We start from the raw sequence: 134,505 nt of genomic DNA, 5'->3' as shown, positions 1-134,505 counted from the left end.
TAATAGATATCTTATAGACATCTTCATCTAGATATCTTGGAAATATCTAGATGAAGATGTTTATTACATCCTGTTTTTCGAAACGTTTATCAACTTCGAAAGCGATTGCGAAATATGCTGGCCTTAAATATGTAAATTATCGACCAATCGCTATTCAAGATTTTCGCTTTGCAGTCATTTTTTTAATGACTGGCTACTGTTTAGGATTTATTCGTTTTCTATTTGAAATCACTTTTAAAAGTCAGTGCAATAAGTTGAAACTCAAAACCATAAAGAAATCCAATATTGTACGTATTCAGGTGCAACCTAGTCAATAATAATGATTATTATTGAGTGTAGAGTTTTTATTTAAGTCCTGAAATAGACTTTCTATCCGTTTTAATGAGAAATAGTATATTACACATCAAGGGACGAAACTAAGCCACACGAGCCGAAGGCAAGGGTAGCAAACACAGTTTATAATATAGTGTTATTCCTGAGTTGAGTATACTCTTCGTTATTTGTAATTTCAGAGAAATTTTATAACTTGGAAACTTTCAATGCTAATGTCAGCCAAGAATTTCAGCGTCACTGTTTACTTTTTATTCTTGATGTTCGATATTGCATAAGTCGAAGTTGTATTTGGATTTTTTCACCTTATGTAGTTTAAGATATACCCTTTTTTTTGTATCAGTCACTGAAATAAATTTATTTACATAATTAAATAAAGAGTATTTAATGATTATTCTTATAGAATGAGCAACAAAAAATTGTAAAGTAGAAATAAAAATAACGAAGAAAAATTGGCTCATAAAAATAATTAATAGAAAGTAAACAGAAATAAAAACAAACAACTTATAATGACGTAATTATAAGGTTATCCTGACGACGACAAAATAACGACGAAATGTTAACTGGCAATTTCGAATCCTTAATAACATAACTAATCCCATTAAAAGCAGCAAGCACCCCAAGCACGTCGATCAACCCTCGTCCGCATTAAAAATCATGGTAATGTTATCTTGTCGGTCATAGAATAATGCATGCAGGTCCGAAGCTACAGCATATGCCCATCGGCACATAATATAATATAATGCTTTTTTGCGAGGGTCGCTTGTTTCCCCTCTATCTTAAGCTAAGGGGTTGAAATAAGGCATGAAGAGGGGGCACATAAACGAAGTGATAGTTCATTCTCTTACAAAAACAGTACATCCTGCACTATCTTGTTACATTGCTCTAAAATTTCACATCATTGCTCAGGAAGGATATTTTAATTTCAGAACAACCCTCCATCACCCTTTGTATATGTTTCATTGGTCTTATTCCCCTCTTGGGCGGATCCAAAAGTCTTTTGGGGTAGCATCAATATGCCATGAATGTGTAGATGAAATAAAAAAATGAATGCAGTTCAATTTGAGTGGGGATAAGAAACAAATAGACCTTGCAAATCATAAATCAACAGTTCAATGACATCTAAATATATATTTAGTGTTATCTTTCTTTACAATTTAAAAATAATCTGTTTCTTATTATTTTTCGTGAAGAAAAACATTAAGTATTCAGAATAGTATTTATAATATTTAACTCGCAATATCAAAGAAAATGTTTCTTGAAATTTGATTTCAGATAAGTTTGCTTTATTAAATTTTATCAGTGAAATTTCAGTGATTATTAATCAATTTTCAGTGCTAATTACATCACTGATTTTTTTAGTAAACTAATTGATCTTCAAGAATTAGTTAATAATTAACTTATTTTTCACTCAATTAAAGTATCACCAATCATCATTTCTCGAATTTCCTGCTTGTTCTACCTTCTCCTTCACTGAAGTTTCTTGATAGAATTTAAAAGACTAATTAATAATGTGAATCCAATATTAAATATAATGAAACCAAAGCAGTTTAAAGATTGAATATGTTTTTGATAATAGACAATATTCGGAGTACAAATGAATCAAACAATAAGTTGTATTTATGCATACTGCTTTACTGAGTTGATCAACTCTTTTCAAAAAAGTTCTTATCTCTGGTTGAATAGTTATTTCCTCACAGTTAAAACATCTTTAATTTACTAATGACATTATCATAATCTTAACTCTAAAATTTCATATTAATATTTGTTCGCGATATGAAACTTAATTTTTACTGTCCAACTTCAGCATCATACTGCAACTACAGCATCATTACCACATAATTATTACTTTCTCTAGTGAAGTAAATTTTGCTTAACTACAGTTGAACATACTCAAATCATTATTTTGTATTAATTAAGTAAAAAATGTATTTAATTAAAGTTAAAATACAGTAATCAAAATTCGATTCTATCTGTAACGCAATGTAATGAGTGTCAGGAATATTTCAATACCTTTTGTGATATCAAACATCCTCTCGATGAACTGACAAGGTATTATGAAGTCAATTTTAACGTTAGACGACTTACTTTTGCTTCACTGAGTTTGTAAAGTACTTCAGAGAAGTAAAAAGTACTTTGAAGAAGTATTGAAATTGACAGCAAATAATAACAAGCTCAAGAATGGCATAACTTCAATAACTGAATAAATAGGTCCATGAATGGAGCTGAGTACACCAAGTAGAATCCTTGACGTAATATTTTTGAGTAAAAGCAGAATTTTTCTCATTTAATGAATCTGTGATGAATTACATTTTATTAAATTTCTTTTCAATAATCCAATCATTGTCATAAAGATAATTTGTTCGAATAATATCAAAGAAAATTGAATATTTCAAAAGCTGAATTAATTTCAGTTGAATATATTCCATAAATATTTCAAGATTTTCATCATAAAAATAACATTGAAAAAACAATTGAACTCATTTTTATAGATTTCGTGGTAATTATGCAGTTTAACCCCCTCACCTCCGATTTTCTTGAAATTTTAGTATGTTATAGAGAAAATTATGCTGATTAATTTTATATATTAATGTTGGGCGCGAAAATGTCATCTTCACATAGTTTTTCAATTTGAAATTCTGTAAATATATGTGTATTAAGCTAATCCTTATTATTAGTTTTTCTCATAAAAATGATATCACTGTGGAAAGAATTTGCGAGTAGAGGCATGAGGGGGAAGGGGGGTTGAAAAGCTGGTCGAATAATCTTTTTTCAAACAACTTTTAAACGCCCAACCCCCTACTGGCAACTTCCTTTTGCGTCAGTCATTCGTAAGTATACAATTTTTTCTTGTAAAAATTTTATTACACATTAAAATGGTAATATTTTATATTTATTTTTTTATAATTTAAAATTTTGATTCATAATAAAATTTTTAAAGAAAAACTTGTAATGTATACTAATTAAACAATTGCTGATTACCACTGGTACTCCCCATTTATTGGAGTAAAATTTACAATTCCTTTTTAAAAACAATTCTTTTTACTAAAACTTTCAAGAAAATCGGAGGTGTGGAGGTTGGACTGCATAATTACCGATTTTGTTTAAATTTTAAAGCTTTTCTGACAAACAAGATCCATATTTTCATTTTAAAATTTAAAAGAGTGTTAAATTGGAATAACTTCCAAGGAATTATTGTCACTATGAGCAGGTGAATGCTAAACCGTGATAATCCTGGTGACTTTTTGTTTTCTCAGAGCATAATAGAAATACTCAGATGTAAATGCTGATACAAGAAACAAAACCTTAATCGTATTAATTAGTATTACTTCTCACTTATCGGCTTATAACTATAACAATAATAGATTTCATTAAACAAAAAAATTTAAAATATTTGTTAAATCAATAAATTGATTAATATCACAACTTAATCAGTAAAATATGAAATAAGCCATCATTATTTTCCAATGTTAGCAAATAAAGGATTTTAAAAAATCTCTGTGCAAAGAACTTTGAATTCCAATGATTCAATAAAAGATGAAAATATCGACTATACCATCCACTTTTATTCCAATATCCTTCAAATATGTGGAAAATTTAGAATTGAATAAATTTTTTTAATTTTTATTCAGTTCAGTTCAAAATACTTCAGAAAATTTCAAATCTTTTCAACATTTTTTTTTACAAAGTGTACTCACCCTGATCATATTTACTGAAAAGAATGTTTTTTCGACCTCAAATAACTGAATTTCATACTGAAATTGATGATGGTTAATAACAGATTTTTTGCTCCTTACATTCATTTTAATATAATTAAAAATCAAATATTATTAAATGAAGAGATAATTTCATCACAAATATTGAATTTTTTAATACATTTCTAATTCGAATTAAAACTTCATCACTGACATAGCTTATCTTCCATTTAAATAACTCCTACTTCTTCATTCTCTTTGTCTTCCATTCCAACTATGTTTGTTTTTTACTGTAAATTTAAAAAAAATCTTCAAATGATTAATCCTTCATTCATAACTAACATCCTAAATGTACAGAAACTGCAACTACACGTGAAAAGTTTCGTGCAATATTTTCTTCACAAAGTACCATAAATATTTGTAATGCAAGATATATAATGACAAGATAATAACAAAACAGAAGAACTTAATGGGAATATCAATTCTACGTGTATGTTGAGAGAAATAAATGTAGAATATACATCTCATTTATTTTATTTTTTAAAAAATAATTCACCTTTCAATAAGATATTCAAGATAGTTCCATTCTCGTTATTATTCTCCAACATATTGTGGTATCTACATAATCATTATAGGATCAGTTGTATACATAAGATAAACTTACAACGTTACCCATAAGAGGATCAAGCTGAGGATGAAACACGTCAAGAGAGGTAAGGTGTTCGAAACGTGACAAAGTATTACATCGTGATTAGAAAAGTTATTACATTGCATCTAACCATGAAACTGAGATGTTTACTGAGGGTCATGCATGTTATTGGATGTAATATATGTTGTTAAACCAACGTCATGTTATCACGTAGATATGAAATTGGAATTACAATGATGATTTCTTGGTTGAAATTTAGATTATATTATTATTCGAATATAAATCATGGAATAGACACTTGAGTTTTCTGTTTCATTATTTTCATCTCAGTTCATCATCAATGTTCAGTTAACAACTTAATCAAACAGAAGGTGATAGCATGACAATTAAAAAAAACCCGATAAAAAATTAGTATTTTAGAAATGTATATAATTGTTGCATTAATAAATAATGAATTGGATTGAAATTGAATCTAAATGATAATATCATTGTAGGCTAACATGTCATTGATTCTAAAATGTTAACACATGCAATTTATACCTAAGTAGAAATAATAAGAATCATATAATTATATTGATAAAAATCTTGATGTGAAGAAGATCCCAACTAAAAATGAACGATGGAAATAAATAACATCCAATAATATTACTTACGAAGATTGTTTATGTATTTAGGACTCAGCTGTATCATAGTTCTGCAGTACCTGAATCCAAAAATGAATTAGTTTATTTGCTGATGTTATTTAAGAAAAGTTAGACATCATTGAAAACAGAATTATTTACTTCATCAATGGACTATTAGTATTATTATCAGCATCTCAAGTTAGCTTTCTCATAAATGTTGTTAAAAATTAATAACTTATGAAAGAAATCTTTAAAAAGAGCTCAAATTTTTACAGGTGATGTAGAATCATTCGATTTATAAATCATTATTTCATTCATTGTCCCTTCTAAAGTAAGAGGCTTATACTTTTTGACCTAACACTAGGGTTGATAACTTGGAAAGAGTTTACAGTCAGTCCTAAGTCTACCAACGAAACACATCTGACATATTGAGCCCCTGATTTACTTGAATGATAACTTTACATTTCATTTGATTCTGAATTAATTTCGAATAATATTTTAATAAAACTGTTTCCATATATCAGCTTTCCAATTACTGCAGTATGTAAATACAACAAAGTTAAAGATGGCATCAAACATATCCTTTCATGATGCAACATGTTCATCTTTCAATATTCTAAACTGATAAGAGATCTCCAAAAGTTCAATCGTCCAAGATCAATATGATTATTCGTTCTCAATGAACTTCATTTCTAAAATCAAACATATCTTTATATTTTTCACAATTATAAAATTATGTAATGAATAAAAAATATATATGTTAAGACCAATTTCAACTATTTTATCAAGAAAAGATGGATTATTGAACAAGAATAAAAAAAATTAATGACTATTGAACCATTAATCTTATTACCACTGAGCCTTGAAATTTTGATTGCTAAATCTGACGTCGGAGCCTGCCTCTATATATTAACTTTCCGCAAAGAATGTAAACTATCGATTTAAGTGTCTTTTTCTAATAGTTATTATTCTCCAATGTCTTTATACTTGTTATCCAAAGATCTTATTTTTATTGTAAACAAACTTTGAATCAATCCTCATAACATTTAATTTCTATGAATTTTATTTAAAAAATTTCAGTTTCAATAAAAATGAATAATAATACTAATTATCTTGATCAAATGTTCCAATATTTTTAGTAAATTGTTTTCTAGTTATCATGTAAGTAAAAAAGTTTAATAGTATTCAAGAAGTTTTTTTATTTTAAGTAATAAAATAATAAAAATAAAGTAGTTGATGTAAATAATGAATGAGTCTATTAATCAACAAACGAAAACTTTCTCATGCTAAAAAAGTACGAATCATTATAACATAATTATGTTAATAAAAAATATTAAAAAAACTTAAATAAGTACTTTTTTAAAGTAAGCTACTATTATTTAAAGATAAAAGGCTTTTGAACCCATTTTTCTAAAGTATATCGTAAAAATAAATAAATAAAACAGCAAGTCATGAACTGCATTTATAGATTTACTCCTTTAATCCTTACCTGAAAATCCCCTAGGCAAGAAAAGACCCTTGGATTGAGTAAAAATTAGCTCAACTCATTTCACTAAGAAATTTGTACTTTTCCGTATACAAGAGAACAAAAAATTGGCCGTCTTGCTTTATTCCTTGGTTTTTCGACTCCTCTTATTTGTGGAGACTTGAAAATAATGAATGATCCATTGAACAAATGTGAAGCTTACACTGATGGTCAGCTACAAAAACTGAAAAAAAGAATGAACGATGAAAAACGATAAATAAGCAAGAAAGAATGATGATGGGAATAGTAAATATATTGGGATTCTTTAAAACTGCTACCGGTGATCTTCTTTATATTATTTATCTATAGTATTTCAACTCACATAGCATACAGTTTGTACTCAAAGTTGTACAAGATATATTCAGAAAAAGGTAAAGGAAATAAAATAGTCGCAAAAATCCTTTCATTCGTCACCGAAGCGTGAAGCGCCTTTATTGTTGGTATACAAAGAATGTCTGTCGATCGGTGTACTAACAATCGACATTGACAGCTACGTACACTTTCAAGAGTGGTATCTATAACCCCTTCGTATCAACTCAAGAAAGAAATCCAGAAGACTCTATATAAACTCGAGTTGTCGAATTTTTATTGTCATGCTATAAGATTTTTTTTTTTGTCTTTCTTTGTCAGTGATATAAATCTTATTGATAATAAGATATAAACATACATCTGATAGGAATAAATGTGAAGTAGGTATTCTATTTTTTTCTTCAATTAATTCAAGCATGCATTTGATTATAGATAAAATACTTGGTGAATTTTTATATAGAAAAACAGTAAAAATATTATAAATAAGAAAAAATGTTTTAATATAAAAGCAAAGATGTAAAAGAGATTAATGTTTATCATAAAATGCATACAACTACAAATAAAATATGAATAATGATTTGTACTGAGGAAAATATCCTTTAAAGTTTAAAACAACGGTATAAAAAGAAATGTAAAGCAAAAATTATTGCTCTACTATGATAAATGTAAAGTAAATATGTTTTTGTATGAATGTAAAAATTTTATAAAAAAGTTAATGCAACGATTAAATTTTTTAATGAGAGAATTGTGATACTGGGAGCACAGTCTGCGTCGGATTGCAGTGTTCTGTTTAAATCTAATTTCTACATAGAGAAAAAAATAAGGTGACAACTTTTCGGTCCAAAATAAGGTAAATGTTCAAAAAAAAAACTGATTCTTTAAATAATGCAATTATTTGTTGAAAATTATGTTATTGGTTTAAGGTGTATAAGAAATGGTAGAAGTGAAGAGGAAGGTCAGTTATGATAACTACTAAAAAAAGTAGGAAGTATGGTTGGTGGAAGTATTGTGGATAGGATAGCTTCAACACTGCAAATTCCAGGATTTCACAAACGTGTTGAAATAACACGCGTAAAGTGTATTCAATGTAAAATGCCTATTAACAAACTATGCATGATTTGTATACACTTTTTACACGTTTCGTAGTGTGTAAAAAATCTATAGTTTGTTTATGACATTTAACATTGAAGTGGCTTAGTGTTTTGAAAGTGTCTACAACTTGGATTTGCAGTGAATGGTTGAGCAATTTAAATCATAATAGAGTGCCAAGCAATCATAAGTCCAGTATGAAAAACAAATATATACTGAAAACACATTTTTAATGGAAGATATGGTAATTATTTAGAATCGGGACTCTAGGCAAAAATCGCGATAATATATTTTCTATTTAAAAATATATACAGTCGACTCTTGTTAATTTAAAACTCGAGGGACTCTTCAAATATTACGAATTATCGAGTGTTTGAAGTATCAAATGATTTGTAATATAAAAAAATTTTGTAGGGAACTGGTGATAACTTTAAATTAGAGAGACGTTTTAATTATTGCAGGTTTGAATTAACGAGAGTTGATTGTATATCTGTAAAATATTTTTAATTCATAATTATTTTTTTTTCAGATAAGTTCATCTTCAAAATTTCCACATCGCAATTTTTACCCTGTACAATAAAGGTAATTTTCACTCAACTCTGATCTCTATACTTTGGAGAGATTAGAAATTTTTATTGATCGATAAAAGACTAGAATTCTATAGTATAATATAATAACGGTTAATGAATAAAGGCAAAGCTCAATGATTAGAAAATAGTGGAATTATTGATGAATTTCAATATTTGTGATAGGGATGGTGAAAAATTCAATATTACATTGAATGAGCCGTCGTTTGTCATACTCGGTTCATTGATTCTTGACTAATGATGGGGTTCCAGTTGGGAGATAATTTTTAAAAGGCTGTAAAATTGATAATTTGCATATTACACTATTTTATTCAGACATAAACTTTATAAGTTTCATTTATAATTATTTTTTTTGTCAATTGGGAAACAATTTTCGCCTTTTTAGAAATATGATTTTAGTTTGTTGAAAAAAGTTTTTAAATTAAAGAAGAATATAATCCTTGATTTTTATGACAATTCAGTTTTGGAATAAAAAAAAATTTTTTAACAAGTAAGAGATATTATAATTAACTATATAAATAATATGGAAGTGATCCCAATGAATAAATAGCTAAATAAGGTGAAATCTTTAAATCCCCAAAAAAATTTATGGTGCATTTGCATTTGCACCCTTGGAGAAAATTCATCACTAATTGAGGTAAACTCGTTAAAAAATTTTGGCCCGAATTGAAACTTTATCCAATAATATAACTTCATTATTCAAATATTAATTATTTCGTGAGATGAGAATATGCGAAGAGTAATATGTGTCGTCATCTTTAGGTAAAATTCTTAACTTCATATAATGCTCCTTTCTTTGCCTTTATATTTAAAATGAGCTCTTCTAGAATAACTTTTACCTACATTCTATCATCCAAAGAATAACATAACAAACGGTGATAAAAATAAACACATTAACAAGTAAATTATTCATTAACAACCATTAACCCATAATTATGAGAAAATGAGCTGAAATATGTTGTGGATGAATGTGTAAGATAGAGTAAAATAAATGCAAGAATGGACTTTATAATTACTCCGTTTTCAAGTTATTTTAGTTTGTTCTCTTTCAGAGTAAGTCTTACAATTTTTTCTCTCATAATTTCCTATTCATTAAATTTTAAATGTCATAGTGAACAAATATCTTGTGATATGACCAAGCCAAATAAGGACTTTATATTACTTTATTTCTTAATTGATGCATCTAAAAATTGATTCAAGGATAACTCCCGGAGTAGAATCTTCTAAATTGGTGTTATCATCCAGTCATTTTCTATCACTGAGGTCAATGCTAGTTATGGTAGCCAATGATGAACCGTTTATCCAACCTTGTTCAGGTTGTTTGAATTGTTTCGTACTAAACACTCTTTAATAAATTATATTTCAATACACTTAGATTTACGGTGTATCATTCAAATACTTGTAATCCATATAAAATTCGTATATATTATTTTTCAAACATGGTACATGTATATAAAAAAGAGTCAAAATATTAAGAGCCAGCCTCAATCAAATTTTCAGACATGTAAAATTCATGAATGAACTCAAAACTCATAATTCGAGATGCGGCATCGGCCATTGATGAACAGACACTTGAGTCAGTCTATGGAGTGTATTGTTCATAACAATACCTGCAACTGAAGAGTAACGAGGATCATCCTAGCGTGGATCATTCGGTAATTTCCCAGTTATATCCTATAACTACCCCTCCTGTTCAATAGGTCCATGTTTTGACACGCGCGAAAGAGGCCCTGCAACACGATGTCAGATATATGGATACCCTACGGCTTGTTAACCACGATGAATCAGTTGGTCCTTACTTCAATATAATATACTTCAACCGCTACTGTAGCCGTGAGAATATCATGGGACGTAATGACTCGTCCGTGAAACGCTAAGTGACGCTCGTTTTATTTATTATCTTTCTTTTTCTTTTTTCTTCTTCTTTCTATTTTATTCCATTCATTCTTTCTACTACTACCCGGCTTTTCTCAGTCACTTGCAAGTGAGCCTAAACCCATTTTCTTCATTCTCTTCTTCTGCTGAACTTGAAGAATACGCTCTATGGAGCAAGAGAAAGGTATCCGCATTTTAGTTACATTCTCTTTAGTCTTTCCAAGTTTTCATTGGTACTCCTCTTGTTCTTATTATATTCATTGATCGATTTTTGCTTTTTTATTTTATTTTTATGCCAACTACGCAAAGAGGATTTGCTGCCGCATACTTCAACAAACTTTCAGCGGATTAAAGTACTTTTCTTTTTTGAAAAAGTTTCTTTTTTTCTTTTTATCTGTTAGCATCCGGAAATGATAAAAGAATAGAAAACTATATTAAAATAAATATTCTAATGATTGAATTGATATTGATATTTTTTACCATTTCTTCAAATCGTTTACATTAAAAAAAAATGAATTGTGAAGGTAGTATTTTTGAGGATGCTTTTTTACTCTCATAAAAGAAAGAAAGATATTCTAAACTATATAGTTATGTATTTTATGTTTTCATCGACAGTCAATGAATTTGTTGATAGGAAGACACAACTGATTTGTTCATCTTCACTTTCTGACAGAAACTTGAGCTGGCCGGAAATTTTTTCCCTGCCATAAAGATTTTCTTTTCTATTTAATAAACGTTTTAATTGCTTTATAGTTAATTTCGGAGTCTTTTTCGTTTTACAGTATTTACACACTTTATAAAATTGAGAGAAAACAGCGTGATAAAAATTAATCATGTATTGTTTCCGGCATTTGATATTAAAGAGGCTTAGCGTGTTAAAAGTGTCTACTAGAATACACCACACCTGGATTTACAGTGATGAACTTCACAAATATTGTCAAATCTTTAAACTCATTTTTTTCTTTCTTCGAGGTGAGTTATAAAATTTAGTTAATCATAAACGAATACTGTCCATGGAAATCCTCTAACGTAAATCAGCGTTTTTCTCACTCCATGATCATCTGACCGATTGTCCGTCCTTACTCCGACGGCTGACGTAAGACTAATTCATATTAAACTGAACGCACTAAAAATTTATTGCAAAACAATAAATGGAAAAACAAATGAACTTAATAAAAATCAATTAATCCTAATGATTTAATCCTTAAATTATAATGTTATGATTAAAGTTTTTTGTATTAATTAATATAAAAAAAATATAAAAGAAAAAGAAAAAAAAATAAATCAGCATGAAAGGTCACCCGAGTCATAAGAATACTTTGGAATCAGAAAGATCCTTTTGATGAGTAGGGTGACATGTTTTTAATAAGACTAATTACATTAATAAAAAAAATAGAGTTATTCTAAAAATCTTCAAGCAAGCAAAGCTCAGAATAATAGAGACAAATCAAATAAGAATAGAAGAAAATGTAATAATTGTATATATTCAGAGGGAAAAATAGGCAAGATCGAAGATCTAAAGATAAGAAATTAGCTGACTAGAGATAGAATTTAATCACGAAGCCCATCAAAACCTTAATATAAAAGGCCCTGCGAAAATTGCACAGAGCAGTAGTCTGTATTTAACCACAGACCGTTGCTGGTCAGTCGAAAATTTGTATCCTTCCTGCTTGAGAATACTATTCTTCAGTGCTATGTGAAACTGAAGAATTTTGTAATCAGTATATCCAAAAGAACCTTACAATTCAAGAAAAACCTTGTACTCAAATAAATAAACAAGATATTTACTCACTTAACAAACGTCATTTGGTGTCAGCAATTTGAAATTTAACGTGAGTAAGTTTATTTATTTATCTACATATTTGCTTGTTAATTAGTCCTTCCCTTTATCAAATAACGTTGATAGAGAGTTCAGGTTTTTCGAGACCAAAAGAATTATCCTACCCTAGCTTCTCTACCTCACTCTAAAAAATAATAGTTGAGTCCCATAGTTGGATTTACAATCCTGTGTCAATTTCTCATTTGACAGAAAATAGTTGAGTCCTTTTCAAACTATTAATAGTAAATCCAACTGTATATTTCTCTCAGTGCTGACAAGAAAAGTCACGGCAGATTTCAAGCTATCTTTGATATCATTTATCAAAGAACAGAAAACTCTGCCTGAGTTGAATCGGTTGCCTCGAGACAGCTTTTAAAAGAGAATAAAAGTAATGCAGTTAGTTATCATGGAACCTTACGCACTACCGAAAAAAAGAAGACTTTAGAAAAATAATTAAATATCATTATGAATTCATACAACATTGCCTCTTATCTAGAAATTAAAGTTTATGAATAGTAATGAAACGTATTCAAAACATAAATAATATTAATAAGGTGCAGAAAAAAACCGTCATAACATGTATTTTCATGGTCATAAAAATATTCATCTTAAAATAAATTGTAACGAATGATTTTACTTGAGATTAAATAATAAAATGAAATAATAAAAAGAAAAAATGGAGTTTAATAAATTATTTCAATATTTCACTGTAAATTCAAAAAATTTCCTAAAAACGTGACGTTCTCTTTTTCCATCTGTCTTCAGTCTTTGTATTATATTATTCTCCTCTCTCGTCTTTTTCTCTCTCAAGATTGCTGATATTTACAAAGGCATATGTACAACGAAAAATGGAACAAGGATGACGACGCAATCGGACCCATAACTAAACTACCCTTTTTTATATACATATAATATTAGCCTACTCAAACTAATATAATTTTCTTGCATGTATCTGGATGCTGAATCTTTTATTATATAATGTACAGATCCTTGACACTCTCGTGAAATCTCTCTACTTCCGCTTGAAACATTTTATAAATTCATCCATAGCACCAGTGCTTCTGCAGAAGGCTCATGGGAAATCCTACCAAAAGTCATTAATGAATGTCTAACTCCTTACTTATTATTATAACCAGTATTTTATTTTCTCTGTCGCAAGATGACATTACATAATAATAGAATAATGATTATTATACACTTATCCTAAACTGATACAATAAAATGTGTTTTTAAATTATTCCAATTGAAAATATCTTTTTCTTAAAATTGTGATAGAAAAAAATTATCTTGATGAATTTATTGGAAATTTTTATACCAGGAATTAGTTTTAATAATTAATTAAAAAGAAAAAACAAACTAATAATGTATAAAAATTTACGTAAATTGTGCTTGTGATTACTAAACACTAACACTAACTACACGCAGAGAAATGCATAGTAAAAATTACCCCGAATTTTATGGTAATTTGATGACATTGCAAAGTTAGGGTAAAAATTATTGTACACATTGTAAAAATTACTATGCAGTTTAGTAATTTTTACCCTCACTCTGCAATATCACCAAATTACCATAAAATTCAGGGTAATTTTTACTATACATTTCTCTGCGTGTATAGTAAACACTAGTTGATGTTTATTACTAGTTCTTATTTATTATCCTAAAATATTATTACACAATAACAATAGTATCACAGGATTCGCACAAGTAGTATGCACTTTTCCACACTCCGCCGTTCCTCTTACGGCCTAAAATTAATAATAATGTATAAAACTCCACACAAACTGTGCTTGTAATTACTAAATTATTTAATTAAATAATTTAAATGTGATATCGTAAATTATCAAAAAGACATCGAAATAATCACTCCTTTTTCAAAGTGCATTAAAAATAAATATTTAAAATTTACTTTCGATATTTTAATCTAAATAATAATTTTAATTCCAAATAATTCTTTTACCTAAAAGAAGAAATAATTTAATAAATATGTAGAAAATTAGTGTGTATACTTAATAAAAAATACTTATTTTGTTTCGAAAGACCAAAGGTCTTTTTTAATATGGCCCGGAGCAGTCAAAATATTTAAATCCATTTAATTTCTTCAAATATTAACAATACTCTAATTATCTAATCTACAACAACGAATTAAGTTATCATTAACATCCAAGCCCGTCAATTAAGATATCACACTTATGATCATTAAATTCCCATAAAAATAGTTTAAGGACGATATAAAAAAATTCGAATTAATTTAACAGTATTTGATAAGAAATCATAAGAGTTAATTAAACTGTATATTGAATTATTTTATTTTCAACATACCTGTTCATTATCATATACAACATTTTTATTAACTTCACAATTTATTTTTCCATTTAAATCCTTCAATTAATCGATAAAAATGATTTAATTGAACAAAAAAAAGATCCGGATTCCACGACAATATAAGAGATATCCCTATTCTCCCTTCTCTGCCTGAAGAAAGAAGAATTTTGTGAGTGTCAGTTGGTTGGAGATAGCTGTACTATACACTAATCATCTAGAAGCAACTTTAAACCGTTATCTACGCACCGCCCAGAGTAGATTTGAAGTAACGGTGTTGGTTATCATTGATATGACCCTAGACCGTTTATAGAAGAATTGTCGAGTGCAGCATATACCATTAATTAATACCTCCTCTGTCGAGTTCATTCTCTCCTGATCATAAGGGCCTTATTGACATTTAATAAACAACAATAAAAACAGCTTAATAATGATTAATCTTTACGAAAATTTCAATTAAATTTAAATAATTAATCAGTTTGAATGCAGCACGCTTAAAATTTTCATTTCATAAATCACTGATATATTTATCAATATTTTCCTTTGGAGTAAATTTATTACTTGTTACTACATGCATTGAATAAAATAAAATGAATATAAAATTGGATTGAAATATAATTTATTCAATTATATCAAATTATAATATCATAGCATGTGAGTAACATTACATACATACTTAAACAGTATATAAAAAATCAATAAGAGGCTGAATCATGAAAGTCGTTAAAGAGAAATCTGTAACGTTGTAACAAAAATTATTAATTGATCGAACAATATTGGTTAATTTATAATACCTTAACAAGAGTCACACAGAGAGAAGGTTAAAGTCAATTTTATTATGAAATTCAAATAATTTTCACTATGGTCTGTGGCAATTCTGGAATAGACGGAAATTTAAGTGAAATTCACTATGCACTATGAATCATAGTAAATTTTACTATGGTTGGTAAAGTAGAAATCATATAATAATGGATTGTAAAATTCCAACATTAGTTCGTAAAAATTATAATTTTAAGTTGTTTGTCAAAGTTTAAATCAAATATACCTTCATTACTGAATACTTTTTTACATGTTTATTAATTTTTAATAGAAAGGAACAGTCTGATCGATCTACACTTTTCGTAAAGATGGAAAATATTGCTCAATCTATTTTATCAGCCCTTCGTTCTAGATCGTTTATGTCATGCCTTCAATTATCCTTTGGAATATGTATTTATCAAAAGACTAAATCACAGATAGTTATTAATTTATTAAACAAGTTAGGTGTGTGTTCCTCGTATCATAACATTCGGCTGCATCTACAATTAGAAATCCACAAATAACTATGATCGATGATGCTTAAGTCCAATACATATTTCGAAATACACGGAGAGAAGGATCGAGTAAAATTCGAGTAAATTTTGGGTAAAAAAAGGAAAAACTGACCAGTTCCAATGTATTATTTATACAGCTTGTGGAATGGTCCGAGAGCAGAATAAAATTTACTTTGCATCAGGCGAATTTTTAAGGAATGGAGGGATAAAAAAAAAGTTAATAGGATTTTTACTACTTCCATGCAGCGTACCACGATTACCCTGCATTAGAGTGTACTTTTTACTCGATCATTCTCTTAGTGTACAGATCATAATGCTCACGATAATTGATGTATATAAGAAAACATAAAATTATTATCAAGTCGATTATGTAACAGTTTATTAATCAATAATAAAAAAAAATTATAACAAGAGAGAGAGAGAGAAAAGGAATAAATTAGCATGAAGAATCATCCGAGCAAACAAAAATTCTTTGAAATTAAAAAGATCTCTTTGATGAGCAGGGTGACATACTGGCAGTCAGCCAGTTACGAGATGTAACATTAAATAATAAATATTTTTAATAATGACCATCAAAAAAATGCTTTGATTTTTTACATAGTTTTCCTCATTTATTTCAATTTCATTCTATTATTTTTTAACATATAAATATATCTAGTGCGATAAAAAAAATAAAACAAAAAGTAATCAAAAATCATAAACTAAAATATTTTTTTTTTATTTTATTAAATAAAAATACAAACGGTGCTAAAAAAATTTCTAAATGGTCATTGTAGAATAAAATTTCACTGATATTACAATTAACTTTAGTGGATGAAATTTAATTACTGAACTTTTCCGATTTTCATTTATGATCAATACTCTAGCTGCAGGACCAATTTTTTCCCACAAAAAGTTTTATTTTTGTTGAATGCAATGAACAACTAACGAGAGAACCACATAACTTTTTTTCCACCAAAGTCACACAGTTAAATCGAAAATTCTCGAATAGGACCTCAATAAAATTACACGGTGACAACACATACTGTTATAGGTGAAAATTTATCACAAACTAATTTATGGTATTTACATGGACATTCAGCTTAGTCATATTGACAACTTTAATATCATGTATTTAACAGTTTCATTAACTCTATAAATTTTCATTAAGTAAAAGCTTGAATAAGTATGACTGCGTATACAGCAAAATACTAAAGCTCCCATCGGCATGTATACTGTTGAGGTAAAGGTTGGTTGTATATTAGTTCAACACAAGTGAATCAGAACCATGGTCCACATAAAAATGATTTATTTCAGTGAAATATAATTTAAAGCGGATCTAGTATTTAACAAAAGTCTGCAAATACATGATTTTTTAAGTATAATGTTCTTGGGATTTTTGTGAATAATTGAAAAAAAAATTAAGTCATCTATCATTTAAGGGAAGAAATCAGATTCAAAACTGCTGTTTGTTTAAAATAATGATGTTATATTGTTACATTAAAACCATTCTTTTATTTTTAATAATGCACTGTGTCGTTGTAATTAAACAAATTTGTGGTGTGGTAAATCCAAGTTCTAATTAAGCCGCTGATTTTCTTTTTCATTGTTATTTGGTTAGTTGCAATAAATCTTATTGCTGGATTCAATCTTCAACTAAGTCGTGAGTTACTTTCTTTATTATTTGAATCAAGCCTAGCCTTGATTCTTCTTATGTTACTAGATCAAATGCGTATAAGTCACATTCTTGAGGAAGTTAAGATGGTCTTCCACGAAATTATACACAATTTCTGCTGACTTATACCTTGATCTACGTCCACAATTGATTAAAAGATGAGACATATCAACCACGTAAACGGCCACGTTCTCAAGTGATGAGATTTTCTCAAAACTCAATGATTTCCAGATAGGAACATCTGCTGGCTAAACTGGTTGATATGAAACATTCTAGACGATCAAGTTTTGCTGTTGATTTTCAATTGGCAATCAGGTGAGTTTCTGATCACATGTTTTATACATTAGTTAAATAAAAGATACGCTTTTTTTTACTTTTACTGTTGAATTTCAAAGGTTTATATATTTTAAATGATTTTATAAAACCAAATAATTATTTTTTAAGCAATCTTGAATATAAATTGCATCGAAAAAATAGTAATTATCGATATTTTTATAAAGAAAAGCCGTAAAATGGAACATTGTATATCAAAATATCGATTAGATTTAAAAATTCATTCAAAAGTTAATCATTAATTTTAAAAAATCAATAGAAAAACGATTTTTTATGTTAACCAGTAATTAATTTTTAAAGAAGCGTTGATAAAATCTGGTTCCTATACAAAAGAACACTAATAAGGGAAAGGTGGGTAAAGTAGAACGCAAGGGGAAAATAAAAGGCTCAGGAAAATGTACTAATTTATTAAAATAAGTTTAAAAACACTTATTGTACTTTTCATACATTAATTTTTCAATTTATTTATGCATTACAAATTATCAACATTTGTTAATATAATGCTTAATTTGTTAATTATAATTTTTTTGTGGTATTCCACTTTACCCCCTCTTCCCTTATATCTATATACAGTGTATTAACACCAAAATCGAATCAAAAAATAACCAAATTTTTATTGTGAAATATTAAATAAGATTTGTATAAAATAAAAATTTTCCTAAAATATTTTGGAATTTTTTTTTTTAGTATTTAAAAAAAAAAAAAAATTAACTGAAAATGTACTCATCTTCCAAAAGATGATAGAGATGGAGTCCAAGAATAGAAATTGAAAGGGAAAAATACGTTAGAAGTAAAACTTTGGTTTTCAGGTATGAGGAGAGTAGGATGTATAAAAGAATATACTGAGATAAAAACATTGTAAATTTACCATTAACATATCAAAAGAAAATCTTTGTAAAGTCTCTCAATGATGTTTGTATTTATAATTAAAGAAAAATAAATATTTAATTTATCTAAGAACAATTAGTGCAATGATCTTATCCTCACATTGTCTTAAAGAATAAATAATTAGTTTTAAAAATTAATTAACGAAAAGAAGCAAATAGTAAGAAGTAAGTATCAGGAGAATAGAAAAATAGAAGAAGTGAGAGAGTAAGCAGGTAGAAATGGAAAAAGGAAAAACTCCGAACGACCTGGAGGGCTAGGAAATAGAAGAGTAGGAGAAATTGTGAGTACTACAAAATAACTGGTAGAAAAATAGTAGGTGTATGTAACTTCAAAGCTCCTAATTGGAAGGAGGTGACTTTCGATAAGCTTGCAAACCAAAGCTCTTGATTCGAGGAGAATAACGACATGAGAATGACTTTGCAAGCTTGAATAATGTATGAGAAGATTTCGAGCTTTTTATTGAACGAAAATGAAGTCATGAGTTTCTATACTAATTGCATAAAAGCACTATATGAATGCTAGCTTCTACGGGGTATCATCAATCTTTACCGATTCTGACAGGGCACAGTGCAAATACCTAGGTAAGTAGTTAATCTGTACTTGTTTTTAAACTTAGCATATACTTTTTCATCAAATAAAAAAATTTTTAATTACTTCTGACAACCAATCAACAGCTTTTTGTCATCCAGTCTGAGAGCCTTGCAAAAAATTTTCTTTCTCAAATCAAGTGAGTAAAAAATATGAGAGAGTTGTTTATCAAAAAAAATATCTCTCTTCATAAATAAAATGCACTGTTATGGTTTGTACATACCCAATAACTTTTCTATTTTTTTAACATCCTTTCTAATATACATATATTTAACGAGGTTTTCACATCTGTGAAAAGTGGCAAACGATTAGATCTTGACTTAACATAGAGACTATTTAGTTATAGAGACTATTGAGTCTCCAGAATTAATAGTCTCGAATAAATGATTTTTATATTATTTTATAAATTATAATATAAAATATACATTATAATATAAATAATAATATATAAATTATCGTAAATTATATACTATTATTTTATATTATTTTATTTTTATTTCTATCAGGGAACAACTTTTTTCAAAGTCAAAGATAAATTGTTAAACTACAGATTTAAGCGAATTCTTACAAATTAGAAGAATATACAATCGAATAATTAATATTGAATTAATTTGAAATGACAATATAAATTCATAAATGTTTATTTATAAAGAATAGCAATTTAAAAATACACATGTTCTTTTGAATTCGTACACGGAGAGAAAAATCATATAATTTTTGTAGAGAAAATTTCAGAAAAATTACCATGCTCTCTTATAATGCGTGCGCGATCGACGACCAAAGTAAAAAGTATTTTACGATCATGTAAATATTATTAAATTGAAACGTAAATATTATCAAATTGAAACATAAAGAGTATTAGTCATGGCTTCATAAAAATTGTTGTGCTGGCATGGTAAAATTTAATGTGCTGTATTAGAAAACTTCCTTATCGATTTAGTAAAATTTCTAAGTATGCTTAACAATATTTATATATCAATGTATTAATTTCTCTACAGCTTATTATTTATTTTTGATTCAAAAAAAGGCTGTAACGTAAAAAATTAATAATGTTTTTTTGATTTAGGGAAATTAAGGAATCGCGGTTGAATTTGATAATGATAAAACACTTTTATGAATTATTAAATATATCTTTATTTAAATTAAAACCAATTTTTGAGAATAAATTTCGCATCATTAGATGCTCTTACAAGATTCGTAATCTTAAAGCTAAATAGGTAATCCAAATTTAGTACATCCCACGTATACTGATCGTTGTACAATCGATAACATTCAGTTTTTCATAAGTTAATGACACTCACGTTGTTGATAATTTCTGGACGTTCAAAATGCCCTTGTAAATCCTGTAAGATAAAACTATCTAAAAATTGAGAAAGAACACAATTGACTAGTAATTGAAAAAAATGACAACGGTTAAAAACACTGGAAAATGACTACTTTACTACAAAAACCATCATCTTTTGATCACTTATAATTAACGAAAGAAAAATTTTTCAATTTTAATAAATAAATCCACTATTTCACTAACACTGTTAACACTTTTGCACTTTACAAAAGTTGAGTTTGAACAAAAACTGATTCGATATTTTTAATTGTTGTCATTTTTTCGACAAGAAAAGGCTTAGAAGTTGTGTTATGGGAGTTAGACTATTTAGTATGAACTACTTACCATTTTACTGTAAATAAAAAATAATACCAAAATCAGTTAATTATTTAAGAAATGAATAATAGATATTATGAATGTTAAATATTAGTTGCTATTAAAGTTTGTGAAAGATTACTTACGTCGTTACAAAATGACGCACTTTTATGTGTCACTGTATAATGTATCACTCTCTATTGATAACACAGTCAATTACGCACTGAGGAACAATAAACGTATTCAAACCTGCTTCGAAAAACTTCGAAGATGCCCGATCTTTTCCGACCTTCGATTCTTTCTTATGTTAATAGCAGAATGCACGTTGTTTTAACTTAATAGTAGAATATCTCGAAAACTATGAATCCGAGATCTAGACATAATGCGTACAATTTTTAGAAAATCGCTTTACGAACAAAATGACCCCTTATAGGCTTCTCTACGATTAATAGTTAATGAGATATCATTTTTTTTGTTTAAAATAATTCTCATGCTCAACAGCGTTGATACCTTCTTTCTCTTTCTTTCTTTCTACTATTAGCAGATAGCATTTGAAAAATTATAAGACAGCATGGTAAAATATATTAGTTCGTCTAGGACTCTATGGCAGCTTAAATAGTAATTTTTGTAAGAAAAACAATTAAAAAATATTTTTCTGTCGGGAATGGAACTTTTTACTGTGCTGTTTTACAAATTTTACAAAGCTGAATTTTAAGAAAGAATATTTTATCCTTTAAATTTTCTATGATTAATTATAATTTTTATATTTTTGCCGTACAAAATTGACTATGTTCGGCTTTCACACGTCGATTGTAGTGCTGAGCACAGTAATTTTTCTATGAATTTTCTCTCCGTGTAGTTTAAAAATTCATCTTTAATCTTAAAAAAAAGCTGTACTTAAACAGTTAATTATTTATTGTTAAATTCATCCTAGTATTTATAAAATAAATTAGAAATATCTTATTTTGTATTAAACTCTTAAGCACCATTCAGAAAAATTCAAAGAGCTCTACTAGTCACAAGGATTGAGTAGAAAATGCATTATTTGAATTTATTGTACACAATTAGCTGTATTTTACTTGCAGTTCTGACATAATTATTTATTTACATCTCAACTGTGCTTACTCTATAACCAGAAGTAAATAAAGCTGAAATAATTACAAGCTCAAACACTGAAAAACTAAAGATCGGAATAACAATTAATATTTTCAGTTGAAAAAAGTTTTTGTTTAAAAAACAATTTTTTTTTAATCTTTCTTAATACTTGTTTTGTGATTTCATACTGTTGTTGTAAATAATGTTGTTATATAATTACAGATTTAACTTCTTTTCAGAGCTAATTAGATTCTATTTTTTTCAATATTGAAATAAAAATTGATGAAATAATATTTAAAAAAAAACTCAACAGACGAAAAGACACGTGGTTAAAACAAAAATTATAGAATAGGGTGAGAGGAATAAATAATGCTACTTGCGTGAAAAATAAAAATTAAGTCGTGAAAAAATAGTAAGGTAATGACAAGAAAAGAGGAAATAGATAAGATTAGAGACATTAGTTAACAGATAGTGCATCATAAACATGTCAAATTGTGAGCACCTAGGGTGTAGAGCTTCAGAGAAAAGAAAGCTTTTACGTAAGTGAATTCGAACATTTAAAAAAAAAAAAACTCATCCGAATGAACAAAAAATAGGGGTTCGGAAATGTTCGTCTTATCACGAATTAATATACACGCTAATATACACCGTGGACAATGGAAAGAAAGCTTCAGTCTTAGTCAGAGAAGTTCACCGAGCGCGGTAGACCTTATTATACAGTCCAAGTCTTTTTGGTTATAAAATGTTTGTGTCTTAACAATTCAATTATTTTTTAATGGGCTTCTGACTCAATTGTCAAATTCTTTTACTTGGAATACTAAACTCAGAATTAATTTAAATTTTATAAAAAAATTATTTATCTAAAATCCTCTATTAAATTTAATAAAAAATATCTGAATACTTGTGCCATTAAGAACTTGCTTGTCTTGTGGATTTTAATACTTAATTTTCAACCAAAATTATTTAAATAAAGATTTAATGATTTTTCGATGAAATAGTTTTAAAAAAGTGATGATTTCAATCAATTAAAAAAAAAAATTGTTTACAATATTTAACAGCCGTACAAAGTAAAGATCAGTGCAGTAAGTGAAAAACAGGGATCGTCAACAATCTAGTGTCAATCTTCAGCCAGCTACCTGCGACAATCTAACAAGGACCAGGTTGGGGTACAGCCAAGTAGTTAGGTAGAGGATCTGTACATTAGCTACGCTCGTCAATACCAGCTCTCACCAATCTCCACTAAATAGTTATAAACAGGTGTATTCTCAATAACAAGTGAGTACAACAAAGGAAGAATTACTTTCTTCAAGATAAGAAACAATACCATCCTCTTTAAACTTTTAGATGCACCAGTGTGGTTCTCTAACAACATCCAAAGATTCTATTATTTCCTCAATACTCTATTTATTATCTGCCAGGTCGTTGCACTCGAGAAAAAGTACAATTGTGCTATGATTCAATTATCTCTATTTTCTTAAAATGAAGATTATTATACTAGAATTTTCGTGGAATTAAACATGATAATTTGACTCATGAAAGACCATAAAAGTTGATTGAGTTGCATAGTTTTCCAACTTGATTCGAGAATGATAATGTCTAAAATTTAATCAATTATTTATGATAAGTCGAAAAGAATAATAATTTGTCAAAAAATTTTCCTCACTTTTTTTGTACATTTATATTGATGATTTTTATCCAATTATTTTTAGAAGCATTTCTTTTTTTAATAAGAATTTTAATTTATCTTTATTCTATGCTTAATAAATTGTTACAATTTCCTTGTGAACACAAAGACTACTTTATTCATCAACAAATTAAAAACAAAAGAAACAAACAACACAATATTCATCTTAATTCTTTACTCTTATACATTTCATTCAGTATTGTCTTACTTTTTATACATCTTTAATGTTGTTATATACTTAGCAATCGAAATTTTCTTATTGAAATTTTGAAAGAAATTGAATAATTGAAATTATTATTACTTATAAAAAGATCATTTCATTATTAAAATACTTTTTAAAAATCGTCAAACTTCAACTCCGAAGGAGATTTTTCAAAGAATTTCATGTTAAATTATGTAACTAAAACAATCTAGCTATTTATAAATAAAGGTCCTTATCAAGAATAGAAATGATTAATACATTACACCCACACTTTGATGTCTAAAATATATTGTAAAGAAGATAGAGGATGAAAGAATTTAATTTTTGATGATTCGTGTCGTTTTGGAAGTAAATCTGTTTTACTTTTTTACTTCGTTTCTTTTAATTCATAATTATTATAAATTAATAAAAATCATTAATTATAATTAGTAATTTATTGACAAACGAATGAATATTTGTACTTTAGAAATTTTCACTGATTTTTAAAGAGTCTACCATGGACCCGAGTTTTATTCTATCCTGCACTGCAAATTAAATTAAAACACCACGATTTGCAGTATGGCTCTCCCTATAAAACATTTACTTTATATTACTTAATTCAGTGTAAATGTTATAAATTTCATGATATGTATGCAATATTAAGTGAGACATAAATCAATTACATTATAAATTAATTTTTGAAAATTCAGATTGAATTAATTTTAGATTTATTTATTTAAAATTATTTAATATCTTGGATAGACTTACTACGGTTCTCAGAATTTTGATAATAAAGTACTGACACTCACAAGACATGACATTCACAACAGAAAATAACGTAGAGTCTTTTTTAAAGTAGAATCAAGTGTCTTATTCTTATGAGAAAACTACAATAATAAAAAATTTAGTTTTACATTAATAATTCTTAATTTATTTTACATTAATAAAAATAAGAAAATAGTTAATTAAAGTTATATCATGTAGGAGTGTATTTTCTACCCAATCATCCCGTTTGTCATTTTGCTCAGGATAATAAATTTAAGAAAGATGTAAACAGGAAACTGAGTCTTTGATTTCATATAATAACACGTGGACCGATAATCTATATTTGTTCATAGTAATGACTTAACGCCCATGATGGCTAACAGGGTCAGAGGAGTATAAAGAAATGGGACTAAGGCTCAGTCTCCTGCAAGCTAGTGAAGCTATCACATATTTCTTGTTACATATTATTAATAAGTTTTGGCTAGTACAGATGTACTATTAACTTTTGAATAAGTCTTATTGAATAGCTGTGTTCATGCTGAGCATTGTTATTAGATAAATTCTATGTGTAAAATTTAATAAGTTTATATATCCAATAAAATATTATATATTCTAAAATATCTTCGATAATCAGAATATATAAATACATATGTGTATTATAAATCTAAATGAATATTAAAAAACTGAAGTTTAGTTTTAATTAAAACTAAAATTATTTAACTTAGTTAAGTTTAGTTTATAACACAACTAAATAAATATTTATTTAGTGGACGTTAGTAAACACTCGAAATACTGCTAAAGTTATTAGCATGCATCACTCGTAATCATAGTTAATTTTAGGACTAAGTACCTACCCTTTGAAACCACGTACTCCAACGATACTTTAGCCTATCCTTTCACAAAAATAAAAATGACCATTTTTAGATATTAGAGAAGGGAAAGTAATTCTATTAAATTTTTTCTTTAAGATAAAGAGAATTCTTTTTAAATATTTAGAAAATATTTTTCTTATCAAATTATTAAGTAGACTAATTGATTATATTTATTTGCAAAAAAAAATTGAATTTAGACTTAAACTTTAACATAAAGAGTTTATCTGCTATCTACGTGTACACTTACCTTCTAAGTAGTAAAGCAACCTGACACTTGTACACTTCACATGTAAGTAACCGACTTAATGAGAATAATATCCCAGATAGGTTGACTCTCTTAAAAAAATTACTTCATTGCAAAAATCTCCTGTGCAAGTCTAAAGATGAGCATGGGAAATAAACTGGAGAAGAGGGAGAAGATAAGTAGTTAACTTTAGAAACATCAATTTGAAATGAAATCAGTATAATGAAAGCCACTGATCTGCTTAATTAACTTTAAATCTCCAACACTCGATCAATCATTAATCATTAAAATCATCAGATTCTGTAAGTAATAATTATTAAAAAATATAAGTAATAACGAAGCCTATTACGAAGACATCGTTAATAATAAATTTATATACTTTTTTATTCATTAATAAAATTTTGATAACGTTAATTAATAATTGTTAAGTATTGATTGTAAACAATTGCATTTTATTATATATTAATTCTTTTAAATTATAAAGTTCGTAAGTTATTTTTATTAGTATTCATTGCGAAATGCAATTAGAAGAATAATCTTTAAAATTATGGCAACCTTGTCAAGAAAAAATTTAACTAAACTATTTATTCATTATATTAAAATCATTCTTGTTTCCTAATTTTCGATATTATATTTAATGAGTAATTAAAAGCATAAAATGATGACATAAGCATACAAAAATCTAATCTTGAAAAGAAATAAGAAACTCAATGATGAGTACTGACTATCGAAGGATTTCGTTTCATACAAGCAAATTAAAATTAAAATATTGATTATTTAGTAATCAGTAAAAATTAATTATTGAATTATTATTTGAAAAGTAGGGATGTTCCTACTTGGTGGTAACGGTTAAATAAATACTTTGAAAATTTTTTTTGTCTTGTTTTCCAATTAATAGGCTACAGTCTTTACTTCAATTTTATTAATTAAAAACAATAATTTATAATAAAATTTTATAACAATTTTTTAAAACAATTAAAAAGATTTTCAACAATTTAATTATTTAAATTATTCAAAGTAAGTTTGAATCGTGTTTTAATATTTTATTTCAACTTCCATAAATTAATTAGTTATTTTTTATCAAAAGTTACGTGTTTTTTTTGTTGCTTTAATTTGTCCCCAGTTTACACGAATTTTTGTACAGCTCGCAATTTTGATTTACAATAAAAATAAATCAATTCCAAATTGTAAATTAATTTTTATAAGAATAACTGTAACGTATCCTAATTAAAAAATTGCTTATTTTTGTACTCAAAGCGATTGGCTATCATGTACTAAAGTTAAATTTACAATTTCTTTTTCTCCTTGTCTGCTCATTAGCACAAAAGACAAATGTTAAATTTATGATAATTCACGTCACTTCTTCAAAACAAAAATTTCCACTTGAATTTGTTGAGCATAAAATTGTTACTAAGTAATCATTTCCTTGTCCACTATTAACAAAACTATTTTTCTTTTGTGAAAAAAAAAATCATTCTGTAAATATTATTGACACATCGTTCATAAAATCAATCACATTTATTTTTCAAAAATATCCAACTCTGAGTAAATATAAAATGAATAAAATGGAGTGAGTAATAAATTAATGACAAACATTTATGGAATTTCAATCAAATGTAGTAGCTATTATAATAAATGACATTATATGTTGCTTATTTAATAGCATGTTCAGGATGAAACCTCAAATGTAACCACAAAAAAGCCATAAAGAATAGCATCGTCGCACGTGATGAATAATAAGATTACAGTCCATTGACCAATGACACTGTAGCTTCTGCTCATTGGTGTTTTTCGTCACAAATCCAAAAGAAAATTTGTGTCTCTCATCAACTATGAATTCCATTTAGTGGAGTGCGTGTCATTGTTAGATGCTGTGCATCAGAATAAAAGAAGTGAGGGAGGTTACAGAACCGATAGAGTTTTATATACATAAAGAAAGAAAGGAGGAAAAAATATGGAAAACCTTAAATGAACAACTCTGATGCACCACCTGGATCATCATTTCTCGTGTTTATTCACACGGAAAATTACCGTAAAATTACAGAGAGAGAGCAATATTTTATTCTTTTCAGATATTCTTTAAGTATGCTTTACCAGGGTGTTTATAGGATTTTATGGACTTATGTTAGATACAGACATGGGGTTGGATATCATGAACACGAGTACACTTCAGAATGACACCTGGACGAATAGAAGAACACCAACTTTATTTTGTGGTTTTTCGTCATTTTTTCCCTCTTTTTAACGTTTTTATATTCATTTATCCGATATTTACGACCTCTTTTTATAGCTGATATTTTTTTTATTCTCTTCTGAACATCAGTTTCTGCACGACCTTTTAGATTTAAAGCTAAATAAAAGCTTCTGTTCAACTTGACATGTATTAGAATGATTATTATGGAAATGGCTATTAGCTACTGACTTGGAAAATTAAAAGATCTTGAATGAATTTCAACTTTTAATTTTATTTTAAGAACTGCAAAGATTCTTTTAGTCTTTGAATGATATAATAAGAGTAGAGAGGTTAGAGCGACACTACAAATCCAAGTGCATTACACATTTAAAAACGCATTAAAAATAACTACAATGTTATCAAATGGGTGACGTCATATTCAACACGTTTAAATGTGTAACAAGAATGCACTTGGATTTACAATAAATATGAGGTACTTGGGATAAAATAGGAAACTCCAGAAAGTAAAAAAAGTTTACTCATAAAAAATTTTTTTTATTTACTGTCAATTACAAATTTATAAGTATTTCATTTCAATGCACTTGAAGTGTTCTAAAATAATGTCATCTACTTAATAAGTATTTTCGTCACTTTTTAAACACTTCTAAATGTATTCAAAATCACCACAATGTTAATCAAATGAATAAGGTCGTATTAAAACGCTCCTAATGCATTGAAATAAGACACTTCCGAAGTTGAAATTTGCAGTGATTGTTGTGAATTGTGACATAAAAAATCTTTGGAAAAAATTTTCCGAAAAATAGTTGGACCGTCAAAAACTATTGAATATTATATTGTTATATTATTAGAGGAGGAGATAGGATTATGGTCCAGTATTTAATATGGTCCATTCGTTTCATATACAAGCACTATGCGTCCTTCATCAACTAACCCACGAATATATTGAAAATAACTTCTTGGGAATAAACAAAAACTTCGAAAGGTTAAAATTGATAATAATTTACCAGAGTAAAAAATAATTGAAGAAAAACTTAAAGTGACTCATAATCCTACTTTCCCCTTTATGTTATTATATAATTGAATATTATTATGAAACAGATTGTAAACATAGTTTCTTAGTGTCCCCATATTGCCCCCAATCTCCCTTCAATAATTTAAATTTAATATTTATAAAATAAGTAATTTATTTGATTTCTTAAACTCACTTATACCATTCACATAATCTTTTTTTTTATTTTTCGTTTTTTTCATATCAGAATATCATAAAAACTTGCAAAATATTTATTTAGCTACCACCACTATCAAAAAATTTTAAAAACACTAGAAGATTAGATTAATTGCATTGTTATGAGACTTACGCAACTGTTTAGCTACTGACCATAAACTTCAAATTTTTTGGTAGTTCCAAATAAATTATATTGTTGAAGCATATTTATTAAATTCGTTGGAAAACTAATGAAGCAATCTAAGTACTGTTATGTCCAAAACTGGATTTTTTTCCCATAGTTCATGTTTTTTTTCAAACAATCTAAAAATTCCAAACTTTATGACTTTTCGTAGGAAAATAATAAAATTGAGTTAACCAGCCCTATAGATCTTCCCAATTTCCACCGTTAGAATCTTTTCAGCTATAATCCCGTTAGTGTAAATTGTCCCGAGTCAGAATTTTTCTCTAATTTTGCTACTGAACCCCCTGAAAAATTTTTTTTAGCTGCTGAACCTCCTGAATAAATTTATTTTTGCCACTGAAACTGCTTGCAATATTTTTTTTTTTTTTAAATTTCGTCTGTTTTCAGTAGAACTCTAATATGAAGTTTCGTAGGCCAAACAGCTATCCTTGTTTTCGTGAATGGTGTATAAACCTGTAATTAATGTAGGAAGAATGTCACAAAGTTACCAACTTAAAATGTTAAGTTAAAGAGTCAAATTTTTCTGAGAGAAACAAAAGTAGAATTATAAATGCCTATAGGCCTGAGTCACACAGTTTGTTTAATTTGTGATGTAGGATATGCTATGGTTTATATAAACTAAAGTATCGTGATTGATGAAGTTAATATTGTAATTTTATTATTTAATATTTTATCCGGTCTGCATCCAAAGTATCTAAGCTTTTTCCATAATTATTAAAAACTTTTTAGTAAAATATATCTTATTAAATAAAATCAAATTTATCGTTGAATTTGTTTTAAGTGAAAATTATTTAGTAAAAATAAATAAAATTCAGTATTATTAATTATAAATTTGAATTAATTCTGAAGATTATTATTACAAAAAAAATTATTTTTTTCAGGACAAATCCAAAATAACACAGACTACACTCCCTGTGTAAATTTCATCTCAGTTGGTAAGTGGTTTGTAATATTTTATTTCGCTAATTTCTGAATATAATTATTATCCTGAGACAGAAAAATAAGATTTATCAAAGCAAAAGTGACTTGAGTCAAATAATTATCATATTAGTTTTCGATTAAGGGAATAATTATTGAAATTCAATGAATAATTATTTAGTTGTACAATTTTAAATGAAAATAAAATATCAATGTATTCATCTTGTAGAATTACATAATTGATTTGGACAATTATCGATCCATCAATAGATTAATAATAATAATAATGGTGATAATAATATCAGGTAGAGTGAGATTATTTGGTGAATCAGGCAATTTGGTGATAGACTCTTGAAGGTATTCTAAAACGTTACCTATGCACGCAACAACGCAGAATGATGCAACCAGACCACAAAGGTGGATAAGTACTTAGTGACACATCATTATGAGACATTGCATGCATAGGTAATGTTTTAGAAGACTTTTAAAACTCTATCACCGAATTGCCTGTCTCACCAAATAACCTTACTCCACCCTATATGAGTAATTATTTTTTAAAATTAAATTCAGATTTAAGGATGAGCTATTCTTCTTTAAATGTTATTGTCCTCGAATTCCTAAGCTGTATTTTTGATATTAAAGTTATTAAAACCTTAATCATCCTTACCTTGAATTTATTTTCATTTATTTTATTGACATTTTATTATTTTTATGGAATAAATAATGTACTCGTTTCATACTAATTTTTTTTTCTCAGTGTAATAAATTACTTATATGGTAAATCCTGTGAAATGTTGCAATGGGCTGCTGGATTTTTATTTTAATCGTTCCTTTCCTAAGGCGATACTCTAAATTGCTATTAAAGAATAATTTTATTTAATAAAATTGCTCTAAAGCCTCAGTAGAATTATCTAAACAAATAAAATATAAATAAAATTTTCTTTTAATAAAGTTATATTTTGTACTCACGAAAATTTTTTGGTGTTAGAACGTGATACTTTTCTTCAAGATTGGAGGTTGCTTGGTACAATTTTATGACAGGAAATAAAAGAAAAGGTTTATATTAAGGATTTTAAAAATTTAATTTTAATAACTAATTAGGCTTTAAATTTTGTACACTTTTTTTGAATTTCTCTTTCATTAAAAACACGTATACACAAAATCGAAGTTTTGTAATTCTCATAAATAACAAATCGAAATTATTAAAAAATCATAAATCAGAATATTTCATAGTTTTAGTTTTAATCACTTATTGCATGAATTAGTAATAGTAGTTGCATTTATTTAGCTTTGGCTATTTCATAAAAAATGATTTGCAATGTATTCAAAAATTTATATACAAATATATAAAAATTAAGGCTTTGCAACATTAATTTACTCATATTTTACGATTCATCAACATTTTGTTTTACATATTTTTTTAACAGTGTTTTGATGATTTAAAGTTTATCTCCATAATTGCCTTAGTTTTCGTGTTAATAATTGTAATGTTTAATTTATTCATTCACCGCATGAATCATTTCTACAATATTATCTTTAAATTTAGCTATGAAAGCCTTCAATAAATTAATATTAATTCAGAAAATAATTGTTAATTAAGTGGAGTCATATTAATTAATTAAAATGACTCCACTGTATCTCCCTTTGGGACTTTTGCAGTCTTTTTTCTATATTCACAAATAAATTAAATCAATAAATATCCAATAAAATAAATTTTTAGTTTAATCCAAATCAGTTTACTAATGTTTTATTTTAATAAATTTTAAAAATAATCAACAAACCTTTAGTAATTATAGATGACTTTGTGTGCAATCGAGAGTTGAAATTACAACTAGAGTTCGTTTTTAAATGAATCAAAGTTATAGAATTTATTTTAAAAAACTTCAGAATAATTTTTTAAAATGAAATTCAAGTTCAACAGTAATAATAAAAGTATCACTAAACTCAAGTACAAATTAATCAAGTGAATTGTGTGACAAGTGGCATTGAACTGTATCAACATACATATGTTAAAGCACAAAATTTCTTCCGGCAATTTACTCTAAAACTTTACCCTCTCTTTTTTCATCCCCCTTGCTTTCGTCTTGATGAGCTTCAAGTAAAGTATCAGAACGAACCGAAATTCCTTGGAGAATTTATTATTGCACAAGCTCACAAATTTTCGAAGGTAGATGGCTTGTCGTGAAAAGAAAAAGTAGATGAAGACAAAGGTGCAGAGAACTAGAAGAGAATTATCTTTGTGTGTCATACTTTCCATGGCAAATTTCTCAACAAAAACCTTGATCAATATTTTTTATCACCATTACCACCAGTCAAACCCTTGAAAACAAGATTAATTATATCTGGAAAAAAAAAATTGCGGAAAAATATTATAAAAGTTTACCAACTTTGTCAATTTCAGTCATTCATAGCAAATTCTTGAAAATGTTTTGTCAAAGAACGTCTGAAAATATGAATGAATTAATGATGTAGATCACAAAGGAAAAATATGTGTAAAGTTAAGCTATGCATTTTAAATGGCACAAAAAAAAATCAAATCATCTTCATGACTACGTTCGAGAGGCTAGTTTTGTGTATTACGACGAATAAAACACATCAAAAAAGGGAGTTAACGCGGATCGAATTGTCGGAAGAGCTCTAACAATATTATGGGCCCACCAGCCCCTTTTACACACCGAAATGTAAACTCGAATGACACACAGCAGAGTGCTAAGCATTTTCTCTCCCTTTATCTATCTTTCAAATGTCTCTTTGCCTTCGAGTACCTTTCTCTGATATTATACTCAACAGTATCGGGGGACTTTACATTTCGACATGGTAATTTAGTCACGGAGAAGCTTCAGCTTTAACTCCTCTTTTTGCTTCCTACGATAAATTATATTTTATTCGGATTTGCAACACCAAGAACATATCCCTATCTTCCGAGTGTAACACACGTGTCTTTCAAACATAAAATGTATTCTAAACTATTAAACCATTGGAAGAAGAATTCAATTCGACATTTTCGTTATTTTTTTCCTTTTACAGTGAAGAATGTATAGTATGTGAAACGTTTTTTTGATAATGTTGTTGGAGAAAAACAATTAATTTGAAACCTGATTGTCTGTTAGAACCATGATAGATACTTTGGAAGTGTTTTTAATAGTTTTATCGATAAATATACATTAAAAAAGTACATTTTTTACACTTCCACCTTTTATTTAGCCTCCGCTTAATTCAAAAGCTGGGATGAAGTCTAAAGTTATGGGTAATGTAAATATTATTGAAATTATCAATTTTGAATAAAAAATAAGATACGGTTAAATAAATACCAGTTATGTGCAATAACAAATAATAATTTAAATACCAACTAAAAATTTTACTGAATAAATTAAAGAATCAAGTGATTATTTAATTCAATGAAAACTTCATTTAAGATTTTAAATAAAGATCTTATTTTCATTTTTAATTAAAATTCTAAATAAAGATTTTAATCAAACTTTTTGTGACGAATATCAAAAGCAGATAATATTATTTTTTTCTATTTAATTTATTATTACAATTTTACGTTATGCTTTTCATTTACTCTGTTGCATCATGAAACCATAATTTAGTGTAATTATGTCCGTAGATGGTCTTAAATATAACCAAGGACAGTTATAATAAAGATAACAAAAAAATGATATAGACTTCATTTAAAATAAACATTGTAAAATATCATGCTTAATTCAAAATCTACTTTCTACAACGAGAAACAGTGACTAATATAATATAATTTTATCGAACATCATCTTTTCTTTCATGTTTTAAACAAAAATTATCATTAATTGGTGATAAATCAATTTTTATTTACTTTACATTTGAACTAAGATGTCTTCTGATACAAATAAAACTGATAAAATGAACACTATTGTAGTCTAAACAAAAAAAAAAAAAAAATTGGGAAAATAGTGCAATAACAGTATTTTTTGTGACATAAAATCAAATCAGCATTGAAAAAAATAAATATTCGTTCAAGATATACAAAAAATTAATAAAAATTAAGGTAAAAATACAATTAAAAATAAGTAGAAATCTTATAACATCATTAAAATATTATTGAACACGTCTTATTACAAATATTCGTTATATAAATAATTTTGAAGGCAGACGAACGTTGAATAGACCAGCTGCAAATATTCGAGCACCTTATGAGTGTATCAAGCAGAAATAATCAAATTTATCATCTTTTTCAAGTTCAGTAATTTCCTTTGAAGTCATTTTTTCCAAGAAATAATTAGACTACGTATCTTTAACAACGTCGTTACTATTTACCATTAAATAAAATCATTAAAATTAGAACAGGAGATAAGGATTTTTAGATAGTAAATATTTAAGTTAACTTCTTTTTTTATAAATTTACTTCATAAACTTCATGTCTGAGTCCTGATACTTCTATCACATTTTTTAGACTTGAATTTCTCAACTTCTATTAAGTTAAATCAATCCAATTATCTTCTTTGATTTTATTCTGTATCAAATAATTTTCAGAATAAAGTCCCAGTTTTAATCTTTGATTGCAGTGATTTTGCACTCTTATCATTTAGGTATACAGTGGTAAAAAATGATTGATAAATGCAATTCAATCATGGATGTGGACTAATGTTAGTTTATATTGAAACTGTCACGAACGAAATTTTGAAAGACAACGAATATTAGTCATTAGCCCAAGAAAAGTATCATGTCAAGGTAACTTGCTCGCAAGCAGCATCAACGCACCTCACGCATGTCAATGTCAATTAAACGACTTGATTCATCACGACCATCTCTTCAAACCTGAGAATCTCCACCTGTCAAAAATGTGATCAAATACTCATTAACATTAAATCATATCACCTCCCAATGGTCATCAAGTTGACCCTTTATAACCTGGACTTTGGACCCAAAACAGTCGGTTTTTTCAATCAAGGAAACTGCTGACACTAGGGTTGCTGCTGCTCTTGTTTTGATAATTAAGAGTAGTTTTTTATTCAAGTTTATTAAATAGTGACCATCAAGATTGTTCGTTACATTTTCTCTAACAAATACTGGTTAGCAGAAATTGTACTTATTTATTAATTATACTTTAATGATCAATTTATACTTTATTCAATCAATGTAATAATCATACAAATGACTTACAAAACTGAATAATCAATCTTTTTCAAATTAAATCATTTCCTTAACTAATAATCCAGAATCAACGCTAACCCAGGTCTCACGAGATCATAAGAGTAAATCCTAACACGTCCCCTCACCACCTGACAGGTGAGGAACTCAGTAGGCTCGTGTCAATTGCTACTAATGTTTAATTACCTATCAGCCATGTACTCTTCATGATCCACCACAACGACAATTAGTTATCTTTTCTCACATTTAGAGTAGAGAAACGTTCTGAAGACAGTATATCATTCATACTTAGTCAATCAGATAGTTATCAATGATCAAGTGATAAAAATTGTTGTTGGACAATGTTATGATTATTGTAAAACCCTCCACCTCAAAATAAAATTCAATCTATTTTATAACAAACTATCACTGCCTAAGTGCACATATTATATTACTATAATTTTCTCATAGACATAGGATATTTTACTTTAAGGATTGTGTTATAATTCGTCAGCAAAACGTTGAGAGCTACAGGCTAATTCAACGAGCAATTTAGTGTTAAGCGGTAGATTAAATCTAGACTTAAAAGAAGCAACATCACTGTATTTTTACTTCTACAAATATTCAATAAATCACTCAAATAAACCCAACTTCACAGTGTCGAAAATTGATTAATTACAACAAATAAAAATAAATTAAACTATTACGCTGAAGGTAATTACTAAATTTACCATCAGGCGTATCAAAACCATCCATATGAGTGTTTAATATTTAGAAAAGAGAAAGATTACCAGACTTGATGGGATCCAGCAAAACTCTGTCCAGAAAGTGTTGATGGGTGATGTCACAGAGTTTGCAGATCTTTTTCAGAGTTATATATCAAAAAGACAAATAGTGAACCCAAAGATATCTAAAATAAAAATCTATTACATTTATGTATCTCGTATATTCAATGTGCTGCAGAATTCATGTAAATAAAGCTATTCAGACTAGACGCATGTAGTTATAAATATTATACAATAACACCATTTCGTATCCACAATATGAATCGTAACTAACTCAACAGCCAATTGATGATTCTTAACATGTGCGTATTCAGAAAAAGAGAATAAAAATAAATTGACACGAGTCACAAGCGTAACCGAATTTTCTATTCTGACATCAGCAATAAAGCATGGTAACCATTGTCATTTGTTGTTGATTGTCAGTTGTTTTGAATCACAAATAAAATTTAATTTTGATCTCCAACTCTATTATCAAATCACTTCAAATTTTATGAGTAAAATCATCGAATAAATTGAAACAAAGTAGGCATTATTTTGTAATTGTTAAGTCTCAATAACATCAGATTGTATGATTCTATCATTGTTGTCCAATCAACTCTTATCTGTAACAAGTTAACTAGAATAAAATAAAATATTTTGACTCATGATTATTAACAAAGATTGATTTATTCTGTCAACTGAATCATCACAAAGATGGTACAAATTCGTCAAATTATATAGGATCCAGTTTTTCTTCCAAGTTTTCGTTGCTTTATATTAATTAATTAATTTATTTAAACATTTACATAGGCCCAACAGCAAAGCCAGACTAGGACCAAAGATAGGTAACAATAATATAGGCAGGAGAAGAAATAATACAGCAATAGTTTAAACAAAAGCACGTTGTGATCAGTCATCCATGTAGAAAAGTGCACTTATAGCACTTATTACCAAAGACTTTATCGATGTTGTATTTCATTAGCAAGCAGTCGAGAAAGACATATAGATTATATGACAATTGCTCCCAAATTACGTGGTGTAGTTAGGGTTGCCATCTGTCTGGGTTTTCCAGGACATGGCCTCTTTTTGAAATGGGAGAGCTGTCTGAGGTACTTTTTTCGAAATGTCCGGGTTTTTTATTTTAATTTTTTTTTATAAAAAAGTTTAAAAATTATGTCAAAAACGGTTCTATATATATATTTCTATTGTTTTACACGTATCTGAATGGAATCAATGTTTAATTTTAATAATTGCGATTTGTTCTAAAAAAAGCTTGTTACGTTTCAATACAATAGATATTTATATAAATTTTAAAACGTTTAATAAAAAATTTTAAGTTTAATCTGTCCTGGTTTTTGATGAGATGAGTCCTTGTTTTGTTCGGGTTTTTTACCGCTTCAGTCCAGGGTTTCAAAAATTTGAGATGGTAACCCTAGGTGTAGTTCAATCTACTCTGATAGACAAGAGTTGAATTTTGAGATCAATTTAAGCTCAATATGCATAATATGGAACATAATTAACTCATATCTATTAGGATACTAGCAAAAGTTCATTAAATATTATTAAAGAAATTAAACGCAAAGTGTTTTGAACAAATTATATAATATCATTCAATTTATACATTTGTTGTACAGACATACGATGAACACTTAAAATGGTGGACAAATTTTTTTTAGAAATAATTAAATTATCATTACTGGAATATACAGAAGGAACATGATGTCTATAAATTTTAAATTGCTCAGCACAAATACCAGTAAAAAAAACATCTTCCAATTTAAAGAAATATAAGTTATTACATTTTATAAGTAGCTTACGCATCACTTTAGGACTCAAAACATAGAATGACCCACTGATGAAATTAGGATATTTCCTATATGGATACTCTTCTATAGAGACGTAATATTTCGAGTCAGCTGTTCTTTTAGGCTCTTTGTCAACAAACACGTGACCATAAATATGCTCATTATTGATGTTGAAATAAGATTTAGCTTTTTCAAATGTATTTACATTAACAAATACATCATCATCTCCTTTTACCAACAAAAAATTTCTATCTATTTCCAAGCAAATTTGGTTAACCCATTCGAATACTGTACGTACTTTTAAAGTCAAATTGTAATAAGTGTCTACAAAATTCAAAGGAATCATGTCTTGATATTTTGCAGATTCATTATTCAGTTGATCACGAATTGTTTCATTTTCCATCAAGTAAGAATAAAAAAATAATACATTCTGATTAACTCCCCACGTATCACGAATACTTTGACGACGTAAAAAGTTTGTAGATTTTGAAAGAATTGCAAACAGTACATTATCAATAGCTTCTTTGGAAATATTTTTCTTTTCACAGCCAGTAGTAACAATGTTATATGAAGAATACTCCTCTTCAGAATATAACATCGATGGATAAGTTTTTAAATGTCTAGCTGACTTTAAAATGAGTCCGTCATAATATTTATCCATGATTAAATAATTACGATCAGTATTATTATTATAACTCGATGACTTCAACATTGCAATCTCAGAAATAATAGTTGATTTAATAAAGCTATACTGAAGTGAGGAATATATAGTATGCCCAACTAATAATACAATAAATAGTAAATAAATAAACATCACAAAATATTTCCAATTCTTTTTCGATTTAAAAGTTCGTCTTGAAGATGGTGAAAATGTGTTTGTTTTCTCCAAATCAAAATCAATTGATTCTGTATGTCGTATCGTTTGATTCCGTGTCATTTTATTGCTGGTTCACTACGAAATTATTTGTATGAATTAAATGATTCATTTTTATTGTATTTGTGAACCCTATTAAGAATTTGTGTATCAAAAAAACAAAAACAGATAATTAATTAATTTTCAATCACACTGATTTTAATAATATTTCTCATAATTGATTCTTTGATGCAGTAAAATAAACGATTGAATTTTATTAATTATCATTTTTGGCAGTTGACACAGAAATGCTTGACAGAATTCATGGCAGGTCAATGCTTTAATTCTCTCTTAATAAATCTTACAATAATTTTTTGTTTTTTGCATAATTGAAATTTTTCATTGATAAGATAATTAAAAAATTAAAGAAATTTGGTGATAAAAATTTTCTTGAAAATTTTTTTCTTTTTCTTTTTTTATATTAAATGAAGTTTAGTGAGTTAGAATTAGAACATAAATCTTATACAAATCAAAAACAACTTTGATTTTTAAGACTCACTACTTCAGTTTTCACTTGAAATTATTCCAACATATAATATAAACTTTCTGTACAAAAATAAGCTGGCACTTCACTACACAGGATGTAGAAGTATACTGGTGGCTACGAATCATAGTTTGCCTTGCCAATAATTTTTTTGTATTCTTACGTCTGAACACGAGACGAATGACGTAAGTTTCCATTCATGCATCATATAACGGTGATTCTTCAAAATAAAGTAACTATTTGAATGCAGAAGTATAAAATGAAGGAATTTATTTATTAATTTTATATAACAATGAAGAGAAATATTAGTTATTTAAAAAGAATCATGAATAAAAGTAAATTCGATTGTGAATCGATGTTGTAAGCTAATCCTTATTCTTTTGATAACTTTAATTAATTAAAACTATTGTTTTACTTTTTCATTCACTGTGGATATTCTATGAACATGATTAATTCAAGTTTCAAATGATTTACGAATAATCTACTAATCATTATTAAATATGTACTCCATTTTCAAAGTGATTACTCATTTTCATTTCGATAATTGGAAGCTGCATATGTAGAGGATTTTCGTTTTTATAATCTGAATGGAAAAACTCTCATCATATTATTTAATTAACTTTTTATGGTTTGATCAAAAAAAACACTTCATATTGCATAATACTTGTTTTTTTATTGTAAAGCAAGGAATAATAAACTATTCATAAAAAATTTAATATATCTTGAATTTTTTTATTAAAATATTCCATTTAACTTCATTAAAGTTATTAATATTTTTTTTTAATTTTAGTCATCAATATTTTTTAATTAAAATACTTAAAATTTTAAATATACACCCAGATATTCTTATTACATTCTTAGTACATGAATCTATTTTTTGAATTAATAAAAAATTAAAAAATCTGAAAATAATAAGTCATAAAAAATACCTAACTAGATCATTAAGTGATTCACTTATTAACAAGATCATAAGAGATAGATGTTATTGATAAATAATTGAACATTTATTAATTGTTATTAATTGGCCTTCTCTTTGAGTCAGGACACAATCACTTTCTCCTCTTCTCGAGAGCAAAGACCTCGTAGAGAATAAGATGGAATATTGAGCAAATATAGATAGAGATTTTGGATGCAAGATAAACCATTCAGGTGCTTCCCAATACTGAGCAGATGGTCGAGAATGAGACAAGAAGGTTCTTTTAAAGAATTACTTCTTGCAGTAAACTTTCCTTACCTTTTATTTGAAACAAAGATAGGCTAGGCAATAGAAGATTGCAGTTTACTGTCTTCTGACAGGTGAAAATTTTATAGTCACTATGTTGCAGACAAATGGGGTCTTCAGGTCCTTTGTAGAAATGACTCTTTTTATAGTCAGTAGTATGTCAGAAAGTATTACTTGTTTTTCGGTCTTGTCAGTAGCTTAATGTTCATTAAATTTTGTTTTACATAAATATTCAAATTTTAACAATCTTAAGATCAGAACTGTTCTTGCTATTCATTCACTGTAAATCACAATGTTTTATTTATATATACTTAAAAGTGTTTTAAAATGACGTCACCCATTTAATTAATACAGCAGTCACTTTTTAATTATTTTCAAGTGCTTCTAAAGTTCCTGTAATGTTAATCAAATAGGTGATGTCATATTGAAATGAAACTTTCTCAAACTTATCAATTAAATAAATAACATTTTAGTGTATTTTATAATTATACTAAATATATTTGAAAATCATTCTCAATTGTCACTGACTTTCACTGCAAATCGTAGTGTTTTATTTTAATGCACTTGGAAGTGTCTAAAAAGTTACTACAATGTTAATCAAATGGGTGTCGTCATTTTAAAACACTTTAAGTGCATTAAAATAAAACACTACAATTTGCAGCGTGTATTATACAATAAAACTACACTGGAAAAAAAATGCATACAAGAAATGATTCATTTGAACATTAACATTGAAATTTTAAATAACTACAATTAAATTTCTTTTTTTAATTATAATTATATATAATATTCATATATAAATATTTTAATAAAATCATTTTATATAATCCAACACTGCAAATCTCAAATTTTGAAAGTGTTTTAATTTAAAATACTTCCAAAATTTGAGATTTGCAGTGAATAAATAAAATGTCATTTGTTTTCAAACTTATCATCAAATTTAATGAAATTTTTTTCTCGGTGTAGTACGTACATGTAACAATTATTCTGACTTTAATTGAATCATCCACTGAAATTATAAAAATCAAACTTAAATATAAAATCATCACACTCGATATCTACAGAAGTATTTTCTCTCTCCTATATTTTTGATCAATGAATTATATAATTTTTTTTCATAACAAAGTGTCTAAAATATCCTGTTGTAGTAAGAAGACTACAATAATTCAAATTAAGTATTGATTTAATGAAGGCAAAAATGTATGGGGTCTAAAAATTTTTGTAAGCTGTGGACAGTGATCCTGAGAGCAAACGAATCGACTGATGTTCGCAGATGTAGTTCGACATTGGTTCATGTCATGTTTGTACAAGCACGATAATTTTCTTTCACCCTCTTACTCAGTTATTTTTGTCAACCGCCTCTCCTTCCTGAATCCTATAAATGACCTATCATATTCTATCTAATCCGTCAATATATGAGTCTAATTTGTAACTTGTAATCTCTTCGCAAATGCTCCCAATGTATCTCTGAATAATGTCACCAGCATAAGGCGATCATATTTCTTTCAACTGTTATAGAATTTGATGTACAAAATATCGTTACATATATCATCTAAGAAGGGTAAATTCAATAAAATATATAACAGATAGCATTGTATTATAGTTGATATTGTTCTAAACTTTACAATCTTCACTTCCCCTGAGAAGTCACCTCGTTTAAATTACATTTCTCTTCATGGTAAATGTAGAACCATTTGTTATCTAACCACTTCCGGACTGTCCGTAACACGTTATAATTCAGAGAATTAAATTTATTCAATTTATCACCTGGGTCGTATTTGATGCCTGACCTACTTGAAATCGAGCCAACTTCAACCAACGCATTAAATAATAATAAACTTAATATTAATTCATCTTGTTAATATAATTACATTAATAGACTGTCGATTTTGTTGAATTAAAATATCATATCTAATTATTTTTTTAATATCTTATAACTTTCATAATGTTAATAAATAACTATCATATTGAACATGGAGAAGAACAGCTCTTAAATTAAAATAAATTTCCGAATTATTTCGAAATTTAAGAAAATAGGAAATAGAATCAAGAAATTGTTAATAAATATCAAAAAATATTATGTATTTTAATTTTCAACTGTATTTAAGGAGTAGTCTGAAGGTAGTCTTTACCTTAGAAAATATGTCAGGAAATTGACTAAGAGTTGTATTGTAGGTAATTTTATACTATCGCGGTCCCCTCGTTTTTTGGCTCTAGAAAATCGAAAAATCAACATTTTGGAGTGATTTTTTTTCTAAAATCTTCGTTCTTACGGCGGATTTACGAAAAAAATTATGGAAATGGGAAAAAATGAAAATTTATATTGGTTTCAGGGCTTCAAATGTTCATGTAAATACACTCATTTACGTATAATTGTTGATAACTTTTTTACAAGTTACCGTATGAAGTTGTTATATTTTTTTCATAATCTACACAAAAAAACAAATTAAAAATAATTTATACAAAAATGTTGATTTTTCATATTTTTACAATTTAAAATAATAACAACTTAAAATTGACCTTTTCTTACATATCATCGTTTGTGCATTTTTTATTAAGTAATCATCGAAATAATGTGAACAAAAACATTCTTAAAATTACTTATCAAGTATACAATATTGAAAGTAAACTTAAAAAAGTTAAAAATTATCACTATCAGAAAAAATGGTATCCTACTGACGTTTACTGTTAAAGAGAATTGAAACAGGGGGGGGAGGTGTTTAAAAAGCAGATCAAATGTGAAAATTTGTTATGAATTTTTAACAGCCCCCCCTCCTCATCACAATTCTCTCTAATTTCATGTGAACAATTAAAAATAAATAAAAATACTGAAATGTGTAGTTTTATTTGTTTTAAAAATTGCAATAATAAAAAATCTTCAAGTGATATATTTCCTATATTTTTTTTTATAAATCCGCCGTAAAAACAAAGATTTTAAAAAAAAAATCATTGAAATCGGATGATTTTTCGATTTTGTAGAGCCAAAAAACGAGGGGACCGCGAAAGTGTAATATTACCAAAAATTAATCTCAGTCGAAATACCTTAAGAGGAAGTTGAACCTTTCCTTGATTACCGACAACTAGAAAAAACCTATATATCGACTCTGATCCCACCACGCGGAAAAAATTGATAGGGAAAGGGCAATCACAATTACAAGCCGCAAAGAAGAAATAATTAAGACGAATTCCTTGGTAGAACGCCTAGCAATTAGGATCAAAAACTTCTATCTGGACAGTCCAGTTTAGAGTCATTAGAAAAGTTAGTGTTAATCAGAATCAAACATACATACAGGTAAGCAGCAAGAAAAGACCACATAAGCCAAAAGCTGAAAGTAACGAGTCATGTAAGTTTTATTTAATTATTGTAATGTAGTAATGGGTGGTAAGATCCATTTAGTTTGGTTGAAATATGAAACTATAATTGTAACAGCATATGAGAGAGAAAAAAAAATTGTAGTAGAAAGAAATATTAAAAATTGATTTAATATATTCCTAATTGACACCTGAACAGGGACCTTTTTAAGGTTCCTTGGTGCTTTTTGGCATTGATCTTTTGTGCTCACATCAGACCACGAAAAATTTATTTTTCTAAGTAAAAATTTATCCGAGTCATCTCGTAGAACTAAATATCAAGTCTCTTTTCTCTTTAGCTCTTATAAAATTCTCGAAAGTTCGTTATAATTTGAACTTATAAATTTATTTTCGAGAATTAACAAAATATTTACTCGACTTTGTTATTCAAAATCACGTTTGAATAAAAATCATAAATACTTGCGATAAAATCGTGATGAATACCCTATTTTTTTGTATTTGTTTATATTTCTTATGACTTATCTGTATGAATTATGTAGATGACGATTGTGATACGGTTAACTCAGACTACTTTTCTCCATTGTCAGTGACTTCCAATAATAACATTTCTTAATGTTCAGGTTCTTCAATGTTCTCTTCTTGCAAGAAACCAATAAGTAAAATAACGCAAATATTTCTTTTATGGATTCTAATAAGAAACCAAATTAATCTAACACAAATCACTTTATGAACTCAATTCTTATTCTATTCCTTCTTTTCTCTCATAGTACTCTTCTCAAATCTCCTTAACTGATTCATACCTAGTTATTATTTCTTTCTATCATTATGAATTTCTGTTAGATTTAAGAATAGATTTAAACATTCTAATTAACAAAATTTTATGCTAAAGTTAGCATAATTTTTTGTTTGGCAGATTAAACAATTCGAGTACACCTTATAAATTCAAACAATCATCATGTCTTGGTTCCACACTAGAGAAGTTCACTTTCCGCAAGATTATAATGGCTTCATTCATATCTATACTGATGGTGCTTGCCGTGATAACGGAAGGGACAACGCTACAGCGGGTATTGGAGTCTTCATTGATGATGATCATCCTGAAAATGTCTCCAAAGCTATACCGACAAGTCGTCAAACAAACATCGCTGCAGAGATGCTAGCTGTTCTAGAAGCTGTGTCGATTGTTCGTAAATACAATTTATGTAATGTCATAATTTACACGGACTCTGAATTTATCGTAAAAGGAGTGACTGAATGGATGCCTGACTGGATCAGGCGAGGCTGGCGCACATCATCTGGTCATCGTCCTCAGTACGTAAATGAATTCAAAACTTTGGACGCTGCAATGAAAAAATGGTACATAAGACTTGAATATGTACAAGGGCATTCTGGAATCTATGGAAATGAAATGGCAGATCGATTAGCCAGAAAAGCAGTGCAGTAATTCATCTGGTGACAAATACACCTAACTTTACTACAGAACATATAATCATTGAATATTTTTTTTGACATTTATAATATTTCTTTTAAAAATTTTCTATCAAGCAACAAAATTTTGTTAATTATAATGAATTATATTCATTATTTTTTTTTTTTTAAAGAACTTGATAATCGCATATCTTAACAAATATATAAATCAATTACATGTTTTTGTAATGAACATTTATCGGTGCTGGAATAAAAATCAGTAAAAAAGATTCAATAGTGACAATCATTGTAAAAATATTCGCTTCTCTTTTTGCAGGGTAAGTGTTCCTTCCGTAGTGTACAATTGGTGATGCATACCTGGGTCATTTCTCTCTTCCATGATTCATTTTCTCTATTTTGTTATCATCTTTATGTCAAGGAAGCTTCCTGATAAAGAGTTATCTTGGTAAAATCTTGATCTTGGAGAAGATTTATTCATCAATCTGATGATTTGACTTCAATAAATTCCTATCTTTATTATGATTATGACTTGACCGAAAATATATTATTACATTAAACTATCTATATTCAGTTTGACTTAAAGAAAGTTGATCAACATTCAATGTGCAGTGAGTAAAATGTTCTGTTAGTCATAAAGGTATAATGAAAAAATTTTAGAAAATATTTATCTTCGAAAAGGCTTTGATGAGTAAAATTATTGTTGTTGTACAATTTATTTATTTACTTAAATATAAAAATCTAGGTGGTACCATTCGCAACACTATCAGTATTTTTTGTAAATAAAAAAGTATGAAGAGTAAAAAGTAAAAATGAGTAAAAAATAAAAAAAATTTGTTATTTCAATACTAAATTTCTTTGAAAGGTTATTCTGGCTTTTAAGAAATTTTTATATTGCATACAACTACAATCAAATCTTTAATGCCCACAATTAAGACCATCAGAACTCCTATTTAGCACACTCTCTATCCCCACTTTTATATACTACACCTTACCCTTTTTGCCCGTAATCTCACAGGAGTGCGTAATAATAAAATTTTATACATCAGAAAATCGTATGATAATGAAGACTCAACTATAGTTACATTATAACCAATTAGTGTTGATACTTACTGATATTTCATAACTCAGCTGAGATTTTTACTTTGAATAATTTTTAATTTGAAGTAAGTTCAGATTCTATGATAATTTAATTTTCAATTAAAAAGGAATGACAATCAGTGTTGATTCAAAATCAGAATTTAGACGAATCAATTGTAAATACCTTACTGATCTTGAGAAATTCAATCTTCTTTTTTTAAGATTGTAAAACAAAATATGATACACTGATACAAGAGTTTTGTAATAAATAAAAAATATATGAGTTATTAAAAAATGTAGTACAAGAAATCAGCGTAAGATAAAAGTTTTGATTGATTTGATAGGTTAAGTGACGCTGTGAAACTATTGGAAAAATTAGGTTACCTGAGAGAAACATCTCTTTTCTGAGACAAATACTTTTTTTATTGTTATATAATAATTCTTTTAGTCTATTACACTATTATTTTATTGTAATACAACATCTCTAATAGAGTAGAAAAAAAATTTTGGATTTAAATCCAAAGTTTAAAGTAAAGTTTTCTTTTATGAATTTGAAATGATTCAAACACTTGGTTTATTAAAACCTACAAAATTAATGATACATTTGGAAGATTACATATATAATTTAAGGAATGTTGATTTATCTAGTGATCAAAAATCAACAAAAGGTCTTTTCTGATTGGAGTAATAATTTATGCTTCAGTATAAATATGATAAATAATTTCCAAAAAGATGAATAGCATCTTTTAAATGATAGAATGAATTTCGCAAAATGATGAGAAAGATAAAAAATTCATTTTCAACAACTTTCTGTATCTGTTTTATAGTTCATGACCAACATTTGTATATCTTTAATATTGGAGTAACTTGAAAATGTATCGATACAATGAGACAATCAATAGTAAATGGCTAAACTCAAATATTTTATGGTCAAATTTGTGAATCTATATTGTAACTTTGAAACCAACCAGTAATTAATTATGTGAAGATCAGTATTCTATTGATCTGGTCACTAATTACACTAATAGAAGTATTTATCAATTATGAAGAAACACATTTGTTTACAATGATATTCTTAATTTGATGAATATCAATAAACATGTCTCAATAATTACTAAATCAGTATGATAATACACTGCTAAATTCAGTAAATAACATCAACTTCTTTGGATGTATGTCATTAATTAATACACTAGAGGTTATACACTTGAGTTTGGGAGTAAATTTTGAATTTCAAGAATATGAAAACATAAAAAGGATTAGAATTATTCTTCGTAGAGTCTTGATAATCTTTCATCTTATCTTATTTCTTCTTGATAAAAAAATTCATTTGCCTAGTTATAATTTTCTTTACTATCATCCATTGCTCATAGATTAAGAATAAATTTAAGCTTTTACAGTTACAAAACTTTGTACTAAGGTGATTGTTTCTTTGGCAGATCGTGGATTAAACTATTTGATCGCGAATTTTACGACTGAACACAGAAGTAATATGCCTTATTACGCAGTAGCTAGAGGATGGAATGTCGGTATATATACCTCTTGGGACCAATGTCAACCGATGGTGAATCACTATTCAGGAGCATTGTATAAACGATTTAGCAGCAGGTCTAGCGCCTGGAACTTCTTGGAGAGTCATCTGCCACAACGTGAGCTTTATATGATAACAGAAAGGGAAAGGCTCTTCTCTCGAGGTACTGATGACTGCGTCAGTATCTACACTGATGGTGCATGTCGCAGAAATGGACGACAAGGAGCACAAGCAGGCATTGGAGTTTTCTTTGCTGACAATCATCCTAACAACGTCTCTCGAGTTGCTGAAAATCGGCGAACTAATATCGGTGCTGAGATGGAAGCTGTTCTAGAAGCCGTGTCGATTATTGGTTCCTATCAGTTGGATCATGTTGTTATCTACACGGACTGTCAGTTCATCGTAAAAGGAATGAATAATTGGATATGGGGATGGATGAAACGTGGATGGCAAAATATAAATAACCAGCCCGTTGCCTATAAACAAGAATTTCAATTTCTCAACGCCAAAAGACGTCGTTGGCGTATACAATTTGAACATGTACGAGGACATTCTGGTATCTATGGTAATGAACAGGCTGATAAATTAGCCAGAAGAGCGTTGCCTTAATTCATCAGTTAAAAATACTCATGACTTTTTTTTTACTTGAAGAACTTGACACTTAAAAACCAAATATTCTAAAGAATATTTAAAAAATTTTATAAATATTTTTGTTAAACAAATAAAGCAATACTTATTATAAGTATTTAAATAAAAGTTTATCTATTAAAAATTTTTATCGTAGTGGCTATTATTAAAAATACCTATTCTATTATTCAAAGTAAGTTAATTTTGCAGGAATTTAATTCTAGTAACTTTTGGTTAATTTATATTTAAAATAATATTGACATTTCATTTATTAAAATTGAATTAAAATACTCTCATCTGATATTATTTAAATTGAATATAAAATAAAACACTATGAATTTTCACAGCAAATTGGAGTAAATTTTACAATCAAACATAACAAATGTCATTGTTTACTTCCTATGTAAACAAATTTTGTTTTCAATTAATTTAAAAAGACTACTATTATCATAATCTTAAATATTTATTAACAATTTAGGTGTAGAATTTAAACAAAAAAATGTTGATCACGTTTTTCTGTAAGATAAGAGCAAATTATAGAATTTATCCCTATTTTACGTCAGATTATATCGTCGTTTCCAAAAAAGCGCAAAAATCGTGCATTAACATAAGCGGATTAGTTGAGAAGGGAGTTACTGTATCGCTCTGTCATTTAGACCGAAACCAACAGAGACTCGTGGCGAAATTCGCAGCTGGTTACCTATTCCATCGAATGCTTATTTCTTGTTCACTTCGTAACAACAGGATAAATCCCGTAAATACCTAAATTATCGAGGGTAAACAGTATATTTTTCAAAGACAGGGAAAAGATGAACGTGAGATTTCAGGGGGAAACGTGATAACGGACAAGTTTAATAAGCTCTAAGGGCTTCTACAATCTGCACATGACGTAAATTCGATTGATATTTCATTTGCGAATTTGATCCCTTACAGCTGTAATTGGCTCTATAAGAGTATGAATCATCAATTTTACTCAATAAGTAATAATAATCAATGAGTTAAAATCGTTTTTTTTTTTTAATTCGTTAGTTTGAAAAATTTTATTAAAAATTTTTATATTTTAAAAATTATTCAGTAACTAACTATGTTCATTTATTCATAAATTTGATTTCATAAAATGTCCAATAGCATAAAAGTAAATAACGAGACTACTTGAGTGTGAAAAATATAACAGAAAAATAATACAGCAAAAAATGTTACAAATTTATAAAACAATAATTACAATTAAACGTAAAAAGTATCATAAACTCATAGATATCCCTCAAAAAAAATTTATAATTAAACACTGAATACTTTTTCACTATTATTATTACATTTGTACCTAAATATGTTGAAAAGTTTCTTATTTACGAATTTAATTACAGTAATTATCAGTAACTTAACAATTATAAAAACCATTTTTACAAATTTCTTAATTAACGAAATTCTACAATTTAATGTTACAAAAAGGAATGCTCATTTTTAACCTTTACCAGTGTTATAGTCTTTTAATTAATAGAGACGATTTCAGATTATCATTTAATTGTTTTAATTTCAGTTTGTTTTATTTAGAAGTTTAAATAAAAATATAACTTTAAAGTATTAAAATATAATAAAATAATCCTTAAATAATCCAGTTGCGAATTATTTATTGGTTTTCATTTTTAACTATTTAATTACAATAACATAATCAAACTGAACGGAGTGACCTTTTTCATGTTCTGGTGTCAATTGATAGCATTAAATTTATCCGTTTGTTGCTATAACTATCAACAAAGCATTTTTTAATTGATTGGTTAACTGTTTAACAGGATAAAATAATTAAATTCATTCGTCTTTCATACATCTTAGTACTCTAACAGAAATATTCTCTTGCAAAAATCTATTAAACTGACTTAAAATAATAAGATACATAAGTAAACAATTTTTTATTTCAAGATGAGTTTCAAGCTACTATGAAGCGATATTAATACACTTATTAAATCCGATTGCAAATGTAACTTTGCATTATCAGTGTTCAATCAATAGTTTTCATCGTTATGTTAATTTTATTGTTAATTAATTTTTGTCTTATTATTTTCTAATTGTTGATATTTATTTTGCTCAGTTTTTATCAAATCCTTTGTTAATCATTTTGGTACTTATTTTTACAACAATGAAATTTTTTTCGTAACTTGGAACAACAAAACTGTTTATCATTTCTAAATCTAAACAATATTATGTTTGAACTTATATTTCTAACAGCATTTCCAATAGCAACATTAGAAAATTAATTTCAAACTTAATGTAAATTGAGTTATATTAATCAACTATTATTCTGCTGAATATCTAGTCAATCGATAAAAATCTCTTTATCGGTTAGTAAGTTTAAAACTTATCATAGAATCCAGTAAAGATTGTATTAATTGAATTTAGAGAAGAATAAAGTCTCAAGTAATCACAACTGATACTTAGACTTTAATCAAATGACTATGTAAATTATTGATATTTCCAGGTAAACTATTATTCGATTATTATTAACACAGTTGAATTCGAATAAACACTTTAGTGTAAGATAAATCAACTTAAATCACAAAAGACTATTACATAATCCAATTAGTCTCATCATTAAAATAAATAAAAAAAGGCTTAAAGTTGTTATAGAAATTTATAGTAGAAATTCAAATTTTGACATGATACTGGTCGTAAATAAAAATAATTTAAAAATAAACGAGTGAGTTTTAAATAGTACAATTAAATATTATACATATCCTGAATGATAGGTATCAACCTACATATAAACCCACGAAATGGTACTAACAATGTATACACGTGTGTATCTTTCTGAATATTTTTAGTAAAAATATTTATTTTGTTTTCCTTATATAAACAAGTTATATCCTGTTTTGGATATATAAACCAAAAAAATGTTCAAAAAATATTCAATTAATATCCTTTTTAATTACAAAAGCTTCTTATTAATGAACACAGATAAATCATAGTCCACTCAACAGACAATTAGATATTTTCTCATTTTCACCCATATTCTTCATACTTGTTAAGAATTTACGTTTTTTAATTATTAATTTTATTATTTATACATAAATATAACTGTCACTTTTAATTAGTAAAGAAAAATAACAAGACTATGATGATTATTTGTGGCATTAGAGTGGTTACTCCAATTAAAAAGAATAAATACGCTTGAAATCTATAGTGTGGTTATCATTCGAGAATATTTGAATCGAAATTTACTACTTTATCTAATCAGTCGGTATAATAGTATTAGAGTTGATTAGAAATTTTTTAACTACAGTAGATAATATAGATTACTATACAACCAATGGCTAAAAAAATAATTTATTTGCATTGCACATACATACCATAGGAGTCCGTGGTGGCGCTGCAGTTGTACACGACAATCGATTCTCGAATTATCGATAGATAAAATTTTGCCAACTTCAAGTAATTGAAACAATCAGATGCACGTCAAGTGACGATTTATCCGCCATTAAAGAGAACGTTTTACTAAAGTGGTACAGACGTTTAAGGAAGTGTGCTTTTTAATAATAAAGTTAATGTTAAATAATAAAATATTCATAATCTCACATCACAAATACTATCTACTGGATTTCCGTATTAAGGATTACGTGTAGCTTCGTTGTGGAAAATTACTAATGTAAAGTTTGGTGAACTACCATATAGCCTTCACGAATCATAAAAGGCTTTCATTGAAAAACCAGTTTTAGTTTTTTTATTTTATTGTTTAGACCTGCAAAATGCCGAGAAAATCTGAAAAATTATTAAAACTGAAAATAGGAAAACCCGGTCGGAGTCATTTTTACAGTAAGTTTTCAAACTCTAAATTCATTTTTGGTACTTTCTATTATCTACGCGTAAATTTACGCAATTCGAGAGATTGTAAGAGTTTCTACTATTACAAATTACGTTGTATTTTATGATAAGTTTCTCTTTAGTAAAGTAATTTACTATTGTTTATAAAAATATTCACAATAAACTTAACAATGATATTAATCAATAATGAATACATATCTAATACTACAACATTACATATTGCATGATCATAAAAATTAAACGTATATAAATTACATGTTAAAAAATTTTATTATAACTATTTTTGAGTAAAAAAAATCAATATATTTTCATTGTATAAAAGTTGAGATTCTTATATCCATGTTAATTTTGATTTTTTAGATCATGATGATCGTGTACCATCAGCAGAAGATGCGAAATTTCCTTCAAGGTCACGAGGATTCAGTAAATCCCATGAATTTAAGCCTGCATATAATCGAATAAAAAAACTCACAATGGCCATTGAAGAACATTTGGATGGTGACGTTGTAATGGGCTCGCATAAAAGCAGTAATGGAAGACGAGTAGCTTTTCGAAATAGACAAGGTATTATAAAATCTGGGTCCAGTAGTGATCGTCAGTCTACATCATCAGGAAGTAGACCTAGACCATTGATGACTGGAGATACTAGTTGGTATAAAATAACCGTAAGTATAAAGTAAAATATAACTTCAAATTTTTTATCAAATTCTAACCATGCAGATTTATATTTTATTCAAACTTAAAAATTTTCAACTATTATTACTTTTTTATCAATTGTTTACAGATACCTTTTGGTAGCAAGTACGATAAGGATTACATAATCAATAACCTTTTGAGTAGTATAGCTCCCAACACATTTATACCTATCATGGTAAGTAAATAATAATAATCTATTAATAAATACTGAATATAGATAATACATTTGCTGAACAAAAAAAATTTAACTTAATGTATTTCTTTTAGTATCGAGTGATAGGACAAGAAGCAGTTTTTTACGTAGACGAGCAAAAAACAGCAAACCAATTGCTTAGCTGTGATCGGAAAATAACAACCCCAGATAACTTTAAAATATCAGTCAGAGTACGACCTGGTTATCCAAATTGCCAAATAGATGAATCTTTAAAAGAAAAATTAAAACTAGCTATGGCTAAAAGATATGTTGAGGCTAATAATGCCCTAGATTTATCATGTTTTCACCATGACCCAGACCTTGTTGGAGAATATTTTTGCGCCTTATTCAAGCCAGCTATGTTGGGAGTAGTTTTAGACATTGTTGCCCAAGCCATTCCGAATTTAGAGGCTTTGAATCTTGACAACAACAAACTGTCTGCATTAAATAAATTAACTGTCTTGAAAGAGAAGTTCGCCAGTTTGAAAATTCTATATATTGGTGATAATAAGGTAAGCTACTTATAATGATTTTATTTATATTAATCTTAGACGTATCTTAAGTTTTATCTAGTAATACATCTTTTGTGTTTTTAGATTAAAGACATGCATCAAATAGACATCATCAAAGACTTGAAATTAAATGAACTTCGACTGGAAGGAAATCCAATATGCAACAGATACCGAAATCGTCGTGATGAATATGTCAGGTATTGTAATTTATCTTTTTCTAACCATACTAATTATTACAAACGCATTAGTGGAACCAAAGGTATAGGGTAGTGGTATTTCTGGAAAAAGTATCCAACAGTATTGAGTGTACTTCATGAAGTAGTACAAAATTTTTAATTAACATTCTTGTTTGTCTCTAATCAGATGTTTCATTAATAAATAGACAAGTGAAAATGAACGAAATATTCTAACCATCAAGAAATATTTAACAAAATAAAGTACAAATGATTACTTGTAAATAATGAGGTGATTTTTCAACATCAAAACACTTCACTGGCTTCATTGAATATTAATTGTTAAATTACGAATGCATTAATCATTCATAAACTATTCTTTCTGAAAATATTCATCGATATTAATTGAAATGCTTCAATAAAATTTATAAAATTATCTGAATTTACCATCACATGTATTTTCTGTAACTTGATGTGTTATTTATTTCGTTTCAATGGTTTATTTGTGCAACTTAAGTTATGATATGAAAATGAAATCTATCTACCTGATGAGTTGAAAATGACAACCAACATAAGTTAGCTCTATGTTCCATGATCCAGAAGCTAAGAGAGACTAAATTAAATATTTGAATTAAAGAGTTTCAATTAGAAGATAAGCTCTAGTATTAATAAGACATTGTTTTTGTTTTAATACAATTAACTCGGAGCTTCCGTACTTTTGGGTTTTGTTTCTTCACGACAGTGACATCCGGAAGAGGTTTCCAAAGCTTCTTCGATTGGTAAGTAATCATTTTTACATCAATTATATATTCAAATAATGAAAATATAAGTATGAAATATCAAAAATTTAATAAAAATAATATTTAATTTTTGAAGGATGGAAACGAGCTTCCAAAACCCATTTTATTTGACGTCGCAGATGAAGGAGCAAAACTTCCTCCTAGCCAAAGGATATTCTCAGCAAACGCTAAAGCCCAAGAAATTGCCAATCAATTCATGCAACAATATTTCACTATTTTTGATAGTGATTCTCGACAACCTCTTTTGGTCGCATATCATACAGAAGCTACTTTCAGTTTAGTTGTAAATGCCTCTCCTCAAATCCAGAAGTAAGTTTTTTTTCATTAATACAAAAAATTTCGTAGATTCCATTTGAAAGATAAATTTATAAATTCTTCCATTTTTTGTTACAGATTCAATGTTTATCTATCAAACAATAGGAATCTATTCAGAACTAATGATACATCTAGAAGAAAAAAGTTGTTGAAGCAAGGAAGGTTGCCTGTTGTTACCTGTCTAACAGAAATGCCTAAAACGCAACATTATCCAAACACATTCACCATGGATATTGCACTTGTAACAGTAAGTAAAATTGTACTTTTTGTGTATTTACTTTTATTGAGTTTTTGAATACATCAGCTTACTTCATTGAACGAAAAATTCTTCAAGCGATTAATTTCCAAGAGAATTTGCTTATCAAACTGAGAAAAATTGAAACAATTATGTTACTGAATAAATGAAATCCATTTTTACTTGAAGAAAGTAAGGATGTCACGAAAATTGTGTTCGACTAAAAGAACTTGATATTAATAAATTTTGTTATTTATTTTCAAGGATACCATGATGGTCATCACAGTGACTGGAATCTTCAAAGAGATAGGAACGAAAGATGAACCATTACGCTACTTTGACCGTACTTTTATCATTGTTCCTGAAGGAACTGGATATTGTATAAAAAATGAACAACTCCAATTGGGTGCACCAACAACATCTCAAGAAAGACAAGTGGCAGAAGGACCAACAGTAACATTTACTTCAGAACAAGCTGCTCAACCTGTAGCTGCACCAGCACCAGTTGCAAGTAGTGAACCTACAGATGAAGTCAAGAAAAATATGACGATGGAATTAAGTCGTGTAACAAATATGAACCTCGACTGGAGTCTCAAATGCTTACAAGAGGTGCAATGGAATTTTGATACAGCTTTAGCAGCATTCAACGAATTTTTCCAACGTGGACAAATCCCTCAAGAAGCATTTAACAAGTAAAGTTATTACCATTATTACATTAAATTATCAATTATTTTCTTTTGTTTTCCTTATGATGAAGGAATTACTTAGATAAAATGATTAAAGTCTTTTTTTGTCTCATTGTTTAAGAATGAAATAATTAGAGTATATAATGTTAATAACTTACATTTAGATAATAAATTTATTTTGAATAATCAATTGCACAACCCATTTTCAATTTAATATTATCTTGTTATGGTCAAATTGAAAAAGGGTATGTTCAAATAGTCTCGATCTAAAAATCGTTTCCAATTCGAATAATTGATAATGAGAAATTCACAGTATATAAAATGAAATATAAATATTCTATAAATTTTAGAACTGCCAAATATAATTACTAAAAAAAAAAAAATCTATAAATATAAATTGTAACTAAAGTAAAACATCAAAATATTTTTTCATAAAATCGTTTAAAAGTTGTTCTTGAACTAGTATGTCTTCGTATAAAAATTAACTTTATCATTATTACTGAGTGCTAGCAAAATGAAAGTATTTTTTTTATTAAATAAGTTCTGAATTTAAATATTAAAATTATCTTTTTGTTTCTTTTGTTTCTTTTTCATGTTTCTAGAACTCAGTTATTCTGCATTGTACTCAAAATCATTCAATATCATCTTTATGTTCATTTTTGCTCAAAAATAAGAAAAAAGAGTTGAAAATAAAAGAAATTTATCAAATAGAAATATTTATCGTGCCGATTTTTATTGATGATTTACATTTATAGTTAAATTTGCAAGATTAAAAAATTATTAAATAACAAATAAAATTTTCAACTCTTATTTCTTTTAAAATAATAAAAAAACAAAAAAATTAACACCAATTGGTTAATTTTTGTAATTATGTGATTCAACTTCAAACATTGTTCATTACATTGAGAAAATAAGTATTTTCTTTGATAGCAAAAAAAAAAAAAATGGACTTCATCACCAAAAGATATTATTTTAACATAAATTTAGTTATTTTAATTTATTCATTTATCGTCAAATGGATTATTATTATTATCTAATTGTGTTAAATCAAAAGAATATTTTCAATTAATTTTATGATATTTTCATATATTTTAAACTAAAAATGAAAAAGTATACAAATTTTATTTTAAATAAAAGTGTTAACAATAAGTCGAAAAAAAACACAGTGGGAGTGAAGACCTGGAGCTTGCAAGATTACTTCGAGAAATCATTCTTTTCATCGAAACAAAAAATAACAATTCACTTGGAATTCAACGAATTTGCTCATAAACAAATTGTGTATGAGCGTAAACACTATACACCTAGTGCAAGTACCATACTTGAGCTTTAAATCAAATGGTTCAGAACAATTTTTGGCATCTTGTTCAAACCTTGAAGCAAAGCTCTATGGATTGAACTACCATCAATACTCTTTTCTTCTTCTAATCTATCTTCTATCAACAAATTAAACTCTACGTAAACGCATCAGTTAACTGACTGAGTATGGAGTTATGGAAATAATACAATGGATTTAACTCCAAAATGGTAGTCAAATTTACACAAATTGACGCCAACTACTAATCATCAAATGGATAATCAACCATCAACGTTCTACAATGAAAACTCATCGTTAAAAAAATCTCCCACTGAAGTGAAAAATTTTCTGTATAAAAAATACTTGACAAAAATGAAAAATAAAAATGGAAATAATTTAGTTAAGTTTTGATTAGTTTAAAATATTTTTAGTAAATTATGAATTTATGTTTCAATGATATCTTATGGTGATAAAGGAATTACTTTATTTTTAACAAAAAAAAAAGCAGTAAATATTATAAAAACATAAAAAATAAATAAGAAATGAATTTCTTAATTTTATCAATGACTTACTTCTCAGACAAACGGGAATTCTTGATAAAAATTCTATCTTAAGATTATTTTAATTTTTGTAAATGTCTTACAAAAAGTATAAATTGATATCTATATTTAGATACTGTATGTTTGTAAAATCTTCTTTATTTTTTTGTAAATGATTCGCAAATGTTACATTAAATGGTAATCTAGTTTAAAAAAAATCATAAATATATATAAAAGAAAAGAAAAATTATACACTTATCAAATAGTATGTAAGAAAAAAAAATTCGTCATAATATCAACTATCAAAATAATTCAATAAGGTGTCGATGGCTTAATTCTAATTTATTAGTTTTGTATGTTTTTTGCTATATTGTAATCAACTAATATTGTAAATAAAGTATCGAAAACTAGAGAAAGCAAATGTGATTATGGATGATTATATTTACTTGAAACACTGCAATAAAATAATTTTTTATCACAAAATTTCTCGTTCATTGATTCTTTGATTCAAATAAAAATTATTAAATGAAAAATTCTGATAGACAAAATTTGGAATATGAAATTATAATATCTCTAATGAATTTTGTATTAAAATAAATAATCATTCGAAATTTTCTACCAGAAATAATAGTGGGATAATGGAAAAAACTAAAAACTTGACTAATTCTATATTTTTATGGTATTTTTAAAATGTATACTTTCAAAATTTTACATTGGTTTATTTTTTTCTTGAAAGATATTTTATGTGATGAATGTAAATAGACAAAAAGGTTTTAACATTTTCTAAATAATATTATGTAAATATAAATTGATAAAATTGAATATTTTAAATTTATCAAGTTTTTTTGATATTGCTTAAGTTATTAAAAAAACAACAAGCAATTTCCTACCACTTTCATATACTGCCCAACAGAAGACCCACAATCTTTCAAATGTATCATCCTTTCCATCAATTAACAAACATCGCGCATGTGTATTAATACCCTCTCTCTCTCTCTCTCAAACCCACAAAAAAACACGTGATTCACGCATAGAGTCACATCTCGTATACACAAAGCTGATCCTGATTTTTGCGTCTCATTAAATTTTATAATGTAATTCATTCATTTCAATTGTTTTCTGAAGAAACATGATTACAAGCCAAGAATATTTTAATCATTAGAGACTTACGTTGACGGTAATTTTTCTTAGAAGCGTTATCTGGTAAATATCGAATGGAATAACATCCTCACTTATCTTTAAATCTTCTTGAATACCGAACACACTAAGCCAAATAAGTTTACGTTTGTGTTTTAGTATTCAATATTACTAATCCAATTTCGTAAGTTTATGTATAACCTTAAAAATATTATGAAAATTATTCATTAGTATACATGAAAGATTTTGATGATAGAATTTTCTATTTATTTTGAATAAAATTCCAGAAACAATGTCGAAAATGTATTCTAATGACAAAATTAAATTACACATCCGAGGAAATTCACAAAGTAAGTTAAAATCATCTTTATTTTTAATTATTTTAAATAGTTGAGTATTTTGGTAACAAAATGATGAAAGAAAAACCATGGAGAGCGTTTTTATATCACGCAGTACTTTTTGTTTGCCTAATTATTTTACAAGATAAGCCAGCTCAAGTTCAAGCATCAACTGAAATAATAAACTTAGTTTTCAATCAATATAAAATGCTTACTTTGAAGTATCAATTTTTTAATTTAAAATTAACTCTTGTTAGATCCTGATAACCGTAATACTACTGGATATAATGGAACCCCGCGATATTCTTCAATCCAATCAAGACTTAAGTTTAAACATCGTCCAAGAATCGACAAAGATTTAAGAACAAAACTTGCAGCAAAACTAATTAAACGTGATAATCATGATTATACTTCTAATGAGGATTCAAATGTAAATCGTAGTTTACGAAGCATTATTTTTAGAAATAAAGAAATCCAGATAAAATCTGGACCTATGCCACTTAGAAGACCTCATTTGCAAAGTGACATTAGATCTAAAACATATTCAAGTGGAGAAATTAGTTGGTATAAGATAAGTGTGAGTATAATAATAAAAATTCACATTTAGAATTATTTAAATATATACATTAGTAGATATGATAACTTATGCAGAAAAATACCATATCCATGAGTCAACAAATAATCTATATTTAGTGCAAACACATAATTGTAGTTATCGTAAATTCAATTGAATAATTATTTTCATTGTTATTAATAATACATATAATCATATTTATTGGAAAATTTTATTTTTTACGCATCTTTTCTATTTTTATGATGTGAATTTTATTGAATTATTAACGAAAGAAATTTTTTAATTTAATAATAATTATTGTTCCTAAACTACTAAATATCGTTGATTTGAAATATAAATATCAAGTTATTCTATAAAAATCGTAATTTTAATAATAATTACTATACATTTCACAGACATCCTTTGGAAATAAGTATGACAAAGATTACATAATTCATAAACTTCTCAAAATCACAGCGCCATTAACTTTCATACCGATCATGGTAAGTTTCTGCTCACCTATTTTTTGTAATAATTTCTTAGTTTATTGTATTAATCGTTAAAAAACAAAAATGTTTACAAAATTTCCTCTTTTTTTATAAATTGTAGTATCGAGTGATAGGACAAGAGGCAGTATTTTATGTAGATGACCAAAGAACAGCAAGCACATTACTTGACTGTGACCGAAAAATAACAACCCCAGATAACTTTAAAATATCAGTCAAAGTAAAACCTGGTTATCCAAATTGCCAAATAGATGAAACTTTGAAGACAAAATTAAAAATAGCTATGGCTAGACGATATATTACAGCTAATAAAGCTTTAGATTTATCATGTTTTCATCATGACCCGGAGCTTGTTGAAAATCATTTTTGCGCTCTGTTTAGACCAGAAATGATGATGACAGTTTTAGAGATCGCTGGTCAGGCGATTCCAAATTTAGAGGCTTTGAATCTTGATAATAATAGATTGTCTGTACTAGAAAAATTGAACGTACTTCAAGAAAAGTTTGCTAATTTGAAAGTCCTACACATAGGTGATAATAAAGTGAGTTATTAAAGTACCATAAATTTTAATAAAGTTTATTAGAATATTAAATCAAATGAAAGAATCATCGTTTTTCAGATCAGGAGCTTACATCAAATTGATGAATTAGGAGATTTAAAATTAAATGAGTTCAGACTTGAAGGCAATCCATTGTGTGATAGATATCAAAATCGTTTTGATGATTATGTCAGGTAAGATTATTTTGGAATCGACTATTATCTTTTCTTATGGTCATATTAATATGGCCCCATAATTTCATAAATTAAGTAACAGTTCGGATAAGGCCGATGAGGTCCGCAGGACTAACTTTTTAGTAGGAAATGACTAAAATTAAGAAACTTAGAGCATGAAAAGAAATCGATTAGTTTATCTTTCTCAGTTTTGTTATTTCGAATAAAAAACTTCTTCAGGTTCTAGTTACATATAATGCATCGAATAGAACAAATCTCATATCAATATCATCATTTGTTCTAAAATATAACATAAGCCAAGTTGAATTAATAACTATTTGAATTTTTCTATCGAAATAAAAAAATAGTACACTCACCTTAAGTCACTTCTTAAAATTAATATATTAATTATTCTTGTCAATAACATAATAAATTCTTAAATATGTTTATAAAGTAACTATGTAGTTTATATTTTATTTTGCTGTTTTTACAGGGACATTAGAGAAAGATTTCCAAAACTACTTCGATTGGTAAGTGATCAATGATCACTTTGATCTCGTTTTGACTCTGAAAATGCTTGTAGAAAAATTTTATTTATTTATAGTATTGAAATTAATTTAAAAGATATTAACAAATCTAATTATATATTTTTTTAGGATGGAGTAGAGCTTCCGAAACCGATTTCATTTGATGTATCAGATGAAGGCACCAAAATTCCTCTGAGTCATCGAGTTTTTACAGCAAATGCTAAAGCCCAAGAAATTGCCTACCAATTCATGCAACAGTATTTCACTATTTTTGACGGTGAATCTCGACAACCACTTTTAGATGCGTACCACGAACAAGCTGTTTTTGATTTGGTTATTACTCCATGTTCAACAATACACGAGTAATTTCTTACACATTTTTGATGAAAATTTAACGGAATCTTGGAAACATTCATAGCTATTAATCAATAATATTTTTTACAATTTTAACAGATTTAAACATTACTTTGATGTAAATCGAAATTTATTTCGTATAAATGATGTGACCAAAAGAAAAAGATTGCTGAAGCAAGGAAGGTTATCTGTTGTGAGTTGTATTTCAGAAATACCAAAAACACGACATTTTTCGAACACATTCACTATGGATATTGCTCTTGTGACTGTAAGTACAAATCTTTTTAGGAAAATACATTGATTTAGAGTAGATATGAAGAACTAGGGCTATGCTAGATAACAAAAATTGTCTTTACTTCTCTCCATGATGATGATTTTTTTATTATTTTTAAATTTAATCATTAAATTTTTTTAAAATAAATAAATATTTAGTAAACAAAAAATTTTCAATCGATTAATTTTCAAGAGAATTTGCTAAATACTGAGTGCGTATAAAAATTCAAATGAAACATTTATATTGATTTTTTGTTAAATTAAACTAATTTTATCATTAGGAATTGTTTCCGACTAGAAGACTTGATGTTAATGAATTTTGTCATTTATTTTCAAGGATACCATGATGGTCATCACAGTGACTGGAATCTTCAAAGAGATAGGAACGAAAGATGAACCATTGCGCTACTTTGACCGTACTTTTATTATTGTTCCTGAAGGAACTGGATATTGTATAAAAAATGAACAACTTCAATTAAGTCCACCAACATTCTCTCAAGCGAATCAAATGATAGAAGGACCAACAGTAACATTTATTCCCGAACCAGTTGCTAATGTCGTAGCCACACCATCATCAAATTCAGCTAGTGAACCTACAGATGAAACCAAAAATAATATGGCTATAGAATTAAGCCGTATGACAAATATGAATCTCAATTGGAGTCTTAAATGCCTACGAGAGGTAAAATGGAGTTTTACCATAGCTGTATCAGCATTCAACGAATTTTTCCAACGTGGACAAATCCCTCAAGAAGCATTCGAGAAGTAAAGTCGTTATTTTTTCTTACTTTGATATAGTAGTTAAACAGTTAATAATAAAAATTTATTAATCATTGATAAATTTCTTTCATAAAAAGTTTGCTCAAATATTTGTCATTATTTGGCATCATTTGCCAAATGTTACTGAAAAAACACATGTTAAAGTTACAATATAAACTTAAGATATATTATTGATAAGACAAAGATATAAGAAAAGAAAGTTACTTTTTTATTTTTATATAAAAACTTCAAGTGACAATTAAAGAGTATGTCTTAGCATTAGTATAAAATTGTTCAATACATGTTTAAGAACATTTAAAAAAATACACAGTAGTTTTTCGATTAAGTTTTTTGTCAGAATAAGTTTTATTTTTTTCATACATAAAGTTTTCATTGATTTCTATTATAATTTTAATATATCTCATTTATAAAAATTCTTCCATGCTTTCAACTAAAACTTAATTTTTTAGTTATGACAGTAAAAATCTAATTTCATCATGAAATTTCATTTAATATTTGAAAGATAAAACTAAATAAGTTATGTATAATTTTAATACATTTTTTAAAATTAATTATTCATCTTCATGACTGTTCAATCTTATGTTTACTTTTTCAAAATAATCGATTAATACCAATATGATGTTATACATGTATATTTTTAATGAAAGTAAAGTCTAAACAGTGACAAGTATATGTCTGTTAAAAAAAAAATATAAGTTCATTTTTTTATATAAATTCACTTTAACTAAAACAAAATTTCAATTTCAATTTACGTATACTTGGAACAGTAAAATGTTCATTCGACAATACTAGATATAAAAATGAATCTGAATCTGTCTTTGATGTGAGATTGATTTAAAATCACTCTTTGAACATTGAGGGGTTTATTTGAGGGAAAAGGGAAAATTTATATCTATAAATTCCTTTGATAAATCTTACGCAACGATGAGTTACATGAAGACAGAGTCGTTTTGTTCAAAATAAATTATTTTGTCATAAAAAGTGAAATTATGTAATTGAGTAATATAATAGAATTCAAAGAAATGATTTATCAGACTTTTATACGAATAAAATGGTCTTTATAACGATTTAAAAGCTTTAATCTTTATGCGTGGACTTTTACTTTACATATTGAAAGCATTGGTATGATAATGTAATAAAATAAATGGATGCTTCTTGTTAAAGTAAAGGTACAAAGTTTGTCTGTTGCTCTTATATTTCCATCATTATTCAGAATATTTTCTGTCTGTGTTTTCCCTTAACTAGTGTCTTCGTATTTTGTATCTACAGATATAGTTCGCACTTGAATTGATCTGATTTATTTTTCCTTTTATTCTTTAAAAAGAAAAAAAAATGAAAAAGAAATAGACGGGCTTAACTTAGAGAGCGAAATATAACAAGTCCCAACGCCATTGCTGGTGCGATCACCCTTATTCAATGGGAATTTCGTCGTTGGCTACAAAGAGAGTGGGGTAAATACGGTAGGGGTGAAAATTTATCCATCTCTGTCTCTCGCTTTTACCCTTATACTCTAGATCTGTGCTCCCAAGGGATTTAGCAGTTTCATGGGAGGTCGAAAACTCCGCCTCTGCACCGCAAAATCGAGTCAATACTACCGACCATCCCACTCGCTTGCTGCTCTCTCAGAGTTCTACATTGACTAACACCATTCTGCATCCACTTTGTCGTCGAGCTATCCTATCGAAATTCATCCAGTGTTCGTCGGTGAATCCTATACCTCTACTTTTGCAATTTACCAGAAGTACTTTTCTCGTATAATTGCAAGCCCAAAAGCCATTGAAAAATAGAAGACCAAATGTTCCTAAGAATTATCACCTTGCTTTTATACTTTTACTTAATTAGTAGGATTTTATTGATTTTTATCGTAAAAGAGTTGAGGAAAATCATTATTTAATTCTAGAATGATCAATGATGCCATAAACCGACCAGCGGATTAATAGAGTTTAGGATTATAGTGTAGATCAATTACTTGTCTGGAAATCCTAATTCTATGATGATAAAAGAAATATCATAGAAATGAAGAATTAGAACATTTAGAAGTTTGATTTTGTAATGACTTCACACTTGAAGCAAAAAGTGTTTTGAGCTGAATTATTGGAGACATATAAGCCACAAAAATAATATTTTAATGGCCAATGATCGAATTTTAATAAATAGGGCGTGCGTTAAGGCTTATTATCTCTACTTTTGTGCTTTAAAATGCTTAACTTGGATCTTTTCCAAAGAAAAAATTTTCTTATCCATATATATTTAAAAATTAAACATACTTTTTTCTTGTTGGTTCACAATTTTTAGTTAAAAATATCAAAAATCATGAATTAACTACTTTTTATGTCTGATTTCACTCATTTTTTACTACTGACTAATTAACAAGTCTTTAATATATTTAAACTTTTCTTTTCTTTAATTAGAATGTTAATCTTGAAAATTATTTTTTTATAGTTAATATAATATAATGAATTAAATCTCAATAGATAATGAATAAAAAGATATTTAGGAGTCACAAAAATAGTATTTAAAAATAATTAGCTGTGAAATTTTTTTTTATTATCTGTTTTTATCTTATTGTTTTGTATTAGAAGTATACAGTAACATAGTGACATCATAATAAACAATTGTAAATTGTCGAGTGTTAAATCATTTTTGATTTGAATTCTTTCTCAGAAAAATGACTCTAAAGAAAAGAATTGTCACAGATTTCACACTCTCTGATTATATTTATATTCACTTTTATTACTAAGAAATATCAGTAATAAGTTTATCATTTTATTAGTATATATCTTTTCTCTATACCACGTAAATTTTTCATTATAATTATCATTATCATATAATATATATTTATATATATATATGTATATGCACTTTTTAATATATATATAATCCTATGTATTTATATATATATATATCATAATATTTAAGTACGAATAATTAATTTTTGTACATATCACATAACACTTTTTCCATTCGAGTATTGCCAATTGTTCGATGAAAATAAATCAATTCAACTCGTGAAGCCGGTACTGTTCTTAATAGTGACAACAGAAGTAAAAGTCTTCCAAATCTTGTTGGACACGCTGGTTGTTGTGCTCGTGCATGCTGACCCAACATCACTTGAGCCTGATCCTGAAGATTTTCTATTTGACTAGAATCCTTGAGTCCACGTGTTTCTATAAAATGAAACGTCCACTGATTCATTATCATTGATAGATAATCTACTCTAGAGCATAGTTGAACAAGGTTTGTTTTTTTAGAGCAAAAAAGTACATTAGTAAAAAGATTCAATGTAGACTGAGTGTCACTCTTCTTCATTCTTACACTAGTCATAGACTTAGAGAACACGAGAACACCTAGAACAGCTAAAGCAAATTTTGTCCAGCTCTGTTCTAGAATAATTACATTGGTGATGAGATAGGGGCTAGTAACAATTTATTATCTCCAATTAATCGTTAGTTGAACAAAAGAAGATAATGATATTAATTATTACGAGCTTGCTCAACATCCGGGCTTGTCCAACCATATTGCTACAAGAGTATTTGCAAATTTATTGAATATATAATACACTAAAAAAAAACTAATTGTACAATGATCTTCTCAATTCACTTGTAAACTTAAATATTTCCACCTCAATGATTCTTTCAAAGTTGATATCAAACTTTAATAGATGTAGTTAATCGTGTGGGATTATTTACCTGGTCTAAATAAAACAATTGCCTTCATGCAAGCAAACTCGGCAGGATCAACCATGACTGCTTTAAATCGCTGAAGAGTATCATGTAGATATCGAATGTCTGCTGCAACTTGGCTAGGTTTATCAGCTGCATCATTAGGCATGTGCATTCCCGAGTGAGGATGATTAGGCGATAAAGTGAGTGCTGTGAGTTCAGCTGCGTTAAACAACGATGAAGATTCAAGAGGAAGACACCACTGAACTGCATTGAGGAGGAACAGTTCAGACCAGGCTTCTTCTAATAAAATAACTTGATCACGAAATGGTAAACTAGCAAAGGAAGGAAGATTCTTCGCCCATTTCACAGCCATGAAAAGGAGTCTAGCACTAGTTTCGTACACTGTTTCTACATTTGCTGGTGAATATAAAGAAGACATAACAGGTGGCAGTTGAGAGCAAATATTTCTTTGCAGGGTCGTAGGCTCTTCATTGGTAACATCTATACTATCTTCTGAAGCATTTCCTAATTTGTTGGATTAACATTTATGTTATCTATTAATAACTTAATTTTGTTTCATAGATTTTAGTATTAGAAAATTTAAATAAATTACCATCTTCTGGATCTTGATGAGCTGGAGGTGTTGGAACAGCTGCTGAGTTGGTTGTTGGTGCTATTGCAGATAGAGGCATTGGGGTTGCATATCGTGCCATTGCTAATGTCACTGGTGGTCTATAAAGTTTAATCATTTCTTATTAATCATTAAAAAAAAGATTATTTGAATTTAAATCAATCAATATTAACAAGTTTTTATATGATTATAATATTTTTGTTAATATTTAATATTAAAATTTTAATCATTTTTTAAATTATAGAATGATGAAAAACTTATAGTAATAATAGTAATTATAATACAAATTAGCATTTATGTTGTAGATTACTTCATCCATTAATAGCCTGTGTTTTGTTTCTTTAACGGCAATGTTCGGTGCATTGCATCGTATTACATGCCGCGATTGACATAAAATTTTTTTTATACTCATTATTTTTACAATACGTTTTTCGTTCACTTTGATCATCAGCCAATAAGCATATTGTCGTGTCAATGTAACATTGCAATAGCAAGCTCATACACAAATGACGTTTTCACGGACGATAAAAACTCGTCAGGTTATAATCCAGCATAAAACTTTATCTAGAGTCCAAGATAAAAGTATAAGCAGCCGTATAGAAGCGTGTAAAATTGTCACAGACCATCACAGGTGATCAATGGCGCTTCCAAGTGGTCAAAACTTTGCTACTTGCTACGTACAATTATGCAAACAACAACGTGTACGACCTCTTCCAGTGATCTGTGTCACTCTGCCTCACAGCTTGGACTTTACGACAGATCGAGTGAAAATGGATGACTGGGGTCCAATATTGAACTCATTATCACTAGATCGGAGTCTAAAATCCGTGAGTGTAAGAAGTAGATGGTATCTTCAAGGTCAAAAATCTTTTGAAGATTGTAATAATACTGAAAATAAGAGGAGAGCAGTGAGTAAGACTTCTCCAGTTACATTGACACGTTATTTATTAGAGTGGTTGAGTCAAAGTATTGCACAATGTGTCCGAAATTCACCAACATTAACGTATCTAGAGCTTGAAGGTGTACCTTTGCCTACAGATTGTCTAGCGGCTTTGTGTGTTGGTCTAGCCAGTACAGAGACTCTCCAACATCTATCATTAAGACGCTGCTATATTGGAGACAATAATTGTGCTCTAATCTGTCGTACTGTTGCTGATGTGCACAGTATAAGATCATTGAACCTTAGCCAATGTAATCTAAGTGCAAACTGTGGTTTAGCTTTGGCATCAACACTCTGTCGACAAAAACTTTTACTCTATCATGACGCTTGGAAGGATTCTTTGAGATACAGAGAACCCAATCCTGAAGCAATGCCTGGTTTAAGACGACTGACGCTAAATGGAAACCCCCATCTGGGTGATTCAGCAGTTGCTCAAGTTATTGATGCTATTCAAGATAGTTTATGGTTAAAAGCATTAGACCTTCAGAATTGTGGACTGACAGACGCTATTGGAAATAAAATTATTGAATTATTGGATAACAATAAAACTTTGGAAGTGCTTGATGTTCGATTAAATTTAAATCTAAACAATGACATGGTGCAAGAGATTTTTGAAAGATTAGCTACAAACAATGGTGGTTGTAATTTAAAATATAGACCTCTAAGTTTACCTCAGAAGAATAATAAAGCTGTAAAGGAATTAAAACGCACTAATGATGTTAATAAAAATAAGATGCTAAGATCTAAAAGCATGATTATTACAAAAACTGAACGACCTTATCATCTAAATGGATTTTCTCATAATATGCGACCTTCTTATCCTTCGTTGATTGATGAGAAAAGAAGAAAAACTAGGTTACTGACTTCTTATTCTGTACACAAAGCTAAAAATAAAATAGCGGAGAAGAATCCAAGAAAAGTATCCCTTCATTTAGATCTTCAAGCGCAAATGCAATCAATAGGTGACTCGTGGAAAAATACTGACCAAATTCACCAAGATCAGTTGAGTAATAATCACAAAAGAGTGTGCAATAAACCACAAGAAAATGAAAGAGAAGTGGAAGGGGCCAAAAGTCATTATAAGTTTCAGGATCTTTTGAAACAATTATCGGACGTCAAAATGGAAAAGAACAAGTTATTAAAGAATACACAGAAGATACAAGTAGAGTTAGAAGAAGAACGAACTCGACGACAAACTATTGAAACAAAACTTTGGACGATGAAAAAAGACTTGGCAGATTTAGAAAATGCGTTCAAAGCTAAGGAAATGGAAACTCGTGGATTTCTTCGTACTAGTCAACAGTCGTTTGATAACATTTCAGCATCATTTGAAAAGCTATCAGAAATTATCAACAATTGTGCAAGTAATCCTAAAGTAGATCTAAACGAAGAAGAAGAAAAGGCTGAAGAAGAGACTGATAAATCATTCTCCCTTTCAGAGGATGAAAATGAAACTAAGGTAGAAGATAAGGTAGAAAAAGAAGTCATAAAAGTAGCTGGAGATGATGAAAAAGAAGCTATGAAAACTAACGTTAGACGAAAAGTTGACTTCTTTATAAGAAAAAGTAAATCAGAAAAATTATACCGAGACTTTCTTCAAGTGGTAAAGTCATCAAAAAAATTATCACAATCTGAAAATGACATGCGAGCTTATGATTACTTGTTAAAATTTGGATCTTTGACTGTTCAAAAAATTGGAGATCGTCCAGATTCTGTGTCGTCTTCATCAAATTCAAGTTACAGAAGATATGAGAATGTAAAACCATTGTATTCACCATGTGAAAGAGCTCGTGCTATTTTTTCCGAGATCGTTAATAGTGATATAGCACTAAATCTAGGCAGCTCTCACGGTACTTAACCATCACGTCTTCAGAGATTGGATCGAAGTATAAATGCCAAATGTCGTGCACCAAACTAGAATAATAAATTAATAATAAAGACAGAGATGAATAATGTATTGTTAGAGATTAACAGTGAATGTAATGATTCTGAAAATGACTTATACACCAGATATTTTGGTAATTCTTATACAAATAATTGAAATATACTCGGATTTTTCGAGGAAAATTGTTTATAAGTATATCATATGATGTGAATTGTTCCAGTGTATTTACCCGTTTTATATATACATATTGATTTTTTATTACTTCCAGTTCGAGAAGCATTACCTGAAGTGTTTCTATGGTCAAGTTGTCAAAGGTAATTTTTCATGATAGATCACGCTCGACGTGATGCACCGCTCGTGTTGCTCGCGATGTTGAAGATAACGCTACCAAGATCAAACGTGCTAATGGCATCCATTCTGCTGTTGTTGACGTACTTTTTCTCTATTTTATTATCTCGTTTATTTATTTGCACGTTTCTTTCCCTACTTTTCCATTCTTTTAATAAGCTATATGATATTTTATTGAAGAATATACAAACCCTTGGTTGAATCTAATCAACTTGGTGAGATAATCTGCAGATTTATTATGTAAAAACTTACCCAAATACTCCAACAGCAACGGCAGCCTCTCTCAACGCCCTCTCTTGGTCCATTTCTACAAGAGCCTCTGGTCTAATGGTCGCTGTATTTCTCGGTTGTCTTTCGTTCTGCACGGCTGCAACAATCCAAGGAGTTTCCTCTTGATTAGTCATCATCATCTGGTAATCCTTCCATGCAGCACGAGTAAGTTGTATGGCTGCGGGAGTGCGCAGGAAAATACAACACAAAGGAAATCGAAAAATGCTAGCATAATGTCGAGATAAGTTTGAGCATGAATCGATTATCGTTATGAAAGTGGCATGTCGATAGAGGGAGGATCAGGCTGCATGCACAACTTCCATCGTCTCCACCCCTTCGTCAATTTTACGTAACGCAATTATGTCAAAAGGTACCTGCGTTTGACATGAAAACTATAAAAGACGCGCTGTTTGTATTTATATTGTTAGATAACCTCACTACCATGGCTTGTGCAAGAAGCGAGAGGATTTGATGAGTTCGATGATGATCGAGACATGTATAGACCACTTCTATGCTATATACACTGAGGTAAATGATAAAAGAGTGCCAATATGTACGTTAATTGCGCGTTAAACTGTATAATTTTATACTTTATGTTATATATATTTTATAGAATTCATTATATAAAAATATTCATACCTGTGATCAATTATTATTTCAATTGATGACAATGGTTGTTTAATATTGCAAGCAGGGCAATTCAATAACATATTTTCACATAATACGATATGATACCATTAGTAATAATTAATAAATATATAAATTTAACAAACTCTCTCTATTGATATTTTATTCATTCATTTCACAGGTGTATTATCATATATTTCAACAAATTATTATCATTCAATATATAGATAAAATAATTTTGAATTTTAAAGCTTAGAAAAAAATAAATTGAATTCAAATTAAATAAAACATTAATTAAAAAATATTACATTTTTTATTAAATATTTATTTTCATTAAAATAGAAATTGGAAAATGTCTGATATTTTTCATAATTTTTTTTTCAATTAAAAAAAAGTTGTAGTGATTGTTAAAATTTTTTTTGAAGTTGAACTTTTCAAGCTTGATTGAAATAATTTCAGAAAATAGAGTTCAGACATTACAGTTCACTTATCACTATTATTATTAAAGAAGATTCACTTTGTATTTAATTAAAAGTTTATCGTGCTATTAATACTGAAATATCATTATTAAGTCTGTGTAAATTTCTTTTATTTGTTAACTTTTATTTCACGAGATCAAAAGGTTAGAATCTAGAATATTGATGAAAGTCTTTATATTATATTATTTATTAATAATATCTTTTAAAATTCTATCAACTAAATAACAACCATTTACCTCTCTGTAATTCTATTTAGACATATGCATTGATGATTTATTGCCTAGCTTTCTTATTTTTGCTACAATGAATATGGAGCTCTTCAAACTAATTTATTTTCTTTTTCAATCCTGTTGAAAATATTATGAATTGAAAAAATCAGTGGTTAAATCTTATTTTTTTAACTCAGATAGAAATAATAAATGATTTCATGACATTCAGAAAAGATGATCAAGAACAAGTAGAACTCATACTCCAAAGATTCTATAAAGCTATATAAAATTCTGTTTGATATTTAAATTCTTTAGATGCTTTTTCCTTATTTTATTCTGTGTTAGATTTTTCTTCATGTTAAATGTCAAAATTCTAGCTCAATTGGAAATATCTTGAAGATTTTGATGATCAATCAATGACAATGTTGATAAACAAGCAAACAATAAAGTGATCCTGTGAGCATTATATTTTTAAAAAAAATATAAAACTCTAAAAATCGATAAAATGTAGTGATGTGTATTTTACGTCAAGCATTGGACAATAATAAACTACCAAGAAATCAGTCAAGAACATCAAAGCCACGAGTATCTGAATGTTAATGATGCAGCTCTTCAAAAAGAAGCCCATGAAAAGTGCAAAAAGTAACGAAGAGTCATTCCAAAGTAACTGTGTAATTAAATGCTCAATAATGAGAAATATGGTAATAGGTTTATGGGTATGAATGTGGTAATATATTGTTAGCATGTTAGGCAAAGTGTATGACGGTGGTGTTAGCTGGCTCACCATGACGCGCTATTCGCTCCGTAAACACTGCGGTCGTTAGCAACGGTCGCGTGGCCAGACGCCTGAAGGGTTAATTGGAGGAAATAAATGTACGCTAGACGAACAAACGACCAGAGATACTCATACGTACAGAGATGTGAAGGGGTGAACACAGAGAGTATGCCAAGTGGTGACAAGAGAACGCACGCATTTCGGTGTCGTCAACCACCCGCCGAGCCCATGCAAATGAGACCAACGCGATGGACGTTTATCTCTTTAGCTACTACCATCTACAGTCGACGACCCAGGGTAAGAGATAGAGAATGGGAGGAGGTGGATAAAAGGGAAAAAACGACAGAAAAAGTTGCAAAGGGACGTATTTCACAGAAGTAGGAGGACCCTATTAAGCTGCTCAGCAGGCCACGAGAATGGCAAAAAGTTGCCACGTTTTTAGCATTTTTATTATTATTATTATTATTATCATTATTGTTATGATTATAATTGTGGTTTCTGTTGAATAACATATCATTTTATATATATATATATTTCAGATAAGTGTTTTAAAGCTGTTCATGGACAAGAAATATGCACTATTTAGCACTAAATTGTATGCTGATTGATCCTTTTCAAGATTATTCTAATTTTCTGCTTCATTATAATATTGCATTATTGAATGAGTAAGGTGAGTCAAAATAAATAAATATAAAACAAGAAAAAATATATCAATAATGTACAGTATGTACTAATTATTATTGTTTTTGATTTATCATTTCATTAGGTACATCAACTGCTACAATTAGAGAAATTTTTTACTGAATTACATGAATGGAGAAAATTTTAAGCTAACAAGTGATTTTGATCAAATCTAATGAAAATCTCAAATCAGGTAATGTAATATTACAAAAATATTTGAGCAAATTTATCATTAAAATGAATGACATGGAATATTAGGCCGAATTGAAAATTTTAGCAAACAATGTAATTTACTTGCAATCAATTAGTATCTGTTCCAAATTGATTTTAAGTGATTCTATCATAAATGAATAATCGAAAATCATTTCAAAAGTATATGGATCATCTTAACGATGATATTCCAAAAAAATTAGCAGTAATAGTGAATTATTTCTTACACATGAACTACTTAAAAACAGGTAAATATTGACAACAGTATAACAGTGTATACAAGACAATTATAAATAAATTTAAATTACTGGAGACTTCAATTAAAACTATTGGTGTACAAAATATTGTAATTTCTCTTCTAGAGATAAAAATTTCAAACTAAACAATACCCATAAATTTCAACTTTGTCAATTAAAAAAACTCATTCAAATTTTTTTAACTAAATTTACTTGTGTATACAGTATATACATTGAGAAAAAATTATTCCAATAAATAAAACATTCCGTTGAAAAGCAACCACAAATTAATTAATTTAAAAAATATTTTATTAATTCCAATAGATGATTTCGAAAAACAATCATTTTCATTTGTATCCCATACAATTATTTATCATTTCATATTAAGAAAAATATGAAACTGATTTTACATTTTTTTAAATTCATTTAATAATTTATTTCAATTATTTGATGAAACATTTTATTAAAGTAAATAATGGATTTCTCAATACACTTTTGTTTTAGGAACTCTCCAGTATTTTCAATCTCAAACAATCACTTAAAATTCAAAATACAAATACTTACCATCTTTGTTCATACCCATTTGCATGCACTTTTTGAGCCGGCAAGCTTGACATTGATTCCGGTGTGCTTTATCTACGATACATCTTCCAGTACCAGCTTGACATCTGAAAATTTAGACAAAGTTAAATTCAGAATTTGTTTTTGATGCATATACAATGGTAATACAAAAGAAAGAAGTGACTAGTGTGATATATTTTTCATGTAAAGAGATAAAAAGTAAATTTTTTCTTGGTCACATTTTCTTTATACTTGGCAAAGTGCACTTTTCGTAAATTGGACGACGATGCGTACTTGGGAAATGGCGTTAAATTCAATTTACTTTCATTGTTGGGACTAACTTTGTTATCCCCGATCGCGACGGCAGAGGATCGCATCGTTGGGGTTATATACCAGGGTCACGTAGCTTCCTCCTTATCCCTTCTGTAATCCTGCTGAATTTGGAGACTCTAACAAAAAAGTTCTTCGGATGACACCATGAAGTCTTTTTGAATTCCACGCTAGTGGAATAATTGTACTTGTATAAACAAGTCAAATAAAATTCCATCAAATAACAATTTAAGAAATCTTATAAATCACATTGTATTTTATCTTTTATTTTAATTAATTTATTCATAGAATTATTGATTTATAATACATTTATAGCTATTAGTAAATAAAAAAAATTAAACTTTTATCATTTTTTTTGAATAAAAATAAATAATAATAAAAGCAAGAAGCATATTTTTTAAACGAAAAGACGTAGAGCTTTTATTTTATCGATTATTTAATTTTAATTTATAATATTGGTAAGGTAATAGTTCAACTAGTGGTGATAAAATGTTCCATATTTATAAGAACCTCCTACATTATCTATTTTGTGTCTTTATAATCAACTTATTAGTAAAAATTAATATTTAAGGTTGAAAAAAGTTCATTGTATGCTGTGATATTATTTTTTTAACATCATAAAAACAAAGATATTTTTTACACAGAACAATAAGAATATGTAGTAATTATATAAAAATGATTAGACATTACTAGATCCCTTGTGATCAATGAAAAGTCATTGAAATAAGTTGGTTGAATTTAAATAGATCAATTGAGTCATTTAGTAAGATTTAAAATTTAAGAATGTTTGATATTTATTAATAATATTTTTTTTTTTATGTAAAAAAATACTTTAAAAGTTCTGAGTCTGATACAATATCCATTAGATGAACTTTTTAATGTAACAAATTAATTTACTCTAAAAAAAATCAATGACAACCAGAGTAAAGTAGTACGAGTTTACTAATTTAATTCCAAGTACCTGAATAAAAAACAAATAATGTTAAAGATTGTATCCTAGAAAGATCAGAAGTACCTAATCAACATACTAATTGTCTTATGAAATTATTTAAATAGCTTCCTGCTAATACATATCAATAACTCAAATAGTAGTACTTATTTTATTTCATTTTTCAAACTTCATGAAATTATTGTTGACCTTTACCATCATTTACATGATATATTTTTAATTATTATTTAAATGAATACCAGTAATGATTTTTCTATTTTGTTATTTTTTGTATGAATGAATTAATGAATCAGCAAATATCAAATCAATGACCATCTTAGCATGAATTATGATGAAATAGACCATATTTTTCTGATTATATCGAGTCTAACTTAATAAAACAAACAATACAGACGTAGAGGTACATGGCAAAAAGAGAACAAATGACAGAGACAGAATAAGACGTAAATAAATGTATGATGTGGTTCTGAAGGATGAATACGAGTCTGAAAAGGGCACGAGTATAGACTTTCAAGCTGTGTTCTATAGGGTGTGAACGCAAATCAATTTGTGTAACCCCTGCCGGTGCGCCACGCTCCCTTCGTACATTGCTCACTGCCTCGGGACAAGATAGTCCACTACAGATTTTGCTGCAACAGCTTGCCGTCGCTTTCATGTTTCCATCCATATCGTTCATGTATTAGTGTATCTATATGTATATACTTGTCTTTTCCATGACGTGACTGACGTTCATTTAAATCGTGCTAATCAGTGATTCGAGGTAAAAAGTAACACGTAAAAGATATGCACCATTTTTAGCATTTAATTTTACTTGGTTTAAATTATTCAATAGGATTGAAATAATTTCTAGTCTATTTTTACTGATTGATCCATCCCCAAGTATATTTATAGGCATCAATGGAATATTACTGGTTTAACCATTAGGATTTGCTTATGTTAGTTGAATGATAAAATGTGCTGATAGAATTTTTCAAGTACTTTAAATCAATAACCACCAATTAATTTTTTTTCTTAGACCACTAATTATAGTTTAATTAATTTATTTATTAAAGCAGTAATATTAATTTAATTAAAAGAAAAAAAAAACTAGAAAAAAGAGAACAGGAAAAGAATAAACATTCTCTTGTTGTTTACTATCTTAGGATGAATCAGTGAAAATGAGTGCTAAACTCATAAGTAATGAGATCAGTGAATTGATACTGAAAAACAGTCAATGATTTCTGCTTTGTAACCATTTTCACTGGTTTATTGTAAGAAATTAAACATAGTGTAAATCCAAATCTGTTCAATATAAAGTGATGGAAATAAATAATAGACATTTTACCACATGAAAATGAGCTTATATAAATTATTATATTAATGAACTTTCAGATATAAGATGTGAATGTCTTTTGAATCAACCAGACTTTGTTTCAAAGAATAAAAAATATTTTAATGTACTCTGATTTTCTCTATTTTTAAAAATATGTTCATTTTTTAGGTGGTGCTCATCAAGTCAACCTACGTAGCCCTTTTTAAATAAATGGTATGTTTATTACTAAAAAAAAAATTTAATTTCTTATATTTTAATTATTATTAATTATGTATTTTTAAAGTTTATGTAACAATTTCTTACACACATTAATATATGTTAATTTTTATAGGTACGTGTTAACTAAAAGATACTTCAGTTTGTAGTGGGGTGAGCTCTGAACCTTTTGAGCAGAAAATTATCAGGGCTAACTTGAGAGCCATACCAGAAATGTAACACACAAGATCCTGATCAGACTACTTTACTTTAATGAAGTAAATCAATAAACCTTCACTGTTTTTCACTGCCAATTCATCTATCATTTATAGTTTTATATTTTCATTTAAAAAAACATTAATAAACAAAAAATAATTTCATATGAACAAAGCCTGGCACAGTATCATTTAAATGATATAATGAATAAATTTATTTTGAAAGACCATTTTTATGTGGTTGTTAATTAGAACTTTCTATTAAATTCAATACACTGATAAAAAAAAATTTTATCTTAATAAATATATCTATGATCCAAGCAACTACTGTTTTGAATATGATAAACAAACTTCTTTTTGAATGAGTAATATTTATGAATATTAAAATGATTTCATGATGTTATTTATTGATCAAGCATTACTATTGGCAATTTGTTGTTAACTTTTAAATATAAATAATTTACAATATTATAAAATGCATAGCACATTCAATGCACTAACCAATTCATGTTTCTGACTGATTATTATATAATGCTACAAATCAATGCTTAAAAGAAATGTATTTCACCATTCTGAAGATACTTTTAATTAAAGCAATTATCACAACAACCTAATTAGCGAAAAAATAAATAAATCAATGGTGACAATTATTCGTACATTTTTTATAGAAGCTGAAAAAAATTGCATTTATTTATTTGTTATAAATAAAACTTATCTTTGAAAAGTCTTGGTTATTGTATTACAATTGTATACTTGAAAAGAAGCTTTTTTCCTGACAAATATAGAAAAAAAAAATTAAATTATATCCAAGAAATTTTATTTTGATTTATACCTGATCAGAGTTATACTTGGAAAAAACTTCAACTTGGATGTACTTAAAAAGGATAAAATAGTGCTTGAAGTATAATAAACGACATAATTGATTAGAAAATTATACTCAGTTGTATACTAGATCTTTGGACTTGAATCTATGCCCGGTAATCTCACGATTGTAGGCGTGCGTCGGGACGCATCTGTCGCAACGTAGGATAAAGCACCAGTTAGGATGAGAGTCAATCCCTCGATCCCTTGGAATAATTGGTTATCTGTGCGAAGGCTCTTCAATTTTTATCGCATTACAACCATATGACAGTAGGAAATACTGCAAAGACCTTGAAATTTTTATTTGGAGTCGATATATTGATAAATAAATCGTATAAATCATAAAGTTATTTCCTTGTTTGTACTCAAAATCCACTCACTAATCCGGATCAGAAATATTCTATTTAATATCTTTTTTTATTGCCATTAAAAATATTCTGTTATCGTAGATTTGTATCGAATACGGAAATAAATTTTTTTTTTAATTTGAAAAATTAATTGTTTAAAACTTTTTATTTATTATCTTCATTTTTTCGTTTGTAAGATTAAAAAAAAAATAGAATTTTTTTCCCTAAAGTATTCCTTCAAGTAACAATGAAAGTAATGCTAATAAATTCGATTATTTTTATTTACTTTTAATTTAAATAAAAAAATATTTAATTGTAAAAATTAATACTCCAAGTTGATTCCTTAATTTCTATTGATTACATTCTGTACTTGGTTTTATTTTTATTTATACTCATGCTTTGTTTATTTATTTTATTTTAATAATTGTTTATTTCAAAATCTTAGTTCAACTTTCTAATTTTCATTCTATTTCATAGTCTTATTAAAATGAACTGTCTCTTGATCCATCAAAAAATCTTTTTTATAGGAAAAAAAGAACAAATAAACTGATTCTTCATGAATTTCAATATTTTTTAATTCCAATATAATAACTCCAATATTTTTATTCAACTAAACTTCAAAATGATATTTTTTTATGATTGGAAAAACATTGTAATTATGGTACATATAAGTAACATAAATATTATCCAGTTAGATTTTTTCATACTAAAGCACAAAGATCATTACAACAAAATCATCAAAAGAGAAATGGATAAATCAAATTGAAAAAGTATTAGTTTTTAAAGTGATATAAAAGATAAAAAATATAGATTCATAAATCTTTCTTGTCATGACTCCAGATCCACTAGGTCTATCTTGGAGGTAAGACCTGAAAAAGGTCTAGGTGTTATCAAAATATGAATTCAAGTCACGACTATTAAGTATAACGTCTATTTTTCAGTAGTTTTTTTTCTGAAGGGTCAGCCAATTGTTTGTATATTGTCGTTCCTTAGGGATAAAATAGTGAAGAGAATAAAAAATTGCATGAAAGAACAGCTCTTGGTATTCTATCAGCCATAAGTTGAGGTAGATTCGATGGAGATGGATGGTCAATCTCCAGGGACAATAATAACTGTTCCTCTTCCGCCGCCAATGGTTTACCCCATGAGGGGTTTTAGGTTGGAAGTTTGCTCGTGCATACACCAAATACACATCGAATTATACGATCACTTGGTATTGTTATACTGGTATTAAAGATGAGCCCACTCGACTTAGGCGCACATGGCACCAATGAATTGAGTATAACTTTCAACGCGTCGACAAGATGCACACACTTGTCCTTTGCTTCTGTTACAGAGATTGGGGGATCAGCCAAATGTTTAGATGTTGCAAACAATTTAAAAAATATCAGCATATAAAATGTGATAAATGGAGATCAATGCAAAGGGTCAGGGTTGTAATAGAATCATTTAGAATGTTTTACGGCTGTTGAGCTTCATAGTAATCCCTAAGGATTATCCCACGAATAATTATATACATGCATGCATTTTCAATAAAATTATGTATCAACATATAATCATTTCATCTATTTAACACTAAATCAGTTTTTTGGCATTTGAATAATTTGTAATTCATCATAAATAGATATTGCTGTTAGCATGCTATTATCATGATGCATTGAAAATTTTGAATCTGATGTTAGAGTTAGATAGAGTAATAATGTGTGTCCTTTCAATTTATAATAAAACAGTTGGTTAAAGTTAAATAAAAAAAAAACTCTCATCAATGTTATTAATAAGATTAAAAATTATATAGTAAATATAAAAATATTGAAATATTGGTCATATCAGATGTGTGATTCTTTTATTTTTGTTATTAATAGACTTTATTTTCTTACTCTAAAGCACCGCAAAAAAAGTTAGGATTAATGGAGCCAATGTTTGGTGTCAAAATGTTAATTGGAGATATTCATTGCAAATGATTTAAATTGATTTGAAGCAATGTATCTGAGGAACTTGTAACATTAATAATAGTTTATTAATGAAAAGTTATAAAATGAAAAATAAAAATATTAGAACAAATCTAGAAATTTATGAATGCAAAAAAATAGTTGGGTAAGATTGAAGACTTGTTATTGAATTATTTCGGAGTATTTAAAATTTCTTTTAGTTGTAATTTTATTTTATTAATCATCAAACTCTTTGGAAATGATAAAATTCCAAATGATTTAATGACATGACTTAGAATTGTTCCAATTAGCCCATAATGACATGAATTTTTACAATAAAGTGCTTTTTTTATTCCATTAAAAAATACCTATATGTATTGAAAAAAAGTGTTGATAAAAAATATAAAATTTATTCCAGGAAAATAAAAGATTATGTCTAATTAATTAGTGATCATCAGTTAAATTTAACTGTGTACTTAATGACCAATTGATTCTCAGCAAGAAAAAACAAACAATAAAAACTTACCGGTAAATTAATTTCCTCCTAACACTCCTCTTGAAGAACCCACTGCAGCCATTGCAAGCAAGAATTCCATAGTGCTTGCCTGAGCTTGTATCACCACAAACAATGCAGATAAGACCTAAACTGCGTCCCGGTTTGCTGCTGTGCTGAGGCTGTTGCTGTAATTGGTGAGGTGATTGTTGGAGCTGCTGAGGCTGTTGATGTTGTTGATGGTGGTGATGTTGATGATGCTGTTGTGGTTGCTGTTGTTGTTGTTGCACTTGTAATAGATGAGGATGGCCATTACTTAGACTAGATATATAAGGCGAACGTGCAAGTGGAAAATCCGTTGGTATGCCGCGACATAAAGGAGCTGAACATTCTTGAAGTGAACGAGACGTATATGGATCATGATTTGATGTTGGTCCCGCAGTACCTAGAGGACTGTAACGTTCTGGAAGCCCTGGTGATATTATACTTGATTCACCAGAATCTGAAAACATATCACTTATATTTTAAAAAAATTTTTAAATATATTTTATAATTTTTTCATCAAGTTTGAACATATTGATGTAAAATAAAATGATAAAACAAATAAACATATTACATTAATTGTTTTATTTTTGATAGATTTAATATTATTTAATGTTTAAAAAAAATTGAAATGTCTTTTGATAAGTAATAAGCAATAAGTTTGATAGTTTGAGATTAATTTTTGGAAATTGTACAGCACAAAGAGCTTTTCATAAAATCCAATCACTATTTATAAATAAAACAATATAAAAGAAAAAATTAAAATGACTTTTCAAGACATTTTATTAATTGTAAATAAAATAAGCAATTATTTTAATTCATTGTTCGTATTAATTTAACACTGTTTCAAGTGTCAATATTTCCAAAATATTTTCTTTAAAAACATCTTAAAAAAATATTTTTCAGAGTGAACATCGGTTCAAAATAATAACAAAATTATTCAACAATTTATAAGTAATCGAATAAGTCTTGTGATGAAAATAACATTAAATTCAATATAATATTACATAAGTAATAATATTGCAAAAATTGTACTCAATTATGGTACATTAATAAATGAACTATAAAAATCAAAATATGAGTAAAAAAAAATTTCACATCCACAATCAGTTGATTTCATGATATTTTCAATAGATCAGGACATTACTTAAAGATTGAATAATATTCTCAAGTACTTTGATCTTCATTCTTCAATATAATTTTTTTAATTTGTTTAATCTTCCAAATAAAGTTTACCAATCACTTCATTTACTCTTCTTATTAAAAAAAAGAAAAAAAATTCTTAAATTTAAAATGACAAAAACAAATATTTTAAATAACTTGGAAAATTATTTCCAGATGTAAAAGATACTATTAATTTTAAATGATACCATTAATCATTAAATTCAAAAAATTAAAACATGTCATTATATTTATATCGTGAATAAGTTAGAAATTCACTTTAAAATATCTTTTTAACTGTCATCATAAAGAAATGTAAATTTATCTAACTTCTAACATGACAATTATTTTGGTAATACCGAAACAGATCATAAAAGTGTGCCAGAATCGATTAAAAGTTTCCATTTTATAGGTATAATAAAAATACGTCAATGATTATCAAGTCAAGTAAATACTCTGAAATATAATAAATAAGTTGAAGTCTTTTATTTATTTATATAACAATTGCTACAATGTTCGTCAAATAAACGATCTTGAGCAGAAATAATGAAAAAATATAAACATTTGGTGATTATTATTTTTGGTATCATCTGCCAGACTTTACACAAATGTCGTGCTGATATACGAAAGAGCAGTGACCGAAGTTCAATAGCAATTCTGACGAATCAACAAAAAATACAACCACTAAAAAATTTTGACGCTGTCACTAAAAATACACCAATAAAATGCTGATATTTATAATCCTACAATAGCAGCGATACCTGACTAAATGATAGCAAAAGTATACATTTGATGTTCTTAATCTCTCTATCAAAATTAGAGTTGAAATTGGATCAAAATCTTTGGTCTTTGCTCATTGTTAATTCACGACTTAATTGAAATGAATAAATTAATTGAAAGACAAGTCAAATAAATTGAGTGTAATTATTGTTTCAATATTAATACATCACATTTCTCCAAGCACTTGATACTCCTTAAAGTCAATTCCACTTGAATGTGCTTTTCTTTGATAAATTTTCCATCTCTAAATATCATACTTTCATTCTTATGCTGTGTAAGAAGCTTAGAGAGAAAGAAAGCAATAAGATATTTCTTGATCCTACTGGCAAATGGCATTTACATCAGGAAATGAGTTTTAAAAAAGCATCAAGTATCCAAGACATTGCATATTTATGAATTTAGGGGAAATTACTGATGAATGTAAGTCCTGGATGTAAGCAAAAAAAAAATTAATTTTATTGAAATGATTATTTTTGATGGAGATCAAATACGTAATATGATAATCTACTTTGAATTAATACAACACAAATGATGAAAGGGGGAAGATATTGAGATAGTCGTGCTCAATAATAATACAAGTATCTAATGGGAGTTGGTGAAAATGTGATTTTGGACATTAGGGTTGTCCGTTTTAAATTGCTTTTGGAATCTGGTTGCCACTTAGTTTATTAGTCACGCTTTTCATCAGGGACTGATTTGATGGGATTGCATGTATTATGTTGGATGTTGATCAAGAAAGAATCAAGGCATATTATTCCTGTCAATGCACCTTACACCAAATGTGTTTATTTGTTTGTTACAAAAACATTGAATTCAAGTGGCAAATATCAACGACCAAAATTTAATTTTAAAAATAAACAAACGTCATGATAAAGCTGTTATATTTTTATCAAAGGTTAATGACTGTATTTTTAATATCAGCTTCTTTGGGTTCAACATTAATCATGTTGGTATATTAATCGAAAATTTATTGATCATTTAAAGTGATATTGTAAATAAAATAATGACTTTTGGTGAAATTTTTTAAATTAAAAGCTTTTAAATTCTTGATAAATTTATTTTTATGCGCACTCCAATAAAAGTGGCTGAAGATAATTTAAATTTTTTTGAAATTTTTAAATAAAATCTATGATAAATAAAATATTTGTTCTACTGATTGTATTATTATGAAGCGATGAGAATTTTTTGACAAACTCTTTCATTGTATTTATTATGTTCTGTTCATTACTTGACATAAATCAATTAAATTACCAGTGCTAGCTAGCCTATGCACCAAGAGAAAAAAATGTTCCTTTAAAAAAAAAAATTATTGGAACCAAGTATTGGGATATGAATTAAAATTTTTTTCTTCAATATAACATTTTTATTTATGTTATAGAGATGAAACTGTTATCAAGATCTGTTGGAATATTAAAGTGTATGTATGTGAAATGCACCAACATTATCCCTTGATTGAGAATACATCTAGTTTTGCAGGCTTGAATAAGCTCAACATGATTCACTGCTTGGAATGATGTCTAATTTAATGTCTTTCCAACTGCTCTTGATTCATTACATTATATTAATTGCTGTTAATAACATTATCAATAATTACTCATATTAATTATATACAAGATCATTTCCAGTTAAAATGATCCTTGAATTAATTCCAACAATGTTATAAGGTATGAAAAAATATTACAGCTAATTGTCTGATTCAATTACTAACACTACATGATTTATCAACACTTTTGATAACATAATGTTGTGCATGGATGGAATAATCTCACTTCTAATGATGTAATCAAAAATATTAACAACTGTATACTCCACCACACTTGTGAATTTATTTTTAAAATTTTTGAATCATGTCAAATTAAACTCATCAGTAATTCATTAATCTCATTATTCTTTAATAAAATAATAAGCAGAACAAAACAAATCCAATTTCATCAATAAAAAAAGTGAGAGAAAAAATCACAACAGGAGTGTATGTTGATACATTTATTTGTGAAAAATGAGTATGTATTTGGAAGCTGTAAACCGTTTAGTAATTTCTCATGAAAATTTACTCGCGCCACACCCCTTGGGGCTGGATCGTTGGTGAGGCCGCAATGATCCCATAATACCGGGCGCAGGTGGCGACCGATAGCCCGTGCCATCCACCAGCATTGATATGCTAATGAAATTTGACGCCCTCGCTAGAAGTAAGGGTGACGTAAAGAACTGCGTGCAGATCTGTCACCTTCAATGTCTCTTTTTTCATCATTTCATCTCTCTTTCTCACCATCACTTCTTTACACACTTTCCCTTCACTGATTCCCATTCTCTTGTGCCTTTTCCTCCTCGCTTAACCCTGCCAAAATCAAGTATTCCGTCGTTCCACCCGGCAAAACTGAGATTGAATTACTTTAATGGTATAATGTCGTTTTCTTTCGACTGAGAGTTTCAATAACGATCAACGAACTGTAGGCGTGCATGAAATTATTTATCTGTGTATGTGTCTTGTTTAAGCTGTTTGAGGGTTTTATTCTGATTTGACATCATTTACACTTTTATTTTATTAATAAAGTACCCTTAGAAAAGTTAGAGATTTCATTCAATTTATTATATAATTGTTTTGATTGTATCAAAATATTCCAAAAAATTTTCTGCACAATATGTGTATTTTCTTATCAGGTTGATCAATATTGATATTATTAATCTTCATGTGCAATATTATTTCAATTGATACCAAACTGTTTGCTTCCTTATTCAACTTGTTATTGTCATTGTTAATAACTAATTTTTAAAAAATAAAATATTCCAATTGATTATCAAAAAAAAAAAAAAACTCACCATGACGAACACTTAGAGGACTAGCAGGACTTCTAGGGTGATCAGAACTAGCATCATTTTGCGACGATTGTCTTTGAAGCTGTTGATCATCAGAGCTTGTGATTGATGTTGCAGTTCCATTCATGGTTCTTTCCACCAACGTTATAATAAATAAAAGTCACTTTTTATAATTCACTGATCAAAAAGTCTACAATTCTTCACTATTTCCAATTTTCATGTATATAATTGATTATTAATATCAATAGTCCAAAATGAATTTAGCAAAAAGTTTATTTTTGACTAAAGCTCTAGATGATTGCCACTAACAAATGAAGAGTCTCTAATATGATCACAGTAATTAAAAAAAAAGCGACGATTAAAAGCCGCAATTATAAGTCGATTTAAATTAAGAGCGCTGATCTGTTGACAAACGTCGACTGGTATCTAGCTGTAGCTTCTTGTCGTGGTGGTTCTTCGTGATCGTATGACGTCGAGGCTTTCCGACCTCGAGCCCGGTTGTTGCAGGTTCATATACGCCGATTGGTCCGCCTGTACTTTTGAAGGCGGGATCAGGAGGCAACGCGAGAAAAACAACAAAAAAGAATACGAGGATTTAACCTATAGTTGCTACGTTTGATGCGGCATCGCAGCGCTTGCGCGTATCATTAAACGAACCCCTTGACCACCCTTGTGGAGGAGAATATACTACCCCTCATCCTCCCTTACATACACTTTCTATATAAATATTCTCTGCGTCGTCTTATTCTCTCATGCTTACACCTTTCCTATACGTCATAGATCATCCTGATACATCGCTAATTGTTGACTGTTGGCTAGTCAATAATCTCCTGACTTTATAATATAACAGCTTAGTCTTTATAATAATATCCATTATCTAAACTAGAATAAATTTAATGATTAATTATATTGATTTGCTCGTCATTTTTACTACCAGTTATCTGGATGGTTACATTGATACTTACCAGTTCTATTTTCAAGCTCCAAAATAAAGGAAAATATATCTGAAGAATTATAATAAAAAATAATTAGAATCTTGGTTTGAAAAAAATTGAGAAGTACATGTTGATGTATTTGGAGTTTTTATTTAGTTGAAAAGTACATTTACCTGATGAAGATCAAAAATGAGAAGTTGGCATTTGTAGAAGGAAAAGTAATTGATTGCTGGAACTTTGTACTCTCAAGTTCTCATTGGGCGATAGGAAAGTACTTAATGAGTTTTACTGGCAGTGAACCCACGGAATATTGAGACACCAGTACCACAAAGAGGTGGAAGATAACTCGTATCCGCCATGCTGGATTTCCCGGAGTCGCAAAAGGAGTTCAAGTTATTCTCTCATGAAGCGTCAGGGGTGAGATGGTCTTTTCCTCTCTCTATCTAATTCCGTACTACCTCCCACTTTGAAAGCCACCAGACCACGCCCCAATGTTCACACATAAGCCAATAGCATCGCGACATCGTAACACTGACATCCACCAATAGGATTACCCTCTGACACGGTGTTTCGCTTGTCACCGATTGCACAAGTGAAACAACTTACTGTTCTCAATCCGTAATGCCTTATATTCAATTCCGTATGCGACACTATCCGCATATCATTTAAGATATCAACTTCCAGCATCCCCTTTCTTACCAAGACATTTACATTCGCTCTGAAGACTAAAGGATAAAAAGATTATAACCATGTCTGTAACACTCAATCATTAAATCCTTCTACAAATCTGTCATCTCTCTCCTTTTTTTTTTATTTCATTCAGTCACTACTTTTTAATTAATAGGAATTGGATTGTTTTGATAGCTTCTTGATAGGGTTACTGTTCCAGTTAGTTATACATTAAAAGTTCTGTAATATTTGTGATATAAATAAAAATTAAAAACAATTTTTGAAATATGTTGTCACTCATTTCTGACATTGTTTATTTATTTAGCCAACGAAAAATGATTGAAAACTTCAAAATTTATCATATAAATGCCTCAGTAGATCAATATACCTATTATTAACACTTAAATGTAGCATTATTTTCAATGATAATATACAAAATATATGAAAATCAATAATTAAAGTATTGGCCTTACATTAATTTACTAAAGAAAAAGTAAAGAACTTTTTTTCAAAATTTATAACACTCTATAAAAGTTGATACTTTTTATTCAAAAATTCGATTGCATTTTTTTAACTTTATTTAGATAAGTAAATTATATCTACTTAAATAAGCCATTATATAATGGAATTGAAAGATTAAATTAATAATTTTGTTGTAAAAGGTTAATAATACCTAAATGCTATGATAGTAATTTTCTTCATTTGATCGGTTTCAAATTAATATTTCGTAACATACACAAATCTCTTGCAGTTACTTTTCTTCCTGGCGTAGTCTGAATATCGTACAACCTGAGTACCAAATCGGTTGTGAATAATTCAGGTAGTGCTTTCAATAAACAAGGTACCTATAAAATAGAAAAAACAACCGTTGATTAGCATCAATGAGCAAAATAAAAGTTTTATTAACTCTCAAAAGACAATCTTATTGTAACCAACGTTAAGGGTAACCAGAATTTATATTTACTCCAATATAGAACATTAATTAAATACGTAGGAAATTATTTTAAAAATATTTCTATTGTCTTATTGATTTTGATTTTTTGGTGTTCATTGCAGCTAAAAACATAACATTTCTAAAAACAAGTTATTTTTTATAATTACAATAATAAAAAGGTTATTCTTCTAGAGTTAATGAAGTAAAATAAATGATTTATTTACCAAAGTTTGTGGGAGTCCTTGAAGAACAACACGCGTTCTATCTTTTCCACACTGAACCATGAGTTTTAAGAACTGAAGAATAAAATGAGTCTGCTGAGACACTTGGCCGTCGCGAGCAGCGAGGTAGTTAAATGTTTTAAAAAGTCCATTAAGTGCAGTCAGAAGTGGATCTCTTAAAACAACAGATTTGTGACCATTGGCACTTCCTTGTGCTTGAGGAGATGAATTAGATCCGAAAATAGGATTTGTATCTCCAGTTTCATTAAGTCTTAAAAGCTTATTTGCAGGACCACAAAGCGCCTCCATCTCTTCAGACTCAAAGTCTCTTCTCGTTCGTTTTCTACTATTCCCTCTCGGAGGATTTGAATTATTATACTCCAATGTTGAAAGAATACAATAAACACAAAGCTTTGCCAATTGAGACGATTGCGGTTCTACCAGCTGATCGTTTTGAAGAGAATTATAGAGATATTCCGGCAGAACGTGATTAATAAGATCTAATGTACAATTTTCAATGTCTAAGTGAAAAATAGCAAACACAAGATCAATAGCTTGATCCAGTTGTTCTTGATAACGATATTTTAATGCTTCCCTTACAAGATTCGAAACAAACCACAACGATCCACCAGTATTAAGAAGTGATTCTAGAGTATGAGTTGCTTGAATATTTACCCAACTTCTCTGCTGAATGTCTTGCCAAATTGATTTCAATTGTTCTAATATTGGTTGTCGTGAGATTATATTATGAGACATAGACAATGCTTTGGTTTTGGACTGAGTTGGTGGATGAATATCATACTGCATTTTTCGAATAATCTGGAACATAAGACTACAAGTGTCATGCTTGAAGTTATCTTGCATCTCGTCGGTTGGCAATGGCGTTATAAACTGCTGAACCATATTCATAGGCTTTAGTAAGGCATCTTGATGTGTAATACTCATATGTGCACATAACCATGCTGCAGCACAAACTGGAAGACAACACGCGGCTGATCGAAGATTATCCAAGGCACGTTTAACATCACCAGCTCCAAGAGCACCTGATTCCCAAGCAAATAAAAGCTCTTTGACTGCTCCCATTGCACTTTGACACGTGATATGCCATTTTACATTACCAGATTTTAAATCTAACTCAGAAGATTTTATTTGAGCAAGTAAACTATCAAGTTTAGCTTGATCAATATTTTGTACCATCTTTTGTGGAGATTTTGGCTTATCTTTTTCAGGCATGCACTCACGTACCCATTGCTCAAAAAATGAATCTCCATTTTCTTCTAGAACTATGTCTGATCCATATGTTTGCACAATAAAACAAAGAATTAAAAATGAAATATCAAATAACATTGCTCGAGTTGCTGCTGTTTTTCCAGGAACCGGTTCATTAATTTGTTTGCTGCATTCATTAAACTTAATCAATTTGGTGACAAAATTCTTCAATTGTCCTTCAACGGTTGCTACAGCAAGCATGAGATCTAAACTTTTACCATTTAAAACTTGACAAAGCATACTCAATAAAGCTTCTTGAATTTTCGTGTAATCCGCATTGAGTGTTTTAAGAATTCCAGCAAGTGTTGGTTCTGCTCTAACAATTACTTTCATTATAGATGATGTAGGAGAGCTCGAAGATTCTAATTGTTGTAAAGCTGCTGCAACTCCTTCTCTTCTACTACTTATTTGTTTTACATGTCGCTCACTGACAAGATTAACTTTATGCAGTTCATTGAGTAAACATTCAACACTATTACAAGAACAAGTAGCATCCATGATATCTAGAAGTGGAGTGAATTGTAGGAGTAATTCGAATGCATCAACAATATCTTGTGAATATTCAAATCTATCTTCTTGACCTGATGCATTCAATGAAGCTACATGAAGCTCTTTAAGAATAAAAGGTATTTTCAGAAATGTTACTGCACCCCATTGAGATTCTTTGAATGTTCCAGTAACGTTATGTAAACACATCAAACAAGCTCTGATAATTTCACAATAAAGTCTAGCATTTGTATATCCTTTTAACCGTTTAATCATTAGAAGTTGATTTACGAACACAGTCGTTTCAGTGCTGGGGTTTAAAAGAACTTGAACAGCAAATAAAGGTTGTAAACAATACGTTATTGACTCCATTGGAATATTTGATAAATTAGGAGAAACTGTTTCAATGTCCAGGTTAGATAATTTCTTCAATGACTCATCAATCAATGCTGGTGATCTAATATTATTTGTTTTATGAGTTAATTCAATTTCTTGGCACTTTTTCACCACTTCAAGGTATAAATCTTTATCATCATACTTGGCAAGATACATCATTGCACAAAGAAAATCCGAACTTAACATTTGTTTCAATATACTAGCAGGCTTTTCGATAAGATCTAATGGCTGGCTGATCAAAGTATTATTTTGAGGCATTTTGGTGAGATTATAAAGATAACATTGAAGTAACCAATCAACTATGGATAGAACTGCATTTGCTAGAAGGTCTTCTTCAGGTTTTCCACGACAAGTGATGCCTACAATAATTGAATCTAGAAACTCGAGGAGACAGATAATGCAATGAGGCTTATGAAAAGCATCATACTTGCTTATTCGTTGTAGAACAGCTGCATATGAGACTAACTGAGAACTAAGTGAATGTTTCAAATACGATAGCACAAGTTGATTAGGTCCAGGACCAACAAGTGCTTGTTGGAGAATACAATCTGCTAAGTTATAAACATCTCCACTTACGCCTCTTGGTAGGATAGTTTTTATGTTGATTCCCCATTGCAAATCACTCCAACGTTCTCGCCATGCACGAAGTATTAAAGCTTTCAAACTACTCGTTTTACTCGTGACTTTGGTCTCCATCGTTGAAGTTAATAATAGTGTACACATGTTTTTATTTATTCCAATTCCTAGGGAAAAAAACAAAATTACAATTGAATCAATTTTGTTCTAGTGTCTAACCTCTCTGCATAATACTTTCTTTGAATTAATAGTATTTTCATCAGTTTAATGATTTTTATACATACCTCATGACTTTAATATTATCAGAAGCAACTAATATTTATAAAGAATGAATATTTGTTATTAATTTTTAAAGTTTATAGCAATAATTTCGTGTGCTTATATTATTTATCAACAAAAGTTGCCACGGTAGGTCATACAACTATTATAGTTCACTTTGACGCCGTTAGAGTTCCTTTTTTTCCTGAAAACATGTAGGGTAAGTTAACTAGTATCGATAATGTAGACAAAATATATGCCTGTACAGAGAAAAGTTTTTTCTTGTCATTAGAAAGATGGTAGTAGTAGTATAATCCAGAATTTCAGTTTAAATTTATTTTTTCAATGGATTTACTTTTGTTACAAAATTGTTTGATACGAATTCTAGTCCTCAGAGCATGTTGCTTGGTCATAACACTCCTCTCTATGATGAGAAATAACATTCCAAAGTTGACACAATAATTTTCTCAAGTTCTTTCATGTCAATGTATCTTTTTTTAATGCGTTCTATATTTTGAAAATTTCTGTAACAAAATAAATAGTATTTGATAAGTAAAATATACATGATGTAAGATATTCTCATATTTGTATTTAAAATGAAACTTGGAAAGAATGAAACATATACATTCAAGTGTTACAAGTGCATATGACAGATTATTATATTTTTTACTATTCTCACGTGGTAAGTTTTTATAAAAATAAAAATGCTTTATGCTTTCACATGGTAAATTGATTTTAAGAAAGTAATAAGAACAAATTTGAATGGAATTATCTTTTCTTTTATTACTAACTAAATATCGGATTAATCAGAATACTTCTTGTAAATAAGATATTTTTAATAGTATAATTTATCCAGTCGCAAAACTCAATGTATTAATTTTTGGAATTTACATCTATCTAAGAAAATGTAAATTACAAAATCAACGACGTCATTTTAATGATTTTTTTATATAGCTGTAAAAAATTGGCAAATTTTTGACAATTTTCAAAATGTAAAATTTAAAATCATCTTAGTAAATTTGAATATAACATAAATTCTAGTATATAAGAAGATACATCGATATTAATTTACAAATGAAACTAATTTTGGAGTAGATTAGAAGTGCTACATGCATAAATGTTTACTATTATTATAGTAATTTATAAGAAATGAAGTATTGGACATTAAATTGAAGCAAATGATGTCTAAATATGAAATGATTGATGCCTCGATAAATTTGAAATTATCTATTTATTTATTAGTAATATTTATAATCTAATGAAAAGGGAAAAAAGTATAATAACAACCAAAAAAAAAATTTATTTTTTTTTTTTATAAGATCTCATAATTGTGTGTAGGTAATAATTCACCATACACACTTTTCTAATCATCGATCACTTTTATATAAAAAAAAAAAAATAAAAATCTACTCTACTTTACTTATTTATGCAAAAACTAACAACTTGAAAAAAATCTACTACTGAAAAAAAATTATCTACGACGTTTCGCGGGTGGCATGCAATCTTCCCAATCCTCATTAAATTGATTTTTATCAATGTAATGTATTAAATGTTGAGAAGTAATGGGCCTAATTATACTATTTAAAACGGATCGGACAGTAATGAAAGAATTAGGGAAAAATTTATCTGTTCTTTCCCGCATAAATAACCAAGTTCCATTATTATATGTGCATTCTATTATTTTATTATCAAACTGTTGAATTTGTTTAGTAATTTTAATAAAACCAAATGGTTCTTCTAAACCCTCAACATATAAATGACCTATTTTCTTAGGTGATGTTCCCATACCTGATTCGACGAAGATTCTTAGCATGAAGTCCACTGAATTCGATGATAGCGGCTTCCACTTCAAGACAATTGCTGCAGGTCCAGGGATGTAGGGCTCCTTCGAAGGCTGGAAGATCAGACCGTCTGGTTCATGACCCAATTGTTTAACGAATTTTTCACTCAATAACTTGTTGACTTGTGTGATGTCCCAAAATTGCTTCTGACGAATAGAAAAGGGTTCTTGATCTCGGTGTATTCGGCTTTCCTTTAATGCTCTAATTCGGCTTCCTATTACTTCTTTCTCGATGATGTTATATCTCTCAATGAAAAATAAGTCTGTAGATACATCTCTGCCATCACACATAATAATATCATGAACTAGGTACCTAGGATAATTTTTACCATCCACTTTATCAATAACCATTTCTCCATCTAATAAAGTATCATTCAGAGTTCTAGAAAAGTCTTTATAATGTGGAAAAGTTAAACCAGACACTTCATAGACACTATTATTCCTATTAATAAAGAATATTTCCTTGTTAGCTCGAATGAACATCATAAATCTAGTACCATTAGCATTCCATGACACTTTGTATGGTCTGATTTTGAATTGGATAAGGTTATTGTGGTCCATAGAAACAGGTTGAGAACCAGGAAAACCATTTCCCTCCCATTTGCATAATTCTTGAACTTTTTTTTGAATTTTCACAACTTTCGCTAAATCTTGTACTGGTTTTACTCCAGGAACTCCAGCCATAAAAATAGGATTTTTTATCTTTTCGGAACTTTGGTATGACATTGTTCTATTACTTCACCTTAACTGTAAAAATTAACTAATTTTAATCACAAACACCCACTTATTCTTGAATGATCGTTTTCACGATTAATTTATGCAGTTAAAGCATAAAAACACAATAGCACTTGTATTTTCACGAAAGAAATGAGCGAAAAATAACACGATGTGCACAAGTCGAGAGTCAAATCTCATATGATTGAAAACATTTCTGGCTGGCTAGATACCTAGCTCTCATGCGCCTCCTGGTGGTGAAATCTAATGAAATGACACCATACGCCACCTAGTAGCGTGTTGGACGCCTCTAGGGGCATTTCTAATTATGAATATAAAATAGAGATTAAATAGATAAATTATAGAAAGATATTAAATTATTATTCATATATATATATTAATACATATTATTAAATGAATAGATTCTTACACAAAGCGATTAGAATGTTTTCAATAATTTCTTATGAATTCCGATAGATAACGATACGAAATCTGTCTATAGATGCTCATAAATTTATAAGAATCAATCAGAAAGTTGCATCAGAAATATTACTTGTTTTATAAGAATTTATAAGAAAACGTTCTATAGATACTTATAAAAAGTGCGATATTTCTGATGCAGCTTTCCGATTCATTCTTATAAAGTTTTTTTTTATAGGATTCTATCGGAATGTTTAACGAGGGACTCCATTTCCAATTGTAGAATATCAGTTACATTACAAACAAAAAGTTTGTCAGGAGTCAGCACTTCAAATAATTTTGAAACCATTCTAAGTTTTCGTAATATTCTAAATTAAAACTTTAGGCATTTTATCAAAATCATCGTCAAAAGTCTTTACAGTTCCAAAAGCTGATCAGTTGTAATTCGTTAGCATATTAAAAAAGACTTGGATCGATTTTATCTAAAATATTAATTCTAGCGCCATACTTTATAAAACTCTTACTTGTATCAGCAAATTATCTTTCTAAAGCAGTACGAAGAGCAGTGTCTCTATTTTTATTTAAAAAATTAAAATTGACTCCAATATTAGATCATTTTCATCTTTGCACAGAATCTTGATAAAGTTTTTGTCATTATTGGATCATAATTGAAACTTGCAATGTGGAAACATGTCAAGTTCTTTTATTTGGACTCTGTTATTAAAAATTGCGTTGAAAAGTATCTGCCATGTTATATTGAAGCAATCGTCAAAATTCTCAATTTTGCTTTCAAATCAAGAGATACGTCAGTGTCTCGTGCGCCAAGCATAAATCGCCGCCATTTAGCCCTTACATCACTACGAGGCACTACCGTGTCTCTATACAAATTATAAGATGATTTTTGCAGGTTATAATTTTTAAATTTAAAATTTTTTCCTTATTATAACATAAACATGGGCTGAAATTAAGAATTTACTTGGAAAGCGATCGTTGACTTTCGATTAAGTATACTATGGAGTATTATCATTGCTTCATTTATAATATACGAAATTGAGTAAAATAAGAGTTTATTCATGGAGAAATCATACGTTTTTTTTATCAAGTTGGTGATCAGAGTTTTCAATTGCTATAAAGTTCTCTCACTAACAGATTATAAAGTTAGTAACAAGTTAATTTTGCTCGAGCGCGAATATACAAATAATTAAAATATTTTCTGAACAGATTTTTTTCTTTTTATATTCCTCTTCAGTTGATATGTACAAAAAATGGTGAAATCTCTTCAAAAACAGCCTCCTCCTTCTGGGCTGTACAAAAATGTGCGCCAAACATAAATAACGACAATGATGAAATTACAAAAAGTCCTAAAATAATTAAACGCCAATTATCTAAATCTACAAATCAATTTCAATTTTCAATATTGAAAATATTTCAGCCAATTAATAAATAACAGTCACGCCAAGTTTTTGGTTGTTATGTTTATTGTGTCATTAAATGTACTAAATTTAAAAAAAAAAAAAACCGAAGAAAATAATTCATTTTAAATATTGTTGATTTGTAGATTTAAATAATTAGCGTTAAATTATTTTAGGACTTTTTGTAATTTCATCATTGTCGTTATTTATGTTTGGCGCACATTTTTGTACAGCCCAGAAGGAGGGGGCTGTTTTTGATGAGATACTTTTTTACTGTGTAGGAGAATATCAAAAGAATGAGGTTATAGAAACTCATTGTCCTGAACAAAGAATGAATTTTATTTAAAATATCTATTGCGAACTTTTGCAATTATATTAATTACCATAATCTATTGTTGTAGATTAGATCTCATGATCCACTCCTACTGGTTTTTATTGTATTTCAATTATTCTGTTCTGGAAGATTATCGATATTTATATTTTAGGTTATACGCTACAATATAAGAAGGCTGGTTCCAAATCGTACGTATAGTTGTCCCTAAGGATGGGCGATATTTGTCGATGTATCGAAATATCGATAAATTTTTTCTAATATCGAGTCTTTTTATTCGATATTTTTCATAGACGATACATCGATGGTCGATATTTTTTCTCGTAATATCGACCATGTAGAGACCTCTCGTGGTATTTTAAATAACTAACCAAAAGCCATTAGTAGTCACATGTTCAATGTCAGGTCTCACGCGTTTATTAATTATTTATTAATTAATTTATTAAGGTAAAAGGCCCAATTATGAAACACTTCTGTACCAGAAAAGTTCAATAATACGTTTCCGGAATTATTATAAAGTATCAAAATGACTTTTTTTGTTACCAAACTAAAGTTTAGACGTTTGTTTACTGCAAAAAAATTTTTTCAAAAAAAATCTACCTAAATTATATTGATAATGAACCAAAAAAGGCAGTGGTCTGAATGTACCTGATAAATGAAACACTTTTTCAACGATGTACCAGTGTTCCATAGGTAATGTCCCAATTTATGGTACTATGAAAATACATGGTAACTAAATGACACACTTTTTATAATTTCAAGTTTTACTGTGGAATAAATACTTATATCGATTTTTATTAAAAGAATAACTTTTTAAATTAATAATAATATAATTAACGATAATTTAATAATTTAATTTTTTAGTTTTATGATCACAGTAATGATAAACATACTAAGAAACGATTTGAATATATTTTAATATAATTTTATAACATTTATAAAGATTCTTCTTTAATTCTTTTTTGAATAGTTTTCATTTTCTCTTGTAATGCTTTTTTTTCTTCAGCCAATTTTTTTTCTTTCAATTGTAACTTCTTTTTTTGATCTAATTTTTGTTGCTTCAGATCTTTTTGTTTTTCTTTTTCCATTTCTTGAGACCACCACAAATCCGAAGTTGAAGCAGCTGGTTTTTTAGGTGCATTTGAAGATTTTAATTTATCCCGTTTTTTTTAGGTAGATATTTTACTGGTAAAGTGAATGCTTTACTAAAATTACTTTCAACATTAGAATTAACACCTGGAAAAACAGAAATGAATGAGGACTTTTATATAAGATTACTGAAAGTAAACTAAAAAACTTTACAGAAGTGAACTACTAACATTATATATGTAAATATATTATATTTATATAAATATAAATACTTACTCTTTTCTATATTTTCTATGGTCCATTCTGATGGTGTTGCTTGTGTATTTAAGAGTTCTTCCATTTTTAGAGCTTTTGATTGCTCAGTATTGAGTTCATCAGTCACTGGAATGGGTAATTCTGAATAATTTTTTATTGAATTCTCTGTAACAGCCAGAGCTAATTCACCATTATCTTGGACGATATAATCATTAGCCTCAGATAGTATATCAATATGACTTGAAATGGTTCCATTGATAACCATAGGTAAGCCTGGCTCTATAAACTTGTCAATGAACTCATCGATGTGCATGGGTGCTATTTCCAGGTTACTCTGGATATCTATAGTTGATGATTGATCCATTTCTTCTATGCTAACAGAACTAATTTTTGTATCACTACCTGAGTTTTTGGAATTTGGTATACTATGTATACTCATTTCATTGAACACATTGGCTTCTGGTACATTAATATTTTCAGTACTTAAACAATTATTTATACAATTATGTGTAGTGTTCATAACTATTCATCGATCTTTTGGAAACAAGAAACACAGAAAGTATTAAAAAGGAAGTTTACTCAGAATAGTTCATTCTATTATTACAATATTTATTGTTTTTAATTAATGATGAATCAATTCACATATAAATTCGCTGTTATCAGCAATGTCTTTAAACGCGGGCATTCTATAACATTTTTTTACTACAGAATCTATTGAAATAATATTTAAATCATCTGAAATGTCACTACATTTATATACTCCTATAAAATCGGACGTAATTCCGTAATCATAAGCATAGCTTTTATTTCTGTAATAACGAACAATTAAGGAATAGGAATCATTGTAGTGGATAATATTTTGTACTTGACATATCTTACCAGTATCAAGCATACAACAATTATCATTAATAGATATAGACAAGTCACATTTATTAAATCGGATTCTCTTATATTGGTGATAATTATCAGCATTTAGATGATTCGGAAGTGGGCCATTGTTGTGAACATTATAAACTGTTACCAATGCAGAATTATTGATAACTGTTTTTGGACGATTAAATGCATGACTCTCGTAGTATCTTAAAACATATTGTTGCAGTGGACGATTGCAGTGATGAATTTTTTGTCGGATTTTTATCATATTATTTTCAAACGGAAATGCTGAAAATAAATCTAACGCTCAAAAATGATGAACGTCATCGGTTAGATGTAGCAACCCATGGACATTGTAGCTGATAAATGCCTTACCATAAAAAATTTCAGCTTCCTCTACAAATATTTTTAAAAATTTCTCGGCTACATCTAATAAAAAATTTGTTGGAGAGGGCAATGCCAGAATTCGAATTGAAATGTGCAATAATAAGAAATGTTCATATACGTCTTTAGGAAGAATGTCTACAAGTACATTTGAGCCAACGTATAAGAGAAAATGACGAAACTCGGTCGCTTTATATTTTTTAAATTTATTTACTGGACTCGGTCGACGCGCGAACTCGCGAGGGCACCAAATTTTTAAATTTTCCAATCGCGACGACAATAATGTCATTTTCCGTGAATTTAATTTAGCTAAAAATCGGTGACCAATATATTTCCCCTCTACCCAGGCTTCTAACAATTTTTTCATTACGCCTAAACAAACCAGGTGCATATAATCAAATGGTACGCCACTAACGGGGGATATATCTAATTCATTCAACGGTGAACTACCATTTTTTTGATGTTTCGAATCCGTTCGACGATTGTAATCGTCGTCTGTTCTTAATTTAAATTGACTATTACAGAAAGTCATTCGATTTGAATCGCGAGTACCCGAAATATCACATTTTGAACATGGATTAGCAGATGTATGTCCTCGATGGTTAAGTACAAATGCCCGTGCTGGTGCGTCGCCTATAAAACCGCGAAACGTGATTTTAATTACATTATTATTGTATGAGATGCCACCATTCTTTTTGATTAATTGAAAATCTGCAATAAAATATTTAAAGAAAACACTCGAATCATCTGGCTTTTCCCCTCCATAGTATAAACCAACAATCACGGGTAATATGTTTGGAAAATTAATAATTTTCAATTGAATCGGCCAATATTGTTTAGTTTGCTGTCTATTAGCAGCAGCACCATTTGTACTTAATAAAAATTCTAAAGTTTCTGGAATCGAAGGTAAATTTTCAAGGATTTCGCGGATAGCCGGATAAATACCGATATGAATATACTTTCCATTACCCATCGGAATAATATTGACAGGTTTTCTACATGTTTTCAATAACGTACGTGTACATCTCGGAAAATTTGTGAAACAATGATGCTGCCGTAAAACTTTAAATAAATTATTTGCGTGAACCGCGTTGATATTATTATCTAGAATCCACTCGGCGATCAGTGAATTGAATGTATTATCGCGTTCCTGAACGTTACTTGGATCGTAAAAAATATTTCTATTTCTTTCAATATTAATGCCGGCCATTTCATACGACATACGAATTACTTCATACAGATCATCGGGAATAGAATCAATATTGTTCATAGAATCGTCAGTTACATTCATACAATCTGTCACATTATTATTGTTCCCTTCAAATGATTGAGAGTAATCTAATTCTTTAATCACAATTGAGCTACTATAATCATTTTCATCGTTATTAAAATTGTTGGATTGCTGGATACTGGTATTACTGAAATTGACATTGCAATGGATAGATGATTGGGAACACGAAGATGCTACATCTGGCCCATAGTTACTGGACTTTTCATGGCATTCGATACTCTGAAAAATATTTTGCATGCGTGAGCACCTATATATAGTACTTCTATACATTGCAATTCCATTCAACCGGTTTCGTTGCTGGCGTTTACTTAACTCCCAAAAATATTTGCGAAATGCTTTACCCATAATTACAATGTATACGTATAAAATTGAAATGAAACTTACTAAATGGAAGTCCGCTCAGATTCAGGCAAATGACAAAATCCGTTAACTATGATCGATACACCGTAGTAACTATTAAAATACCTATAAATACAAAAAATATCATAAAATTAATTTCACTGCATCAAATAATCATTGAAACGATACGGATTTGTTACTTCATGGAAGAAAGATTCCTACTAGTGCCATCAATAGGCATTTTACTGATAGAAGAGAAGGTCACAGGCTCGTTATATGCTAGAAAATACAAAGCCAATAAAAAATCTATGTGTAGGCAGAAGCCACATAATATTGTTTTTTGCTAAACCATTAAAAAATCGCAAAGGCCCCCTTACTTCTTGTAATTTCTCAGAAGAATACATTTAGTGTGTATATTCCCTAAAGATTATGGAACATTTAACTTTTCGATGTATGGCAAATTTACAGCATCAAGGGAACAATCTGATTATACAGAATTATTATTTAAACCATATCAGATTAACAATTTAAAATCCAAATCAATATACTCATCGACTCAGACTATAACAGCGCAAACAGAACACCAACATTAGGAATATGTTCTAAGACGAGATTGAACTACTCCTACACTTAGTAACCGTTCTGTATCTGAATGTACAAATAATATAGAATATCATTCGTAATTGGTCAAGTTGTACACGTGTAAAAATCACATTGAAATAATATCACCATTCATTTCGCTGAGGCATGAATTGCTACAAAATTATAAATTAATACTAATATGTAAAGAAAATGTCTACTTTGTGTATTATGTCATAATAAAACAAATTATAAGAAATACATCGAATGTATAGTTTAAATTCATGACGATTGCAATTCTAAATTCCGGCATTAATTCAACGTATATCCGAAAATGATACTGACCTATGCGAATACAAATATTTATTTCTTGGATTCTAATTTATAACACGAAAAAATACAGAAATTATTACAAATATAGAATTCAAATCTATGACACCTAAAATTATCGACCCCATAATTGTTTCTGCATATATAAAAAAAAAAATTCTAATCTATTGAAATTACAATATCTGCCCTTTGTATTTAAATTTTATACAGTAAAGAAATATAAAAAGTATTGCAAATATATATTTCATATCTATGGCACTTAAAATGATTAACCCCGTCATTATCTTAACGTACGGCAGAAAAGATTTCTAATATATGCAAATAAGAATATCTGCCTATTGGATTTCAATTAAATAGGATAAGGACATACAACAATGATTAAGAATATATTATTCAAATTTAAGACAAGTAAAATTTCTACTTCGATTATTACTTTAACAAATGTCAATAAATAATTCCAATATATTGAAATTAAAATAGTTGCCGTTCGTATTGCAAATTAATAAGATAAAGAAACATAAATATTACTGCAAAAGTGAAACTAATAAAACAAGGAAAAATACAAATTATTGCAAATATATACTCTTCATTTATGACATTTCAAATTGTTAACCCCATCATAACTTCAGTATATATCAAAAAGTAATACTTATACACCGGATTCAAAATTTTTCTTTTGTTATTAAATTTTACTACCCTCCAATGGTTACATGTATTAACTGTTTCAATATATTTTTAAAAATTCCTTAGACAATGACAACATCTGAAAACTATCGAGATTTAAGCTTCTAAACGTTTAAAAACTTTCTAGATGTATTTGACAAAGCATTTGTATGAGTCCCGGGCACTAATCTCCCCGCAATAAAATTTTATAAGTGTCTACATTTTTAAGTACAATGTTTGCATTTGAATTTCAATCAAGTGGAATTCTTTTTTGATTTTTGTTAAAATAAAGTTGAGTTTCACTACTTTAATCGTCATATAGTTGAAATATAGACATGCTATGTTTGTGAAATTCATAATTTTCTTCAGACCCACGCGGGAAGATTACTTCTATGCTTGGACCCTATGTGTCCCGTTGCAAACATTGTACTTAAAAATGTAGACACTTATAAAATTTTATTGCGGGGAGATTAGTGCCCGGGACTCATACAAATGCTTTGTCAAATACATCTAGAAAGTTTTTAAACGTTTAGAAGCTTAAATCTCGATAGTTTTCAGATGTTGTCATTGTCTAAGGAATTTTTAAAAATATATTGAAACAGTTAATACATGTAACCATTGGAGGGTAGTAAAATTTAATAACAAAAGAAAAATTTTGAATCCGGTGTATAAGTATTACTTTTTGATATATACTGAAGTTATGATGGGGTTAACAATTTGAAATGTCATAGATGAAGAGTATATATTTGCAATAATTTGTATTTTTCCTTGTCTTATTAGTTTCACAAACGAAGGGCCGATCTTCTAACTCGAATAAATGTAAATTCTTATTTGAAATATGTAAAAATTACGATGGGATTTATAATGTCACATGTCTTAGATTTAAAATAAATATTTGCAATAATTCCTACATTTTATATTTTTGTAAAATGTAAATAAAAAACCAGATATTCTATTTCCAATATATTAAAATTCGTTCTTAATATATAAAAAAAAAAAATAATGGGGTTCATAACTTTGATTGTCTTGAATTTAAAATATATATTTGAAATAATTTTTACATTCTTATACTTGATAGAAATAAAATACAAACGGCCGCGATATTCCAATCCCAAATTATAAAAATATTGGTTTTAAAATATATAGAAAAAATGATGGGGTTGATCATGGTAATTCCCATATAGTTGAAATATAGACATGCTATGTTTGTGAAATTCATAATTTTCCTCAGACCCACGCGTGAAGATTACTCCTATGCTTGGACCCTATGTGTCCCGTTGCAAACATTGTACTTAAAAATGTAGACACTCATAAAATTTTATTGCTAGCATATTAGTGCTCGAGAGTTATGTTGAACCAATGACAGGGTGAACTATTTTGGATGTCATAGATTTGATATATGTATTGGCGATGATTTTTATATTTCCTTATCTGATTAGATCAAAATACAAAGGCTAGATACTTTAATTCCAATGTATTAGAATTCTTTTTCGATATATGTTGTAATAATGATATGGTTAATTTTTGTAATTGTAATATATTCAAAATGTACTTTCGCAGTAATTTTTAATACTTCCTTATTTCATTAATTCCGAATACAAAGGGCAGACATTCGAATCTAAACATATTAGAATTCGTATTTGACAAATGGCAAAATAATGATTGGGTTAATAATTTTAAGTATCCTATATTCGAAATATGTATTAGTAATAATTCTAATTTTGTTTTCTTTTGTGAAATTATAATTCAAAGGGCAGATATTATATATTAGATTTCTTTATATATCGGAATTATTTTTGGATATTTGTTGAAATAATGCTGGGATTGACCATTTTGACTGTCATAGATTTGGAATATATATTTGCTAGAATGCTTATATTTTCTTGTCTTATGAAATTAATATACGAAAGCAGATATTCCAATACCAACATATTAGAATTCTTTTTGACGTATGTAGATATAATGATAGGAATAATAATGATGATTTCTGTTGATTTGAAATAGACGTGTGCAGCTTATTTTATTGTTTCTTATTTTATAAGACTGAAATACCGAAGGCGTATATTCTAATTCTAATATATTGGAATTCTTCTTCGACATTGGATGAAATAATAGTGTAACTTGGAGTTTCACTTGTTATGAATTAAAAAAAAAATATTTATAATAATGTTCATTTCTTTCACTTTTACTAAAAATACAAATGGCAGATATTCCAATTCCGACATATTAGAAGTCTTTTCTGATATCTGTAGAAATAATGATAGGGTTAATAATGATAATTGCTACAAATTTGAATGGAACATTTTTATCTATTTCAATGTTTTCTTATTCTATAAATTGAAATACCAAAGACGGATATTTTAATTTCAATATATGAAAATTCTCCTCTGACATTTGATGGAATAATAATGGAATCAGGAATTTTGTTTGCCGTAGATTTAAAAAATATATTTATAATATTTTTTCGGTTTTTAACTCCATAAAATAAAAATATAAAGGGCAGATATTCTAATTCTAATATATTGGAATTCTTTTCTGATACATATTTATAAATAATTATTGGGTTAATAATTTCAAGTATCACATATTGAAAATATATATTTGCAATAATTTTTATATTTTTTTAATTTGTAATATCATAGTACAAAGGGCAAATATTCCAATGCCACCGTATTAGCGGTTTTTTTATATATGTGGAAATAATGATAGGGCTAATAATTTTAAGTGTCATTATTTAAAAAAATATATTTTTGCAATAATTCTTATATTTAGTTATTCTGTCAAGTTGAACAACAAAGAGCAGATATTTTAATTCCAATATTTCAGAGGTTTTATTCGATAATCATTGAAATAATGATGGAGTTTTTTGATGTATTTCATAGAAATTAATAATTTTCTCTGATTTATACGAGGAGATTACCTATTTTCTACGACTCTGATTGTCACAAGGTTTTTTTTATATCTGAAATTATCAGTATTCACATTATTGTAAATACGAAAAAATAAAATAAAATTTTTTTTTAATTCTATTTTCCAGTCTCATCACGAGTCGAAGCGATTTCGCGGTTGCAACCGATTTGGCCGTCCTGTGGTTCGCCCCGATAAGTATTGCACCACATCATCAGATGACGAAGCCGATCGCCGTCGAAGGAAAATAAGCTGCAATTTCGTTGATATCAAGAGTGTGGTTCAAGAGATAAAGGAGAAGCACGCGATTCCGTCATTCACCAATGAAGATTCTCCTGATGGCAGCATCACCCCTGAGACTTTGTAAGAAAATTGTAATAATAATGAACATACGAATTCTGATTACATTGATCATGAAAGCTCGTCTAATGCATCGGATGAATCGCGTTCAAGTGTAATTCCATCTATGTTGCCGGCAATTACAAACATTGAAAAAGTTAGCTTAAACTTACCTTTTTTTGCTTGTGGCAGTGAGCGTAGCGAATCATTAACTCCTGTTGAGAATGGTTCGTTTGACGTAAATAGATTAAAAACAGATTTATTACAAATAATCGTGCCCCATATCGATAAAAAATTTAACGAAATGGAGGAGATGATAAAAAAACAATTCGCGAATTCAAGAGATGGTATTTCCCAAGCAATTCGACCGAAGGCCGGGTATTCCTGCAGCGATTCCGGAAAATACCAACTAAAAACAATGGAAGCTTTTGAACTTTTTGAAAGTAATGAAGAGAGTCAAGAGCAATTGCAAAGATTTTTAGAAGGAATAGGAGGAGTAGAGCCTCAACCAACATTGAATCGCTTCATGTTTGAAGCGTTACACCCAAAGTTCGCTAGGGAATTTAATTATTCGCGCAATCCATCGAAAGGACCAAAAAAAGTATTACTCACTCAAACGAAACTAGCGGATGTAATTTTGAATGCATTTTCGTCATTAAATTTTCCTGTCTCTGACAAAGTCACTTTCGAAACATATATGGTAAATGCTCTGAAAGCGTGTAAACAGCGTTATAGTGACGCAGTTCGTAGGGGTAACGTAAGTGCAGTAGATACTAACATATGCAATCCTATATAAATTATGTATTTTTAACAATATAGATGTTGTGAAGAATAAAATAGTTTTTTATATATATAACTGTGTACAATGATAGAACTTTATTAATAAACTTGTGTTTATACCTCAAGAAATTTTGCATTACTATTTCCTTATAAGATAAGAAACCCTTTTTTATTATTTAAGAATATTTAAGATCTTTCAGATGCTACGGATAGTAAATGATAAAAATTAGTTTATAAGAAAGCAGCTAATAGAATATACAATATTTGCTGGATTATGTCTAATTCTTGCTATAAATGTAAGCATTATTTTCGGAAAAAAAAAAAAAAAAATATGACGAGTTTTCAATTTCAAGAAGTTAGCATCCGAAACATCTTAAAGATAGTTATATATATACAAATATATTCAATATTCCTGAAATTTTAAAAACATAATTTTTTTTTTTTTAATCTAAAAAGCGGGCTCGGACTGTTCTGCCCTCTGCTGAGCACTAGCGGAATGAAAATATTTCGAATTTTTAAAAAGCGGCAAAACCAAGTATGAATAGCGGTGACGAAGGCACTACCGTGTCTCTATTCCGCTCAAATTAGCACTTTTGAGGTTATGCTCCTTTAAATTTCTAATTTCTCTGCAATAATGACATAAACTTTATTAAAAAATCTTTGAAAACCCCATTGATTAGCTACGACAATAAATTGCAATTGCTATTGTGTCCTGAAAATCATTTATTTGCAAAAATAAAAATTGGCCACGCCCCTTGGACCGCATTCTAAGTAAAAAGAATCTTTTTCCTTAAAAGTACGACTTTTTTTTATAAAGTTGGTACTACCATGAAGTTGCTGCATGACGATGGAAAATATTATGTTGGTAAAAAATGAAAGAATTACTGAGGCGCCAAATTATGAATGTAAATTTTTTTTGGTATAAAAAATTAATAAAAAGTAATAAAGTTTTGGGGAGTGTATCAATAGGGGGGGGGATATACCGTGTACCTATTACTTAAATAAAACAACCATCTTTCAATAAATGTTTTTTTAGCGCTGGTGAGCGTGTTGAATGCTCCTTTCTGTCAAACGTACCTATACATAAATCAAGTAAGTACGGTAGTTGATAGTAGCGGTAAATTAATCATAAATTGTCAGACGAAGATATTTTATTTATCTGTCAATAGTTGTGACTGTACAGAGATATTAAAAAATCGGTGTAATTGATTTTCTGAATACTTTTTAATAAAATTCAATTTACAGGTCATCGAAACAAGAACACAAAATTTACTAAAAGATGAACAAACGAAACAAAAAATTAAAATAGATGTTTCTACAAAGAAAAAAAAAAGAGGTAGTGTGGGAAAAATCTCAAGCTGCGAAACAAAATGTAAGGGTTATTTTATTGCAATAACAATGAAGTAAAGTACAACCGAATGAACATTGTCATTTTATAGTTCAATGTCTTGTTCCAGATATTACACATCAAAAAGAAAAAAAGAAGAAGAAGAGAAGTTGGAAAAGAAAAGAAACGGGTTCGACAAATTATTGAAAATATTAGGAGAAAATTAAATAGATTTAAAATCATGTTTTCATGTTTTTTTGAATTTTTCATAATTTTGAGGTACAGATAAATTAAAATATATACTTTTTTTGGTAAATAAATAAAAAAAATAATCAATGAATATTCTACTAATCATAATGAATATACTTTATATCCAATAAATACATGTACTAGAGGATCATTGAATAAATAAACACAATGAACGGTTGAAACTGTTTCTACTCCACCAACATTGTAAATTTACTACTAGCACATTTCGAAAGGGGCACAAATGTTATATGACCAAAATGTTCAGGACAGTATAGTACTGGTACAAATGTCGCTCCAGTACAACAGTATAAGGCATTAAAGACGCAACAGTTAAAATTGTGTTAAAATTATTAATAATTTTTTTCAAAATTACTTTTTATTTGAATTGAGTTTTTGGGAAAATTCTAAATATAGATTTACAGAAGAATTCAAATAGTTATTCTGTTGACTTTTGATTCACTCTCATGTGAATGCAGCATGAATCTTCTGTCTACTTACGACTTCATTCTGAACGGTCAATTTCCCCCTAAAGAAAACCAAAGTGTACAAAGTCTAGAGATTGTTATTTATTTTATAATGTTTAACGAAAAATTAAGTGACTCATAAATGATAAGTAAGGTAGCTAATCCATTTTTTACATGTAATCACAATAATTAAAAATTGAACATAATAAGTATTTCTTTTCTTTTATTTGTAGGAAATTCTCATGAAAAAAGTTGATGGTGGGAATGCAATAGAAGAGAAATTGTATCCTACTAAATTGAAGAAAAAGAGAGGAGGAAAAATTTAAAGAATAGAATTTAAAATTTATGTGTTCATATGAATTATTGCACTCATTATTTTACTTACATCTCCTCACTTATTACTTTTTAGATTTTATAAGTTAAAATCAGAAAAGGCACAAAAATCTTATATGCCGGAAAATTTAAGGTGCCGCTTCTAATTCTGAACCTGCGTGGATGTTATGCGCGACGATCGATCGTACATTCCGCGCTGTCATTATGCCGTGTCCGTATTATGCCGACCGAGTTTTTCGGTATCGAAAACGACAAATATTTATGTACATTTTAAGTTGATAGGTAATACATAGAATGTATTACCGATGGTTTGACGTTTTAAAAAAAATTGTTTTACGTTTTTTGAAAACTAATTCATGTCCTTCAATCAATAATTTTGTTTATATCTCAAGATCGGTAGGAGATAACAATTTTTTTTTTATTGAGTTGATAGTTAAATACTACCAGACTGAAGACTATTATACAGTACCGGACATAAATGCTGTGTGATTTTCTATAGGACGGTATAGGAAAATCGCCTGTAGAACCCTTGAAAAATTGAACAGCATTTATGTCTGGTACTGTACTATCTATACACAGATAGTGATGTCTGTTCTAAAATTCCATGTCGTAGTAACGGAGTCGAATGATGCACATTCCGTTTGTTGAACAAAAAATCGTGAAATCACACCAAAAACAGCCCTGACGGACTTCACAAAAATACGCGCCAAGTATGAATAACGAAGACGATAATCATCGTTCATCAAGTGCGATTTCTATAAAACTTCTTTATGCGAACAACTACAAAAATGCATGAAATCATTGCAGCCAAGTATTTAAACATAAAGATTAATTATATTTATTAAAATAAAATGGAAATGTTTTTTAATTTTCGTTAAATTATAATGTAATTTTCTACATAAATCAAAGACAAACTCTTTATAATAAGATAAAAAAAAAATTCAATACATGAAGATAGTTGACAGCCTTATTACGTTTTAAAATTTTGAAAATAGAAAAAAAAATTGAATTAAAAAAAAAATTTCTCTTTTTTTATAAAAATTTATTTAAACACAATTAACTTGGCGTGGCTCTTACAGCTGTAGATAAAACGATGATTGATTAGATGTTTCATATAATTGATAGCCACGCCAAGTTAATTGTGTTTAAATAAATTTTTATAAAAAAAGAGAAATTTTTTTTTTAATTCAATTTTTTTTTCTATTTTCAAAATTTTAAAACGTAATAAGGCTGTCAACTATCTTCATGTATTGAATTTTTTTTTTATCTTATTATAAAGAGTTTGTCTTTGATTTATGTAGAAAATTACATAATAATTTAACGAAAATTAAAAAACATTTCCATTTTATTTTAATAAATATAATTAATCTTTATGTTTAAATACTTGGCTGCAATGATTTCATGCATTTTTGTAGTTGTTCGCATAAAGAAGTTTTATAGAAATCGCACTTGATGAACGATGATTATCGTCTTCGTTATTCATACTTGGCGCGTATTTTTGTGAAGTCCGTCAGGGCTGTTTTTGGTGTGTTTTTAAAAAGCGGCAAAATAAATTTCATCGACGCCATCTTTGTTTAGTATTTATTTTTAGTTTCCGTAGCGGCCGTATAGAGGCGCTTCAGTACGGGTGATGAAAAGAATTGAGCACCACTGAAATGTCAAAAAAAGGGGAAACTAAAGGTAAGCATCTGCTTTACTGCTGCCGCAAGCCTGCCGATGCATCTGATGCAGCATTAACGTATGATGCTTACGTCCGACTGATGTAAGCAACCTGACATCAGGTGCTGACGACAGGCTTACGTCAGATTGCGAAGCAGACGTACGTAAATCTGTCGGATGCTGCATACGTCAGCACTGGCTACAAGGGTTAGTAGTATTACTTTTATAGTTAGATTCATCACTCTTCGGAGCTTCTTGTAAATAAAAATTGTTTTGTAAACTATCCAAGCCTTTACCTTGTTTACCTATTGTATTGTAAAAATTAATAAAAAATACATATAATACATATAATCAGTATAATAAACTGTACATAGAAAATTGGAAAATCAGTTAAACTTATAAATTATTACTTAATCAACCTAATCATAAAAATAAATATACAATTCATGTACCAGAAACCTGTCGAAGCCAGTATTCAAATAAACCCTTATTTTCTAATTCGCCAGTCCAAATGCCATCTGGAAAACATCTTTTAAAGTCTCTTAATAATGTTGGTGACAAGTTGCTCTCAAACTGTTCTAAGTGAGATTTACTATTTTCATAATAATGTTGATGTTGACTTTCCTGGTGTTCAATTGTAGTTTTATTTTTTTTTCACTTCTTAAAAATATCATAGTCCACAGCTGTGGGGTTGAACGGATACAGACCAGATCCTCTGAAACCACTTTGAATACATTTTTTTTCAATTTCATTCATTCCATCAAGCGTGTACTTTAGAACTATAGGGAACTCTTCTTTTTTAATTTTTAAAGTATTGTTTTTATTTTTCCACTTAGGAACTGTTTTTTTCCAAGCTTCTTTGAACGGATGGAAAAATGAAATATCCAGTGGTTGTACAATGTGCGTTGAATTAGGGAAAAAACCAATCAACTCTATCATCTTTTCTCTACAAAATGACACAAGAGGTATATTCATATGAGATGAGTGATTGTCCAGATATATAATTACTGGAAATTGTATTTTATTTTGAAGAAGCCACGGATAAAAAACATTGGTGATATATTCATACAATGTCTCAGTGGTCATCCATCCATTATCCGATATTCCACGACCCCATCCACTTGGTGTATTTTTAACAATTTTCTGTGGTAACTTGTCTTTATAAGGAAACATTAGCATTGGTGGAGCTCGAAAGCCACTTGCAGCATACATAAATAGTACAGTATGGCATTCTTTGCCAGCATCAACGACTCTATAGACAGAACGAGTACCTTTTCCTGTTCTCACTCTCTCTGAATCAGGGCACAGCATAAGACTTGTTTCGTCACAGTTAAAAATTCGACTAGGCTCTATGTTTAACAAATCTTTGCTCCTTAAATACTGTTCTATCTCAGCAAACCATTGCTGCAAATCCTCTCTTGTGACTGATACCCTGGTTAAACTGAGATGTTGTGGTTTCCTAAAAGTTAAGTTTGGGTGACGCTTTTCAAAGCTTTCATACCAGTGTCGACCTGGTCGCTGGTTGATGAATGGTGTGTGCTTATTTATTAACTGTACATATTTTTGGATACTGTCAAATAATTCAGTTTTAGTAACAGGCGCTCCGGTTTGTGCTCTATGAAGTATCCACTCAACTATCTCTTTCTCTTCTTCTTTTGTAAAAATTGTCGATGGACCAGGCTTTTCTTTTGTTGTAGTTTGCTTATTCAGTTTTCTATGAAGTGTTGTTGATGGAATATGATACAATGCAGATGCTCTTCTTAAGGACACACCATTTTTTATTGCTTCCAAAGCGTGGTTCACACCATCAGTTGAATAATGAATTCTTTTTTTTTAGGTTTTCTCTTTACACATTTATCACTAGCAATAACAATATTTGTTTTAGACTTTTTCTTTTTACAATCAGTCGTCTTTTTCTTTGTCTTCATGATAATTATCTATAATAAAATAAGTAAAAAAACATTTCTGTGTGTACATTCTTGAGGTTAGATTATTTTTTTCAAGTTTATACTCAATAATTGTACTAACCTAATTATACTTTCACAACGAAGAATTTTTAAAAAATATCGATACATCGATAACCATTGATGAGAAATATCGATTGTCGGATATCGATATTTTTTTTCAATATCGCCCATCCCTAGTTGTCCCGGAGAAAGAGTTATCTTCGGGTGTTTCCCTGAAGCCAACTCCGCCAAAAAAAAGTAGTCCATCAAAAACTTTGACGCATGCGCACAATACTTTTATAGGTAAGAAATGTTCCGTTTTTATCGACTTAAGATATAAATGAAGATCTTTTGGCGGTTCTACTTTTAATTGTTTTGAATAACATTGATAACGTAGCTCTTCATTATTGAACAATATTACCAAAAATACTCATACGTTATAATTGATTGTTATAAATATCAAATTTCACTACCATTACATAAATAGCATAATTAGTTTAATAGTTTAATTATAAATAGTTAAGGTTTTGGAGTTCATGTGTGTGAAAATTTGTTGCTTGTGGTTTTGATATTAATATTAATATTCATTTATTGGATTGTGTTTCTGTCTATCTATATCTATTGTAAGTTCGTTATTAATTGGATTTTTTTTCCATGACAATTAAGCAACATTCACCCAAGAAACCAAGGAAGCTGAAGAAATGGTCAATTTATACGAACGATAAAAGAGGAAGATCCTTTAATTCACAATTCCAAGCTGCGATTTGTAATTTACACGAAGCCTTAGAAGTGGAGAAAAAGCTTGGAGATCTTTTAGTTCTTTTGGAAGATGTCAGATATTTATATTCAATATCAACTTTATAAATAAATGGTAATGAATTGTAATGAAAGATGATATTTTTTATTTTCAAAGAAAGAGTTGCTACATATTTGAACATATCATTACCTAGTGTGACCAAATATGTGGAGATTGGGGCCACAGGGCAACAATTTGAGACTCCTGGGAAGGTTCGACCTCATCCTGCACCAAAACGGAATATTCCTGATGAGGTAAAGGATGACATTTGCCATGTTATTTATGACATTTACAATCAGCGAAGGACTGTGACAGTGAAGGAGTTATTGCAGATAATAAGGTAAGTTTTCATGTTGTTTTATGGTTGTTTAAATGATAATTTTGCATGGTGTGGCCACTACATGCACGCAAATAAACTGGCATTTTACTTTGCTTTGTTTGGGGAAAATTTTGCCTGTGTTTATTCTTCTTTTCTCGTTCTTTTTATCCTATCGGAGAAAAGAAGATCGAATTTCATGGTGGAGAGGAGATTTTCCGGAAAATCCTGCATGATAAGGGATTTTCCTACGAAAAAAGGGATGGCAAGCGTTATGTGGTTGAACAACCACATATCATTTTTAAACGATTAAATTTCCTGAAGGCATATAGGGACAACATGCTGGATTCCAAGAGACGAGACGTCGTCTTCTTAGATGAAACTTGGACATTTCAGAGAGGAACCGGAAAAACTCGCGATTGGCAGTCTGGAGATTTCCAGAGCCGTTCCATCAAGAGTGCTGCAACAGGGAGTAGATATTTGGTTTGTCACGTAGGTGGTGAAAATGGATTTATTTCAGGTGCTTCGCTACTGCTGAACACAAAGAAGAAACCAAAAGATGGAGACGATTATCATGGAGATATGGATGCAGCTTTATTTAAGAAATGGTTTTCCACCCAACTTCTTCCCAACCTGAAGAAACCATCTCTAATTATCATGGACAATGCTTCCTATCATAGTAAAATGGTATGTATCACAGTTTAACATGAATTAATTTATATATATTCATCTTAATAAGTTACTTAATTAGCGCCATCATCATTCTTTCAGGTAAATCCACAACCTTTATCAAACTGGACGAAAGCCCAACTCATGGAGTGGCTTGAAGAACGCAGCATTTCATTTAGGATCGACGAGAAGAATAAGGATCTCCTTCACAAGTGCCAGGCTCATACGGAGGATATAGAATATGAAATAGACGAAATAGTGGCCCAAACTAAGCATAAAATACTTCGCCTGCCTCCATACCATTGCTGTTATAACCCAATCGAGATGGTTTGGGGGATAACAAAAAGGTATTTTGACAAACATGTTGGTTGAGGGAATGATTTTTCTGAGGCCAACATGTTGAACATTTGTCAAGAGGCACTGGACCAAATCGACGCCGGCATTTGGAGAAAATGCTGTCAGAAGGTGGAGGAGAAAATTTTACACGATTGTGCTCGTAAATTGGATAATCCAAATGTATATTTGTATATTTATATTTCGTCGTATCCGACTTTTTCCTATTTTTACTACTCTAATTTCTTTTTTCAGCTCATACAAGAAGTTGATGACACAAGCATCACACCAATGGATGTAGACACTGATGAAAATGACGATGATGATGAATGGGAAGACATAGCGGATGAAGAGATTGGCCTATTGAATGTCAGTGAAGTAGATTTTTTGCCAGAGCTCCGTGAGATGGAAGTGCCTTGTCAAGAAATCTCCAAAGAACAGAACAGAGCTTTATCAGACTTACAGCAGTCTGTTTCTTAATCTGCTTTATGTCTACTGGGGATGTTACTACCTTTACATTATATCTATTCACTATGTATTAACTTGTTTCAGATCATCAATGTCTACTTCGAGATGATTGCAGAAAGGGGAGCACCGTCAATTTACGCCTGCAACACCTTCTTCTTTCATCAGCTGGTACGTGGAGGATACACATCTGTAAAATCATGGACTAAAAAGGTAGGCATTATTGAACTATACACCTCATTTAACATTCTTTGCAGAAATTGATTCTTATGGTATGCATTGTGTTCTTCAACAGGTTCGAATATTCTCCATGCGAATGATGATGGTACCAATTCATCTGGGTGCTCATTGGTGTTTGGCGGTGGTAAATTTTGAAGATCAATCGATCATTTATTATGATAGCCAGTATGGAAAAATGATCCATGCCTCCAAGTAAGTAGTTGATTGAATTGTATATATTTATTGCGACAAAAAATAACCATCTGTGCAAATTATTTTTAACAGGCTTTGCTGGATTACCTGTGCGAAGAGCACCTGGCCATGGAAAAGAAGCTCCCTGATCGAACTTTATGGACCCTACATCACGCCAAGGTGAGTAAAGAACTAATTCCGAATCCATTGCTTTCATTCGTTCCATAATATTGTCATTTTGTTCTTTTCAGGGTATTCCAAGGCAATTTAATGGATATGATTTTGGAGTATTTGTCTGTGCATATGCTGAGCACATTTCAAGAGGCGAGCCACTCAATTTTTCAACGAGGGATATGTATAACATTCGAGGACAAATATTGAATGAAATAATATCCAATGTGTTACACATCCTTTCGAACACAAAACACTATAGGAGAAAAAACTAATCAGTAAGTATCATGCATGCAAAAGATAATAATTAAGTACCGTGTAATCGAAAATATTTTATTTCCAGGCATTGGATCGACTACCTTCTTCTGCTGCAACCTTGGACCCTGTCGTGATCGGAGAAATAAAAAAAAAAAATAAGTATTTTTTCAAATATAACATCTGTCTGAAATGCTGATATTGGAATAGTATATTAAAGCTGTCCGTCGATTTTCAGATTATCCCGACTAAATTTAATCGAAGTATAACAACAAAAGACTTTACGTGCATTAAAATGCAGACTCGTCGTCCATGGACTCATCAAACTGATTTATATTGCGTAGCTGCTTCACCTCATTGTCTTTATTTTGAGGGAAACACATGAGAGCTGTTTTGTCTGGTAACCGTTGGTTCATTAATTGAAAAATGACAAGGTAATGTATAACACCTTTATTGAAACATTGGTTAATTTATGTGAATTATTTTCAGATTAAATATTAATCCATTAAAGTAATAATAATAATAATAATGAAATCAACTCTAAAGAAACTAATCATAAAGGACTGAGTGAAGTGGATATTCAATGGAGGAAGTTGAATCGGATAATTATCTAGTGACTGATGAAGATACCAATTGTAAATTTACAAGGAAAAATAGTATTGCTGATAAAGAACCTAAGCTTGCAAATAACAATAATGCTAATAAAGAAAAAGAGGAATACTATACGAAACCTATTTGTAGTATTCAATAATTCATAGTTACCAACTATTTAATTAACCATTTTTATTTTCAATTATAATATTTTTATAAACTATTTCATGCTGAATAATATGAAACCTCTAAAAAATGACTCCAAAATTACATTGGAAGAACTCAAGCAGGTTATGCTCCGAAGAGAAAATATATTTTTTAGCATTTCTATAGAAATAATTGGAAAAGAAGGTCTTCGTCAACGAACAGCTCATGAATTACGTGCCTGGTTACCAGTTATGGTATATAAAAGTGACCTGCTGCCAAAGCAAATCTGTCAATTTTGTGCTGCAAGGTTAGATGATGCTTATGAGTTTAGGGAATATTGAGTAAGTGTTTACAAAAGTATGGATTTAAAGTAGCTGACTAAAAAGAATTGAAACTCAGTGAAAATTCTTCTGGATGCTATCACCAATTCGCCAGATCCTTGCCAAGTAAGTTATCTTAACATTATATGCCTCTCAGAATTCAAGACACTGAAAATGGTATTAAATTTGTTATACGATCTTGAGAAAAAACATCGTTACAGCTTCATAAAATTTTAACGATCTTGATTCTTTATGTCTGCATTCCATTCATGTACAGTTTTCAACAGAGTTGATCAATAATTATATCTATTCAAACTATAGTTGATTACCCATAATAAACAATAATTTATATTTAGTTACTATACACTATTACTAGATTGTTTCAAATTATTTTGTATTGTTCTAGATGCAACTTTGTATGATTAAGCAACGTGGTCCTTCCCTCTTGGTTCCTTTGCCAACAGCATAGTTTCCATTACCTCACTCACCTAAACCACTAGATATTCTAGAGATAAGAGAATCCAATGATAGTTTCGAGTTACTGCCAGAATTGCCGTGCGGAGTTAAAATAAAAGAGCAACCTACTGATCTAAACACCAAATTAGGTTTTAAACCAGAAGCTGACAATAGTAACCCAACCTTAACTGAAGAAACTAATGAAGATAATCATGAATTGAATGATTCACAAATAAATAATTATAGTAATGATACTAACAGTTCAACGACAGAAGATAGTGCTGAAGGAAAAAGTATTTTAAAACGTGTATTAACAGGGAACTGAACTATTCATGATTGCAAGAATGTAAATTCAAAGCAAAAACTTAGCTCTGAATGGTGGTGTTCACCATGCAATTATTATTATAAGTAAATATGAATTTTTTAAATTACAATAAATAATAGAACGTTAGTCATTTTATTCAATAGTTATTTTATTTTCGCAAAAGTAAGGAAAGCCTTGTGAAATATTTGCAACCGTGTCCAAGGAAATATGGCTGTGGAAAATGCTCTCTCATATTCACGTCTCATATCAACTGCATGATGAGGATGTCGCCTTGGCTCATGCAAGTGTTGAAGAGCCAAATGAAGATGAACTGTTAATGGAAGAAGAAGGGTCGGATGATATATAGGTATGTACCCAACAAAGTGCTTTTTTAAATCACATGAGAACTCATAAGCCTAAGAAGCATTGAATGCTGAGAGAGAAGTTTGAGAAGCCAAGTTAAAATATGATTGATGTCAAACATATTCTGAAGTATAAAGTTTTTCTGTATCTGATTCAAAAATTTTATCAGTTGTTTCTAAAATGTATCATTTTTTTTAGACTATAAATGACGAAAAGATAATTCCGAATCGTTTGAGATCAGCAAAACGTAGTGCTCCAATAAATTTGAGTTCTTCTAAAAATGTTACACGTTGTGGAATCTGTCAACAATGATTCAATTCTCTATGCTAGCTCAAGCCAACAAAGATATCTACATTTGATTGCTTTGTGTACCATAACAATTTTCTAGATAAAACTGAACTTGACATTCACGAAAAAATTCATGTGGTAGATAGAACTTATCATTATTCGAAATGCAATAAAATTTTTTCAAGGAACTTTCTCTTGCTACTCATCAGTATACAGGATTGCCTTAATTGGCCAAAAGACATTGATCTGCGAAATCTAACTTTAATCAGAAAGAACTTACTCCAACTGAAAATGAAAAGAAATAAAAATGTCCAAAGTGTCCGTCAATCTTTAATACTCCGCAGTTAAGAAACTTGCATGTGCGAATCCATGTAGAACCGAAGGTATGATACATTAAATTTAAATCTTCAATAATATTATTTAGCATTACAACTTGACTTTGTTCTTTAATTGAAAAGTTACCACAACATAATATGGATGTTGATAATGAAAATGAATCAATGCCTAAATTAATGCTCGAAACATTCGTTGGAGATCCTATTTCTTTACTTGCATCCAAAGTTGAAATTAGTGAAGAACATAATCTTTCAACACTTTTGAAAAGAACATTAATACAGACTGCTGGCGGGTATTCGTTAATTATTTTACCGATAACCTCTGCTTCATTTCAATTTATTATTATATTTTGTTTCAAGATACCGGTGTGGAGTTTGTCAATCACCATTTGTCCTTCGAGAATTAGCTGTAGCACATATTAGATCTGTACATCCTGTCATGCCTTATTAATGTCCATATTGCAAGAAACGTTTTACAACTCAATATACATTTGCCTATCACATAAAAACAGATCATCCAAATTAGTCCGAGAAATAATTTATCAATAAAAATAGTATCTTATGGGTAAGGGTTAAATAATTTTAAAAAATATAAATTTTTATTATTAACAATAAATTATTTTATAGATTAAACATTCTAGGTGTTATTAGAAAAGCTGAAATATCTCGCATATTTTCATATAAAAACCAATGTGGACTTACAAAATGAATGTAGAAGTATCATTGAAGAAAACAAGACCTACCTGTAACAACAATTATTACACTAAGATATTTATAATATTTATAAATATCAGTGCTCTGCAGTGGTCTGGGTGCGACCCGAAAGGTCCACACGATCAAATTCCCAGTGGAAAAAATAAAAAAACAATTTGAACAGAACCCGTTTCCATTTTTTACAACAAATGGAATCGTTATAAACGGAATGAGTCTGTTTATATTCATTTGATATGGTTAGTTACTTTATTTCAGTAAAAGAAAAAATTGTGCGTTGGAAGAATTCGAATGTACCTCATAGATCCTTTTTTTCATTATTTACAACGAATTTCATTGTTATACACGAAAAAAGTATGTTTTCATTTATGGCATACGGTTGGTAACATTTTTTTAGTAAACGGAAAAATTATGCGTTAAAAGTACTCATATATATAGAAAGGGTCCCTATTTTTATTGTTTATAACAATTTAAAACTTATTATTTAAATATTACTATGATCAATAATCACTTGTTGGTAACAATGTTCAATTGTTATGAACACAATTCCATATTATTGACAATTATTATTGACTATTATAGCGTCTTTAATGCTGTTTTCTCAATCCTGACACAAGTTTAAGATTCTTTCATTGCTGATATTGTTTTTTGAATTTTTTTTTTTCGATGAAATATTGTCATCATATATCCATACAAGTATTCCAATCATTTAATATTTATATTTCTGCAATGATCTTGAAATTTTGTCTAAAAAATGGTATAATTTATAAATTGCAAAATTCAGGTAATTTCCTTTTTTTCCAGTTTTTTGATTCTGCCAAAAAAATGGCTCTATCGATTTTCCTGAAAACTTTTTCAGTTCTAAGTTACGGAATTACGAGTCGAATGCAAGTGGTCCCACATCGATATCATTTTTTGTTCTCGAGATAATCGAGGCGAAAAATAATTCCGAACGTACGTACGCACATATGCACATACGCACATACGTACATATGCACATATGTACATACACACACACAGACGTCCACTGGAAAACGGTCGTATTGGATTCGCGGGACCTTAAAACGTGGAGATATGTCAAAATTAGCGATTCGCAAAATTGGACCCATTACTATAACTTCCCACTGGGAAGTTAATAAAGAACATAAGCCGTCTTTGGGAAGTATGAGTACCAATCACAGCTAAGCAGCTCAATATTAGTCTAGTACTAGCAATACAATGCCGAAAGTAGGGAGTCGAAATTATTACAACAATACTGGAATATCTTCGAGAGAATCACAGTTCCTTTAGAAAATTTTAAGGCATGGTGCAATAATTATAAAAGAGGATTTGTTCTAATACGTGATAATGAATCTGTAGCCTGTTTATGTTAATCTAACAAATTTTTGCGTTAGTTAAAAAGAAAAAAAATGAGAATAATCCTTACTTTACTTTAATAATGCAACAGCAATATTATGTTTGTTAATTAAGAAGTAAGAAGCTGGCTTCATCTAAAATAATGTAAAAATAAAATTAAATGATTTAAAATAGATCAATAATACGTTGCACCGGTAAAAATATTCAGCGTTTCGTATTTACTGCGAGGCGTAGTAATATGTAAAATAGTACGACGCATGCGCTTTTTATTTAACCCGAATTAATATTTTATCTTATATAATTTTATGCAGTTGGATGGGAAATCCAACGGCGTCACTTACTCATAAGTTCTTATTCAATCTGATGACATTTGTTCTAATAGAATCGTACAGAATCAGACAGAAAATCAAATGGCATCATTAACTAATAAATTCTTATAGCATCTTATGAGATACAGTCCTAAAATTTCTTTTAAGAATAGTTGAGATGTTAATAAAAATCATTTACCAATAAGAATTCATTGATTTCCTACAGAACTCGTTCTAATGTTCTCTGTAGAAATACTTGCTAAGAAGCAAACTTAATTTATGTTTAAATTATTCCAAATTTTTAACTCAAATAGATTAGGCAAAAATCATAATTCAATGTTTAAGAATAGCGCAGTCGGCAGCGTACTCCTCAATATAATTGTTACTAATATGTCATATGTCATATTATTACTGAGAATAATTTTCATCAATTTCTTTAATTCCCTTACTGTAGGTCTTAAACAATTTTGCTCGTTTCATGTATACCTTTATCTTACACCCTTTCTAACAAAAGGTTCACGAACTAATTGTGTTGCTATCTGTTGAGAAAATCTCAATTTGTGAATTAACCTAACCGTTTAAGGATAGGGATGATTGTGCCGGAACAGAGAAAACGGAAGTCAGGTTTTATAAAAAATAAAATATCTTTATTTTTTGTACCAACAATACACTGACAAGCTTTTTGTTACTGAATAAGAAGACTGAATGTCGATAGAAATCACTGAGCGTCAATTTTTGATTTACTGAATTTTTATTGAATATCTGAGAAATGCTTAACTTGGTGTGTTTGGTATTATTGACCTCCCACACGAGCTCAACACGCTTCACAAGTCAAGAGGATGTGATTGTGCACGTGGCGTTAGCCTATCAATGCAATGCAAAAAATGAATTGAATTAAAATACTCGAATTTACTTTGAATTGTCTTGAAATATTTCTCGAGTTGACTCCAGAATGAACTGGCGAATGTTTCTGTTCACTTCGAATTGCACTAGTACTGATGATTGACTCAAAACTTTAAGATTTGTTAGGAAGGAATGTGAATGGCGTGTACACGTGAACGAGAACAGTAGAAGAATGGCGACAGGAACTTCATTAGTCAAAAGGGACACTGAAAATTAGTCAAATGAGTGACTAGATTGAGAAATATTGATTATTTGGTCGATTGGTTATCGACCTAGTCCCAAGATGGCCACCGAAGTTCCTGTCAGCTGGCAAATTCAAACTGAGAATTAATTAATTCTCAACACTATCATTTATATGAAATTGCTTTAACAATCTTTTTTGGCACACGGAATTTTTTGCCAATGTAATTCTGGGCTACCACATGAGGTTCCTTCGGCTCTTGATTCATTTCATGTCGTTGATAATTATCTTCAAGATTTTTAGCTTGATTGCATTCAATTTGATTTATTTTTTCATATTGTGATATCTCAGAACAGAAAAGATTACGAATTTTATTGCTTGTTTTCAACTTTCATTATGATATGCACTCACAGATATCATTGATAATTTTCCAGTTGCTGTTCAATTTATACCACATCAGCTAAATAAGAATATTAAACCTATTATCTACCGGACAATATTCTCGAAATTATTTGAATTCTCAGAAAAACTTGAAATAAAAAGGAAATCCATTCGTTAAATTATAAATATTACTCATAAATAAATAGATAATTTCAGTTTTATTTAGGCATCATTTGCTTCAATTTAATGTCAAATACTTCATTTCTTATAAATTACTATAAAAATAGTAAACATTTATGCATGTGGCACTTCTAATCTACTCCAAAATTAGTTTCATTTGTAAATTAATATCGATGTATCTTCTTATATACTGGAATTTATGTTCTATTCAAATTTAATAAGATGATTTTAAATTTATGTTTTGAAAGTTGTTAAAAATTTGCCAATTTTTTACAGCTATATAAAAAAATCATTAAAATGACGTTGTTGATTTTGTAATTTACATCTTCTTCGATAGATACAAATTTTTTCAATTAATACATTGAGTTTTGCGACGGGATAAATTATACTATTAAAAACATATTATTTACAAGAAGTATTCTGATTGATCCGATATTTAGTTGGTAATAAAAGAAAAGATAATTCCATTTAAATTTGTTCTTATTACTTTCTTGAAATCAATTTACCATGTGAAAGCATAAAGCATTTTTATTTTTATAAAAACTCACCAGGTGAGAATAGTAAGAAAATATAATTTGTCATATGCACTTGTAACACTTAAATGTATATGTTTCATTCTTTCAAAGTTTCATTTTAAATGCAAATATGAGAATATGTTACATCATGTATATTTTACTTATCAAATACTATTTATTTTGTTACAGAAATTTTCAAAAAATTAAATTCATTAAAAAAAAGATACATTGAAATAAATGAACTTGAGGAAATTATTGTACCAACTTTTAAATATTATTTCTCATCATAGAGAGGAGTGTCATTACCAAGCAACATACTCTGAGGACTAGAATTTATATTTGGTGTGTCGCTGGATGATCTTCCTGAATAACGATTTCGATTATTTGATCGACTTCTTTCATTTCCGTATCTTTGAGGTCTTCTTGGATCATTATATATCGGACTATTATATCTAAAATTGAAGAAAAATGGTGTGAGATTAATTACTTTACATGGTAATACATATGAAAGTTGATAGAGTAGATTATTTCTTCAATATTCTCTTTTTGTAAAATATGTTTAATTACTGAATTAACTTTAAAATGCATAGCAAGTAATGTCATGAATTAACTTACGGGTCTTTTGGAGTAGTCGAATTTCCAGTAGGCCAATAATCAGTGGAAGAGTTCTTTCAATCATTTGAATTAGCCGTTTCACCTGTAGGCCAAGCATCATCAATATTCGAATTAGTTGTATTGCCTGTTGGCCAAGTGTCATTGGTAGAATTTTTCCAATCATTAGATGTAGTTGTATGAGCTGTAGACCGAGCATCATCAGCAGGTTTCTTTCGAACAAGCCGAATCACCTGTAGGCCAATCATTATCTGTAGGATTCTGCCAATCTCTTGGCGTGTTTGAATTATCTGTAGGCCAAGCATTATTAGTCTAGTTATTCCAATCTCTTTTATTCTGCATATTACCACGTCCTCCACCGCCACGACCTCTGGGATTCGATGCTCGTCCATGACTACGAAATTCCTTTTGGTACCTAGAATTATCATCAGAACCATATGGAGTATGTGGTGAAGCCTCATATGGTGTCATATATGGAGTTTGAGCTGAAGAAGTGTACAGAGTATTTGAATTTGAGGTTGTATTTTCATATTTAAAAGCTCCCGATATTCCTGGTGTGTCAGGAGGATAATGATAAAAAAGTTTTTGATCCATACTCTGAATTATATTTGAGTTTATATCTTCCATTTCAGATTGTTGAATTTTGGGAGTCTGGATCGGAATTGGATCTCGAAAATGTTCTTTAAACCATTTTACCAAGCTGTCAAAACGAGTAAATATTTGTCCACGATATTTAAATCCTTCTGGCACCACCGAAATATATTCATGTAGACATTCAAATCGAGGAAGATAGGAAAGGAGAAACTTTCCTGGATAATCTTTTGCAGCAGAAAAGATATACGGGATTCCTCCAGGATTTTGTTTCTTTTTTTCATTTAAAACCGGTTTCATAATATTTGTAGTCAAGCAACTCGGAGACATGAGCAGCCATCGGATTCACGTATCTTGCAATAACTTCATCCAGGTCTTCAAACTCTTCATTACCGATCGATAAGCTTTGACCTAAAGAGAAAGCATTTGCTTTGCCTTCTTCTCTTATATCAATGTGTTGATGAATACCTTCAGTTACTTTCCATGTAACAGTAAGGTGGTCTGAACCTTTACTACTAGGTCTTATGATTACTTCTCCGAGTTTCATAGTTTTCATGCGTTTTTCTGCTTCTCCAAAACTAATATTATAGAAAGAAGAATTTTTCATATAGATGTATCCAAAAACGCTATTATCTAAACGAATCTAATACCAGTAGCTTTGCCAGGACAAGTTCCAGCATCAAAATGATTCCAGACTTCAGACAATTCAGGAAAATCTTTTTTCAAACAAAATGGACATTGCCATAGTTTAGACTCATCAATTTTTACGGGATGAGCTTGATCTAATTGTTCTCTATCTGGTGTTTGATAAATGATACTAATAACTCCGGCTAAAATTAATTTTTTCAATATAGAAAGTTTTCGCACTTTCTTTTGTCAAAATATCAAACGATTTTTTTGGAGTAGGAATTTCGTAAATAGTTCTAAGTTCTTTATAGCGTTCGCTTATCTCAGCTCTGATATCATATAATGTAATAGATTTATCACCAAAGCCTTGGCTCTCTAATTCTTGAGCAACTGCATCTAAAACCAAGTCATTTAATTTTTCTGGAGTTTCTAAAATTTCTTCTAAGGCTCCAGCAGGATTGCCATCTTCATCATCATATTCTAAAGCGTCTACAGCCATCTTTGTAGCCCATTCATATGTTTCAGGATGAACTCTCGAGCCATTTAGGACTTCAACATAAACTTCAGTACTATCTCCGAGACTGTTGGTGTCAATCTTGATAAACCCTTTTTCATGCTCTCTAAAGCTGTTCTTCCTTTTTAATAAGTGAGGTAACTTCAAAAAATCAGTGTATTCTCTATCAGGAGCAATGATGCACGTAAATGCTGCTTGAGTATAGTCTGGAACATATGAAATCGCCATCACACGGATACCTTTACTAGTATTCCATTCTGCGTCCACTTCCTCAGGAAACTCGACTGAAAACGGAGCTATTTTAATCCAATCAAACATTTTTCTACAACATATTTGCATCACATACTCTTTAGCTTCAGCAATAAGACCAGATTTTAATTCTTTCTTTAAATTTGGAATAATCATTGTGTTTAACGCCATTTCTTGACTTGCAATTCTTCAATTATTCCAGTCTTGTACATTTTTGCTGAGTTCGTCCCTAATATATAACTGTCTTATCTCCTCAATGTAATTGTTGCTAGTATGTCCTTCGATTACATCATTTGATATTATTGTGATCAATTTATCTTCTCCAGTCATGGCCAGTTTAAGAAACTGATCTTGTTGAAATTTACAAATTGGTTTATCTTTTAAATATTTCATAGTATAAATAGAATGATTCTCATCAATTTCTTTCGTTCCTTTCTTTGTAGGTTTTACTGATAATTTTGCTCGTTCCATGTACATTTCTCTTATACATTTTCTCACACGAGATTCACAAGCTAATTGCATAGCTACCATTTGCTGAACTGCTTTTAAGATTTCTTCTGAAGTCTTTAATTGTTTTCCAATGAAACTTTGAGCCAACGTGAGAGGATCAATAAGGCTTTTGATCTACTTCGTGTCGCTGATAATGATCATGAAGATTTTTAACAAAACCCTCAGGGGTTAAACCAAATTTCTTGGCAAAGGAATGTAAACCACCTTTCTACAAATAGAAAAGAATTAGTTTGGACAAAAAGAAATTTTAATTCGCTCTGGACAATGGAAATTTCAATTGTTATTAATTAAATTAATATTTGTTAAATAATAATTATCAGTGTTAATAAGAACGATTAAATACTTTCGGTTGTGTATGACAACCAATTGTACTAATACTAACAAAACTACTAACAAATTGAGAATTTTTCTAAAATTCATCTTAAATTCAACTCGATAAAAAAAATTTCCAAGACAAATCTTATTATTTTTTATCTTCCATTATCGGTAAATTTATGCACATATTTTCCACAATTCTAATTGTAAATGATATATTAAAAAAAGTGTGATTTTTCAAGTAGCATGAAAAGATATTTTGTTATTTTATATTACCAAATATTATAAATTCTAGTATATAAGAAGATACATCGATATTAATTTACAAATGAAACTAATTTTTGAATAGATTAGAAGTGCTACATGCATAAATGTTTACTATTTTTCTAGTAATTTATAAGAAATGAAGTATTGGACATTAAATTGAAGCAAATGATGTCTAAATATGAAATGATTTATGCCTTGATAAATTTGGAATTATCTATTTATTTATTAGTAATATTCATTATAATCTAATGAAAAGGGAAAAAACTATGATAAAAACCAAAAAAAAAATTTATTTTCATAAGATCTCATAATCGTGTGTATTTATCGTTATTTATGCAAAAACTAACAACTTGAAAAAATCTACTACTGAAAAAAAATTATCTACGACGTTTCGCGGGTGGCATGCAATCCTTCCAATCCTAACCTTCCTAATCCTTTGCCACAAAACCATCGTCGTATAATTGGTAAAAGCTATGTGATAAGTGGAATCATGATTAATTATAAATGCATGTTGATGATATTTACATTTGTTAAGAGCAGACGGGAAGTATTATTATTACTAATTTATTAAATTTTTCAGTCAAGTCTGAATGTTGAACACCTTTTATTATTATATTTGATTAATTTCTATCATTTATTACCATCATTTTTATGTTGTTTTCAGTGCTTATATAGAATGAAACCCCTTTTAATCTTATTTTTTTTTTTATCTTGAAAATTAAACTCATGTGGAGAGAAAATTTTTTAAAGTCGTCATTGTCTAGAGGTATTAATGATACTTTAAGGATATAATAGGGATAAACATTGTTTTTTCGCAAATGTTATGAAATTGGAAAAGTTATGTAACTGTAAATTAAAGTGTGTTAAAAATGAGTACGCATAAACGTGTTTAATGTTAAGTACCATACACAAAGTATAGAAGTCTTGATTGTTTTGTACAATTTCTAAGTGTGTTAAAATCTGTATCAAGTTTACAAATAGAAATTTGTAGCTTCACCGTGAGGTGTTATTATAATAGGTCCGGTTTTGCAAGTCCCGAATTTTGACATACCCAAGTAGAATTTATTTTAGGCATGCCTAAATACCTATTGGGCCCTTATTGGGAATTGAATGGGTTAGCATAAATTAGGCATTCCCAATCTATGCCTGATCAATTTGTTTTTAGGATGAAATAAAATTTTCCCAATTTCGCACTACCCAATAACATATTACATTATCCTTATTAAACTATTTGAAGAACGCAAAAAAACTTTGTAAGGATAAATTCAACATACATTTGTAACAATATGAGATTTTTATTAAATTAAGTATTTTCTTTAAATTCCAAAAACAAAGTATTGTAATAATAAAAATATTTTCGGATATTCTTTTTCCTTTAAACGTATGAAAATATTGAAACCATTAACATTATTTATTATGGAGATTTAAAATAAATAATGATTTACATAAATCTTTAAAAAAATTATACATGTGGATTCGTTCATATTAATATAATAGTAATAATTTTTTTCATTGAATGAATAGCTGAGCTGGTGAAGAAAACGGGTCTCAGATGCGAGCAAGCTAGCGATCGTATGTTTGAATCCCCTAAGGAACATTTCCGCGGTAATTTAATTAAAATACGTTCAATGAATAGTATTTCGACAATAAAAAATCATGAAAAATGAGATAATCAAACAAAACTTAGTTTTTATATTTAACTTGCCTTAATTAGGCTTTCCTCACTTGGTTCCAATAGGGACAAGCGTTACATTCCCAATGTGGGCATAATGTGGTATCCCATTCATAAATTTGATTCGTGAAGTTAATCAATTAAAGATTTACTGCATGATATTTCAACGAGAACAATTTTTTACTACTTAAAGAGAGTTCAGCTATGAAAAATAGGACACATTGTGAACGGGAAATTGCGTATGTGACATATATCAAAATCATTGTGATATTTTACCTAGAGTGTAGTTTTTTTATAGTATCAACCGTATCGCAAAATTTAAATGTTACCACTTCCCCTTATCTAGAGTAGCGGTAGATACTCGGCGCCAAGTGCACATTCACCTTTTCCCTCTCTCTCTCTTTCTCACTAGCGCGCTCTTTCCCCCATGAGCGCCGAGGCTACCGACTACTCTATACACGAAAAATTTTGTGTGACGTCATCAACGCATCTTTATATGCAAATATCTTCATAATTGCTACATATTATGATTTCATATTTAATAGGTAGTTATCTTATATCATGAGCTTTCAATTAAACGTTAAACGAGAATTTTTTATTAATTATTAACGGAGTTATAAATAAGCCACGCCCCTAACAGCGATATTTCTGCTATTCAAGATTTTTTCGCTCGCTGTTTCACTCTACTTAATCGAGCGCTCTATCATGTGTTCTCTCTTACTGAATGTGTCTTTTGTCACTTTCTTTCACATTGGGCTCCCTACAGTGCCCTCTTTCTTGCGTTACGTATTGTTATCACTCTCTTTCACGTTAACCTCGTAATATTTCCTTCTCTCTTGCCTAACCAAGAGACATCTATGTTCTGAATAATGAAAAATGTTTCCCGCGTGTTGTATATCGATTTAAATAAACTTTCTTAGGAATTATTGGTAAAGAAAAGTTTTAAATGATCAATGAAAAATAAGTGTTTGTCGAATAATAACAACAAAAGAATATGATTAAAAAAAGTAAAAAGTGTTTCCCGCGTGTTGCATATCGATTTAAATAGATTTCATTTGGAATCATGAATAAAATGATGTTCTAGATGATTGAAAGAAAAAACAATTATAATAAATATCCAAAATTGTTATAAATTTTGTGGTTGGCTTTAAATAATGTCTTATTGAAATATCATATTTTTCACTATTTTCATAAGACATTATTTTATTGAACTTTTTTCTATTTCAGAAAAATAAAAAACTGGCTTGGCAAAGTCTTAAAAGAGCAGAAAATACACCTATGTAGCATAGGAACTACCTAAAATTGTTATAAATTTTTAAATTTTCGAAATAAATAAAAATAAAAATTAAATAATTTTTAACGTTGCCGTCTTGAGACAGCGCGCTCGAAGAGCGCGCGTTGTTTCTAGTAACCTTATTGAAAAAAAAAATTAATTTAGAAGAAGAAAATTTTTTTGGAAGTTTGGTGACTGTCTCCAAAATTCCACTTTGATCGCACGAAATGTTACCAAACCTCCACTTGCACGTATATATACTACTATATGAATTTCTGGTGTCTATCTGTCTGTTCGGGGTAATCTCCAAAACCAAATTTTGTCTTTAAAGTCTGCCCAATTCAGTTTCAAATGTTCTTATGTATGAACTATAATATATGGAACTGTTGAAAGAATTTAAAAAATTGGGCCAAGTTCCATAGTTTTTTAGTTTTGAAGATTTTTTTTTTGGTACTTCAAAATTAACTGAAATTTTATAAGTCAATAGTACATTGCTAGTTCGAAAAAATTATGAAAAAAGACGCAGCTAACTTGGCGTTTTACTTGATTTCACATGTTTTTTTGATCTTACCTTTTTTCTATTTATACTAATTTTACTTGAATGTGGACTTGGCGCCAGTTTTTACAGGCATTCCTAGATGCCTGTTTTGTGCGGATTCTGATATACCAGAAGACAATTATAAATACGTAGAACAATTATGGTCTCATATGAAATTTAAAACATTGAAACAATGTTATTTTGTATATTTAAAAGCAGATGTACTTATACTAGCTGATATTTTTGAGAACTTCAGAAAAGAGTGTCTTTTTACTTACGATCATGATCCATTATATTATCATACAGCATCTGAGTTAGCATTTGATGCTATGCTTAAATGGACAGGTGTTAAGCTAGATTTACTCAAAGATCCTGAAATGTGATTATTCATTGAAAAAGGTATCTGAGGTGGAATAACTGAATGTTATAGCAGAATTACTGAAGTACACAATAAATTTATCTTTGGTTTTAATTTTGAAAAAGAAAAATCCTACCTGATGCATTATAAAATAAAAAATCTCTACAAAGCTGCTATGTGTTTTTACTTACCATACAGTTCATTTGAGTGGGAAAGAAATAACATCAATGTCATGAATATTCCAGATGATTCGCTAATTGAATACATTTTTGAAGTGGATTTGGAATATCCTCAATCATTGTCAATCATTGTTTCAACTTCATCAAGATTTGCCACTATGTTCTGGGCATTTTATTCCACCTAATTTTAAAGAGTCACAATGTATATCAAATTTGTGTAATGAAAACAAATATGTGATCCATTACAAAACTTTAAAAAAATGTTTGAATTCAGGATTGAAATTAGTAAAAGTACATCAAATTCTTGAATTCAAGCAATCACAATGGTCAAAACCATTTATTGATTTAAATATAAATATGAAAAACCAATTACCAAATAAATTTAAAAAAAAGTTCTATAAATTGATGAAAAATGCTGTTTATGGTGAAACCATCAAAAATGTTAGAAAACATGAAAAAGTTAGAATTGTTAGTGGGGAAGAGCAACAACGAGCAAGATCTTACATTGCATTACCAAACTTTAATTCAAGTATTATTTATGATAAAAATCTAATTGCAGTAGAACTTGATAAAATGAATGTAGTGTTTAATAAACCAATTTACTTCGGGTTTTGTATATTACATACTTTAAAAAATTATGTTTATAATTTCTATTACAACTGTATTTTGAAATATTTCTCTCCAAATCAAGCAAAATTAATGTACGTAAATTCTGAACACCTAATTTATCATTCTACTGTACCAAATATACATGATTATGATTCTCAAATAATGTATAAATTGCATTATTAATGTACAAGAACAATCAAAAGTTTGATAAAAAAAAATTATGATAGATTTTATAAATTTGTAAGCAAGATTGTTATATGCTGTATGAACGATATAATATTTAACTGTTGTAAATAACGTCTTTTAATCATAAAAATGTTGTGAACAGAGAGTATAAATTTATTAATTGTTGTAAAACGAATGCTTGGACGTTGTAAACATTGCGAATGTTTAAATGTTGTAAGCAAATTATCAATTTTAAGACACCCCGAAGTGTGTATAAAACAATTACAAGAGTTCTTTTATTCGTTTATGGCAATTAACATTGGACACATTCATGTGTGTTTATCCAACTATATATGATTTGAAAATACTTTGGATATAGTCTAGACTAAGGGACACCTTCGAAAATAAATTATTTGTGCTGGGTTACACTTTAATAGTGAATAAATTTATTTAGGCCATGTAAGGAACGGTGCAGAGCAAGGGGTGAACAGATATGGAGAATACAGGCAAGATTTGAAGCAAATTATATTAACTGATGAGATAATTTAAGTGGTAGAGCAACCAGTGCATTACTGAAAGGTCCGGGTTTGACTCCCGGTCCTGACAGAATATATTTTTTCATAAAAGTCGTCTTGGGCTAGTTGTAAAGTCGTCTATATGTGTTCAAAATTAGCAAAAAGTGGAAATCTTTAAAATTCTGTTGGAAGGGACTCTAATCTTGAATTTTTTTTATACGTGTTAACGTTGATTAGGTACGGAAATCCCAATGATTTTTGACCATTTGCTATACCGTTTTAGTCCCCGAACTTAACCTGCTAAATTTTTTAACTCCGTAAAGGTTTTATGGTGCATTTAAATCAGAAATTATTGTGAGATTTTGTATGTTTCATCAAGATGAACAAAAACCTAAATAGTTCCATGAATGTTTCATGCCCTGCAGATGTAACACCTAATGGAAAGTCCGCCCTCAAACAAAACTGACAGCATTGTATAGATAAGCCAATATCATAATGATGATTTAATGATAAAGTCGATATTGGTGATGTGCAATTAAAAAAAAAATTAGAAAAGAATGACTGGAACTTAAAATCTAAGCAAGAATTGAGGTAGCTAAAATTCTTTTTTCAGTGTATGAATTTTTTTCAGGCCAAACTTTTAAGTGAAATAGAATTGGAAAATTGCATTTATAATAGACATAAATACGTTCAAGTATAAAGTTGAATGGGGTAATCCTTAATTAACTCATATAGATATGATATCCAAGAAATTTAACCAAAGTTGAAATCGAAGCGACCTCCCTGTAGAGTTAATGTAATCTATCAAATTAATAATCAGCATTAAGAGTTACCAGACTTAGTTATTTAAAAATTATCTAATTTTGCTCAACTTTTCCACATATTTCTCAGCCTAAAAAATAAAATTTTAGCCCATTAGGGCTGGAACATCCCATTAAAAGTTGAAAAGTAGATCTTGGAAGTTGGGGTACTCACAGCTTGGGAAGTGCAATAAAATTAATGATTATATGAAGTTAAAAATTTAGGGTAAAAATATGCTTGAACACTTTTAAATGAAAATACATTTGGGAAAATCCTTTAAAACATAGGGGTACTATAAAAGAGACAAAGTCTTTTTCCAAAGTTTCGGTGGATTATTACCTTTATGAGATTTCAAAAATTTCCCAGTTTTAATCCTTAGTGAAGAGTTCAAGTACATTATTACCTTGAATTACTGATTCTATTATATTAGTGAATTTTATTGCACTTTCGGAAGTTCGAGATTTTCAGTGAATTATACAAATTGTCGATAGTATTTTTTTTAAAAATGTACATTTTATTTTTTTAACTTGATTTTCTTTAATAAGTGATGACTGTTAATTTTGCACTAACGTCTAGTAAGAGAATTGAAAAAAAAATATGATTTTTTTGCTGATATGGATATTAAAAATTCAATTTAATTAAAATGTATTGGTATTTACAATAAATTTTGCAAATATTTTTGCACAACTACACCAGGAAAGTGATTTAATATACAATTAATAAAGTAAAATTGATCACATTAGAAAAAAATATTTTACATGTTCATATATGTAATGGATATTAATTAATTGAATGTATTTGGTTTTGAAAATATGTCTATAAATAGTATACTAATTGCTACAATTTTAAGACTTCGAATAAATTATAGACATTATGTAATTACATATGTAATAAATTCTAATAAATTTAATTTAATTCATTTGGATAATATGTACACTAATTACTACAATTTTGAGATCATAAATTACTGTAAACATAATTGATTTCAGTGAGTTTTATTCAAGTATAATGCTCAATTTCATTAACAAATATATTGATTTAATGTATATATAAATATTAATGATCATTTACAATAGAAAATATATACAAATCATGAAATTCAATATGAATCTTAGAAAATACCAATTAACATTGAAATACTTATTCTAGATGACATATGGAAATTTTAATAATAGAAAAACTAATTATAAATAAGTACATGATTAATGAAAATTATTTTTTGTAAGATCGGCCAATCTTAAACTAAATTTAATAAAATTTATTCAGTAATATTGTCATTTTAGCTCTAAAAACATTTTCCTATCTTTCGTTTTTCTAAAGTAAATTTAATAGTAGTACCTTATTATATTAGAACAAATTTTAATTACAAAATTTTTCATGAATAACAATTAAAGAGAATAAATATGAATTTGATTATTCATAATTAGAAATGCCACTAGAGG

General features: G+C 28.8%; 10 protein-coding genes, 4 long non-coding RNA genes and 3 pseudogenes across 20 annotated transcripts; 9 read left to right on the top strand and 8 right to left on the bottom strand.

Moving 5' to 3' along the window:
• Positions 1 to 20,824: 20,824 nt before the first annotated feature.
• On the bottom strand, positions 20,825 to 22,077 carry LOC118064150 (uncharacterized). The gene is made up of 3 exons (XR_004690030.1): positions 21,382 to 22,077; positions 21,266 to 21,272; positions 20,825 to 20,939 (listed from the first exon to the last, which is right to left on the bottom strand). It is a non-coding gene; the product is annotated as an uncharacterized lncRNA (long non-coding RNA).
• A 934-nt stretch (positions 22,078 to 23,011) lies between these two features.
• LOC118064145 (nuclear RNA export factor 1-like) lies at positions 23,012 to 56,809 on the top strand. Of its 3 annotated transcripts, XM_035078568.1 has the most exons (11): positions 23,012 to 23,074; positions 23,389 to 23,605; positions 30,561 to 30,614; positions 53,040 to 53,344; positions 53,464 to 53,550; positions 53,643 to 54,080; positions 54,165 to 54,277; positions 54,996 to 55,032; positions 55,130 to 55,362; positions 55,447 to 55,615; positions 55,868 to 56,809. In XM_035078568.1, the coding sequence occupies exons 4-11, from the start codon at positions 53,153 to 53,155 to the stop codon at positions 56,297 to 56,299; spliced, it is 1,701 nt and encodes a 566-aa protein (XP_034934459.1). In that variant the 5' UTR covers positions 23,012 to 23,074; positions 23,389 to 23,605; positions 30,561 to 30,614; positions 53,040 to 53,152; the 3' UTR covers positions 56,300 to 56,809. The 3 variants fall into 3 exon arrangements, with proteins under 3 accessions (XP_034934459.1, XP_034934458.1, XP_034934457.1); XM_035078567.1 differs by lacking the exons at positions 23,012 to 23,074; positions 23,389 to 23,605; positions 30,561 to 30,614 and adding exons at positions 52,306 to 52,503; positions 52,595 to 52,670; XM_035078566.1 differs by lacking the exons at positions 23,012 to 23,074; positions 23,389 to 23,605; positions 30,561 to 30,614 and adding an exon at positions 52,306 to 52,670.
• Positions 38,064 to 39,775, bottom strand: LOC118064163 (beta-1,3-galactosyltransferase 5-like). Its single transcript, XM_035078583.1, has 2 exons — positions 39,685 to 39,775; positions 38,064 to 39,224 (listed from the first exon to the last, which is right to left on the bottom strand). Exon 2 carries the CDS (start codon positions 39,207 to 39,209, stop codon positions 38,064 to 38,066), a length of 1,146 nt encoding a protein of 381 aa, XP_034934474.1. The 5' UTR covers positions 39,210 to 39,224; positions 39,685 to 39,775.
• LOC118064148 (ribonuclease H1-like) lies at positions 44,043 to 45,900 on the top strand. Of its 2 annotated transcripts, none has more exons than XM_035078572.1 (2): positions 44,043 to 44,183; positions 45,117 to 45,900. In XM_035078572.1, the coding sequence occupies exon 2, from the start codon at positions 45,159 to 45,161 to the stop codon at positions 45,645 to 45,647; it is 489 nt and encodes a 162-aa protein (XP_034934463.1). In that variant the 5' UTR covers positions 44,043 to 44,183; positions 45,117 to 45,158; the 3' UTR covers positions 45,648 to 45,900. The 2 variants fall into 2 exon arrangements, with proteins under 2 accessions (XP_034934463.1, XP_034934461.1); XM_035078570.1 differs by having other exon boundaries at positions 44,057 to 44,235.
• On the top strand, positions 46,020 to 48,930 carry LOC118064147 (ribonuclease H1-like). Its single transcript, XM_035078569.1, has 2 exons — positions 46,020 to 46,794; positions 48,148 to 48,930. Exon 2 carries the CDS (start codon positions 48,201 to 48,203, stop codon positions 48,846 to 48,848), a length of 648 nt encoding a protein of 215 aa, XP_034934460.1. The 5' UTR covers positions 46,020 to 46,794; positions 48,148 to 48,200; the 3' UTR covers positions 48,849 to 48,930.
• Positions 56,810 to 59,126: 2,317 nt separating the features above from the next.
• LOC118064149 (nuclear RNA export factor 1-like) lies at positions 59,127 to 63,473 on the top strand. 2 transcript variants are annotated; one of them, XM_035078574.1, is made up of 11 exons: positions 59,127 to 59,325; positions 59,419 to 59,443; positions 59,547 to 59,609; positions 59,855 to 60,174; positions 60,567 to 60,653; positions 60,760 to 61,197; positions 61,276 to 61,388; positions 61,861 to 61,897; positions 62,024 to 62,256; positions 62,348 to 62,516; positions 62,859 to 63,473. In XM_035078574.1, the coding sequence occupies exons 3-11, from the start codon at positions 59,552 to 59,554 to the stop codon at positions 63,288 to 63,290; spliced, it is 1,887 nt and encodes a 628-aa protein (XP_034934465.1). In that variant the 5' UTR covers positions 59,127 to 59,325; positions 59,419 to 59,443; positions 59,547 to 59,551; the 3' UTR covers positions 63,291 to 63,473. The 2 variants fall into 2 exon arrangements, with proteins under 2 accessions (XP_034934465.1, XP_034934464.1); XM_035078573.1 differs by having other exon boundaries at positions 59,127 to 59,443.
• Positions 63,474 to 65,840: 2,367 nt separating this feature from the next.
• On the bottom strand, positions 65,841 to 86,883 carry LOC118064156 (photoreceptor-specific nuclear receptor-like). 2 transcript variants are annotated; one of them, XM_035078578.1, is made up of 7 exons: positions 86,249 to 86,883; positions 81,482 to 81,950; positions 74,822 to 74,925; positions 71,023 to 71,218; positions 67,580 to 67,698; positions 66,991 to 67,491; positions 65,841 to 66,468 (listed from the first exon to the last, which is right to left on the bottom strand). In XM_035078578.1, exons 1-7 carry the CDS (start codon positions 86,370 to 86,372, stop codon positions 66,230 to 66,232), a joined length of 1,752 nt encoding a protein of 583 aa, XP_034934469.1. In that variant the 5' UTR covers positions 86,373 to 86,883; the 3' UTR covers positions 65,841 to 66,229. The 2 variants fall into 2 exon arrangements, with proteins under 2 accessions (XP_034934469.1, XP_034934470.1); XM_035078579.1 differs by having other exon boundaries at positions 71,023 to 71,137.
• LOC118064154 (centrosomal protein of 78 kDa) lies at positions 67,908 to 70,530 on the top strand. The gene has a single exon (XM_035078577.1). It carries the CDS (start codon positions 68,236 to 68,238, stop codon positions 70,393 to 70,395), a length of 2,160 nt encoding a protein of 719 aa, XP_034934468.1. The 5' UTR covers positions 67,908 to 68,235; the 3' UTR covers positions 70,396 to 70,530.
• Positions 71,130 to 73,997, top strand: LOC118064157 (uncharacterized). The gene is made up of 3 exons (XR_004690032.1): positions 71,130 to 71,568; positions 73,670 to 73,800; positions 73,897 to 73,997. It is a non-coding gene; the product is annotated as an uncharacterized lncRNA (long non-coding RNA).
• Positions 86,884 to 86,994: 111 nt separating the features above from the next.
• On the bottom strand, positions 86,995 to 87,465 carry LOC118064158 (uncharacterized). Its single transcript, XR_004690033.1, has 3 exons — positions 87,354 to 87,465; positions 87,211 to 87,249; positions 86,995 to 87,127 (listed from the first exon to the last, which is right to left on the bottom strand). It is a non-coding gene; the product is annotated as an uncharacterized lncRNA (long non-coding RNA).
• A 768-nt stretch (positions 87,466 to 88,233) lies between these two features.
• On the bottom strand, positions 88,234 to 92,148 carry MED24 (mediator complex subunit 24). Of its 2 annotated transcripts, none has more exons than XM_035078575.1 (3): positions 92,016 to 92,148; positions 89,008 to 91,898; positions 88,234 to 88,694 (listed from the first exon to the last, which is right to left on the bottom strand). In XM_035078575.1, exons 2-3 carry the CDS (start codon positions 91,876 to 91,878, stop codon positions 88,548 to 88,550), a joined length of 3,018 nt encoding a protein of 1,005 aa, XP_034934466.1. In that variant the 5' UTR covers positions 91,879 to 91,898; positions 92,016 to 92,148; the 3' UTR covers positions 88,234 to 88,547. The 2 variants fall into 2 exon arrangements, with proteins under 2 accessions (XP_034934466.1, XP_034934467.1); XM_035078576.1 differs by lacking the exon at positions 92,016 to 92,148 and having other exon boundaries at positions 89,008 to 91,514; positions 91,583 to 91,719.
• Positions 92,149 to 93,460: 1,312 nt separating this feature from the next.
• On the bottom strand, positions 93,461 to 94,555 carry LOC118064162 (mRNA-capping enzyme-like). The gene has a single exon (XM_035078582.1). It carries the CDS (start codon positions 94,553 to 94,555, stop codon positions 93,461 to 93,463), a length of 1,095 nt encoding a protein of 364 aa, XP_034934473.1.
• Positions 94,556 to 107,066: 12,511 nt separating this feature from the next.
• On the top strand, positions 107,067 to 108,009 carry LOC118064152 (uncharacterized). The gene is made up of 4 exons (XR_004690031.1): positions 107,067 to 107,133; positions 107,572 to 107,627; positions 107,781 to 107,907; positions 107,993 to 108,009. It is a non-coding gene; the product is annotated as an uncharacterized lncRNA (long non-coding RNA).
• Positions 108,010 to 111,221: 3,212 nt separating this feature from the next.
• On the bottom strand, positions 111,222 to 112,705 carry LOC118064161 (uncharacterized). The gene is made up of 2 exons (XM_035078581.1): positions 112,596 to 112,705; positions 111,222 to 112,392 (listed from the first exon to the last, which is right to left on the bottom strand). Exons 1-2 carry the CDS (start codon positions 112,703 to 112,705, stop codon positions 111,222 to 111,224), a joined length of 1,281 nt encoding a protein of 426 aa, XP_034934472.1.
• A 4,070-nt stretch (positions 112,706 to 116,775) lies between these two features.
• LOC118064160 (uncharacterized) lies at positions 116,776 to 118,177 on the top strand (annotated as a pseudogene).
• Positions 118,178 to 118,213: 36 nt separating this feature from the next.
• Positions 118,214 to 119,259, top strand: LOC118064159 (zinc finger protein 182-like; annotated as a pseudogene).
• Positions 119,260 to 124,192: 4,933 nt separating this feature from the next.
• LOC118064151 (transcription elongation factor SPT6-like) lies at positions 124,193 to 126,579 on the bottom strand (annotated as a pseudogene).
• Positions 126,580 to 134,505: the final 7,926 nt, after the last annotated feature.

This window comes from Chelonus insularis, unplaced genomic scaffold (genome assembly GCF_013357705.1).
Source record: "Chelonus insularis isolate UGA/USDA-ARS -01 unplaced genomic scaffold, ASM1335770v1 contig_162_pilon, whole genome shotgun sequence".
In the NCBI taxonomy this organism is placed as follows: Eukaryota; Metazoa; Arthropoda; class Insecta; order Hymenoptera; family Braconidae; genus Chelonus; species Chelonus insularis.
Note: the sequence above shows the minus strand (reverse complement) of the source record. Positions and strands in the feature narration are given on the sequence as shown.

What these genes read in the sequence shown, in the direction of transcription:
- LOC118064162 (XM_035078582.1), bottom strand. Translation starts at nt 94,555, where the DNA reads ATGTCATACCAAAGTTCCGAAAAGATAAAAAATCCTATTTTTATGGCT.
- LOC118064163 (XM_035078583.1), bottom strand. Translation starts at nt 39,209, where the DNA reads ATGACACGGAATCAAACGATACGACATACAGAATCAATTGATTTTGAT.
- LOC118064147 (XM_035078569.1), top strand. Translation starts at nt 48,201, where the DNA reads ATGCCTTATTACGCAGTAGCTAGAGGATGGAATGTCGGTATATATACC.
- LOC118064156 (XM_035078578.1), bottom strand. Translation starts at nt 86,372, where the DNA reads ATGAATGGAACTGCAACATCAATCACAAGCTCTGATGATCAACAGCTT. An exon ending in TCCTCTAAGTGTTCGTCATG is followed by an intron (nt 81,951 to 86,248) that starts GTGAGTTTTTTT and finishes ATATGTTTTCAG; the next exon opens with ATTCTGGTGAATCAAGTATA. An exon ending in GTTGCTGTTGGAGTATTTGG is followed by an intron (nt 67,699 to 71,022) that starts GTAAGTTTTTAC and finishes TAAACTTTATAG; the next exon opens with ACCACCAGTGACATTAGCAA.
- MED24 (XM_035078575.1), bottom strand. Translation starts at nt 91,878, where the DNA reads ATGTGTACACTATTATTAACTTCAACGATGGAGACCAAAGTCACGAGT. An exon ending in AAGGACTCCCACAAACTTTG is followed by an intron (nt 88,695 to 89,007) that starts GTAAATAAATCA and finishes TCTATTTTATAG; the next exon opens with GTACCTTGTTTATTGAAAGC.
- LOC118064161 (XM_035078581.1), bottom strand. Translation starts at nt 112,705, where the DNA reads ATGGGCGATATTGAAAAAAAATATCGATATCCGACAATCGATATTTCT. An exon ending in CGTTGTGAAAGTATAATTAG is followed by an intron (nt 112,393 to 112,595) that starts GTTAGTACAATT and finishes CTAAAAAAAAAG; the next exon opens with AATTCATTATTCAACTGATG.
- LOC118064145 (XM_035078567.1), top strand. Translation starts at nt 52,604, where the DNA reads ATGCCGAGAAAATCTGAAAAATTATTAAAACTGAAAATAGGAAAACCC. An exon ending in CTAGTTGGTATAAAATAACC is followed by an intron (nt 53,345 to 53,463) that starts GTAAGTATAAAG and finishes AATTGTTTACAG; the next exon opens with ATACCTTTTGGTAGCAAGTA. An exon ending in TGGATATTGCACTTGTAACA is followed by an intron (nt 55,616 to 55,867) that starts GTAAGTAAAATT and finishes TTTATTTTCAAG; the next exon opens with GATACCATGATGGTCATCAC.
- LOC118064149 (XM_035078574.1), top strand. Translation starts at nt 59,552, where the DNA reads ATGTCGAAAATGTATTCTAATGACAAAATTAAATTACACATCCGAGGA. An exon ending in TAACTTTCATACCGATCATG is followed by an intron (nt 60,654 to 60,759) that starts GTAAGTTTCTGC and finishes TATAAATTGTAG; the next exon opens with TATCGAGTGATAGGACAAGA. An exon ending in CCATGTTCAACAATACACGA is followed by an intron (nt 62,257 to 62,347) that starts GTAATTTCTTAC and finishes CAATTTTAACAG; the next exon opens with ATTTAAACATTACTTTGATG.
- LOC118064154 (XM_035078577.1), top strand. Translation starts at nt 68,236, where the DNA reads ATGGCGCTTCCAAGTGGTCAAAACTTTGCTACTTGCTACGTACAATTA.
- LOC118064148 (XM_035078572.1), top strand. Translation starts at nt 45,159, where the DNA reads ATGTCTTGGTTCCACACTAGAGAAGTTCACTTTCCGCAAGATTATAAT.